A 144,179-nucleotide genomic window follows, 5' to 3' on the forward strand; every position below is an offset into this window, starting at 1 on the left:
CCATTTGAGTATAATTCAGTATTTTAATGTATTTCCCATGTGGAGATTGCTAGTTAAAATTGTCAGGTTTTACTATCCTTGTGTGGATATTTAGACATCACAATGTAAGTTAAATAAGAGTACACACTTACATTGTACATTCAGTTCTTGTTAAGATGTCTATTAAATCTAAACGATCAAATCAGCAGTGCACATGGATCAACTCTGAGCTATAATGACATTCATTAAAGGGTGGCCTGCTGAGGAACTGGTCAGAGCATGTGATAAATCACTATGTGACACTGCCAGGAAGTAAAATAAACAAGACAGTGGCATTCTGGGTAAACTTTTAAATGCAAACACACAAACGAGTTGAACAGGGTCACTGGAGGAAAGACAAAGAGAGCTTGCATAGGCATAAAAACTTGAATTAATTCCAGACACACACACACACATGCACAGCGCTCCAAAACACTTAAATGAACAGAATATGACCTATAAAAAGTTAAAGTACCCCAAAATTATTTTCATACCAGGAATGAAATGAGTCCAATTTATAAGACCTTAAATTATCAGCCCTCCTGTATATTTTTCTCCAACTTCTATTTAATGAATAGAATATTTTAAACACATTTCTAAACATAATAGCTTTAATAACTCATTTCTAATAACTGATTTATTTTATTTTTGCCACGGTGGCCGAAAGAGCTTAATGTGCTGCAATTTAAGAATTTTTTTTTTTTTTTTTACAAAAAACGCCCATGTTTGCACATGTGCGCCAAATCCTTATAATGTATAGCCAAATAAAAAAATATGTTGCATTCTCCAAGAGATTTTTCAGTCACCCAGCCCCAGGGCTTCCGGTGAATTGTCATCCCATACAAAACTGTTGTGTTTAAGATCTGGTTTCCTTAAAAAAAAAAACTTTTCACCTCCTGACTGAGATACAATATAAAATGGGTATCAGGCCAAACAAGAAGCACTGCATTAAATTATATTTTTCTGTGCCATGTCTTTAAAATATGGAAATTAATTTAATACCAGTATTTTCATTGAAGCTTTTGCACTAGCCTATTGCTAGTGATGGAGTCTGTGTCTTTCGTCTTTTTAACTGAAGGTGTTTTAAACACATTACATCATCAATGCTGTAAAAGGAACCTCATGAAATTTGAAATAGTCACATAATCCTTTCACCAGAAGTCCATCATTGGCTGAAAAACACTAGCTGAGCTGTGCATATAGTTCTTTAATAAAACGCGCATTTTCTCACAGCACAAACAATTTACGAAAACGAGCTGCATTTTCTCACAACACCTGGAAAAACAACACATTGGAAATGGCTGAGGCTGCGTTCAAAATCACATAGCTCCATACTATATAGTATGTTAAAAAAAGTATGCGAGCGGAGTAGTATGTCCGAATTTAAAGAATTCGAAAATAAGTGTGGGAAGTACCCGAATAACCTACTACTTCTGGCGAGATTCTGAAGTGTGTTGCTGATGCACGCTACACTATCCGATTATACCCCTGGAGATAATTCATGAATGGGTAGGTCACATGATCATGACAAAATGGTGGATGTAGTACGTCCAAGTTCTATTCATACTATTCACATTCATATGGATTTAGAATGGACTTTTCTAAAGCCGCCTTTCCACTGCATACAACAAAAGACATACGACATGCCATTAACTTCTAAATGAGAGTATTCCGGAAGCTGCTTGGAGATCCGATTATCTCCGTATGAGGAAAATTCGGATCCAATGTGAGGCGCGGATCCGTTGAAATATTTTAAATTCTGCGACTAGACTGCATGCGATCAGCTGACTGGATGTGATGTATTCAAGTGTTGTCCAAGGAGGTCAAGATGAGAAATAGGTTTGTTTGTTATTTTTGAATCAGAAAAAGTCTCTATTAAAAAAACATTTCTATTCATAAACGAGTAATAACTTTATTTCGGACACCACAAGAATCAGCTTCTATCCCATGCTGCATGACAACACTGAAAATTATGTGCGACTGCCACAGGGGGCGTATTCCAACAGTCGTGTCCAAATATTGTGTGCAGCTTAACAGCCAAGTTATACACTTAAATTCAAATGCACTACCTCAGTACCTACTGAGTAGTATAGGTTGTTTCGTATGCAGCCTGTGTCATCGAATGCACACTTCAGAATCTCGCCGGAAGTCATCCAGGTTTTTCTAAAGCTGCGGTCACACTAGAGTTTATGTGTGCGAAATTCTGTCGTACGGTGCTGCGAAATGGGGCGGGATTAAACAAGATTATTAGACATTAAAAAAGCGAGCGATTGCTCCATGTTTTAGGATTCTGTCCAGAGGTCATGTTTTGATCCTCGATTGGTCTCACGCAGTCAAGTGATGTGATATCGCAGGTCAAAGTTCACCAAGCTTGAACTTTGCACCGCAGCGAACTGCAAAACCTAACAAATGACCCTGCGTTTCCGGTCCGACGCATTCGAGTGCGTATGAATGGAAGTCTATGGGAAGAAAAGTCAAGTGTGACCGCAGCTTAAATATTGTTTATCGAATTCTATGAATTCGGACATACTACTTGGCTCGCATATTGTTTTTGGACTACTATATAGTATGGAAAGATAAAACATTTCATATTTCCATACTATGGAAGTTTTGTGAAAAAATGCACAATTTTTTGCTAGTTGTTTGCGTTGGAAGAAAATGCAAAATGTTTTACTAATTTGTTTGAATTGTAAGAAAATGCAGCATTTTTTAATGCGTATACATTGTGAAGATTTGCAGCACGTGTGCTGTCAAACGAATGAAGATCTTGTCTCAATTTGCTGGAATTTTTTGTAATTGCACATGTTTTCTTAAATTGCAGCTCTGAAGCTCTCTCGGCCACCGTATAATTAGGTTAATTAGGCAGGCTAGGATAATTAGGCAAATCGTTGTATTAAAATGGTTTGTTCTGTAGACAATCTAAATATTTATTGCATAAGAGGGCTAAGAATATTCACCTTAAAATGCTTTTAAAATAAAAACTGCTTTTATTCCAGCCGAAATAAAACAAATAAGACTTTCTCTAGAAGAAAAAAAAATTATAGGAAATCACTTGCTCTGTTAAACATTTGGGAAATGTTTAAAATAAGAAATGACGGGAGGGTTAATAATTTGGACTTCAACTGCATATAAAAAGCTAAACATTATACAAATCAGACATACGATTATAATCTTCTTGCGGTAGACTAGACACACTTAATCATATGATAAGACTCGAAGCAGGACGGACCGAGTATGGTGATGGGACAGTTTAATGAGATGTTTGTATCTGTGTTCTGTGTCTTTCTCTTGTCCTTGTTGAGAGGCTTTTTGTCTCCATGTTCGGCCTGCCCCATTACCTCCGCCCCTCAAGTGGAATAGAGAATTTATCATCCTTAGCAAGCATCAACGTGGTGTGAGACACAAAGCAATAGGGGATGGCGATGAGCAAGAGAGAGGGGAAAGATGGCTTAATAAATAGTTTAAAGAGCTTGGTCTTTCATTTCCTCATGCAGTGCCAGTCATCAGTCAGGTGGGTGATATAAATAGTGATTGGTCTGACTTTCAAACTAATATTAGCCATGATACAGTGGCTTCTGGAACAGAATGGCAGACTCTGCATGATTGGACACAAGTATAAGCTTCTGGGGGTGACAATGTATATCAGGGCTTAATTAGATCAAAAAGATAAAGAATTAATCTTTTTAAATACAGTTAACACACCCATCATGCCTAAACGGTCATCTTGCATCTCCTATATGCAGCACTCAGTGTGTGATGAAACCGATAGAATGAAGTTACGTCACTAAAATTAAAGATTCCAACCCTGTTTTGATGGTATCCACTAAAATTACTGTAGTTGTTTTTTTTTTTTTTTTTCAGAGCACAGAACGGATTTTTACTTCTGTGTGAATGTCAAGTTATATGGCCTGGTCACATTGCAATACACAAATATACTGAAAATGTATTGTACAACATCGACTTTTTGGAAAGGACACTATATATTGTCTAACTGCAGGTTTACATACTGTCCACCATACACCACCCCTTAAAGAGGCCCTATTATGGGTTTTTGAAAATGACCTTTCATGCAGCGTGTAACAGCACTAAGTCAATGAAAACATCCAGCTGAGGTTTAAAACTGCAAGTGCACTGTGTGCAAAATAGTTTACTCAGAGTCGAATAAACAAATTGTGTTGGGTTCGGATCATTTACTTGAACACGTCAACGTTTATACAGTTAATAACCAAATATGAAGTGCAGGATCTGGTAAAACGTAAACGCGCCCTTCCTTTCAGACACTAGCAGAACATGGGGAATCATGGGACTAATCATGACATGAAGATGACGATCACTGAAAGATGGAGATTTGGCTGTGGGAAATAAAGGATTAAGGTTCATTTTCACAACATACCACAGAATAGCCAACCATGTGCTATGTTTTTGTAGTTTGCAAAATATGTGTTTAATTGTGTGTTGTAAGTTGTAATCATACCAATGTCCCCAGTCAACCAATCACAACAGACTGGGTCATCGGATGAATCACAGCAGATTAGCCTCACGCAAAGGGGGGGTTTGAGAACAAATGAATCACTGATTAAATCATACGGGAGTCGTTTAGATAATTAGGTGAACAAAATATGCACATTATAAGACAATGAAAGTGTTTTTTGACCTTGCATGTTTTTTGACCTTGCCTGTTGTTGGAGACCCCTAAAACTAAAATATGACCTTTTATAATGCATAATAGGGGCTCTTTAACTTTACTGATTTTGACTAATGTAATAACGTCCACCTTTTGTAAAGCTGCTTAGAAATGATGAATGTTGTGAAAAGCGCTATACAAACAAACTTGAATTGACAACTTCAGACTTTGACCGAAGATAACACAGTTGTAGTAAAAGCTTACTGTCCATACTATGCACAACATATCGCTGTAATTTTGCTGCTACAAACATGGGAAGTACAAACACTGCATAGTTTTGAGCAATTTTATTTTATATTTAGTATAAATATAAAATAAAAAATACTATTATATATTTACTAGCTAACTGGGTGAAGCCTTAGCTGGGTCAGTTGGTATTTCTGTGTGGAATTTGCATGTTCTCCCTGTGTTCGCATGGATTTCCTCCAAGTGCTCCGATTTCCCCCACAGTCCAAAGACGTGCGACATGCGGTACAGGTGAATTGAATAAACTAAATTGACCATAGTGTATGTGTGTGAATACGTGCGTATGGATGTTTTCCAGTACTGGGTTGCAGCTGGAAAGGCATTCGCTGTGCAAAACATAATGGATAAGTTGGCGGATCATTTTACTGTGACGATCTGGTTAATGTATGTTAATGCACAGTGTGTCTTTTCTGTTTTGTATTAGTTTCCATATTATGTTTTGAAATGATTAAGCAATTTAAAGAATCAACTTAATGAATGATTCAGTAACTCATTCATTACGAATTTTATACTCAAAAAGAGTATTATTTTATTCAAAACTGTTTTAATCTAAAATTATATTTCTGTGTTAAATAAATAAAAGAATTTTAGTTCAACCATAATGTAATTCTGTCATAGTTTACTGACACTCATTTTGTTTCAAACCTGCATTACTTCACTTGTGAAAGTGCATTAATTAAAAAAAAATGTATCATGATTTTGTGTTTTTTTTTTTTTTTGCCTTTAGCCCCTTTCACACAGTGATACCGGTAAATATCCGGAAAATTTCCGGAACGACTTTACCGGTATATTAAAAAAGCGCTGTTTACACAGGTGAGGACGTTACGGAATTTTTCCAGAAAAAACCGTTCACACATCCTTTCCAAAATACCTGTAAATTCTGACATCATTCACCACAAATGAGCCTTAGACGGCTGCGCTTGTATTTGTAAACATTTGACTACATTACAAACTCTGTGGATGATCAGTATTGTGAACAACTTCGATAAAAATATATGGAGGATCACTTTCGCATGTCGAGATGTTTATAATATGTGCATGTGCTGGCTCTCACAGGCTGTTTCACAGGCACACGCAACGCTTGAAGGTAAACAAACAACGGCTTATCATAAGCATCTCATTGATTATTATTTACACAGTTGGCATTAAGATGAACATATAAACGTGATCTGACTAACTTCTAGCCGCTAAATGTGTCTGGGAAAATATTCAAAGGCTTTTATTCTCATAAACCGCGCGGACGTAAATGCGTCTGACTGTTCTGATTGGCTAAAGCAGACATCTCACGTCAGCACGTTCTAGACGTGCACGCGCTCTTTCCGGCAATCTTCGATCTGCATTCACACAGCACAGCATTCCGGCAAATTACCGGTAATGTTACAACTTCTCTTTCCGGAAAATAGCCAGAACGAATTTACCGGTACTTTCAAAAAGGACCTGTTCACACATACAGACCTTTGCGGAAAATTGCCGGTAATTTTCCGGAAAGGTCTGTATGTGTGAAAGGGGCTTTTGTCAAACCACAGTTTCACAAAAAATCTAAATACCATTCAAAAATGGTTAGTCTATTGTACCATAGCTAGTGTAGTTTTGTTTGCCATTGACTTTCCTTTTATGAACAAAACAGTCCTGAACAGTCACTATAATGAAGGTTTTGAGACTGTGGTCATTTTTTAATCTGTCAATCATTTTCTTTTTAAAAAATGTTATAAGCATAATAAAATATTTTATTTAAAGTCTATGATAATTTTTATACAAATAAAAACCAAGAAGGTGGCATGGTTGCTCAGTGGTTAACACTGGTTAACACTGTTCACAGCAAGAAGGCTGATGGTTCGAGTCCTGGCTGGGTTAGTTGGTATTTCTGTGTGGTGTTTGCATGCTCTCTCCATGCTGGCATGGGTTTCTTTCAGGTGTTCTGGTTTCCCCCACAGTCCAAAGACACGTGCTGTAGGTGAATTGAAACAACTAAATTGGCCCTAGGGTATGTGTGTGAATGTGAGAGTGTATGGGTGTTCCCCAGTACTGCGTTGCAGCTGGAAGGGCATCTGCTGCGTAAGGTTGCACTCACAGTAGGCTATCCAAACCATGCCCAGGCGGGAGATGGGAGGGGGGACAAGCACATTTTGGCACAGTTCAAGGCAACTGTATTCCAAGAACCCCCCATGCCAAAGGAAAATAAATAAATGAATGAATGAATGAATGAATGAATGAATTATAACCAAGAAAACAACAACTACAACAACAGTAGTCCACCCAAATCTGCATTAGAAATACACCCCGTATAGTTGTACTTGGTCAAACATTTAAAATAGAGTAAAATAAGAGTAAAATTTTCCATTATTCACTTGTGCTTTACTTTCAACCCTTAAAAACATAAGTAAGAAATGGGTCACACATTTCTTTCCTATTTTTTAAAGCATCAGTCCCAAGCAAAATGAATTCTCTCAGGCTTAAGAGCTGCAAACATTTCCTTAATCTATTTATGAAAAGTAGGTGGTAAAGTGGAGAATCTGCCAATCTTAACACCATTTTCCAGCAGCTCCAGTGTGATTAGTCACATGGCATTTAGAGCTCACGTGATTGGCTGCAAATAACCTGGCTGAACAACTGAGTGCCCATGAGCAAACACTGCAAATTTCATATCGCATACTTCCGGGCTTTTGGGAGTCTTTGATTGATGAACTTCATGGCTGAATGGGTTCAGATGAGCCAGATGCAATTAAACACGCACATAAAATTTTCAATGTTAGTGAGAAAATGCATTTAATCGCTGGCATGAAGGTCTACTCTGAGGCCAGCTGTTACTTTTAGCCAGAATAATCAAAGGCAACTAAATCACAGATGTTCAGTTTGGAAGCCGCTTCCGATCACAACTAAAAACAAAAATTAAGATCAGAACGTGACTTGTTTTTGAGCCAGCACATGCTGTTTCTTGCTCTGCCCATGGAAAACAGTTAGTGACTGGGATAAATCTAATTTGGCGACCGCAATGAATTTAGTCAAACAGTATGATTTTCTAGAATGGAAGCAAATGAAACAAATTTAAATTTAAAACGTCCCCTCTCTACACATCATACGTGACGGATGTAGTTAAAGCATATCATGTTTACATAATAAAGGGCTTGTCAATGTAACATATTTAATTATTTAATATATATATATATATATATATATATATATATATATATATATATATATATATATATATATATATATATATATATATATATATACATACAATATCTCTTGTGTGGGAGAGAGTGTTATTCAAAGTGCCTAGGATTGCATTTAAATTAGATATATGCTATTAGCTTGATTATAAACATCACATTAAAATAGGTTGTATACACAGTATGTGTTTTTACTAGATATGAGGCCTGTATTATAAGTTAAAATATACTCATATTACCGCATCAACTGCTTATTAACTTAAGCACTATTATTTTATTTATTCATTTATTTTTTGCTTTATTTTGTTCATCTTAGGTCAGGCACTGATACAAGAAATTATCAGGAAAACATAAATATGCACTAAATAAGTGTAAAAATTATTTAATGTAATTATTTAATCACATGACAATGGTTATTTGTGCCAGATGGGCTGGTTTGACTGTTTCAGAAATTGCTGATCTACTGGGTATTTCACAGACAACCATCTCTAAGGTATACAGAGAATGCTTTGAGAAACAGAAAAGATGATAAAAAGTGCATCAACCTTGAAGCAGATGAGCTACAGCATCAGAAGAAAAGCACATCAGTGTCACTCCTGTCAGCTGAGAACAGGACACTTAGGCTTCCCAGGTAGCAAAGAATTCTGGCCCAGATTTGGCCTAAAGCTGGCACAGGAGGTGCTCATCTGGCACTGGCATACAGCATGTGGGCCAAACATGGCCCGGGTTTGACAGATGAGGCACCATTTTTAAGGCGGCAAACAAGTCATATTGACAATCTGTGCCTAATGAGATAGTTCACCCCAAAAATAAATTTTACTTACGTTTTTCTCCCTCAAGTGCTTACAAACCTTTCAGAGTTTTATTCTTCTGTTGAAAACAAACAAATGTATTATGAAGAAAGCTGAAAATATTCTTTCTTCAAAATATCTTTCTTTTGTGTTCAACAAAAGAAAGAAACTCAAACAGGTTTGGAAAATGCGAACTGAGATAAAATCAATAGTCTCAATCTGAAAACATAGCCCTATATATACGTTTCTGGAGATTGCAAATTACGTAGCCAGAAGTATGTATGACTGTATTTCATTTTTAAAACAAAAGCTACGGGGCGATATGACGCTGTTCCTTTTTGCACTTACCAGCCGACCAATTACCTTCGTATGGACGGCTTTCCCGCTGTTTCCAGTTTGTCCTGTTAGCTCACCATGTATGTCGGTGGACTTGAGACGCAGAGAAGAGATGACCACGATGATAGGGTTTGAGTTTGTTGAAGGGTTTCAGAAAGCAGGTAAGACAAAAACAGCTCAAAAAATAAAAATCACGAAAAACAATTTTCGTTAAAAATAAAAATTGTAACTCCAGGGACATATTTGGCACTCTCCAGAAATGTATATAGAGGTACATTTTCAGAATGAGCCTGGGTTGGATAAAATTATGATATTTCTATGTCATTTTTGGGTGAACTATAGCTTTAAGGCAGTCCAGAGGTCCAATCTGGTCAACGGGATTACTTTATAAAGTGTCTTTGTTTTTGTTTTTTTCTTTGCATGTTCTGCTTGGTATGTGAGTATTACAGCTTCTAGTAAAATTTTCAGCAGACACATGAGAAGATAACACTGCCCCCATGAGGTGTTTCAAAGAAAATTGCTGTGCATTAGAAGGCGACAGGCTCTCTTACCAAAAACCTCAGATGGGAACGCTGCATTCCTGTATTTGACAGTGACTGACAGAGGGAATTAAGGGGAGGGGGAGTCCACACTGAAGGACCAGAGAAAGTAGATGCTAATGGGACCGGCGCAGCACCTCCACGTCGCACACAGTAAGTGATTTCTGGGCTGGCAAGCAGGAGCTGCTTCGGTAGCTTAGGGTCTTTGCGTCTCTCTGAGTGCTGCTGTGTTAATGAGAAATGATTTGAGCTGGAGGAAAGTGATTGACGGTAAAGAGCAGGTGCTCCACACTGAGGTGTGAGCTCATAACACAGGCCTTCCATCCACTTTGCTGGATGTCAGTCTTCCTGATGTCTTGCATCAATAGTTTCCATCCAAACATCTGATTTGGATTTATGAGCAAAACTGGAATACTGTACAAAACTTTGCCAAATAGGGCTTCATGATATTGGAAAAAAAACTGACATTGCAATATTATGTTGATATATTGCAATATGAATAAGATTTCACAAAAGATGACCTAAAAAGAATTAATTAAATTGCATAAAACATAATAAACAGTTTCCAAGCATGGATAAATACAATTGAACAAAGTCATGAATTAATTGCTTTGTGTTTTAGGATTTTTTGTGGAGCCTCACAGCATTGAAGAACAAAAGTTTATTAATATAATCATATAATTAAATACAATTAATCTTTCTTAATAGAATATCTTGGTATAAATTTGATGGATATCTTAGTCACAGGTCTTAAAGGGTCACAAAACACCAAAACACATTTTTTGAGATGTTGACAGTCCTGTTGACATGTTGATTGTCCTGGCAAAGTTAGTGTCGTCAGCAGTACTCTTTCAGTTTTAAAGACATACCTTAGTCAAAATGATTTAGCTACTAAGTTAACTGTAATATCACTACAATTGTATGGATTGAAAATCCTCCACTACAGCACAGCTCTCAGATCCACTGTAAATGCTGCTCTCCGAATCACTGGCTATCTCCCCTGCGTCTGTGTTTGTGTTGCTGTTGTGAAAATCAGCATGTGCACATAATGAAACTCCCCTTTTCATGCAAACCCTTCCCTCTTCCGTCACTCACACTCACACCTAAACAAAACTGGATGCACTAACTTTCCTTACTTTTTCAGAATAGAGCTGTGAAAACACCCTGTTGAGACAGGAGGGGTTTCATGGCCCTTTAAAAACACATCCAAAAAAAAACCTCTCACTAAACTTTGCGATAACTCCACAAATCACTTTGTGAACGGTGATTCCTGGTTATTATAATCCTAACTCAACATTGCAGATCCACATTGCAAGCTTCCATCTGATACGTCAAACAGAGCAAAACTGTCACTGATTAACTGGCGGCAAAAATTTAAATGAAAACTGGAATTTGCTGTGGCAAGAAAAGCTTCTGTGGGCATTATTTTTCTTATGTAATAAATTACTTGCACCTCAGAAGACAAAATGCAACAAATGTGACTTTACCAGTCTTTGGCAGAGTAGTCGTTTAATGGCCTGTTTCCACTGGCTGGTACAGTACGGTATGGTATGTGTCACCTTTATTAGGTTTGCGTTACCACTGTCAAAAGTACCCTTTTGGTGTCCGTGGTATACAAGAGAAAGTTTCAGTTGATGTCGTTCTCACTCAAGGAAATGTCAAAGTAAAGCTCCACGAGTCATTCATATATCATATGAGAAGTACTTGTCAAAACACAGATGCTTTATACACATAAGAACTTGTGTATAAAAGTTCCTTACTAACTTTACTATAACTGAAGTTTCAGAAGAAACCCCCCATCCACCCCTTTCTCCTCCTTTCCTCCTATACCAAAGGGGAGCTCTCGAGAACCTGATCTCGTACTCCCCTCACATGCACTATGGACCTGCCGGGAGCCCTGGGCTCAACTATCTCCGAGCTCAGGGTGCTCTCCCGGGACAGCATGCCAAACCTGCTAACAGTTGTCAAACAATATCTAAGTGTGAACTCTTGAAACACAGTTTGATTATAACTTTAGATTAATGATAGTGCAAAATGGCCTAGTGTAATGTCTGCAATTATATAAAATAAGTAAATAAATGCAACATAGAAGAACACACACAGACCCTACAGTATCCGATATGTTACCAATCACAGAAAAACTACACACAGCATACATTTAGTCCTTATTTGCATTCAAAAACAACATGAAATATAGCCCGGTGTGTGCAAACCTCTCATCTGTATCCTTAATCTTCACCAGCACATATAGCCTCTGTTAGAAAATAATTCTGTCATTCCCAGTTCATAATAGTTCAAAAGGTAATGACAAACATGGCAGTTTGTTTATGATTCAGGTTGCTGAAACAGTGTTCTTCTTTGTTCTGCTTCTCTTTTGTTTTTGTTTTTTTCACTTCACTCTCGTTTGTCCATTTCTGAAAGGATCTGATGTCAGAAACACTTCAATAATCACGCACACATTATTAATATGAGCTCAATAAGTTCGTAATTTTAAATATAGATGTGCGGCGAGCCATCACGAGCTCCCTGGAGGAAGTGTAACTGCTCGCAATTTTAGAAGGCCTCGTAAAACAACAACAGGACATGGCAGATTTTGTTCTTCTTGACTTTGTGGCTGTTCATCAAGACGACGGCTAGGCTTGATTGAGCTTGGGTCCACCATGGCTTGTTATTATGTATATATTATAATGGGGTAATGTCTCAGCTGTGTTTTTAAAAATGATGGTTACTTTGTTTTCATTCTCCTGCTACTGCGAGTGACGTATCTCTGTAAACAAATAGCGTTCAGCTGCACGTCTAGCTCCGCCTTTTGGTACCCTTTATCCTGCTTGGCACCCTTTGCAAAGGGTGACCAAAATGTGGTACAGTACGGTTCGCTTTTAGGTACCCTTTGACAGTGGAAACGGCCCTAAAAGCGCACCGTACCGTACTGTACCACTCAGTGGAAATGGGCCATAAAACAAGGTAGTAATATAATAATACCAAAAAGCATTGATGACGTATGTTGAATACTGTATAATGACCAAAACAATATTTCAGATATTTTATAATTTGATCGGTCCTCTAGTTTGACCATTAATGTATCTTATTTTGCCCATTTTAGTTATCAAGTGATCTGCTGAAACAAAATCCTATAACCTTTTTTATGAACATGCTGAAATTTATTCAGAAAATGTGCTTCGATCATAGTTTCTGCACATTTTTTTTCTTGTAGGATAAAAATTTTGTCCCATTCAGTTCTCTGTGAATGGAATATCTCTTAAAAATGGATTCATTTAAACACAAAATGAGAATAAATGTTAAAAAGGCACATCTTAAGATTTCAATTAATCATTTTAATGCAACATTCCAAAATGTCCATACAAATAGGGGGATTGACATATAGTAGAAAGCGTTTATGTCAATTCATGAGAACTTCTGCTCCATGTAACTGAATGTCTAAAGTGCCACTTTCACCCTCAGGCTAAATCCAGGATATGATGTCACATTTTGTGAGGTTAACAAGTCCTCTCTCATGACACTGACCTGTGATTGAGATGTGAGTTGAAGCTGACAAGAGGAGTGCAATAGCTCTAGGACTAGCTGACATGTAATATGACAAATAAGAAGTCAACTGTACAGAAACGCACATTTGGGGTTTTCGCACCAATTTATAGCTGAATCAACAATAAAAACATGGTGTTCCGAAAAAACTATTGAGTTTTGCTTGCTTTCTTGACATAAGAAGTGTAACGACAAGAGTTTGACAAATCTACTCTTTTAGCCCAAGGGAAAGCTGTGTAGGTTTGGGTTTTGGTAACAGAGCGGTTTGGACAATAGCTTTAGGCACCGAAAACTGTATATGGAGGAGCTTTGAGAAACTCCAGCTGACTTTTCTTCTCTGTCATGGGTCTCTACCCTCAAAAAGACTACAAGTCACTTTAGGGCTCAGGCAATTTCTCACTGCGATTTGGAGGGAAAGAGATCGGAGCATGAATAACTAGCCATGAAATTTCCCTCTCAACACTTTGGAAGGAGGCAACAGACCAGGTTTCTCCGGACTCGTCCTTTCTATTATGTTTTCCTTCTCTCAGTTTGTCCCTTTTATGAGATTTCTCTGCCTGTCCTTCAAGAAGCGCAGAGAACATAAACCATATACCTTTTGATAAGTTCCATTTTAGCCGTGATGACAACATACTCTGCAAAAAAAAAGGTGTTTTGTTTCCAGTCCAAATATATACAATTTCTTCATTCAAGAAGTATTGTCTAGACAAGTAAAAATAAAGTTTTGTTTTCAGAAACTAATCTTTTTCTTTTCCTTTTGCCTACCCATTGTCGTTGACTGGCATGTATGTAGTCTTGAGAGAAACACATAAAGGCCAATATGAATAGCAAAATAGGTTCTGTCACTTTCTTTTTCATTAAAGTCTCGAATGTAAACGATGGGACACCAGGCACCTGTCACAATACCGACGGCAACAGAGACATACTGTAGACTGTAAAGCCCAGGTGGGGCTCGCGTGGGCCAGCCCAGGTTCAACAAGTTTCTGGAAATATTCCTCAGATTTTGGTTCATATTACACTGTTAAAAATTGTCCCGTTAAAAAACAGGAAAATACTGGCAGCTGCAGTTGCCAGCAATGTACTGTTATTTTACAGTATGTTGCTGTAAAAATACATGGACTACATTGATTTACACAATACTCAAGTGAACTCATTTTGCTCACTGAAAGCAACTGCCTCAACTTGGTCAACTGCTGAATGAGTTTATGAAGTAATGTGCTATATATGCTTAGAAGCATACTTATAATGATAACTTATTTTAGTTAATTAAAAAAGTTCGGTTTAACTCTAATGTCTTTTTTTCACAACAGCACACATACATGTAAATCTGGAATCACCAGAGAGATTCTGACTGCATCAGCCACTAAACAGCCGCTGTCTTTAAATGGAGAAACATGCAGAATAACATCAGCAGTTCATTGTTCATCTTTAACTCATACACTGGCTCTACTCTCCTCCACAACGGTGACATACAGAAGAAATTAGCTTCAGGTTTTACAGTAAAATACTGTTTTTTCCTTGATTTAACAGTAATCTACTGGCAGCTGTGGTTGCCAGCAATATACTGTTTTTTAACAGTCTACTTCCGTAGTGTAAATTAACAGTATATTACTGTTAAAATACATTTTTACACTGTGTTTTTACCTCTCACACCTTTAACCCTTTAAACCCCAGAGCATATACTTCAGTTTTTATTGAAGTGTCCACACTACTGAGTGTTCAAGAAACATGGAGCAAAGCTGAAGTAAATTCATTAATTAACTGACTAATTAAATGATAATTGAGGATTAACAATGAACAAATGAAGAAATACTGAAGGGAAAAAACAAGAACAGAACATACAAAACTTTAGTCACAGCTTTATAATGAAATAACCTGAAGAACAACAAATGATTAAATCATTTAAATGATCAGCGGATGATTAAACAACTCTACAAACATCATCACCAGCTACACTTATTACTTAATACATGTATTTTTGTATAACATTTACTAAAGTTCTTCTTGAGAAAAAGTGAAAGTTTTACGTCACCATCATGGAGAACAGAGTTTGCTTTAGTTGGGCTCTTAGCCCTGTCATTTTTAACATTTATATATCTTGGCTGCTGCAATTGTTAAGAACTTTGTTTAAAAAGCTCCTTTGTTGTGGCAAGCCAGCCAAAAACCTAAATCTGAAAAAATAAGATCTGGTGATGTTCAAGTTGCTATTAAATGGCAGAGTCTGTTCTCATTTAGTATAATAAAAATTACTGCTCCCATTCAATGTTAAATCTATTGTTTTACATTATGTATATATATGGCAACGATTTCTGGAAGTTTTTAAGAATATCTTGGACAATAACACTGCTCTATGTTGTATATCGCACTCAAAGAGACATCAATAATCAGCGGATGAACCTCAATAATGGTGACGACTAACAAAATTAACAGTTTAACTCACAAACAGGCAACTGAAAGTCGAAACATAAACAACAGCAGAATCAAACACAAATAAAGAAAACCGTTAGACCATTATACAACATTTATTTATACCGCAATGCATGCTGGGATATTTGTACCGTGCCACTCCCAGCATGCATTGCAGCATGAAACATTTGAGATGTTACCATTGTTGAGATACAAGGTCAGATTCATGAGGTCTGAGTGTGTATTTGTTATAACTGAACTGTTTTGTATGTTATTTCTTAACTGTTAAGTAATTACTGAGGTATCTTTCTGTTTTCACTTCTCATTAATTTAATTAATACCTGCAACTAAACATAAAATCTATTGCATGAGGCCCTTCTTCCAGATTTATACCAAAACATTTATCAGAACTAATTTCAGACAAATAGATTTCTCTATTTATTGACTTTCCAACTTGACTGCTATATTACAAGCATTTTGTTAACTCTTTATTATAGTGATTGGAGAGTTTGAATTAATCAGTTCAAGGGTGAAGAGCCCAACTAAACCAGCCCCTCACTCCATTACGGTGACACAAAAAACACCGTAATTTCTGTTGGATCTCAATGTGAATAGTATGGAAGTCAAATCAGTCAGTAATAAGTGTGTCTGCTGTTGTTTGTGGAGTTGTTTAATGATCCTCTGCTGAGACTGAAGCTGTTTTATTTTATTTGATTTTATTTAATGTTGTAACTCAAGTCACTGTTTGTGTTTCTTGTTTATTTTCTTCAGTAATTGTAATTATTAACAGCAGGTGTTCATCAGTGTCTGAATTCACTCATTAGTGTTCATTAAAACTGTCAGGTGAACTATATTAGTTAACTAGTGTATGAAATAGTGAACAAGGACACAAAGTGTGATTTCAAACACAGACTTCAAAACATCGAATCTGAACTCTGTTAGCTCACAGTTTTCTGCAGTTGGTTACTTTCTCGAAAACAAAAATGTTACCCAGAAAGCATTGTTTTTAACAGAATATTACTGTTTTAGTGAAAAAACATTATTTTACCGTAGAATCTGACCGTTTTTTTAACAGCAATTTTTTACAGTGTAGCCTGTTATCCTACTGGAAGTAGCTATCAAAAGATGGGTACACTGTGGTCACTGTGGGTGGGTCCCACACGGGCCATCCCGCATTGGTGGATTCAGGGCACGTGCCCCAGTAAAAATCACCAGTAAATGCTTTGAGGTACAATTAACTTTTTATGCAAGTGTTTTTATTAAGAGTGGTATAAATTAAAATGTGATTTTAAAAGTTAATTATAAATGGCACAGTTCTTAAAAAGTTAAAAGAAACTGCTGTACTTAAATGTAAAGTATCATAAAGTAGCCTATTCATCAAAACCTGCAAATGTTTCTTGGACCTCATAAATATAGGTTATACTGTATGTCATAATTTTCGTATATAACTGTGTTGGATAAATTTTGAAATATATGTTGCATGTATATATGACTTATTTGTGTATCTTTGAAATTTAAACATTACTTTGTATTTTAAATATATGAATTTGATTTACATATTTAAATTAGAACCTAGATCTGCTTACTGCTCATTAGAGTAGGCTATGTGTGTCAGAGAAGCAAGTGATTAAACTATAACTGTCAACATTGGGATATAAAAATACGAGATACGCCCCCAACAACCATTACAAGTATGAAGAGGAAAATAATCTCAAATGATAGAATACACAACAAACATTAGAAAAATGAAAATAAAATAAAAAGTTTAGCCTATTAAAATAAATTTCCTGATCACATCGATGTTATCGTACGCGTCAAAGGGTTAAAAATGTGTTCATTATTTTACTCGAGTTGTTCATCGATTTCTCCGCGTACCACTAGAAGGAAGCCTGTGTACCACTTGTGCTACAAGTACCACAGTTTAAGAACCACTGCTTGAAACCATTGCAGGGATTTAGCCTGTCAGTTCGCATCACAGCAAGAAGGTCAGTGGTTTTAGTCAGTTGGCATGGCTGTGTGGAGTTTATATGTTCTCCCTTTGTTCGGCAGGGTTTCTTCCAGGTGCTCCGGTTTCCCCCACAGTCCTTCTTTCTACAATTGAATTGGAGAAACTAACATTTTCTGTCGTATATGTGTGTGAATGAGTGTCTAGGGTTGTTTCTAGCACTGAGTAGCAGCTGGAAGGGCATCTGTTGCGTGAAACATGCTGGAATAGTTGGCGGTTCATTCCGCTGTGGCTACTTCTAATAATCAGAAAGCCAAAAGAAAATGGAAAGAAAACAATCCTTTTTGATAATGAGAAAATCTAACATATTTGTTTAAGCAGAAACAAAACAAAAACTCAAAGAAAGAAAGACATTTTTTGCTATTTATAGCCTACAAAATGCCTAAAAGGGTGGGCGGTAAACAAATCATCAAATTAGGGTTATCAAATAATGAATCTTCATCCTAAAATGCAGGGTAGAGTTAATAAATGCTGAATTATGCACTCAGACTCTTTTTAGAGGTTGAAGTACCACAAGTCTCCTTCTAATTACAAGTTATCAACAGTGGCCAAACCCATCATTTTAGAGATCCACAAAAATGCACTCGCTCTCGGATTGCACTGAGCCTTTATCATTGACTGCTTCTTTCTGTCTTAGACACACGTTCAGACGAGAGATTTTAGACATATAAAACAAATCTGTTACAGCGTTTCTGTTATTAGCAGTGAGAGCGCAGTGTGACTGACAGATTTCACTTTCCTTGCAGGTCTCATTAACATGTTAAACACACGCTGAAGTGTACTCACAACTTTACACAAACTTCCCTATATCACACATAACAAATCACGTACGTGATAGACAGGTGTTAACTTTCTGTGCCAATTTCACAGATTGAAAGTAAACTAAACTAAAAGAAACTAAACTAAAATGATGATAAAAATTTTAACAAATAAAAAATGTGCAAAAATCAGTTTTGCTTTTCATTCATTTATTCATTTCTTTTTTCCCCTTAATAGTCTGGGGTCACCACAGCGGAATGAACTGCCAACTTATTCAGTTTAGCTTTTTACCAAATCTTTTCATCATTTACTGTAAAAACCTGACAGCTTCAAATAATGAATAATTATTAATATTTAGTAAGATTCACAGATTTGTTTAGATTTGTTTATATTATGCCTTCAAGTTATCATTTGAATTGTTATTTTGTAATTGGCCACTCAATCATAAAATTTTGACTAAACAAAAAACTTGACTAAACAAATTTTTTACAAATTTGGCTACATTTAGGGCTGGGTGATATGGCAAAAAATGCTGCCTCGATAATTATTTTCCACATTGAACAATAGTGATTAGAGGTGTGAACCTACACTGTAAAAAATTGCTGTTAAAAAACGGTCAGATTCTACGGTAAAATAATGTTTTTTCACTAAAACAGTAATATTCTGTTAAAAACAATGCTTTCTGGGTAACATTTTTGTTTTCGAGAAAGTAACCAACTGCAGAAAACTGTGAGCTAACAGAGTTCAGATTCGATGTTTTGAAGTCTGTGTTTGAAATCACACTTTGTGTCCTTGTTCACTATTTCATACACTAGTTAACTAATATAGTTCACCTGACAGTTTTAATGAACACTAATGAGTGAATTCAGACACTGATGAACACCTGCTGTTAATAATTACAATTACTGAAGAAAATAAACAAGAAACACAAACAGTGACTTGAGTTACAACATTAAATAAAATCAAATAAAATAAAACAGCTTCAGTCTCAGCAGAGGATCATTAAACAACTCCACAAACAACAGCAGACACACACTTATTACTGACTGATTTGACTTCCATACTATTCTCATTGAGATCCAACAGAAATTAAGGTGTTTTTTGTGTCACCGTAATGGAGTGAGGGGCTGGTTTAGTTGGGCTCTTCACCCTTGAACTGATTAATTCAGACTCTCCAATCACTATAATAAAGAGTTAACAAAGTGCTTGTATTATAGCAGTCAAGTTGGAAAGTCAATAAATAGAGAAATGTATTTGTCTGAAATTAGTTCTGATAAATGTTTTGGTATAAATCTGGAAGAAGGGCCTCATGCAATAGATTTTATGTTTAGTTGCAGGTATTAATTAAATTAATGAGAAGTGAAAACAGAAAGATACCTCAGTAATTAGTAACAGTTAAGAAATAACATACAAAACAGTTCAGTTATGACAAATACACACTCAGACCTCATGAATCTGACCTTGTATCTCAACAATGGTAACATCTCAAATGTTTCATGCTGCAATGCATGCTGGGAGTGGCACGGTACAAATATCCCAGCATGCATTGCGGTATAAATAAATGTTGTATAATGGTCTAACGGTTTTCTTTATTTGTGTTTGATTCTGCTGTTGTTTATGTTTCGACTTTCAGTTGCCTGTTTGTGAGTTAAACTGTTAATTTTGTTAGTCGTCACCATTATTGAGGTTCATCCGCTGATTATTGATGTCTCTTTGAGTGCGATATACAACATAGAGCAGTGTTATTGTCCAAGATATTCTTAAAAACTTCCAGAAATCGTTGCCATATATATACATAATGTAAAACAATAGATTTAACATTGAATGGGAGCAGTAATTTTTATTATACTAAATGAGAACAGACTCTGCCATTTAATAGCAACTTGAACATCACCAGATCTTATTTTTTTCAGATTTAGGTTTTTGGCTGGCTTGCCACAACAAAGGAGCTTTTTAAACAAAGTTCTTAACAATTGCAGCAGCCAAGATATATAAATGTTAAAAATGACAGGGCTAAGAGCCCAACTAAAGCAAACTCTGTTCTCCATGATGGTGACGTAAAACTTTCACTTTTTCTCAAGAAGAACTTTAGTAAATGTTATACAAAAATACATGTATTAAGTAATAAGTGTAGCTGGTGATGATGTTTGTAGAGTTGTTTAATCATCCGCTGATCATTTAAATGATTTAATCATTTGTTGTTCTTCAGGTTATTTCATTATAAAGCTGTGACTAAAGTTTTGTATGTTCTGTTCTTGTTTTTTCCCTTCAGTATTTCTTCATTTGTTCATTGTTAATCCTCAATTATCATTTAATTAGTCAGTTAATTAATGAATTTACTTCAGCTTTGCTACATGTTTCTTGAACACTCAGTAGTGTGGACACTTCAATAAAAACTGAAGTATATGCTCTGGGGTTTAAAGGGTTAAAGGTGTGAGAGGTAAAAACACAGTGTAAAAATGTATTTTAACAGTAATATACTGTTAATTTACACAACGGAAGTAGACTGTTAAAAAACAGTATATTGCTGGCAACCACAGCTGCCAGTAGATTACTGTTAAATCAAGGAAAAAACAGTATTTTACTGTAAAACCTGAAGCTAATTTCTTCTGTATGTCACCGTTGTGGAGGAGAGTAGAGCCAGTGTATGAGTTAAAGATGAACAATGAACTGCTGATGTTATTCTGCATGTTTCTCCATTTAAAGACAGCGGCTGTTTAGTGGCTGATGCAGTCAGAATCTCTCTGGTGATTCCAGATTTACATGTATGTGTGCTGTTGTGCAAAATAAGACATTAGAGTTAAACCGAACTTTTTTAATTAACTAAAATAAGTTATCATTATAAGTATGCTTCTAAGCATATATAGCACATTACTTCATAAACTCATTCAGCAGTTGACCAAGTTGAGGCAGTTGCTTTCAGTGAGCAAAATGAGTTCACTTGAGTATTGTGTAAATCAATGTAGTCCATGTATTTTTACAGCAACATACTGTAAAATAACAGTACATTGCTGGCAACTGCAGCTGCCAGTATTTTCCTGTTTTTTAACGGGACAATTTTTAACAGTGTACACTGTCTCATGGTTCGGTTCAGTTACAATTATCATGCAATTTTTCGTTCCATACACAATTTTATATTGTACTTTACAGCACAACAGTTCTTGTATTAAAATTTATAATTTTTAAATACATTTTATATGTATTTGTAGTACAATCTTGTTCTTGAATACACCTCTTCTACCGTGACATATCGTATATGAGATAAATGACATCAGTACATAATAAATGATTAGGATCCATTACGGAACCGATACCAAACAGTGCGTGTCTACAACGCAGTGCACCGACGAAACAATACATTTTGACACCCCTAATAATGAAATATATTTCAATATAACTTGTTAATGCTTCCAGACTTAAAATGTACCCCAACAATGACTAAAGAGAGAAAAATTAGAGGGTCCATTAAATGGCACAACATTTTCATTAGCTGAAAATTTGGTACATCTTTAATATCAACACACTTTAAGATTCCCATTGTTAAACATTTCTGCCGTAGATAGGGACCAATAAAGAGTTAAAAAAAAATCCAGAGCTAATCATTGTTATTGACATAAACTTTATCACGACTCAATATAATATTGTTTATTGGCCCAGCCCTAGCTACAATTCTGTTCATTCATTCATTCATTCATTCATTCATTCATTCATTCATTCATTCATTCATTCATTCATTCATTCATTCATTCATTTTCCATGGGGAAAACATACAAACTCCACACAAAAATGCCAGCAGGTCTTTCTAGGTCTAGCAGGCGCACTTTTAGCTTAGCTTAGCATCAATTATTTTATTGGATTAGACTGTTATCATCTCGCTCGAAAATGACCAAAGTATAGAGCTAGTTCTGTGTCCATGTTCACCATTCATATACCCCCAGTCACTATTCTCTACATTAGTACACTAATCCAATTGAAGGACTAAATGAAAGTTCGAGCACTCAATACACAGGAAAGTATACATTTTTGTTGGTGCTGTGCTGGTTGATAAATCATTCAGATGGATTAAAATGTCAATTTCTTTGGTCAGACCATGTGATAGTTATTTAAGCGAGCTGTCTATTAATAATGAAACAAATCATTTTGATTTCTTTCATCTATTGTTTATTTTGTAATACATTTTCAGTGTCTATTTGTATTTTCACTGCAGTTATTTTATGTGTGATTCTATAAATTCATGTTAAACACTACTTTGAGACATTGTGCAGCTAAAGAATGTTGACTAAAAATTTGTGGTGAAAAATGTTTGTTTGTGCTAATATAAGAGCAGTTAAAACAGAACTGTCAATTTTAACCGGGAACATAAAGTAAGGGGTGGGATGTGAATACGACCCGATAGTTAAAAAAGCTAGAGAAAAAAATATTAGTTCAACTACACATTTTTTGCTCTAAGTTCTAACATTGTTATTAGCATTTTTAATGTACAATTATTTACATAAACCAATATTCAACAAGAAATTAATGGGATTGTTCTCAAAACAGAGACCTCTCGCATGATGACCAATGCGTGCACCTCAAATATGTGGTTTTCTTCAGCCCACCATTTCTTTAGACAATTTTGCAAAACATAAAGAAAAGTTTGTCAAAGTACTTTCCTTTTTCTATTAGAAAAATCTTGCCATTAAAGGAGAAAGTGTAGCTTCGTCTCAGCCCCTCAAAATCTCACACTGATTTTCCTTCTTCTTTGGGAAGCTGCGTTTGTCTAGCTTTGCCTCTCTGTACTACTTCTGCAAGTGACAGAGCAAAGCACACACTCAGTTGGAGCACAGCTCTCATTTGTGTCATAGAGCACATGGGAGTTTGCATCATTTCTCACATCTGTCTTTTCGCCTACAGCACTAAATCTCTGCGGAGTGCATGTGAATGAGCCTGTAGGGGGCAGTGTGTACTTGCGCATGGCGTTTCCGGAGCGTTCCTTTATCTGCTAATGCGCTGGGATTTGCAACACTGCAATATTGAGCAACACTACATCCATGTGCCATCTTGCACATCATTAATATATGTCCCACTCTTGGATCGTTAATCTTATATGATGACTACAGCGTAGCAGATATTGTTTTTATGGTTATCTTGGGTAGTCAGACAATAAATAGTAATAAGCAGTATACTCAACCTCTCCTTCAGCGATTTGTCACACTTAACAGCCATAACCAAATCCAGCAAGTCGTGAGATATGAAACCGTGCTAAATATGGCTACTCAAACCTCCTGAGGGGGAGAAAACAAAAGTTCTGTTGTTTGGAAGAATGACAAATTGTTTATCTGGAGGGAATTTATCTGTTTGTGGATTTCGGTTGGGGACAGAAAAGTGCTGGAGAGATCTGGGGTGGTCAAAGTGCAGTGACAAGGTGTTTTAAGGTAGTATTAGTGACCTAGATATTGGATTCCCATTTGCAGGGATTTGCATGTGTAAACAAATGCAGAGGTGAGAGGGTTTTGGAGAAGTTTGCTGAGTTCAGCAGCAGGGCTTTGTTGTACTAATGTAGTTCCGTTTTTTCAGTATAATATGTTAACAAAACAGAGCTTTGATGCCCTTGAACAATAAGAGAACCACATAATGGGAAAAAAAACTGAAGTGATTCTCAAATGAAAACTGAATGATGATAGACTAACCCAGCACTTAAAGGGAAAGCTCACCAAAAAAATTATAATAAATAAAATAAAATCATTATGATCATTGAGGAGGTGTTTGCACACACTGTTTTATACTAAAAATGAAAACTTGTCACAGATTTTGGGTATTCATTTACACAATAATAGCATTCAGGGGGCATGGAAACGAAAAATCAAAGTGCATGTTTTTGAAGACTATCATTGCTGTCTGTACACTATAACAATAATTTCATGGACATGCATATTAAATATAATACTTGACAATGAAAACAACAGTGGTGGACTGAAGGGCTGTGCTCGTGTATGTGCTTAGAGGAAAAGTGTTTTTATCTTCTTTTTTTTAATAACAAAAATGACACAGCCAACTAGCCTGACATGCATAATATAGTGTTTTTGTAGTTTTCACAGATCAACAGTGATCATTTTGACAATGTTGTTGTCTTTATGTAACATTAAAATAATTCAAAAAGAAAACATTTTGTGAACCACTGATGTGCTGTCATATAAACAAATCATCATAATAGCACTGGGGAATTTGGCCTAAAATAAAAATCTTGATTAATTGAACATTTTAACTTGATTATGATTAATGAATGATTATTTTATTTGTTTATTTTTTGCCCTCACAGTTCACCGTCAGGTTTTGTACAGTAAATATGCTCACATATATTACAAGTGAGAGATTTTTAAACAAAGGGTACATTACTTGATTTTAAAATAATTGAACGAAACACAAAACTATTGACTATCTATGATTATTTATTTAACATCAACGCTAAATAACTGAAATTAAGACACTCTGCCTTAAACAAACAGTCAATTGTTTCTTATAAAAAAGTGAAAACAAATAACTTGCACTTTTGGAAACAAAATAAATACTCTTAATTCAATCATTCATTTTCTTGTCAGCTTAGTCCCTTTATTAATTTGGGGTCGCCACAGCGGAATGAACCGCCAACTTATCCAGCACATTTTTACATTTCGGATGCCCTTCCAGCCGCAACCCATCTCTGGGAAACATCCACACACACTCATTCACACACACACACTCATACACTACGGACAATTTAGCCTACCCAATTCACCTGTACCACTTGGCTTTGGACTGTGGGGGAAACCGGAGCACACGGAGGACACCCACGCAAGCACAGGGAGAACTCCACACAGAAACGCCAACTGAGCCGAGACTCTAACCAGCGACCTTCTTGCTGTGAGGCGACAGCACTACCTACTGCGCCACTGCGTCGCCCTAAATTACTTTTAATGTTTTCAAAAGTAAAAAATAAGCATTATCTCTCCTAAGTAAAATAACTCTTGTATATCCTGTAAATAATGTTACACAGTACATTTCTTGAATTTTGTAAACAAATATTTTGATGTAAATAATAATTTTATTGTAATAAAAAATATGTTGTTGCGCACGTACTGAAGAGCGGTGTTGTTGCGCGCGTTCTGATCAGCTGTGTTGTCGCGAGCGTACTCAAGAGCGGTGTTGTCGTGCGCCTACTAACACCCTATTCACCAGTGGTGGTAAGAGTACAAAAAAATTGTACTCAATTACAAGTACTGTTACATTGCTGAAATTGTACTCAATTACAAGTAAAAGTACTGGTGTTAAAAAGTACTCAAGTAAAAGTACAAATTACTCTTCGTAAAAACTACTCAAATTACAAAATTACAAATTACTTTTTTAGCTTGGCGATATTGGTGGAATTATCCATAAATGCGGAGTCAGACAAGATTCAGGCAGTAAAACACATTTTACATAACACATTTAAAGATACTATAAACACTTTTAAAACTGTGTAAACAGCATTAATTATAGATTATAATTATAGAGCACCTATAGAGGAAACCCACGCCAACATGGGGAGAACATGCAAACTCCACACAGAAACACCAACTCACTCAGCCAGGGCTTGAACCAACAAACTTTTTGCTTTGAGGCGATAGCAATACCCACTGCGCACCATGATTATTTTACAAAAACAATGTTTTGCTATTTTGAGTATAAAGATAACAGAAATATGCACAAATGCACGACTTTTAATCATTTCAAATGATGCCTTTCTATCTGTACGATCAATAGATGATTTAATAAATTAAAAAAACACTTGCAAATTATGGAGAAACTTTGTTAATTACCTAATTCGCGAACTGAACCGTCAGAAACCACAGAACAACACTGCCTAGTGCCTAAACATATTATTAATAAATTAAATATCACACAAATTAAGTTGTCTTCTTACCATAATGTTTTTTTTTCAGATTATAGACTGAAGTCTTGTAAAAAAAAAGGGTTTCTGCAGATATCATAATGTCAAATGTAAGACTTTTTAAGACTACGTCATATTTTTAATATTGTTCAAGATTTTAAAAATAATTATTTTTCATTATTTTATAATTTATTATGATTACAAAGTTGGGTAACGGGTGGGGCAGTGGGTAGCACTCTCGACTCAAGGCAAAAAGGTCGCTGGTTCAAGCCTTGGCAGGGTCAGTTGGCATTTCTGTGTGGAGTTTGCATGTTCTCCCCGTGTTGCGTGGGTTTGCTCAAGATGCTCCGGTTTTCCCCACAGTCTAAACACATGCATTTTAGGTGAATTACCTAAGCTAAATTGTCTGCTGTTGTAAATGAGAATGGGTTGCAGCTGGAAGGGCACAATTGCTGGATAAATTGGCGGTTCATTCCGCTGTGGCGACCCCAGATTAATAAAGGAACTAAGCCAAAAAGAAAATTAATGATTATAAAGTTTTATAACTATTCAAGATTTTTTAAATCAAAGTTTGATGCATCACTCACTTTTGTTTATATCTCGGACAGTTCTACCTATTAAAGTTAAATATCAATGACAACAGAACATGGGTTACTCTACAATTATTTTTTTTATTCTGGCAAGAATAACAGCAAAAAAACAAAAAACATTTTTTGCCCACTCAACAATTGACACATTATTGTCTGGCTAGTTTCTGTCCTCTACTAATGAGCTGAAAAGGCAATAATGGTCAAACAATCCTGTCCATCATCACCAATAAAGCCTAGAAATTGGGCATCAGTTTACTGTAAGTCGATGGGTTCATATTGTCCAGTTATTAAATACCTTATTTGTTACTTAATTTTTGTTACATTGCTTTAACTTCAAAATGATACATCAGTGTAAAACCTATAAATGATGGAAAAACATATTCTGTAATCTTAAAACCACCTGGGTCTCCACTTTTGCCATGGCCTCTTTTTTGTTGTAACAAACTTATCCCCCAGGTTTTTCCAAACTTTAACAAAACACTTCCTTTCCATGGCTGTTGCAATTTCTAGCCAAGAATTATTGGTCATCTGGTTATCTCTATGCTGATCACGCATGGTCGGATAGTTAAGATGTCTGTACAGTCGTACTGTTACAGACAAAATCTCTTCAAAGCGATTCAAATTCAACTCAAATCAAGCGCGGCGCCGCGCGAACTGTTCACCGGAAATCATGTCGCGCGCATCCAAAGTGAACCTCCGCAAACACGGCGATGACGTCACATTCGCCGCTCGCACTGAGCTATTGCATGCTGGTATTATTTGTAGTTTTAATACTGCAAATCACAATAGGACTAGTGAAATAAAGAACTACACCACCACGAAACCAAGCAACAACAAAAAAATTATTTAAATGAGAATTAAGAGTAGCGTCTCACGCCTTCAAACGCCAGCGCGCGTTCACTGCGTGCAGGATTGCCTTCTGATGCGCAAGTCACTTAGTAAATGAAGATAATTTATTCATGCAGCTGCTCCTACTGATGCAAATTCTGTTTTTACTTTTGATATTTGTCGCCAGTTAATCAGAAGGTGGCAATTTTGTTCTCTTTGACTTGATGGACAGAAAAGCTGCTTTATTTGCTGTCTTTTATGCGATATTCCAGTTTTGAGCATACATTTAATTAGCATTTTAGATGATAACATAGCTATTCACATCAGCGCATCTATCCCCTTTCTTCCCTATATACCTGTAGGTGAACAGCTCCTCCGGGTGTGGCCATGCATTTATCCTCTGCTATTTCTTCCTCATTTCTTCTGTCTTAAATCTCCATATGTCAATTGATAACTTTGTGACTGTATGATGACGGTCACGTAAATCTGCAGTAGCCTGAACTTGTTTTTCGGTTCAAATAATGTACCAGGATTTTCATTGGTCCGTTAAGATGAGCTTTTTTTATTGGCTACCGAAATGCTGGTCAGTGCGTGGCTGAAATATTAAATTATTTACAGTACTCTGTAACGAATTGTGATTTTAAAAGTAACGAAGTAGATTGCTCAGCTTAATTTGTACTCAAGTACAAGTAAAATTACAGGCTTAAAATTCTACTCATGAAAGTACAATTACACCAAAAATGTACTTAATTACAGTAACGTGAGTAGTTGTAATTCGTTACTCCCACCACTGCTATTCACACGGGGCGTCAGCGTCAACGCTTCCCATTCACTTTGAATGGGTGACATCAGGCGTTGCCGAACTGCATTGTGGATCCGTCGCCGCCGCTTCAGAAGCGTTCCTCGCTGCAGAAGTTGGGACTAGCTCAACTTTTCAAGTGCCGATGGAAGCGCCAGCCAATCAGATCGCTGTATGCAAATACACCAGCTCAGACAGTGGCCTATTGCTGGCTGAATTTCATTGGCTGACGCTTCTATGACGATCGTTTCAGCTCCAACTTCAGACACGCCTTCAGTCAAGCGTTGACGCTGAAGCCCCGTGTGAATAGGGCGTAAAGGGCAGGACCGAGGGTGTGCCACATCGCGAGGGGGAACTTTTGATCATTTTGGAAGGGCACTTTCTATCCAAGACTAAAAAGGGCATGTGCACTGCACAGGTTGAGCCCTATGTGTGCACGTGCCTGACCAAACCCCTATAAATACCAAAAGTTGTCCTACCTGCATTATCACACAACTTTAGCATCCCTTCACCACCCCGACACCTCACCTCTTAAATATTATCTACCCAGGGGGAGTGTTCTGGGGCTGAGCTTGACACTTCGGTCGAACCCCAACTTCTCTTTCTTCCCCGATAAGGACACAGGTTCACATTGTTTGTGGTCAAAATCCTCTTTCCTCTCAGTTGAGTTGCATGGAGCTATATCCATCTCTCTGGCAATCATTCAAATTAAAGATATTAGTCTTAATTCTCTTGACCTCCTTTTCTCCATTCATCTCTGCACTTGTTGCCCCAATTCAGATTCTGTCTTACTATGTTCTTTTACCACATACATCCAAAGACCAGCTCGAGCTGAGAAGCCACCCAACATGCAGCCCCTTCACCTCATTTCTAAAATGAATGGAGAATGTCTACAGCTGCTGTAAAAGCCAGATAACCATGGGTTATCCACACATTGGTAACCTTCATATGATGGAGAGGTAGCCATTAGAGCAAAAATAGTCAGAAAATGGTGCGCAACAACATTGATTCTGGATATCTTGTAGCATACTCCATAAGGACTAATGCAAATTGACGGCCATGTGCTGAACATTGTAATGACTCCATGAAGTCCATGCCGGTTTCCTTGAAGGAGACATTTAATGGACGCAACAGTGCATTTGAAATGGCTGGAGGATTAAACAGCTATTCCCAACACACCACCAGCACTATCAAATATATTAGACTAAGAGCTGTTTACACGTATTTGATTCCCCTAAATGGGCTGCCATTGGGCTACAATGAGCCACCTGGACAAGCATTAAGTCTGGTGGCAATTACTCTGTTCTCCCTCCCCTTTCCTCTCAAGGTCCCAGTTTCCCATTCCTAGCTTGAACCACAGCCACTCCCCAGTCTTCCAAGAGACATCAGCACAAAAAATCCAGAATTGTGTCAATTCTGGCCAATCTGTACCCAAAATCAATGGATGCCTGAAGTGGGAATTAATCTCTATATTATGCTGTTGCCTGGGAATGAATACCTACAGGCACTAGTGGGTAGCCAACCACATCCCCATGCACACACCCTACCTCAACCTTGTGACTCATACGCAATGCTCTTGGAAAAGGAGGGGAAGCACCAGCACTCTCCGTCATGCCCCCTCATCTTCCTGATCTATTTCCTAGAACCACTGCGAAGCTTGAGGGTTTGCATTATCCCGTGACCTAGGAGCAGGTATAGGTTTAAGGAAAGAGAGAGAGAAAGAGGTTAGTGAGGAGCTTTTTGACCTCAAAGCACACCATGAGATGAGATTTTCTTCTATGGACCATGGGTTACTGGTGGTGCATCCTGGCATCTTGGCCTAGGAAGTGCCAGATGGTCAGCTGATCTTCTTCCTGTGCTTGAACCAGCAGACGGAAGAGGTCTTCTTGTTCAGTCCTGAGGTCTATTAGAGTTTCATGTTGGAAGTGGTAAAAACTGCAAAAGCATTTTATCAGCTCTGCAAGCAGCATTGCTACTGCTGGGTGTTGCGTAGAGCATGATTTCTTCTACTTTCTGAGTTTTTGGTATCATTGTAATGAGGTTCAATGTACAGCAGTAAACGAGGAAGTTAAGGATGGCGAATTTTGAATACTTTAATTAAACTCTCCAAGGGGTAACACAGTGGTTAGCACTGTTGCCTAACAGCAAGAAGGTCGCTGGTTTGAGTCCCAGCTTGGTCAATTGGCATTTCTGTGTGGAGTTTGCATGTTCTTCCCGTGTTCACATGGGTTTCCTCCGGGTGCTCCATTTTCCCGCACAATCCAAAGACATGCCTTATAGGGGAATTGAATAAACTTAAATTAGCCTTAGAAAATGAGTGTGTATGGATGTTTCCCAGTACTGGGTTGCAGCTGGAAGGGCATTCACTGTGTAAAACATAGGCTGGATAAGTAGATGTTTATTCAGCTGTGGCGAATAAACCACCAGATGGATAAGAAAAGAAACCCAGATGAATAAGCATCTGAGCTGAAGAAAAATGAATGAATGAATGAATGAACTCTCCAACACAACACATTAAAACCAACATTTTGTGAGGATCTTCCATAAACGGGTCCACGCTGTCTGTGGTCAAAAGACTCTCCTCTCAGGAGTACTGAGATCTATTCTATGCCATAATTTTGGTGTTCATGTGAGGAAAAATAATAATTATAAAATTAAGAAAAAAATTATTATAATGACAATATTTAAATGAACTTTTAATTAACAAAAAATCTATTTTCTTAATCTTTTTTACAAAAGGTAATAAAAACAGCCAATTAAAGCCAATCTGACAAAAAAGACAGATTGTGGAATGTGCCACTTTATTATGTAAAAAGTAAACATGTATTAAAGTTTGTTAGTATGGTTCACCTCCACAGATGAAAAACAATGCCTGTTCCTGTGTCACTGCCTGTTTAGATCCACCCACCAATTCATGCTAATTAAATAGAAAAAGGCAAAAACAGCTATACACATAATCAAACAATAATAATGCTCTGAAGTTGAGCTGCACGACATTTGAAAAAACTGCCATTGCGAAAATGAATAGGTTTATTTGTAAATAATTAATAAATTAAGAAATATTTTATATGGGAGAACATCTGCATAAAATATAATAAACCAATGACAAACATGAATAAATACAGCAAAACAATGATAATAAAACATAGACTGCTTCATGATTTTTTATAGCAAGATATAGATACACAAATTTAAAAATCAAATGTAAAGAAACACTGCATAGTTTTCATTCTATATATACCTAACTACAATTATTCTTTCATAAAGTTAGAAACGTCATTTCTCATGGCAGAATACTTTAAACTTAAAAAAATTAAATTTAAAAAATGCTCAGTTACATAAATAATAAACATTTTGGTAACTATATGGTTAATTGTTGACAAATCATGAGTGTTTTCAGATATAGCCCCTGGTCAGTTTGACATCCTGCCATGTTACTATTGCGCATATGCACATTGCGATAACAATGCTGAAATGACATATTGTGCAGCCCTACTCTGAAGGTAAGAAGTTGAGGAAGAACACATTGACATCCTTCTGATCCAGACTTTAGGATAAGCAGATAAACTTTATATCTAACGAATATCCGAATGTAATTGTGAACATGGTCCTTTGTTCACTTACTTGTACTGTGGATTTGTTTTCAAACAAGTCACAATTGTACACAGTATTCTCATAAGGACAAACTAAAATGCAATGACGTGCTGACTATATTGGATCAGACAGTAATGTTGCAAGAGAAACTGTTTTTATCACGTGTTCACTATTGCTTTGTCTTTATGAATTTTTAACATAAATCACACAAGCCTTCATCTATGAAGGATGTAGGCTGGAAAACATAGACGCAGAAGTTTACATCAGTCGACACACAACTGTCTTTTTGAACTTTTGAAGATGTTTAAATATGCAAAGTGTTTGCCAATTATACCAGTGGGTGTTTAGTTTCATGTCTACAATCAGCCACGCCTGTTTAAACCCACCTGCTATCCATGAGGGGGGTCAAATTGGACAGAAGATACCAAATTACTTTTAAATGATGTCTTTTAATATAAAAATATCGATAACAATATAAATTAAAACTGTACAAAATAAAAAAATACCCTCTTTTTTTTACGGATTTTTTTTCTGTACGAAACTTTTACTTTAAAAATACATAAATAAAGCTGTTGACAAGTGTTTTTAGTGACAAACATATACTGTAGGAGATACAGGTTTTAAAAAGAGGGCAAAAACCAAAAAAGATGAAGGTGAGACGGAGAGAGAGAGAGAAGATGTTCAATAATTGACAACCTGTGTATTTTTAACACTCTCCCCATTCATTAAAGATGCTGTTGGATGAGAGTCACAGCTACTCCAGTTGCTCGGGGACTGACAGGCTGTAAATCATTCAGCGCCACCACGTGTGCTGCCGCACTTCACTTGCACTAACCAGAGGGGACCACTGCCTCACAGTGAGACTCTGTGATTTCAGCACCAAGCTAACACTAATGTTAATTTTCCGATGCTTGTGCTTCATCTACACCAACCAGCAGGGGCCACTCCTTCGTAAAGCTAACAGTATTTGCTAGAAATAAGTCTGATACTGTTTTCTGAAGTCCACTTATAAACGTATCAAGATTTTCACACATGAAAGCATCATGATTTTTAAGTTTTGACCTTCCTCATTAGAACACGCCATTCAAATATGGCAGGTTTCTTGGAAGTAAACGCCCATTAGTCTGGCTAACAGTTTTGCATATTTAAATTTTTTTCAATGATTTGCTTCTATAATTAGGTCCTGAAAGTTTGTTTACCCACCGATGTAAACCTCTGCATGTATGTTTGACAACCTATATCCTTCATTAATTCTATGATTTGAACAGTTACTGATACTTGTCTTCTGTGTTATTACTGTCAGATCCATCCATCCATCAATCCATCCATCCATCCATCCATCCATCCATCCATCCATCCATCCATCCATCCATCCATCCATCCATCCATCCATCCATCCGTTTTCTTTTTGGCTTAGTCCCTTTATTAATCAGGGTTCGCCACAGCGAAATGACCCCCCACTGTCAGATTCAATATAGTCAATATATTCTTTCTGAAAATCCTCTACCGATTTGTGCCTCGTTTATAAACAAATCTGTGATCAAATTAATTGAACAAACGACTATGTTTTATCTCACAGATATATTATGGAACTTCATTAAAATTGAAACGCAAAATGTGAAGCCAAAAACCTTGGAAAGGACCAACAAAAAAATTATAAATAAAAATACATCCCCTACCTAAACACCCAAATGAAACTGAATACATCTAACAAAATAACAGAAATAAAAATACAAAAACTACTCCTACCTCCCTGAATATATATAAAAACAAGAGAAATTAAAGCTGAAATAAAAAGGGACCTTCAGGCATGTTTAGAACCTCAAAATTGCAATTCATTCCGGAGAAGAAGAAGAAACGGAGCAATTCCAATAGGGCCTACATACCGTTCCGGTGCTCGGTCTGTAAATATTTACGGAGTGTGCCACCCAACCCCTACTGCTTCTCACCGTGTATATAAAAAGTACAGTATTTACAATAACAATAAACAAACCAAAAACAAAATAACAAGGGGGGGACACGGATGGATGAACAACAAACGAAATTCAAAATTTACACACACACACACACGCACACGCACACGCACACGCACACACACACACACACACACACACACACACACAACAAAACGGGAATACTAAAATAATAATTTAAAAAAAAAACACTTTGCAACTATCTGTTTTATCTATAACACCAAGCGCCAAACAACGCGCCAACCAACTCCCTTTCCCGCTCTACGCCCATTTCACATTTTAAAAGATACCCTGGATCACTCCAGCCACACACACACTAGGAATGGGCCGGTATAAGTTTCTGACAGTATGATAACCTTGCATAAAAATATGACCTTTCACGGTATCACGTTTACTGCTGTAAAATATGTTCTTTTTTTAATGTCTTAGTAAAAAAACAACCACTTCTTTCCCCATTTTAACACGATATATTACATTTTAGGAAACATTTATAATATTTTGGAACAGTAAACATGTCAGGATACACAATTAAAATAAACCATTGACTTCTACTATCTTCATATAGCTTCAAAAACACAGATTTCCTTACAACACATAAAAAACACTTAAAAAAACTCTACATATACACATACTTCACACAACTTACCTGTGTAGTCCTATTTATTTATTTGTTTATTTATTATTTTTTGAATTCATTTAGCAGACATTTTTATCTAAAAGTGACTCTCTTACACACATCATGCTGGTTATTCACTAATGCACCTACAATCCCTGGCAGTGCTGGGCCTCGAACCTGCAAATATTGGTTCCAACCAAGGCTCATTATTGACATGTACCCCACATACATTCCTGGAGATCGCAAAGTAAGTACGTTTTTTTTTTTGTACTTTTGTTTTGGTGAATCCACCGGAGGCCGCTGTGTATGCTTTTTGAGATCTTAAATTTCTCTGAATAGTGCCTTTTGCTCCTGCTACTCTCGTGTAAATCCACCAGAGGCTGCTGTTGACTGACTGACTGACTTACTGAATGACTGACTGACCGACCGAAACGCCCACCCAGCCCCTTCCCTAAACCCAACCGATAGTGATTTAAAAGCACCCCCTGATATTTACCACATTTTTAGATCTTACCACATTCTCACCCTGTAATTTAATTGCTTATTCTATTTTTTGCCAATTGTTTTTGTTTTACCTGCTTTCTGGAACCATTCTTCACTGGACTCGAAGGCCATCATCACTGTCAAATCCTCTCCGCATCTCAAGTCTGCCGACAAACATGGCGAGCCACCGGACAAACTGGTAACAGTGGAAAAGCCATCCACACAGATTTAAGCGGTCAGCTGGTAGCGCGAAAAGAAACAGAAGCTGTCTGTGGTGTCATACCACCCCGTAGCGTTCATTTTAAAGATGAAATGCAGCTCTGGCTACATAAGTCACACTCTTTAGAAATGTATATGAGGGTAGGTCTTCACAGTGAGCCTGTGTTGGTTAGATCAAAAGTCCAACTCTTTAACCATAAGGCCACTGCTGCCCCAGTGTTCACCAATCCAGAAAGTCTTTCACTCAAGGCTTTTCTTCATTCTTTAACTTCATTCAAATACATCATTAGTAGGTCACCATCAAATCAAAATGCACTGTTCTTGTTTTATAAAAACAATTGCAATATGGAACCATGACCTCTGCTCTGTAGACTTTTGAGGTTAAAAATGTAACTCTACAGCTTAATGAAGTTTCATTTATTGACATTTAAATAGTTTGAAATAATGTATGATATGATATACGTATAATATACTAAAATAAATCCATACAACAACAGAAAATATACCTGCAGCTCATTTTCTGTTTGATCATTTTCAACCAACCGAGACTGTTTACAATTTGAACAACTACAAATGTCAGTTTGTTAAACCTTTCAACATCAGAACTTGTCAAAATAGAGATCAAGGTCAAACAGCGCAAATTAAAAGTGTATATAAACGGAAGATGCTCATGAATCACAAACTGTCAAAATCTGATAATTAATGGATATTCTTACATGCAGTGTTGGTTATAAATGATTTAGCGAAGCATCTTTAATCTAAACAACATTTTTCTCCTTCCTCAACAACATCTCTGAGCGTGAGGGCGGGACAACCTGTCAATCACATGAGGCTGACTAAGAGCAAACAACATCTATTCAGTGATCCAATAAATTTGCAATGGTCTAATTCAAGTCACTTTATTTTGGTTTTAGAAGCTGTTTTTATCTGCCAATTGTTGCAACAGGGAATATAAGTATATGGCAACATCTGTTTTATGTTGACTTTAATACATCCATATGATTCTATATTAGCAGTGCCAAGACACAAAAACATATACAGATTGTTAGTTGTGACTGGTCAGTTTACATGTCAGTCAGATGGTTTCTGTCTAATTTGCTGCTTCTTTGGCAGAATAAACTGCAATCTGTGCAAGACTTTATGCTGATAGACCACAATATGGCAATGAGAGACTAATGAAAATATATTAGCCTGGAAATTCATCAAGGAACAAGGCATATTACCAGAATCACTATAACCTAGTAAGTACCACGACGAAACAATAAATTGGAGATGCAACAGTGCATCAAGGCATTTTAAATGTATGTGAGGTGGTCCATTAGGAAAATAAAAGATTGCTGGTTTCAAAATGTCCCCAGAATATCTCTTCAGGCCCATGTTTCCATCATCATAATAGACAGGACGGTGCCTGAACCATCTGGCCAACCCACTCGTGCCTGCTCATTTCTGGCATTTCATTGGCACTGAGGTGTTTGTGATTTAGCAGAGCGTCTCTGCTGAGAGCGGACTGGTCATTGTTAATCTGCTGTTAAAGCTGAGAACAGTACATCTCTAGAGGCAATGGCAGCAACTGCTGCCGTCAGAATTACAATTCATCCCAACCCGCTTTCCACAATGTGTACGCAGAGATGCTCGCCCGCTCATAATTAGCTTGGAAATTACAACAAGAGGGGCAACATCCTCATAGTAGTGAACAAACTGAGGTGGAAAGATGAATTATTTATATCCAAGAAAGACAGTGTGTCAGTGAGGTCATTTTGTATAAAAAAAGGGTGAGTGAGTGAGAAAGTGTACTTTTCTAAACTTTAAAGTTAAAGTCAAAATGATTAGCCCTATAGTGATTTTTATTATTTAAAATTTTTTTTAATTTTTTTTATTTTCCCAAATGAAAAGCAAGGATTTTTCACAGTAGTTCCTATAATATTTGTTCTTCTGGAGAAAGTCTTAGTTGTTTTATTTCGGCTAGAATAAAAGTAGTTTTTAATCTTTCAAGGTCAGTATTATTAGCCCCTATAAGCAATATACAGTTAGGTCCATAGATATTTGGACATTGACAAAATATCAACATTTTATGCTCTATACACCAACACAATCGATTTGAAATGAACAATATGAGCTTTAACTGCATACTGCCAGCTTTAATTTGAGGGTATTTGCATCCAAATCAGGTAAACACTGCAGGAATTACAACAGTTTGCATTTGTGTCTCTCAATTGTTAAGGGGAAAAAAGTAATTGTACAATTGGCTTCTAAGCTGTTCCATGACCAGGTGTGTGTTAAACCTTCATTATCCCATTTACAATGAGCAGATAAAAGGTCCAGAGTTCATTTTAAGTATGCTATTTGCATTTGGAATCTGTTACTGTCAACTCTGAAGATGAGATTCAAAGAGCTGTCACTATCAGTCAAGCAAGTCATCATTAGGCTGAAAAAAACAAAACAACAAACAAAACCCATCAGAGAGATAGCAAAAACATTAGGCGTGGCCAAATCAACTGTTTGGAACATTCTTGAGAAGAAAGAACGCACCAGTGAGCTCAACAACACCAAAAGACCCGGAAGACCCAGGAAAACAACTGGGGTGGATGACCAAAGAATTCTTTCTCTAGGGTCAAGAACACTCTACGGGATGTAGGTGTATGTGTGCCAAAGTCAACAATCAAGTGAAGACTGAGCATATATTTCACCTACTTAAGACAAAACTGAAGGGACAGACTTCAGTTATTAAAAGTGAAAGTTTGATTTATGAATATTGTTCTGTCCATTTACTTTTGGTCCCTTAACCCTTAAAGACCTAGAGGTATTTTGTGGGCACCTAATGGGCCTATATTATTATATTTTTTAAAAGCAGTTTTATTTTTATTTTAGCAGTCAGCCTCAAGTGTCATATATCATTTTAAACAGGAGAACCTGAAGTTTCAATCTGTATCATTTAAAGGTCCAGTCTAAAATATTTTTTGGTCCAAAAACATATGAAAAGACAGAAAATATTCCAGAATTTTCCAGAAACGATTTTTAAAAAAAGTGGCATTTTCCAGTTATTTCAAACAAAACCTTATGAAGTTTGTTTTTCTTTCTTTAGAAATACATGCTATGATGTTTTATATTTCCAAAATAAATTTAGTCTACATCCACAATTCCCTGAGCAAGTTATAGCAATTTATTTCAATGTTATTCCAAGGCGTTTTTCTATGGGGGAAAAAAAATGCATTTATTTACTGACAATGTATTTGCCCAAAAGTTCTGGGAATGAACTAAACAGAAAAAAAATGTTACAAAATAATAGAACAGTGAAGCAAATTTGACTTTTTCCAAATAATATATTTTCAGTTACTATAAACAACACCACTTACAATGAACAAATAAAAAAATAAGAAAATAATAAATAATGTGTCAAAGTCCAAATAAACATGGTGCAAATCCTCAGTAAAAAAAAAATAGATATAAATATTTACTATACTATAAATAGTTACTTAACTAAACTAGATTCAATATGGATCATCCTTAGGTTTTATGTGCCAGCATGGATATGGTTGTCTGTGAATATGGATTTGGATATGGTTGTCTGCAATGCAGACAAACAGCTGCACCTTCATTTGCGTCTTTTAAAAACAGCAAGAGCAGCAGTTCGTCTTTGCTGTGTCACTGTTTTGTCATGTTTCTGTGCTGCTGTGCATGCAAAAGTACTTAGTATGAAAATTATTTCATGCAAAACATGTTTTTTTGCGTTTTATTTAGCCGCGCATAAATGTATGCCTATCTCTCATTCCGTGTTGTTCAAAAAGCTTGTTGATCCACAAACAAAAGCGAAACCTATGCTTATTGGTTGTGATATAGCGAGTTTGAACCAATCTGGGCATGGAGGAGGGACAATGCATCAATGTATGATGTCTGGTTTGTCCGGAGACTTAGTGACGAGCGTTTCTTTGTCAAATCAGCGTTGTCAAATTTTGATGACGTAACCGCACTGATTCCGGAGCCTCTGAAAGTCCGCGAATGTTATGTGATACAGTACTGGAAAGCTGAGATTCTCTTCTTTATGCCAATCTTTGAATTGTATGAATCGGATCAGCGGATCAAAAGTTATTAAACATTTAAGAGCAATACTTATTTTTAGCCGCGGGCGGCTGTCTCGGTCTTTAAGGGTTAACAAGTGGGAGGCATATATGCAAACTGTTGTAATTCCTACAGCGTTCACCTGATTTGGATGTAAATGCCCTCAAAACAAAGCTGACAGTCTGTAGTTAAAGCACATCTTGTTCGTTTAATTTAATATCCATTGTGTTGGTGTAGAGAGCCAATAATGTTGGAATTGTGTCGATGTCCAAATATTTATGGACCTGACTGTATATATATTTAGATTTTCTACAGAATAAACTATCATGGTTAGAAATGTGTTGGAAAAAATAATCTCTTTGTTAAACAGAAATTGGGGAAAAATATACAGGGGGGCTAATAATTCAGTAGTAACAAAAATTCTGACTTTAACTGTATGTGTGTGTGTGGTGATGTTTATTTTGATTCATGGTCTAGAAATTGCTAAACAAAATGGTCATGCCTGTTGATTTATGAACATGATGACCTCCCAGCAAGCATTTTTTGTTTTTAAAAGATGTGTAATAGATGTCTTATATACGTCTAAACATAGTCGTCTTGGCTAAAACAAGGCTGAATTTGGGCTGTCAATGAAAATCTAATAGGCATCTGAGAATAGCCCAAAACTAGACTAATCATCAAATAAACAGAAATGAATGACTACACTTATAAACTCTGTCTAATCAGTTTATTTGATGACTAGTCTAGTTTTGGGCTATTCTTAGATGTCTATTAGATTTTCACTGACAGCCCAAGTTTAGCCTTATTTTAGCCAAGTTGTCTACATTTAGATTTCTATTATTAAGCATAAAATTACTAACAACTCTTCAAAGTTCTTTTCTTGTTATAAATTATTTCTAAATACTTTACACACTTTTTTCCCTGAAATTGTGTAATCTTCTACTAATGGTAAAGAGGCCCAACTCCTCCTTCAAAAAACACATCTTAAACCACTATATCCTCCAACTTTCATTGACTTTTTAAAAACTTTGGGTCTTTCTCCAGTTTGACAACAAACATATATGAAAATATAGAACCAGTTTTCTGTCCACACAATTAACATATTTCTCAGTAAAGGTTAAACTCACCTTTTGAATGTTCCTGATGATGTTTGGTCACTGTATGGCACTCAAAACTCCTTGAAACACTGTATCTCACAATCTTTACCCTGTTTAGCCTTGAACTGATGAGCAATACCAGCTGCTGAGTTGAACTGACTGCTCATTCAGATTCTCCACATTATCCTGTTCTCTTATTTATTCAGGATTTCTGGGGGATGAGAATGAGTTAGTGACTTGTAAATATGATACTAGAAATCACAGAAAAAACTGAAATTGCCACACTACATTTCTTCCTGCCAACTCTTGATGCACTTTAAAATTAAAATAATTATGTTAACAGCATAAACAAAAACATGTTATGTAAAAAAGAGAAAAGCTTTGAAAAATCACCACAAGACAAAAACACTGAAGTCAACACCAAATAGGGCACAAACAAATAACAACAGGCATGCACAAACAAAATATATTAAACCACATAAGAATAATAAATAAAAATATGCACCATTATTTGGCATAGTTTATTCATGCCACGTGGCATTGCAGGATTTTGCATCCGAACAGTATTATCCACAGATTCCACATGCACCTGCTCAAAAATAAGTTTGACAGGAAAAGAGTAAATGAGAAATGAAAAGGCTTACTTTGTGGCTATCTACGTCTTTTACCCTTTAAAGTTTAAAGCTCTTTTGCAAGGCAGAAACAGAGGCTGTCAAAGTAAAGCCTTTCTTAAGAATAATATGGGGAAGAAACTGTCAACGCAAATTAGTCACACATAGTAAAAATGCTAACTTCCTGCAGAAATCTGCCCTTTAAGAGGCATGTTTATTTAATTATTCATATTATTTCTCATATACCTATATTAGAAGGTCACCTTTCAATTCATAAGCTCTATTTAGTTTATTTGTTTTCTTCCTATGTTGCTCTATGATCACAAAAGGAGGACAGACCAGAACTGTCAGTTATGTAAACAGTTTATTTATATATTGTGGTAGATGAAAAGCATGACCAAAAAAGTCTATTGTAGCTTGGAAGTTTAGATGTGGATCAAATGATATAGAGGGACTGGAGGATTATGGAGGGATCGGAAGAACTGACACCAGACGAGACCAGGAGGGAATCACACTAGTAAGGAAAAAGATGAGGAATAGTGGAGATCAAATGGAAATGAGACAGTTAAGTAACTTTAATAAATTCTAGATATCGTTGACCATGTGCGTTTGTCCTTCTGTCAGTCCATGAGGCCAGACTCTGAGTGAGCTGATGTGCAGGTATTCATGGGACTGGTGTGAATGGCTGGGGATGACATGCAGTTGTGGGGGCAAATCAAAATTCAGGTTATGGTGATCGGAGTGATTGAGGTGACTGTGAGCAAGGAGAACCTGGCCTGGCTGTTACATCTACAGACTGTGTAGTTTCATTTTGCTTGAACAAAATAGACTCTTTGTCTAATTCTGAAGCTAAAAGTGATTAAAATACCTAAACGAATTAAACAAACATACACAGTGCATTTTAACCTTCACATAATAATGCAAGGACGTTTTCCCTTGTTGGATAATAGATGTCCATATCAGAAACATCAGTTTGCTTTTAACATCGGTACACTGAAAAAAGTGTTAATGCAGAACTGTTGCAAACAATTTATTTGTGTTGAATTTAAACAAACAAATTAAGTTTAATAATGTTCTTCTTAATTTGTTTGTTTAAATTCAACACAATAAAATTTTTACAACTACTTAACGTAAAAGAATTTGAGTAAATCCAAGGAATCATCTCTGATTACATTTTTTCAATGATTTACACAGCTGTGAACACTGTAAAAACAAAATATTGGATGTCCCTTACTCGGAACTGAATACTGGAAACAATACACTAACTGACAGGTCTAATTAAATAATTAAAAAATCAAGGCATAATCATATTTTATTTTGGTAAAAGAAGCGTAATCTAGAGACCTTTGCCTTTCATATAAGCCACTTCTGCCAAATGATCCTTAATCATTGTTGTTCCTAAAATTTGGATAGGTGACAAGATTTTTGTCAGGTATTGTATATGTGCATTGTTTGTACAGAGTGTAAATGAAATGTAATTTTTTTTGCATCATCGATTTAGAACACATCCGCTACTTAAAACATATGTCGGAATAGTTGGCGGTTCATTCTGCTGTGGCAACCGCTGATAATAAGGGACTAAGCCAAAGGAAAATGAATGAATGAATTATTTTAAATAACCATTGCATTGGTAAAAAAAATTATTAAATTCACAAAATTTGATTCATAACCAGGGCTTGACATTAACTTTTTTGATTGCCGTCACTGTGGCTAGTAGTTTTACAACATTACTAGCCAGTCGCCATTTTCACTAGCCACAATTTTATTGTTGGGAAAATATATTTTATACACTTAAATATGACTTTGACATGCTAAAATTTACTTGATTTAGATTTTGTGTTATCTCCACATGCCTCCTCATTCATTTCACTTTTTGTGTGTCGTGTATGAGCTCAATAATCATGAGCAAATGGTTCATGGTTTCATATATTACAATTAGTTTTTCTTTCACATAATTTTCAGAGCTCAAAATGAAGGATTTATCTCTGACCAAACATAAACAATTGATTATTTCTTAATGACAAATTTTAAATGTGCCAAAACAAGCAAAATGCTATACTTTTTATTTAACAAAACATATGCACAGTAATCTGTCTTGCCTAAGGGTTCCAGATCACCAGTTAACTACACATAAATGGGAAGTTATACCTTCCATTAAAGCAATGTTAATGTAAAAAAAAATGATAATTAAACAATAATAACGAAGAAAGCAAGTAAAAAACATACTGTGTGATAATAAAAGGATGAGCACACACACACGGTTAATGTTAGACCTATAAATAATCTGTTTTAAAGAATGGTTAAAGCAAAAGCAACCAGTGCTTCAAACAATAAGACAAATCTAGAACTCTTAAAAGCAGCAGGACTGTGAGATGTTCATTTGTCTAGTCTATTTGAAAGAAAACTGATCACATCAGTTGTGTTTCTAGGCACAGTTGCTTCACGCAAGGAAACGGGAGCGCGCACGTTTTAAACAGTCACGCACACAACCTCAGCTGTTAGCGCGAGTGATTATCCTCATATTTGGTATTCACTTTCTTTATATTACTTGCACAAATTATTTTTATCAGTCGTGTTGCTTCTCTATTCTAAGATCACCTTTGCATGCATATTGGACCATCCTTATTATCGAACCCTGCTTTTAAGAATTATTATCCAGGAAAATTTTTTTTCAACCAGCCAAAGTGGCTAGTGGGAGTGTCTGTCTTACCCGCCACTACTGAAATCTACCCGCATTTGGCAGGTTGGCGGGTATTAATGTCAAGCCCTGTTTATGACAATAGTTTATAATTATTTTAATCAATTACTTTAGTAACATTTACTTATTTCTTTAAGTATTAAAAAAAATCAGAAGTTTAAAAATGATTCAGTATCTTTAAGTATAAAAAATGAGTGGATCAAAGTAAGTTTGTACAGTGCATATACAGTACAAGCATGAAAATATTTTGTGACACTTAAGACACCTCTATTTTAAGTTTCTTGTAAGCAAATTCAAGCTAAAAATACAACTTCTTAACTCAAGGACATTTTTAAACTCAAAAGTTCCTGTCCATAGCAGGCAAAATGCTTGTTGGCATTTCCTCTATGCCATAATCTCTATGTCAGAAAGTGTGGATTATCCACAAAAGGAGCATTTTCGGTGTGGATTTGCATGCTTGGATTAGGAGCGTATCGTGCACACGCTTGAATTTTAACACCATGTGGGGATTTTTTATAAACTATTTCCATCACCAAAACAATCTCTCTCCCAAGCAGATGCAATGCGCCAAATGATTTGTGTATAGCTTTTGTGTTCACTAAATCCTCTTCAAACAACAGACCCACTGCTGTGTTTCATCTTCTGGCATGATCTCAAAGGTTTAATTATGAAAGAGGAAATGGATGAGTATCAGAGAGAGGAATGCAGCTCTGAATGGGTCTGATCTCATCAGCCCATTTGACCTCTCAAGATTCCAGCGTTTTCATAGCTGTAGTGCTCTGCATGTCTCATAAGACCCTCATAAGACACAATGAGAATTAGTAAGGGGAGAATCTGCGTCTTCATAAACCCCCGAAGAGCCACTTAAGCAGTTAGTCTGCACTGATCCCTCTCACTAGGGATTCCACATGTGCAGTCTTTACAAACACTGCTTGATTCTAGTCTTTCGGAAACTCAGCTTTGCATTAATTAAAGTCAAATCTCACCCCCACATGCCACCATCTTTACTGTCTAATTATTAGCAAACTAGGACATCTGTGCACGAACAAACCAAAATTGCAGTTATTTAGAGTGTTAAGCCTGGTGCACGATGGGGTTTTATTTTCAAAGACTTATTTCGACCACTGTAAAACATTTAGTCGTAAAGATATTTAATTGTTTTTAAATAGCATTTGGCGGTGGCACAGTAGGTTGCTGTCACCTCACAGCAGGAAGGTCGCTGGTTCCAGCCTCGGCTGGGTCAGTTGGCTGATAGCCATGCTCATATATATATTTAGCGACTAAGTGGCGCAATGAGTGGCACGGTTGCCTCACAGCAAAAAGGGTGCTGGTTTGAGCCTCGGCTGGGTCAGTTGGCATTTCTGTGTGGAGTTTGCATGTTCTCCCTGTGTTTTTCACATTGTGATTATAGGGTATTGTGTGTAGAATTTTGAGGTAATAAATACATTTAATCCATTTTGGAGTAAGGCTGTAACACGACTGAAGGGGCATCCACGTCATAAAACATATACTGAAATAATTGCCAGTTCATTCAACTGTGGCGACCCCTGAAATAGAGACTAAGCCAAAAAAAAAAAATTATAAATAATTCAGAAATGTTTTTAATTAAAGGGATAGTTTACATAAAAATGAAAATTCTGAAATCATCTGCACCCTTCACTTGTTTTAAATCTTTATGAGTTTCTTCTGTTGAACACAAAAAGATGATATTTTGAAGCAAACTGTAATCCTGTAACCATTGACTTCCATGGTGTTTGTTTTCATGACGCTTCCTTTTCAAAGAGGTCTTGGTATGCTATTTTGGTCTGCTTTTGGTTTGCTTGCTACATTCACACTTGCTTTGAACCACACCAATATAGGGAAAATGAATTCTAATGTAATTTAACCAAACTAAATAGGGCAAACACCCTTAGGGAACAATTTTAAACAGAGAGAGGGAAAAACACTACCTTAAGGTAAACTTTTGTATGTGTGTGGTATTATAAGGGACACATTATATCTTTTTACGTATTAATATGTACCTTTTGAAAAGGTACCTCTCTAGAGTCAGCTTTTGTACTTTGATTTCAGAGAGAGAGTGTAATGGTTTGATGACTTCCGGGAAATGATGTAAATCCCAATACATGAACTCCATTTAAGTAACTGGCAGCGCACATTCATTTTGAGATATATAGAGACAAGATGCAGTGCATTACAATTAAGCTGTTAGCACCCGACGCAAATAGACCTTGACAACTAACACACAAACACACACACACACCATTTCACTTTGTTTAGTTTCATGTCTCTATATAACCATATCATATCCCACTAGCAACCGTCCTCTGCCAGAACACACACATACCATCTACACACACGCACATGCTCTCCATCTCCTTCGCCTGAATAAAACATGATCTCCTTAATCAATAAATCACAACCTCTCAGAACTAAAAAGCATGACTCCAACTTTCCATGTTGTTTCAGAATGCACACAGCAGCAGAAGGCTTGAAGTCTTCTTCACTGTCAACAGCCACGACCGACGGCAAGCCAAGCACTTTTGATGTAAATTAAATGGTAGACTTTCTCACACACTCACACAGAGAAAAGCCATAAAAAGGTAATGACACTGCGAACAGGCTTCTTTGATATGCCTTATGAAAGACCACTGTTGTTTCCTTCGCGATCCCAAAAGGCAGCTTTTAAACCAATCGATCTCACTCACTGTTCAAAAACCACAGTGAGCTGCCAACACTGAGAGCATTTTAGGGTATCATAGGCACATTACTGGACTGTAAGTATGAATGATTCTGAAAGAAAAAAAATTTAGTATGAACTGTGCGACCTGGGTAAATCTTTTGCTTAAGTCTGTGGTTCGGCATATCAGTGAAGTCAGAAGATATGAGCAAACAAAATTGCATTACATCGTTGCAACATGGTATGCTACCACGTATTTAATTTATTTTAAAAATAATATACTATGTGGCTATGCGATGGCGCAGTAGGTAGTGCTGTGTCACCTCACAGCAAGAAGGTCGCTGGTTCGAGCCACGGCTGGGTCAGTTGGCGTTTCTGTGTGGAGTTTGCATGTTCTCCCTGCATTCGCGTGGGTTTCCACCGGGTGCTCCGGTTTCCCCCACAGCCCAAAAACATGCGGAAAGGGTGAATTGGGTAGGTTAAATTGTCCATAGTGTATGAGTCTGAATGAGTGGGTTTCCCAGAGATAGGTTGTGGCTGGAAGGGCATCCACTGCATAAAACATTAGTCACCAATCTCGGTCCCGGAGGGCCAGTCTCCCTGCAGTGTTTAGCTCCAACTTGCCTCAACACACCTGCCTGGATGTTTCAAATATGCCTAGTAAGACCTTGATTAGCTTGTTCAGGTGTGTTTGATTAGGGTTGGAGCAAAAATCTGCAGGACACCGGCCCTCCAGGATCAAGTTTGGTGACCACTGGCATAAAACATATGCTGGATAAGTTGGCGGTTCATTCTGCTGTGCCGACCCCAGATTAATAAAGCCAAAAAGAAAATGAATAAATAAATAAAAAACTATATTTACAGAAAATAATGAACTGTAAAAAATATTGGTTAACTAGTCCTGTATTTTCTGTTTATTTATACTTTTAAACAAAGTGACTTTTAATGAAATTTTCAGTGTTTTCAGTGATATATTGGTCGGTTTTGTCATGTTCTGTAAATTAGGGGCCTACTTACACTATGCTATCTGAACCGTGCCCAGGCTTGTTTCCTGGATCAATTGAGTAGGGTGAGTGCTCTGAATTGGGCTCAGGCACGGTTCAGTTGGCCGGCCCTGGCCCAGTTGGAAGAGGTGTGCCAGAGCGCAGTTCACTTGGGCTTTGGCGTGGTACGTTTGTTGTTTAAGTGCAAAACATGCCTGAACCCAAAACTGAAGAAGAGACATGACTTTTAAGGGACTGTTTTATATGGATTTATTAATTATTCTCACTGTTCAATGAACACAAACTGTCATAGATTATTAAGATTACAGTTGTTGGGGCGGTCTTTCTTGATTTTAAAAAGGCCTTTGATAATGTTAACCACAACATACTTTTATCTAAATTATTAAGGTTTAATTTTTCTGTTAACGCATTATCATGGATGGAGTCATATTTAAAATCAAGAAAGCAATGTACAAGAATTAATGGTGCATGCTCACCATACATCTATTGTAATTTTGGAGTTCCACAAGGATCAATTCTTGGACCAATTTTGTTTAGTTTATACATTAATGATTTGCCTACAGTGTGTCCAGAAGTTCAGGTTCAAATGTATGCAGACGACATGGTAGTACATACTCACGCTAAAACCAAAAAACATGCTGCTAAAAAAGTAACTGCTGCACTCAAAAAGGTTTCAGATTGGTTATATCGTTCATGTCTTACCCTCAATGTAAGTAAAACTGTGGGAATGTTTTTTTCAATTAAGAAAAATGAGGAGCATTGCTCAGATATTTTAGTTAATGGAGAAGTAATAAATATTGTTGATCATTTTAAATATTTAGGTATAATTATTGACTCCAATTTAAATTTTAAAAAACACATTAAGAAGGTTTCCAAAAGTGCTAGAGCAAGCCTAAGGATCTATAGAAACATTAGGCATCAGTTACCTATGGCTGCTGCTAAACTTTTTATGAATACAATGATTTTACCTCATTTATCTTATTGTGCTACAAGCTGGTCGCATACGAACATTACAACATTAAAACCATTGTATGTTATATATAAACAAACTGTTAAAATTTTAGCCAAAAAGCCAAGGAGCTTTCATCATTGCAACTGTATTGCACAACAAAAATTACTAACATTTGACAGTTTCCTATTTTATGCTGATGTGTGTTTAATGTATAAAATATTTCATGATCTTGCACCACCACCCCTCAAACAATGTGTGATTGTCGGCAAGGACAATATAAGACAGACTAGGTCATCTGTTAGAGGTGATTGTTCAGTTAAACTAAAGAGAACTGCTTTTGGACAATCAGTTTTTTCAGTTAAAGCAGCAGAAAGATGGAAAAAATATACCAGTGTATATCAGAGAGAGCGGCAATTTTAAAAATTTTAAAACTGTTCTTAAAATCTGGCTAAAACAAAATCAAATATGCAGCCACTGATTTGATTTCATTTTATTGACAATGATGTATTGTATTTATTGTACTGTAAGTGTATATTGTATTTGTTATAAGTGTTAAATTTGTTACTTCCTGCCCTACAGATGTAAATTAGCTTTATAGCTAACTCTGGCACAACATGTCATGTTGTACATTGTCCCTGTATAAATAAAAAAAGTAAATAAAAAAAGAAGAAGACGCAAACCCCTCACTGCACGACAGCTGCACCTTCAGCAAACCTCCTAATTCCTGCAGCACAAGGACTTTATGATGGTTTATGAGCGTCAAAAGTGGCTCATCTGTTCGGCGAAATATTTGAGTGTGTGTCATTGCATGCCAAACGACTAAAACGATAAAACTAAAGAAATCTCCAGTGTGCTGTGCGAGATCGCTTCTGAACAGCTCATCATCGATGACGTAAGGCGCGAATGCAGTGTGAGTGTGGGCTGTCATAGGAGATGGGAGGGGGACAAGCGTGCTTAGGCCTCTTGGCTAAAACATGACTAAATATGTATTGTGAATTTATATAGTCGTATATATATATATATATATATATATATATATATATATATATATATATATATATATATATATATGCAACTAATAAATTCTAACATACTTCAGGTAATTTATTTGGCCAGAACACCGGCCAGAATTACAGAATTACTCTTTTGCCATGGGATTTTTAATGATCAAAGTGAATTAGGACCTCGGTTTAACATCTCATCCAAAAGATGGTGCTGACTGACAGTATAGTGTCCCCTTCACTATACTGGGGCATTAGGACCCACACAGACCCAGGCACTGACCAGGCTCAGCCCTGCCTAGCTTAAGTGAGTAACCAGTCTTGAGTTGCAGGGTGATATGGCTGTGGCCAAATGAACAAATGGGCAGTCGTTTGTTCCTGTGTATTTGATGACCTGTCTATGTATGTACATTTGTTTGATGTCTATTTGATTTTCACTTGCAGACCAAATTATGCCTCCTTTTAGTCTTTATATTGTTTAAATGTCTATTTGATGTCTATTAGACATACAAACACACAAAACAAATTCTTGTGAAGTTTTAATGTGTGGTACTTTGTACCTATTTTGGAATACTGCTATCGCTATTTGTATTGAATTGCACTAGTCACTTGTAAAACCTTTTTTGATAAAAATATCTGTCAAACAAACATAAGTTCATACATAAACGAATTAATGATTGAATGACTGAATGAATGAATGATTAAATGAAAGAACGATTGATTGATTGATTGATTGAATGAGTGAACAAACATCCTTGTTTTAGTTTACTTATTTAAAATAAGGTTTAGATTAGTTTGTACGTGCTAAATTAGACAGTTAGTTCCTTATAAGTAAGCACAAAACACACATACAGCAGTTGTCTATATTCATTTTAATGCTTACAAGCACAGCTTTTTGGACCAGTCACAATTGAAGTGAATAAACTGATTTCACATGGCCGACGTTTTAAAAGCGAGAGCGAGGCTGTGGTGGGAAGAAACTCAGAAGCATCATTTGGAGTCACAGAGGAAAAGTGTTTGCGATGGCATTTTATTGTGTACTTGGCTGTATACCTTATCAGTGAAAAGAAAGTGACACAAATTCATCACTTTACTGCTTTCCGAGTGACCAGAAGGTCCATTCTAAATCGAGAGTGAAAATATAAAAGCGATATCCGACCTCATTTTTAGCTAAGTTAAGGGAAATGGCACCAGTTAGCTAGCGTTTTTTTTTTCCCAGACACACATTTTAGATGGCATTTATCAAACTCAAGTTGATAAACTGATTCTTTTACTATATTAGACTTGTCACGATACTGAATTTTGATACTAAAATAAAAAAGTACATTTCCCAATAACATTTAAGCACTATTGAGCGGGTTCTTAAACAAAGATGGTTTCCCATAGTATTCACCAGTGCTCAACAGAAATGGCCGTGATTGGCCATGAAGGTCATCAGTTAACTGCACTTCACCGATGTTTACCGAGCGCAAACCCAGACGAGCGATCAACTGATGAATCGACTGATTTTTGCGGCTTTAAAATTCTCCAGTGAACTGAAGACCTTCACTGCCAATCACAGTCATTTCTGTTGAGCAGTGGTTAATAGCATGGCAAATCAGTGGTGTTTAAGAACACAATCAACATTGCTTAAATGTTAGCAGGAAATGGACATTTTTAATGTTTTAGTACCATGACACTATTACAGACAAGGTGTGAGGGTGTGCTACAGAGGACTGCATTGTATTATCGCTCATGCGTTTCTTAGGCTGAAACAGGGAAGTGTCCTCATGGTGTTTACCTTGTGCCAGGAACTGAAGCTTAGGGGGACACTTAAGCTTTATTTAGTGCTTAAATTGTGAATTGCGAGGTCCCAGAACAGATCCGGGTAACAGATCCGGCATGTAAACCAAGGATGTAGAGGTATCAGTGAAAGTGATCAGTCGACAGAAGAGGAGGGCGGTTGAATAGGGGGATCGGTAAAATGAGGTGTCGGATCAGATTTCAGCAGTGCCGGATCCTGATCCAGCATGTTTCAGCACAATTTAAGCCCTGGCTTTATTACTCTTAAAAGAGATTATGATTTTGTTTGATGCTTAATATGCTTTTAATTGTTTAAATTAAACTTGACTGAATGATATTAAAGTGATCTTTACACCATATCTGCATTTTGAAATGAAGGCAACAGCATGTTGTTGCAATGTTTACAGTGCTGATCCTTTACCTCCGAAATTCTTCACACTGGAGCCTTGCTTTTGCCTTATGGTGCCACAGCCTTTAGGATGCTGCCTGAAGTGAGCTGAAGTCTGAGGGAAGCAAGACAGCTCACTAGGTTCTGAACAGAGCTGTGCTGATTTGTTACTTCAGCAAATGGAATTGCTATTGGATTTCACACTTGAAATTCAGAGCACAAGGAGGAGGAAAAGTTTCCATTTCTAACCTGGTGATTTTTTTAATCAAAAATCTACTTAACCTACATAGACAAAGACTTATGCTAGCAACGGAGCGCTCACATACAAAATCCAGTGGATAATGAATATTATTTTTGCATGTATGTGTGATCAGGAGCTCCTTGGCCTGGAGATACTGTGGTTGACCTGAAAGCTTAATGTGAAAGTGTGAGGCTTTTACTAACCAGGAGCACAAAGCTCATTAGAGACATTAAAGATCACAGTGGAGGGAGCGGGGCTGTGATCTCTGCCCCAACACACTTGTCTCTGCTCTTTCATATTATCTCAGTCTCTCAGTACAGAGATTATTTATAGTCTCCACTTTAAGCATTGCATATTTTACTGCTTTTTTCACACATCATTCTTTCACACATAATTCTATAAATCCTATTACAATCCCCAAATTAAGCAATGTCACGAGGAGCCGTGGCCAACAGACACTTTATGTGACAGTTCAATAAACAAGAAGTTATTACTGAGTGAATTGCATTACATTTAATTTAAGACATAATCCACTTATTATTTTTATTTGGAAACTACTTTTTACCATTCAATACTTTTGTAAAAGAATGGTAAAAGTAGTTTAAAGTTTTATGAATTGGCCTCATGTGAAAAGTGTCATATAGACATGACAAAAAAGAAGCCCTAGAAAGAAATACAAAAATGGCAGTAGGTAAATGTCTTATGCGTAAGCCATTGAGTCATTCATTAGATTTTTTCAAATGACTGATTCATTCAGCAAGAAAGTAAACAGCTCTGTATTTGAATGGCCAGTTTGAATAATTGATTCACATTATCCGTTAATAGCACAGCTTAATTCAGAAATTGAACAGAATGTAAAAGGAGACACACAACAGTTCTGATAAAATTTTCATCAACAAAACTGAGGGAAAAAACAAAGTGGTCTAAAATATACCAGAATATTACATTCGTATGAAATTAACGGTTATAAAATAAATATTTCATGTGCACTCGTGTTATCTGGGACAGAAACAGCACTTGGGTGATGTTGCTTAGCTAATATGAAAAATAGGACGAATGATACAAATGTCTTTCTGAGCAACAGAGTAATGGTGTTTACTTCCTGCATTAATCAGTGTTTTGAACAAATGTGCATCATGAGTGAATAATTCAGTGACTCAAAAAGACACAATGAATTTGGACCAGCTTATTTCTCTTTTTTTTCACCTTGTAGAAGTAAAAAAGCATAACAGAAGCAGTTAAGTGGTGTGCTAGCAGCTCTAAATTCAGAAAGCCATTAATTTTGTTCCTGAAAGAACTGTTTTAGTGCAACAACTGAATAAAGGATTTAGTGGCATTTGGTAATGTACACTCACCGGCCACTTTATTAGGTACACCTGTTCAACTGCTTGTTAATGCAAATTTCTAATCAGCATGGCAGCAGCTCAATGCATTTAGACATGTAGATATGGTCAAGACGATCTGCTGCAGTTCAAACCAAGCATCAGAATGGGGAAGAAAGGTGATTTAAGTGACTTTTTTTACACAGAATGGTTGTTGGTGCCGGACGAGCTGATCTGAGTATTTCAGAAACTGCTAATCTACTAAGATTTTCAAATACAACCATCTCTAGGGTTTACAGAACATGGTCAGAAATAATGAAAATATGCAATGAGCAGTTCTGTGGGTGCCAATGCCTTGTTGATGTCAGAGGTTAGAGGAGAATGGCCAGACTGATTCAAAGCTGAGATAAAGGCAATAGTAACTCTTACAACCACTCGTTGCAACCGAGGTATGCAGAAGAGCATTTCTGAACACACAACACGTCCAACATTGAAGTGGATAGGCTACTTAGGAATCGTAGTGAATCCATCAAGCCAACAAGGATTTAAGGCAGTACTGAAGGCAAAGTGGGGTCCAACCTGGTACTAGTAAGTTGTACCTAATAAATTGGCCAGTTACAGCACAAACTGTTTTGATTACATATAGAACACAAAGTATCTGGCTGTTAGCTGCTTGTCACTAATTCTTACAATTACCAGCATTCACTGAGAAATGAGAGATACTTGTACTCCATTGCTTAGTTAATAAGAGGTGTATGTCTGCCCAGGGCCTGACCTTATCAATTCAGTTCGATCAATAGTCCCTCATCAACACATCGAGACAAAGGACTGATTATTCTGCCACGGCCTGTCCCTCAAAACACTTGGCAAAGGTCAAGGTGAAGCACAACACAGAAGGAGTCTACAGAATAAATGTTTGTTTTTATTGATTTCCAAAGGGGGACAAAACAACCAATTCAGAATTATGGCAGGGATGCTTTATATAGTGATAGCAGAAAAGCAGACTTTCTGCATGAGAGAAAATAAGCTCTGAAAGAAATATGACCTTTACATAATCTCAGACCTTGATTCCATGTTTAGTTTACAATATAGACAAAAGCGTTACTCAGAAAATCAGATTTGTGTCACATTTTACTGTGTCAGTTTTGAAGAGGGTTGTCGGAAGGGTAGTTTTAGGGCTCTAATTGGATTTCACCAATGCAGGATGGCACTCAGAATTGTAGAATTAGAAATCAGTCAGCATTAATAATGAAAACTGTGCCATGGACAGTTAGTAGAGACCCAAAAGACTCCCATGTTTAGTTTTTCCTCTTCAGATCATGCCTGGTATACCTAAATATTTGTAAGACACACAAAATCTGTTCACCTTGGTGAGTTGTTGAGAAAAGAAGAAAAGTTCTGGGTGGTCATATGATTACAGGATCACTTCCTTGAAAGAATACATTGGACAGAATCAAATTTCCTTGGTGTTACCAGTCAGAGGTCAGTAAGAAAAGGTTGTGGGAGCAATATGATCTATAAACCCCAGCTGTGTAGCTGGTTATCCAAAACAAATCCTGGGTATTTCGAAGACAAGACGTACATTACTATGGAATTTGACACAGACGTAGAGCAACTTTGGCTGGTATTCTTTCTTTTTCTTTCTTTCTTTCTTTCTTTCTTTCTTTCTTTCTTTCTTTCTTTCTTTCTTTCTTTCTTTCTTTCTTTCTTTCTTTCTTTCTTTCTTTCAACCAATTTAGTTCAGTATTCAACTATAATTTAAGAAAGCTGAGCTTAATGTCCTTAACTAAATACAATTTCAAGGTTAACAAAAATAAATTTGCAACAATCTATTAATTGTTAAAACCAGGTCAAAATAAATTGCAAATAAGAATAAGATTAAATCATTTGAGGTCTTAAGACGAAGAATCATATAAGTCCATATTTTCACATTTTATAACATTATAACATCATATTATATATTTTATTTTACTTGAAGATAGACAACAACATCTTCTCAATTCTAAAGAGATATCATTTTTCAGTGTCAGTATTAAAAATCAAAGGAAGAAAGGTGTAGGTCCAGTTAGTGTGGAATAACAGTATAACTCCAATTCATCACATCACTTTAAATCACTAAAGATCTGATTTCTTTATCTTAGTTTTAATATATTAACAGAAACTTCAGGTTAATATTAAGCATTTCTTTCAAGTTTACTTTAATAAATATAATTATTATTATTTAAAAACAGTATTAACAATGTATGATGCATAGACATTACAGTACAGGCAATAACAAGCAATTATTAACAATAATTATAATTAAAAATAATAAATCCTTACATTAATTTAGAGCTTTTCTGGACAGTCAAAGCGCTTTACACATTAGGGGGAATCTCCTCATCCACCACTGTGCAGCATCCACCTGGATGACTTAACGGCAGCCATATTGTGCCAGATCGCAAACCACACACCAGCTGATTGGTGGAGAGGAGACCAATTATGACATGGGGATGATTAGGAGGCCATGATGGACAGAGGCCAGTGGGCAAATTTGGCCAAGATGACGGAGTAAATCTCTACTCTTTTCAAATTACATGCTGGGATTTTTAACACCACAGAAACTCAGTTTAACGTCTAATACGAAAGATGGCGCTCACTAAGCATTATAGAGTCCCCTTCAATATAATGGGGCGTTAGGCCCATACAGACCACAGGTCCAGCGCCCCCTGCTGGCCTCACTAACACCACTTTCGCAACAACCTGGCTTTCCCATGTGGTCACCTATCTAGGTGCTGACCAGGCACTGCTTCGCTTAAGTGGGCGAACACGAGAGAGTTGCAGAGAGCTAGCTGCTGGCCATTATTACCAATAAGTAATACATAAATAAATGCAACAATAAATAAATAAAATGCAGACATACATCATAGCTAAATATTGTCGTTAATTGTTACAGCGCACCTGTGCATATAATACAAGCTGTTTTCACGCTCCACAGACCCACAATATAAATAAACATTTGAACAAATAAACTCTGCTTGTCGTAGTCTACACAGGTCTGACAGGAAATATGCAATGATACAGCTTTATAATATATGGTATGTGGTTTCTTTTGACAGGTTAACTGTTTTTGTGCTGTCTAGCGCCCCTCAGCTTGTTCAGAGAGCGAGAGAGATCAAATCACATATACGGTTCTACCACTCACCTCTTTTGGTGGATTTTCCCTGGTTTTTGTTGGTTTTCGATATAAATATGGTTTGCCAGCATCCCTCAAAGCCTTCCTTACTCTGTCCTTCCATTTGTTTATGTAGGCTCTCCTTTTTTTGTAGAAGATTTGCCTTTTAATGTCCAAAGTGAACATGACAGCAATACTTCTTGGTGGACATAAACTTTTTTTTCCCGCATGATGCTATTTTAAGGTTTAAAATCCAGACTCTTGGTCTTGCGAAAATATTCCCAAACTGTTTTTGTATAGAAAGTTCACAAATACAATTTATGTCACATGATTGTTTTTGGACTTATACGGTTGTTCTTCGCACACACTCAATTATTCTGGCCCTGTTTGTGGCTAAAGATGGGAAGAACAACATAATACAATAAATACAATGTGCTAACTTCAGTCTTGTTTTTTGTTTTTGTGTTTTCCGATCAAAATGTGGATGTGTTGTGAGTAATTGCAGCTCCGTTTCTATTTGTGTTTGCAATGTAATGTTTTGCAACACGTGCAGTCAAATCGATAAAGATGTTTTTTTTTTAAGTTGCGACACATTGATCTCTCTCGCCCACCATACTAAAAGGCACAATAAACAATAACTTTAATGTGGTTCATGGGTCAGATCACTTGCAATAATGTAATCTTCAGATACGCATTTAACTGACTGCCTGCTACCATTAAAACAATACTAACTGCTGTCTAACAGTTCCGATTGATGCTTTTGTTAAGCACAATAAAGCTCCATGGTCCAGAAACAGACTGGGTGGGTTTCTTTTGTGTCTATTCTGATCAGAAACAGCAAGGATTCTACAGTCTTTTTATGAGAGTAAGGGTGTGTATCTGCGCATATAACAAAACAAAGGTCTCTGATGTGCTGTGTAGCTGCTGCTTCTTCTGTCTAACACAATCCTCATGAAATCCCACCAGCACTCTCTTTGTTTTTTCAGTCTATCCACAACACCACACGACTTTGTGCACTCGTTAGTCTACTGAGGTCAGATGATGACAGCAATGAAAAGCACTGAGACAAAAAGGTAAACTCTCACTTCTGAGAAACATTATATGCTGTATTTATATACTGTATACACATGTGTCCAAAGCCTTGAAGGTATGCAACTGAGCAAGCTGCATGAAATCCAGCTAACTTCTGTTGATCTGGATGTCACAGCAGATCCCAGTAGTGGTGTTTCTTTACTAAAATATTCAGTGTATTTGAACAAGCATATTTTAAAATGTATTTGTAAAGCACGTTACCATACATGTAGCTTCAAAAGCAGCTTTAGAAAGTCACACTGATGTGTCACCATGCCTTAGAGCATTAACATTGAGCAAGTTTTAACAAACGCAAATGACAGTATATGAATGTGCGACATGCAATGGCACCGAAAAAACAAAACAAACTAGAGAACACAGATAAAATTATTATTGTCGTAAGTTTCATGATGTTAACATTTCATACATAAACTTTTAATACTTAGTACTACATTTAAATTTAAAATATACAGCTGTTCCCGCATGTAAGTTTTGTAATGTGACCAATATTTAGTACATATCGCTTTACAAATTTCATATGGACACATCAAGTTTGCATGTATTGTTTTTCCCCCTATTTTGTAAAAATTGATAATTATCCTAATTATGTTGTGAACTAATATTCAATAATATCTAAGTGTGTATTTTAAAGCTTAATAATGAACATATTTTTTGATCTATGATGGTAGATGGGTGCCGCCATGTTAGCCTGCACTGCAGTGGAGATATTAGAGCTGCCGGATTTACATGTTAATTCATCAACTTCTCCTGACAGATTTCCTAAATATGTGTATGTATTTTGTCATTTAAACAGCTTAATAACGATCATAGTTTTTGGTCTATGATGAGTGAGGAACGCCACCATGCTAGCCAGTACTGGAGTGGAAAGATTAAAGCTGCTGGATTTACAACTTGTTAATACATCAACTTCTCCTGACAGATTTCCTAAATATGCGTAAGAATATGTATTTTGTCATTTAAAGAGCTTAATAATGATCATATTGTTTGATCAATGATGGGTAATGGGCACAACCATGCTAGCTTGTGCTGCAGTGGAAAGATTAAAGATGCTGGATTGACAGCAGGTTTATTTAGTGGTGGCCAACCCTGTTCCTGGAGAGCCACCTTCCTGCAGATTTCAGTTGCTACTCATTTCAAACACACCTGAACCAATTAATTAGGACCCGAACACCATGTGATAATTACAGGCAGGTGTGTTTGATATGGGTTGCAACTGAAATCTGCAGGAAGGTGGCTTTCCAGGAACAGGTTTGGCCACTCCTGTGATAATTTATCAACTTCTCCTGACAGATTCTTAAAATTTGTAAGAATATGTATTTTGTCATTTGAACAGCTTAATACTGATCATTTTTTGGTATATGATGGGTGATGGATGCCACCATGCTGGCCTGTGCTGCAGTTGAAAGCTTAGAGCTTCTGCATTTACAACATGTCAATTCATCAACTTCCCCTGACATACATGAACTTAAGTGGCTGCTTAACTGGTAGAAGAATAGTGTCAATGTTCTAGTTACCAAAATTGTGTGTACTTGAAGTGAATATAGCATGTTGTTTGATTATGTTTAAAAACAATCATTATTGCTGTCTTTATAGATATCAGTGTGTATTTTATAAACCATAAATTGCTTTTACTTTTGTCTATTTAAAGGTCTGAATGTATGTCAAAGGACCTGAAATGCAGAGTGGAGTTAACCATGATGACGGGGCTGAAGTTTGGCGAAGAACAATTCCAAGTACGCAGAAATACACAGTACACTTGTGTGTACAAAAGTACAAAACACGCCTAAGCCCAAAATTGAAAGCAAGACATGACTTTTAAGAGACTGTTTCATATGGATTCATTAATCATTCTTACTGTTCAATGAACGCAAACTGTCGTAGTTTATTAAAGGTGCAAACCTCTCACTGCACCACAGCTGTGCCTTCAGCAAACCTCCTATTTCCTGCAACACAAGGACTTTATGACTGTTTATGAGCATCAAAAGTAGCAGACCTGTTCAGCTAAATATTTGACTGTTTGTCACCACATGCCAAACTACTAAAACAATATAACTAGAGAAATCTCTACTGTGCTGGGTGAAAGCGCTTACTGAACAGCTCATCATTGATGACGTTAGCGTGCCCAGGCCCGAATGTAATGTGAGTGTGGGCCATCAGGGGAGACGGGAGGGGGGACAAGCGTGCTTTGGCTCGGTTCAAGGCAACTGTACATAGTGTGAGTACGGCCTTAGTCGACAACGCCCTCTGGTGAATTTATGTGAGAAGATCTGGTGCAAATGGCACTCATGAGAGAAAATTGAGATCTAAAAAAAAGCATACACAGCGGCCTCTGTTGGATTCATAAAAACTGCAAAAAACTTACCTACTGGGATATATTTCGCAATTTCCAGAATTGCATATAGGAGTACATATCAATAATGTGCCTGGGTTAAAAATAAATGTTATTGGTTTAAAAACAGTGACTATGTTACATGGACATCAGTAATCAAATTATTTATCTTAATCTAATTGAGACAATAATAAGACTAAGGTGTTTACATGAGTTGATTTTTGAATGTTCCTTTCATGATCCAATTTCACATGTTTTAGCACATAATTCAATTCATGTCATTCCGTCACTATGCTTTTCACATTTTCTCCAGATCTTGATGTCATTTCAAGTGTTTCATTTTTAAATTGTCGACTTTAATTGCAGTTTGGCATTTTCGCTTTCTTTGGGGAACATTTCATTGATGTCCCTGTGACAAGCGAAATATTGGATGCAACTATGAACTGCTGGAAGAGTGTAGTTTTAATGGAAGTTTATTCCGCGTGCTGAATGGAAGAAAAAAACCCTCCGCACTTCACGATGCAGGTGTTTGTGGTCTGAGCTGACTAGGTGCAAAGAGTGTCAAACAGCCATGTGGGTGTGTGTATGTGGACTATCCTGTCACAAAACGCAGCGAAAAGTCCTTCATGACGATAATAGTTCAATTAAGGTGTTTACATGTCTGTACTGTACTTCAATATTGCGACTATAATTGGCATACTTCACATGTCCTTAAACGAATTAAATTAATAAAAAAATCGCTGTTTACATGGTAGACTCTTAATCACAGTATAGAGTAATAATCAAATTATTGGTGTCCATGTAAACATACTCATTGATTGTGGGGAAAGCAGATTTGAATTTGACAGCTGATCACGACACGCTGAATGTTTTACACCAATGATATCGTACTCTTCAGGAACCACCTTCATCACACTGTGTGATCATATACATCGAACTAATAATTAAAATGTGATTGGTTGTCATGAGTTCAAATTCTGATTAGTCTTGAAAAGTTCATTTTACCTAGAAACTGCAGTCAAAAATATGTTTAAATATGGTTTGGCATTGCTTCTAAAGAGCTTGTGTTGAAAAAAATTTATTCAGAGGTTAGTAAGACTATTCTGTCACAGCTGTTTTTTGGAGTGTACTACGTCCTGTTCTTGCATCTGAGGGAAGATGATGCCCTTTTAAACTTGTGATGTTAAAATCATGTCTGTCAAGTAATTTACAGAAGGTACATCATTTAGTTCAGTTTAAGAGATGTCCTAATGCTGGAACATTGCATTACTGCTTGTACTCTCCTTTTGACTTTTCCATCTTGCTTGAGAATCTTCATATGCAGTTACTGTTACAGTACTGTTTTCTGGTTCTTCATAAGTTTCTGATTTAATTTCCTTTTGTTATTATTATTGTCTAATTATGAGCTGTTGGCAAGAGAGACAGAGAAAATATTTTAAACCAGTGGAGGTCAAAATCCTTTGAAAGTTCAATCAATGTTTTAAATAGTTGTACTGCAGCACCTGAAGCTTTTTAATGTTTTTGAACAACCTTCAGGTGTTGGTAAAAATATTTTAAGAATTAGCATATTAAATCTTAGCTTTTGTAATTAGTTTTCTCCCCTTCCAAATGACCTTTGATTTTTTAAAAAAAAAGTGGTTCATGATAATAAAGGAGACACACTCGCCTCACTGGTCACACTTTTAGACTGCAAAGTACTTGGATGTTTCTGCTCCAGAATATTATAAAAAACATCAGTGGACTGTGAAAAAGGTCACTGTTTTCAAATGTTGAATAAAAGGTGTTGAATAAAAAAGTTTTCATTTGAATTTAAGAACACTGAAAAATTGCTTTTGTCAAAAAGTATGCATGTGTTTAAGTAAACTAATTGTTAAATATCTTGTTTTCATTGACTATTCTTTATATAATGCAATAGCGAACCAGTTCTAATTTAAATAACTGCACTGTTAACAATTTCCTGTTCCAATTTTTATAAACAAGCCTTGAATACATGGAAACTGATTTATAAGCATCATTTTTCAGTATATTTTATTCGAAAACAAGTCCATATTTTGGAATGATTATGTTAAAACAAATAAATTTTTATTACAGACTTATTAAATCATGTAAGGGATTTATATTACAACAGTGAATTTATTAACACTTTTGCTTTAAAAAATTAGGTTGAATGATTATGAAAAATATGTTCATTTTATCTCCCCAAAATTACTTCACCTTATTAAAACTGAAAAGATGTATAAGTATCTGTTCTTTTCCAGAGCTTACTATTAAGGGCCTTTCTATCATAGATAAAACATTTAATAACAATTGTATTAGGAAAATCCTAACCACATATAAAAGTGTTCTTCCAATAACAATTAATGGGTAAATGGAAACAAGCATTCCCTTCATTCTTTTTTCCTTAAAAATCTGGTCAGACAGTAAAAATACATAATTCCTAATAAAGTAAAAGAAACTAATTTGAAAATATTACATAGATATTATCAGTGCAATGATTTTATTATTAATTTTAACGCAGGTTTTTCAATCTTGTATTATTTTTGTAAAAAGGAGCCTGAAAGAATTCTCCATTTAGGTTTCAGTTGCAGTTACACAAAACAATTTTGGTCCCATGTTTCCTTAATACTATTTTAATGTGTATTATAAATTTATTAATATAGATTGCATAATGGTTTTAGTTATGGATTCCAACTCTGGATTAATCATTACATAAATTAAAGATCATTGAATAGTAATTTAGACTACCTGACAAAAGTCTTGTCGCCTATCCAAGTTTTAGGAACAACAAATAATAACTTGACTTCTAGATGATCATTTGGTATCAGAAGTGGCTTATATGAAAGGCAAAGGCCTTTAGATTACGCTTATTTTACCAAAATAAAATATGATCATGCCTTGATTTCTAATTATTTAATTAGGACAGTAAGGTCTGACTTTGCCTAGACAAAAGTCTTGGAACTTAATAGAAATAATGTACGGTATAGTATATAAAGTCATGGTGCCGTGGCAAAAGAATTAATATTGTGTATGAGCTAGGAGGACTGCTTCCATGCATCTCTGCAATGGCTCAAATAACTTATTAATTATTAATTATTATTAATTATTAATTATTATTAATATTAACTTATTATTAATAAGTCATCTGAAAGAGCAAAGAAAGTGTTCTTGCAGGACTTCCAGCATTCATCAAGATTCTTTGGATTCATCTTCAACGCCTTCTCCTTAATTCCACTCCAGATATACTCAATAATGTTCATGTCTGGTGACCAGGCTGGCCAAACCTGGAGCACCCTGACCTTCTTTGCTTTCAGGAACATTGAGGCTGAAGTATAGGTGTATTACACATTTATCATTATAACTGATTAAATGGTTTTATTTATAGATTGCAACTCTGGATTTTTAAAAATAACAAAAAAATCTTATTTCATTTGGAAAGTACTGCATCCACAAAACAAAACGTATGCTGACTGTGCCAAATTGTAAACAATTTTTCATTGATCTAAAAATGTGTTATGACGATCCCTGACTTCTACACAGAGTGATACCAAAGCTCTTAAGACATCCCAACTGCTGAAAATATAATTAATGTATATGATAAATTTTTGTTGTGAATTCCCTTGTATACTGTTTTATGTATAATTCTGTACTCCCGTTTTAATATAAGCAATTTCCTGTAGTAACTACAGTAATTTGCTGTAAATCAAGTACAGCAAAAATACTGCATTTACATTTACAGCAGCATTTATCTTGCCCAATATGTATTTAGAGTATTGTAAATCTTTACAGTAAAATATACAGTTATTTCCACAATGCAACTTTAAAATACAGTAACATACTGCATAACTGTTCTACAGTAAAAATAGAGTTCGTATTACAGTTAAATGCTGTATAATTTACAAATATCATTAACAGTGTGTTCTAAACGTGTTCAATTTTATTCGACCTCAAGTTTGAGAATTTAGTTGTAATTTACTTGGCTTTTTATTCACCTAAATTCCTCAATAAACAACCATAAACACCCAGAGACGCTAAATGACGCATTACACATCTTATCTGCAGCATTCTGGGATTACTATTGCTTTACGATTTTTTTTATCACATTTTAAAATGAAGTTAAAGTGAGTATATTATTGTGTTTCCTTCTAAACTCTACCACTATATCCTCTCTTATCTCGCTCTCACAGCTGTCTACTATGAGCCTTCTGCTTGTGAACACTGAGTGACAGGTTTCTTTTTCCAATTACTTTCCAAACATCAGTCAGTGCGGCTGTATTTTAAATAAGCAGACAACTTTGCAGCTAAGCACATTAAAACTGGTAAATAAACTGAGTTACACGACTTCTAAAAGTCAGAAATTGGACCCTGGCTGGGGTTTGCTGTAGAGTTAATTCACTATATAAACCAGACAGTCGACAAAAGGCCAGTAAGTGAGAAGGAAATGAGATATTTTTAATTTAACTCTTTTTTTTTTGTTGGCTAACAACTTCTTTGCTGTATTTCAGGTAAGATAAACAGAGAAATAGATCAAGATTTTTATTATCTGTCTATAAATGTGGTATTTGAGAATAATGACTTTGTAATTACTTTATCGTCATTTATAATATGCAAATGTTTAAATAATCATCAGAAATATTAAAACAGCCTACATGCACATATTTTTAGCTCTCTCAACATTGATTAGAGCTTTTTATTTATTAAACTTCACGTTTGTGGGTGGAAGAAGTCATTGCACTGGAATGAACGGCATTTGGGGATAAATTACTGTACCTTTGTTCTTCCAGGAAGACAATACTAGGGTGGAAATTAAAACATTTCACATTTAAAGATTAAAATATGTTTATGTTGTTTATTTAACATGTTTTTTAAACATAATGTGAGGATTTTTTTATTTGTATTAGAATTGTTTTAAACAATTAATCATTAAATATTTAATCAATTAACAAATTATAATAATTTATTAATAATTTACACTTCCTCACAAAAGTCTTGTCGCATTTCCAAGTTTTAGGAACAACAAATAATAACTTGACTTCTAGTTGATCATTTGGTATTAGAAGTGGCTTATATGAAAGGCAAACGCCTCTAGATTATGCTCATTTTACCAAAATATAATATGATCAAGTCCTGATTTTTAATGATTTAATTAGGACAGTAAGGTCTAACTTTGCTAAGACAAAAGTCTTGTCACTTAACAGAATAACACCATAGAATATAAAGTCATGGTGCAGTGGAAAAACAATTAATATTGTGTATGACTCTAATGAGCTTGAAAAACTAAATCCATACATCTTTGCAATGACTGAAATAACTTATTAATAAAGTCATCTGGAATGGCAAAGAAAGTGTTCTTGCAGGACTCCCAGAGTTCATCAAGATTCTTTAGATTCTTCTTCAATGCCTACTCCTTCATCTTACCCCATACATGCTCAATAATGTTTATATGTGATGACTAGGCCGGCCAATCCTTGCACACCTTTATCTTCTTTGCTTTCAGAATCTCTGATGTGGAGGCTGAAGTATGAGTGCTATCCTCTCCTTTGGTTTGTAATGTAATGGGCAGCACAAATGTCTTAATTCCTCAGGCTGGTGAAGTTGCTATCCACTCTGCAGATCTCTCACACACCCACATACTGAATTTATCCCCAAACCATGATTTTCCTTCACCAAATTTGACTGATTTCTGTGAGAATCTTGGGTCCGTGCAGGTTCCAATAGGTCTTCTGCTGTATTTGTGATGATTGGGATGCAGATAAACCTAATTCTACCTAGTCTAGTTATTATTTTTATTATTATGTTATTATTTTTTGCTTACAACTGGGATCAACAACAAGACTTTTGCCAGGTAGTGTATATATACTGATGTCATTTCATTTCTTTTTCATTTTTCCAAATTCTTTTGTCTATTTTTTTTGTGCGGTGCAACTTCTCAAGAGTTCAGACAGTAGTTGGTGAGACAAACACCCATTTATATCAATTTTAAGTAAATTCAGAGTAACTGAGAATTTTTTCATTGTCTCTTTTTTTATAGTTTGTAAAAAGTTAAACGCCTATACCTGGCATTACTGGTTTAACTTGAGATGAAGACTTTTTACCATCTTCCAAGGGTTACATCCATTATGTTTGAGATGAATAAAAAATGATAACAAATAGCCTTCTCTAGAAAATTTTGACCTCCTCGACATCAGTTCTGGCCAAAATGAAAGCAAGACAAAACCCTCATGTATGCTGGAGACTGTGCAAAGCAGATTAATTCTATTTCTAATTAAGTCTTTGTATAATTTAATGAACTCAATGTGAACACTGGCTCAGAAAGTCCCTGTTTATATCTGCGACTCCTCTCATTATGCCAGCTAAACATAACACTGCCTAATTCATTCAGTTCCATGGGGTCAGTAATTACATACCATTTAAAAAAAAGCCTGTGACTGGAATAATACATTTATGCTTTCGTGATTGTGAAGAAAACTCGTATTGTGCAAATTAAAACTGTCAACCTCAGAAAGCAAGCATGCATAATGTAACACAGGTCACACATATGAGTGTGTATAAATGAAAAGACTTTTAATGAGGCAAATCAATGTGTGCCACAGGTCTTCTCACCTGTATATGTTTTTTTTTCACTTATTCAAAAAGCTACATCCGACAGCACATTTCAGTCTGAACATATTCAAGAAAATAATAAAGGAAATTATGAAAAATTAAACCTTTTATCTCAGACAGTGCACTAGCTCTCTCAAACTCTCACACATGGACACCGAGAGGAGGAAAAAGCAATTAAGATATAAAATACTAGCAGAAAAAGAGTGTGTGCCAAATGTCTCTGTGTGAAAAACCAACACATCATGACACGCTCCAAATATTTCCTTTGCTGGTTTGGAAAATCAGCTTCGCACTGGCCTTTGTTAACTACAAAAAAATAAACAAACATGTTGGAACAAGTTAGCCAATGTTAAGTCAGACATAATGTAGATCCAACTGGTTCTTGCAGAATAAAGCCAGACAGGCTTATTAGCAGGCTGACACAAAGCAGAGGGGTATTAAATAAGACTGAAAGGATACTTTCTGCAAAAACAACTGGCTGGATGTACTTTATTCCACTTATTACATAGATTCTTGCCAGAAAACATAGATCTGAGCTGTAATAATTTACTAAGACTTTAATAAAACTACCTAAATAAATGTAAAACTTGTCAATAAATATACAAATGGCTGGATGCAGCCTACACTAACCTAATTACTCAATGTTTACTGTCATGCTGTGATCACACCAGATGCGGTGTTAATAGATGCGTGAACATTTTGAGTTTACTCGTTTGTCGCTTCATTTGCACGTTAAATTCACTTCACAATAGATGCGGATTCCGTCATGGGCAGGGCTTCTGTTTGCCCAGTGACTCTAGCTTTATTGCTAAATGGCTAACATTGATTTTATTGAGATAGTAGCTGTGCTTTATATGCTTTAGCAATGCTAAAAAAACGGAAGAATCATTCAGCGTTGTGTCAGTGCATTAAGCAGGTCGCACACCAGAAGCGCAGCTCGGCGGCGCGCCGTGCAGCGCCACGCAACGGCATGCATTTTAGAATTCTAAACATGGGTTTCTATCAGGATACACACACCGGCGCCGCAAGTCGGTGGCTGTCGGCGGCGCCCGTCCACGGCTCAGGACGCAGTTCATTTTTCAGCCGCGCCACAGAGCGCCATCTGATTAGTTTCATGTTAAATATCATTCGAATGTGCGCGTCTGGTGTGCGATACTTTAAACTGTCATGTGCGCGCCGTGTCGCGGCGCCGAGCGGCGCTTCTGATGTGTGACCTGCTTTAGGTCCTTTCAGAGGTGCAACCAGCTCAGTGAGATCATCAACTCCACCTGAATCTATACCTGTATGATGAAAACTGAACTGAGCCCAGTTAATGAGCTGGTGTCAGCAAGACAATTTCCTTTTGGGACACCAACAACAGGCACTACGTCATAATCATGCCCCTGACAGAGCAAGCTTCTGATAGTTTAACATGGCTTAAATGTCTGCTAAAGGTCAGATTTTCCCATTTGAGTGATTTGCACGATGTCATTCACACCAATTGCACTGCTGGATGTCTATTCATGTTTTTGCATTGACTACACATGTAAATCACTTACGCTTGACGCTTGATCCACGTCTGATGTGAACACACCTTTACATTGCTTTTCTTATTTAGATTATTTGTCTTGTTTCTATTTCAAATATCTCAAAATTCTTAAATCAAGAAGCATTTTCTAGACAAGGAAAAATATTGTCTGTTTTAATAAATGAAATGCCAAAAATAAATTAGTTTTTCCTTAAAACAAGCAAAATAATCTGCCAAAGGGGTTAGAAAAGTAATTTTTTCCCCTTTTGTCATAAGATTATTTTGTTTACCACAAGCAGATAATTTTGCTTGTTTTAAGGAAAAACTCACTTTATTTTTTACATTTTTTAAAACAAAACAATATGTTTTGCATGTCTAGAAAGTGCTACTTTATTTAGGAATTGTATGATTTATGGACTACAAACAACACAAATGTAATGATAAAAACAATCAAGATGACTTACACTGTAAAACCCCCCAAAAATTGAGGTAACTCAAACCAGTTGGGGAAACCAATTGCAACAAACCATTTAAGTAAAAAAAATAATCCAAATGAGTACTGTGAGCTTAATCTATTTAAGTAAAATTGAGCACAATTTGAGCACAGTAAAAGCCAATAAATCAAGAGAACTCAAACCAACTGAGTACTGTAAAAACCCAAAAAGTTAAGGCAACTCAAATCATTTGAGAAAAACCAATTGCTACAAATCATTTGAGTTAAAAACTAATCTATATGAGTACTGTGAACTTAATCCATTTGAGCTGAAGTAATGAGGTATTTAATAAACTCATTACCTTCAACACTGAGTTCACTATTTTCAAATGGGTAGAATTAACTTTCAATAAATTTGGAGTTAACTACAGTAATTTAATTTGATAACGTTGACTGTTGGGTTTTGCAGTGTGGTTTCCAGATGAATTTCATTGGTTGTTATCTGAGAATAACATACCTTGGAAGGTCTTAATTTGTTAATCGGAATCAAGTATTCCAGAAAACAGTGTAATAAAATCTGTTAAAACATGACAACTAATTTGCCAATACTAGAAATTTCCTAACAACTGTTTAAATCATGTTTAAACATGCATGCTAGCAACAAAATGATTCAGTGATTCATGCTGCATGCTAGTTAATGACAATGTAGATGCAACAATGAATCACTTTGTAGTGATCCAAACAGTTCAGTTTGTTTCATTTTATTTATATTTGTTCACATAATGCCATGGATCAGAACAGATTTCGCTATAGGAATAGTCATCTCAAGCAAAGTGGACGACTCCTATTGTCCTGCAATTACATTGGTATTGTAACTGAATGTGATACTCAAGCTTTGTGAGTAAATTTGATTGATAGCTAAACAAAATACAGGTGTGGACAGTTTACCTTGGAGTTTAACAAGGTGAAACACATAACAAAAATCACCTCCAGTGTAAACAAAGTAAGCTCATTGGTATTCAATCTACATTGCATCCTATAGATCTAACAAAAGATCTTTAGCACTATTTCATCAAGGACATATGCACTCACATGTGTGGTAACCAAAAAGTACGCTTGCCTAAATACTATTACGAGATCCGGGAAACAAACATTTCCTCCATATCACCGCTTTAATTAAAATGTTTACTACCTGCATTGCCTTATCTTATCTGACTATGTGGCTTCATTTCATCTCTGTAATACAAAGATGCAACTGATAGCTTGATATAAAAAGAAATGTCAAACAGCCCATAATCACCTAATAAATTAATAAACCCTAGCTGATGTGGCCGCTGGGGTGATACAATGGTGCCACTATGTCTGGCATGAATAAACACAAAAGACAAATTCACTCTCCTTATCTCTGTTAGCTAAGGGGCTCTTAGCCTTTGTCCGACTCAATCTCAATCTGATGTCTATTGATTCACCACCATTTATTTGCATAGTGTGACATGAAATTAAAGTGAGTTTACAGAAATTCATCAGCCTGTCGTTAGAGCACATAAAGCTTGGTTTTAAATTGGATGCTGGCTTATAATTGCTTACAGGCTCCTTTTTAATGCAAACAGCCTTACTTAATTAGTGGCCAAATTACACTTACTAATTATGTTTTTTATTCAATTTTGATGGAGAATCAAAACCCAAATGACCATGAATATTAAGTCTATATTTCAAATACTCTACATTTTTAAATATCCCAAAAAAACACACATCTGATCATGTCTTATCCAGTTCAAATGTATTAATGCAAAAAATCTATTCATTTTCAGACCAACATCTTGAAATTAATGTTGAATGCCTGTGATTATATTAAAATTAATAAACAGAGTGTTTTTTAAACAAACACATTTCACAAGTGGCTTCACTTTCTTTGAACTGGATATCTTATCTCATTCATTTCCTTTGTTCAGTCTATCAAGGTCAGGAATGCATTTAGCCCCAACAAAACACTACAAAACATGATGTGTAGAACACCCTGTCTTGATAATGCAAGAGATGGCATCTGAGAAGACCATTCTTTCTGAAGAATCCCCATTCAGGTTGGGGTTTCCTAAGGGTAGGGTTAAGGCTACCTTTTATTTTCTTTCTCAGTTTCCTCTAAAGCACCTGATTACTTCTTTGTGTTGGTTTTTACTATGTAAACAAACTTGCCTTGCAATTAAGATAAAAATATAAACATCCACATTATCATGCTGATATGCTTTATTGTTATAAAACGGTTGTCTTATGTTTTCAGTTTTTGCAAATACAGAACACATTAGTTCCCTGACTTTTACTAAATGTGTACTTTGTATTTCATTCTACCCAGTGGTCTAACGCAAAAAAAAAAAAAAAAGCGACGCTGTGTGTGTGTGGGGGGGTGTCTTCGTCTTTGGGAACCGGAGCACGCGGAGGAAACCCATGCCAACACGAGGAGAACATACAAACTCCACACAGAAATGCCACTGACCCAGTTGAGGCTCGAACCAGCAACCTTCTTGCTGTGAGGCGATCGTGCTACCCACTGGTCCGCCTAGATTCCCATTTTTTTTATAGACTTTTTTTCTGATTAAAAAAAAAGAAAACAATACTATTTCTCATCTTGGTCGCACAGACCTGTTGGACAACACTGGAATACATCACATTCGGTCGGCCGGTCACGTATGGTCTAGTCGCAGAAGTTTTATATATAAATATTTATATATTGTAAACATTTTAATGGATCCACAGCTCAAATCTGAATTTTCTGCATACAAAGATGATGAACGCAGCTCCCGGACTACTCTATTGGAAATGAACGATGCCGGTCTGTCACTTGTCATGTGCAGTGGAAAGGCGGCTTTACAGGGATATGCATAAAAAAAGTTACTGGCGAGTCGAGCGAATATATATATATATATATATATATATATATATATATATATATATATATATATATATATATATATATATATATATATATATATATATATTTTTTTTTTAAACAGGAATCGCATGGTAACTATAACAACAGTACAAAACTGTATTGTTGTTTCAGAATGTTTCAGACATATTGGATATGTGGAGCAAAGCCTATTGGATATGTGGGGTGGCCAGAGAGAACTTTGATGCTCTTGCTGCCTTCGGTGTGAGCCATAGACTATAAAAAATATGGACGTAGTATTTGTGACGTCACCCATAGGTTTCTAAAGAGCGCAAATAAAGCAACAAGTAGGTGAGGCCAACCGTCGCCATTTTGTTCGCGCATCATCACACCCACCAGGGGTGACCAAATAGGGGCAAAGAGGCGGAGCGTGAGCGGAGCTACTGTACAAATGCCTGCTAGTATTTTACTTAGACAGGCTTTTCCTTGGGAGAAACACTTAATACTTTAGTACCTGCGACTCCTTTAGTACCATGCGACTCGTGGCCGTTCTGACTACATGGGGTATATATATTGTATACTATATCAATAAAGTATTTGGTCTTTTAAAAACACTGTTGTAATCCAATAAGCATTGTTCTTATGATGTTTTTCTACAGGAGAATCATGCAAATTACTTCCAAATATCTCAAATATGCGTTAAGCAAGGCTATTCATGAAATCCAGGCATTAAACTGTATGACAGTGTTTCAGATGACTGTTTTAGACCCTACAGCTAATCAATCTGACAGATTCTGGAGTGCATTCAAGTTCTAAAGAAAATTATAAATAATAAAGTATCTTAAATAAAACAAATACCTTCATAGATATGGTATATAAGTATATAATTTCACGCACCTGGGAAATAGAGTCAACTTACTGTTTGTGAGCACAATTAAATGCACACAGCATGCCATATCATCTGATAATTGTAGAAAATAATCCCAAAAAGCAACTGACTGTGTAAAGCCACATAAACCAACACAAAAATAGGATGTATTTGCCAAGTTAAGCGGCTAATCAGCCGGAATCAGCTGAGGTGAAGAGATAGCGAGCAGCAAGACTTAGCTGTCACTCAAGTGGCCACGCCCTTAATTATGCAGATTTAATATAACCTAATGAAAACGAAACGGATGAGTTATAAAAACTAAATTCATCCCACTCACAGTTGTTATGAAGGGTAATAGCTATATGCACCAAAACCATCTTTTGTACCAAGCTGTAAACATGTTTTTATTAGCTGTAAAATTGGCCAATTTACCATTGCAGTCAGAAAACATCTGGATTTCCTGAAGCCAGCTTTTAAAGGTGAGTCGATGAATTGTAGTTAGTTACTTCCTTATTGGCTTCCTGAGGGAGAGCGGGAGTTTGCCACTTGGTGTGAATGCACATTTACAAAAACAACAAGAATGACCGCTATGGCCATTCTAGCAGTTACAGTATATCTAGTAATTAAAAAAAAAAAAAAAAAAAAACACAGGTTTTCCATATTTATATTTTACTGAAATCTGGATTGGAACAACAGCATATTTAAAGTGTGCTGTAGTTTACTATGGAAAAACTTGCAATAGAGTTTTTGCAATTTATTGTGTACAACAAAAATGCAAATTACTCTGACAAATTACAGCCCCTGTCAGTATTGTTATTTGAATACCCTGGACTTTTTGAAAGGGAGAACTGGAATGTGTCTCGTTACGAAATGGAAAGTGTGCAATTGGGTGTTGATCTCATTCTGGCGCATGTTTTATAAAAGGGTTGAAATATGGTCTTTTACAGTGCAACATGTTAAAAGAATGAATCAGTGACAAAGTGGACCATTTTTCCTCACACATTTCCACTGCAGGCTATATCATGTTCTATATTATCCAAGGAACATTATGCGGGGAAATGGATCTCCTCACCTGTTATTTGCATAAATCAGCATTATATTCTTGAGGTCCATTATTCATAGCTGCGGCGGCCTTACAGGCAGCGCTGGAATGAACTCCCACACAAAGAGAGCTTGGGTGAAGGCGTGTGGTATCTGTTAAGGGGCAGTTGATTAATACCCATGAGTGGTGGTTTTTCTGGAGGGATCGGTGCGAGTGAAGAGGGCTGAAGATGCTCCTTCATTGGGGTGAGGAACAGCCTGGCCTGTCTATTATTATTGAGGGCTTCTTGAGAGCTCTTGACAGGAAAAGAGAGAGAGAGAAAAGAGCGGCAATGTTCTGACAGCAGGATTACCATTTCACTGGGTACGCAAGTCCTAGCATTGGAAACAACGTGCCAGCGGGCATGAAACATAACCATGCTTGGGCGAGGATTAGGACAAGATTAAATGTGAAAAAATGTAGTCAACACTGCAAATCCTCAAACTCCTAATACGTCTAATGATGCGACTGCTGTATTAGAATATTAGTTGCAATTCGTTCTGCTCTATTTTTCTCTAAACTACATAAAATTGTGTCCTTTTCAGTCTTTTTTCTTAGAAATCAGACCTCACATTAGCCCACGAGACTCATTATATGCTTTAGAATAGCTCAGACTCTTCTATCTTGAAATGCCTATTTTGATGTTGTTGACACATTTTGACATTGCCGCAAAGATGTGCAAAAGTTCATATTTAGAAGACTGATGGTAATCTTAATTTCTTTTAATAAAGCTGACCTCAATCAGATGTGTTTTCTGCTGCTTTTGTGAGACATGTTTTTGCTTTTAAAAATCAATGAAAAGAATCTTGGAGTCCCTAGATGTGTTTTAATAATATGACTGTTTTTGAACTCATCTGAATGTGTATGAAAGTAGTGATGGAGCTTATTACATAAATTTAAAAGCAAACAGGCTTTCAATAAGATTAAAAATATTTCTACTACTATTACTACAACTACTACTACTACTACTACTACTACTACTAATAATAATTATTATTGCAAAAATTGACCTACATTAGTTTACACAATTGTATTTAATAAGTATCATTAATAATAATTATATTATTTATATTAAAAAGAGAGACTGTACATGTATGTTTGGATGTTTTATGCAGCGGATGCCCTTCCAGCCACAACCCAGAACTGGGAACCACACATTCAAACCCATGTATACCATATGTATACCATATGTCCAGCACCTGAGGAAAACCCACACAAACAGGGGAGAACATGCAAACTTCACACAAAAATGCCAACTGGCCCAGCTAGGACTCGAACCAGCAACATTCTTGCTATGAGGTGACAGTGCTAACCACAGAGCAATATAATATATTATAACATAATATAATATAATATAATATAATATAATATAATATAATATAATATAATATAATATAATATAATATAATATAATATGAAATAGGTGACAATATACAGCCACATGCAGTAATATGCAATGCTGTGATATTGTGTTTGATGGCATCGTTTTTATAAAAAAAAATCTAAAAAAATGTCTCAAAAACCCTTTTGTAAGAGGAACTACTTTCTTCTGCCACTCATTCACTTCTGCAGCTGACGGTCAGAACAGCAGAAACCATTACTAAGTCACTAATGTCACTTTAGAGCTTGTATTTGAATGATTATCTAGCATTTCTAAAGTGATTACAAAACAGGTGATTTTTGCTCACATTTTAAGATAATAAGGTCTGAACTACAAAGATTTGCCAGTATTTCCTGTTGCAATCGCGATTTCAAAATAATTAACCCTGAAAAAGCCAGAGCAAAGCAAGCACTACTAGTTTCTGTGACATAAATACAGCAATACAAAATACAAAAGAGAAAGATCGACTTAGAATGTCACTTACCTGATTTATAATTATTTGTTCTGCTGTAGTTTGATATTCACGCAAAGAAAATGCTGTTTTTCTTCCCTAAGGACTAAGTATGCGGTCTCTGTCGCCATTTTGTGGCGGAACTGTGTTAACCGTCACTTTCTCAGGCAGGCTGATGGCGGCCGATGCACTGAATCTGATGCTCCGAAATGATAAATATTTTAAAGTAGGCACTTTTCTTATAAATAAACTGCAAAGTTGCAATCTAAACAACTACATTCCAAAAAGCCTCAAAAGTACATTATGCTGTCCAACAGCAGTAATATTTGTCAAACTGTAGAGCGTCCTCTGCTTGTTGCTGTATGTGGGCGGAGTATTACTCAAGGGTGAAGGGTTAAAAGGCTGGATGAGTGCTTTATTTGCAGAATATTGCACTGCTATCAACCAATCAGATTCAGGAACCAGACAGAACTGTTGTATGAACTACAATATATAATATAATATAATATAATATAATATAATATAATATAATATAATATAATATAATATAATATAATATAATATAATAACCAACTACATAATTTGATACTGCACATTACAAACACTATTTTTATAATGACTATATTCCCATAAAGACTCTCTGTTTAAAATGAAATGTGGAATTCCCCATTTTCTTTGAAACTCTGGATCAGAAATCCAGTGAACAGATTATAAAGTGTTTAAGTGATGGATTATTTTGAGCTTTGATGTCCTCAACAACCTGAGAACTAACCTTAAGTTCTTCCAAATGAAGCTGAAGTGGCTGTTAGGTTGAATTTAAGCTTTAGTCGATACTGTAAACACACATGAAAGACTCACAGACTCTCTGGGCCACCCATGAACATGCCACATTTATCTAACATGGTGACCCATGGCGTTTGGGGCTCTCTAATCCACTTAGAGAGTTACATTGTTTGATAAAGGTTGACTGAATGTTTCCTTTCATCTTATCTTCTTTCTCTTTGCCATGTTTTCCTCATTACTTGAAGGTTCAAGAATGCATTGTGGTTTGTGCACATACAATGATTTATTGATGTAATTTTCACAAATACATTGACTAGATTTACGAAAATAAAAAGCGGATATATAAACAATAAATTCAAAGAATGTAAGTTAAATAGGAGTAAAATATCTGTTTCTAGTGCGAAAACAAACAAACAAACAAACACACATATGTTATGGGTCTGTCAAACAAACAAACAAACAAACAAACAAACAAACAAATAAATTATGATAATAAAAAGTCAATGCATCATGAAAATTAATAAATTATATATGAATTACTTACATGAGATAAATTAATAGTCAGTTAATTTATATATTGCAATTCTTGTCTTGTCAATTCAAATTTTCAAGTTCATATCTCAAAATTCTGACTTTCTTTTCCTCTGATTTTTTAAACATAAACTTAATTTTTTTTTAGATTTAAACTTGCAGTTTTGAGAGAGAAAACAAACAAACAAACATCAATATTGTCTTTATCCTGTGGCAAAACTAAACTTCCATGTTGAATATGATGACTATATCACATATTGTTCGTCACATTTGCATATATGTAAAATATATAAATCAAATGTTTGCATCAGTGGTGGAAAAACTGGAAAATCTTACTCAAGTAAAAGTACCATTACTTGTCCAAAATTGAAGTAGAGTAAAAGTATATGTTGTAAATATATTACTCAAAGTATGAGTAAAAAGTAGCCCTTTTAAAAGTACTTAAGAGTTATCAGTAGTGAGTATTGCACTGCAAAAGTCTAATGTGTTTACATGCAATTGGTGTGTAACATTTTGTAGTGCATTTATTATTTATTTTACCATTTATTATTATTATTAATCTGGGATGGTCCCAGCGGAATGTATCGCCAACTTATTCAGCATATGTTTTACGCAGCAAATGCCCTTTCAGCTGCAACCTATCACCGGGAAACATCCATACACATTCTTTCACACACATACACTACGTACAATTTTAGCTTACCCAATTCACCTGTACCGCATGTCATTGGACTTGTAAGGGAAACCGAGAAAACCCACACAAACACAGGGAGAACATGCAAACTCCACACAGAAATGCCAACTGACCCAGTCGAGGCTCGAACCAGCAACTTTCTTGCTGTGTGGTGAACATGCTACCCACTGCGTCACCATACAGCCCTGTAGTGCATTTAATTATTGTTTAAGGCCATTTCAGTCATCATACATCCGTCATCCAGTTTAAACAATCTCTGGGTTATTGCGTGTGATGCCACCGGCTTCCGCCAACTCTCACATGGCCGCCCACTGAAGCTAAGCAAGACTGCACCCGGTCAGTACCTGGATGGGAGACCACATGGAAAAGCTAGGTTAGACCTACTGTCTGTATAGGTCCTAACACCCCAGTATAGTGAAGGGGACTCTATACTGCCCAGTGAGTGCTGTATTTTGGAAGGCCTTTAAACCGCCTTTAAACCGTCGTTTAAAATCCCAGGAAGTCCTTCAAATAGAGTAGGGCCAAATTTGCCCTCTGGCCTTCTAACCATCCCATTTCATATAGGCTTCATCAATCTCCTCTGCTCTTTTGGTACAATCTTGGCTGCAGTCGTGTCATCCAGGTGAATGCTGCACACTGGTGGTGGATGTTGAGTGAGACCCCACTCCCCCCCCCTCCCCCCAAATGTGTAAAGTGCTTTGAGTGTCTTGAAAAAGGCTATATATTACGAATTATTAATATGCTGATTTTCTTCGACACTTTTATGCATCCGAATAGTTCGCTGCATTTATATAGCACCCATGTCTTGAGGTAGTTCAGTATGATGCGATTTAGACTCTATGTGCAATTTGTTTGGAAAGGAATTACTGGACATTGACTCACAGGTATTGTTCTACTTTAGCCAATCCCATAGACAAGAAAAAAATTCGAGACAGTTGGCTGAAGGAAAGTAATGGAGTAAAAGAACTAATACAGGGCTAAAAATGAACTCAAGGGAAAATAAAAGTATACACATTTTTAAAACTACAATCCCCGAGAAAAACTACTCAATTGCAGTAGTTTGAGTATTTATAATTTGTTACATTACACCACTGGTTTGCATGTCTACATGATCAGACATTATCTCAAATGTAACCTTTGAGCTGACAGGGAAGGTGAATTTTTATACAGTAGGACAAATTGCCTCAAAAGTTACAGCTAATCATATTGTATTGAATGATTTGATTAAGTTATAGCTGAAACTAAATTTAATTAATTATGGAATTGATTTAAAATTTCACTATGCATCATCAGCTATCATTATCAATATAAGTAATTATAATATTCAGATATGTAATGATCAAAATCCCATGCTTTTCTCAAAAATTATTGATATAGATACTGACAAAACATGCATTAATATGCAAATAACTCCCCATATTGCAGTGTGATAATATGCAGGCGATTATGAGCAGAAAGACGTACAGTAGCATTTGATAAAAGCCTATATCCCAGCAACCAGTACAAATGTGTGAGAAAAAAAGGCACTGTTCATGGCCTGTCAGCTTGAATCGAGTCCACATCCAAAACTAATAGCCTCCTTTACTCTCGAATAAGAAATGGTAGAGAGCAGAAAAGTAGCTCCTCTGTACTGAGATCAGCAGAGCACGGGTGACTGAAGGAGTCAATGGCATGAGTATTTCTGCTTAATACCCCTTGAGTGTGTGTGTGTAGATGTGTTTCAGACCCAGATGGTTCATCAGTGTGACCTCAGTGGGTCAGTAAGCTCCGGAGAATGAAGGCGGCACAGCAGGACAGAAAATATTGCATTAAAGGATCATAGCAGCAGGAAAAGTCACCTTTCCAACTGGAAAACATGAGGAGACATTGAATAACACGGTCACTTTTTTTTTTTTTTTACTCAAGCAAGAGTGCTGTCAGATTTAATTTAATATACACAGATGGACCATTATAACCAGTTGCAGTTGAAGCAAATATTGTTGATCAACTCAAAAGCGGTCATGAGCTGAAACATTTACATTGCCTTTGACATATAAGAGGTCACTGTATTATAAAAAAAACATTAAAACTTCTTTGTTAACCTATGGCTTATACAACCAAGCCAATCTGCCAAAACAACAGGTCCAGGAATGAGCCACTTTATTGTGTAATAGTGTGGCTAAACTCCACATCTACAAATGATAATCACCTCCCCCGTTTACATCACTGCTTGTTTAGCTTCATCCACTTAATTGCACATGCAGGTCTACAAAGATGCTGTGCAGGGAGAAAATACTGAGGACTTTTGGAAACTTAAAGACAATGCTGTTCTGAGTATGCTGGATTCAACTGTAATGTTTTACAACAACATTTCTTTTAAATTATGTGGTTTATTATTAATTTGTCTGTTATTGGAGATGAATGTATGCAGTGTTTAAACATTTAAAACCTAAATCACAAACATCATTCAGTTATGAAAGTTGCAGGCGGTCAAACTACATTCAGAAGGTTATATTAGTGGAAAAACAGCAATTCTTTACAACTTTGGAACCTAATATTAGACAATGCATGACATTTTAAAAATGGAAAACTGTCAGCCAATCATGATAGTGAGTGTTCATGTTTTCCTAAGCTCTAAAATGCTGCCTTCAGATGCAGCATTCCAAGGCAATAAGGCATCAAGGCAAGGTCTGAATCCAAAATCTGCTGTCTCTGGAGATACCTTCTTCTAACTGAATTTCGAGGGCAGCATATGTGTCCTTCATTATCTGCGATATCCAACAATCCTGTGCATTCCATTTCTAACAGTTGAGCTAAAAACAAAAATAAACATGACACCTCAAAGCACTGCCCGGGAACAAGGACTGTAGAATTTTTTTTGAATTGTTTTGAATGGGAAAAAGTGTAATAGTCAATATGAGGAATGAAGCCCCACCTAATAGTACAGGAGACAATCATCGATTGCTATAGACTGATGTATCTCCAGGAAAAAGTTTGGACCAGACGTGTGCTTTTACGATAGTTTGGTGGTCAACAAATGCACTGGAATCTCGGCGAATACTTGCTTTACAGATATAAGTAAAATCAGTGTTGGGCAAGCTACTTGAAAAATGTAGTGAGCTAAGCCAGTGGTTCCCAACCTTTTTCTTTGGGGGCCCCCCCATGAACATATACAAACATTGGAGCCCCCCCACCATATAAATACACACGCACGCACACACATATGTACTGTGTATATATATATATATATATATATATATATATATATATATATATATATATATATGTGTGTGTGTGTGTGTGTGTGTGTTTGTGTAATATTAATATATATAGTAATATGTATAGAAAATATTAATTAATCAGTTTTAACTTGTCTTGGCCTTCAATAAAACCAAAATCTAGGTAGGCTTTGTCATACTGTCTAATCTTTTTCTTCGCCTCTGAAGAATCACTGCATTTACGTTTGTCTGCCATTTTTGTTTTGATTTTGCCTTTACGACACGTTGACAAGCACATTGCGCGAGTGAGCAAAATTTAAATAATTATTTAAAGTTATTTATTTTAATTATTTTCACTATTATGTGGAAATTTTAAGCATGTGTTTAGATTTTTTTTTTGGTACTTAAAAATACATATATAATAGTAGGGCTGCTCGATTTTGGGAAAAATCATAATCACGATTATTTTGGTCATAATTGTAATCACGATTATTCATAACCATTGCCAGTTAGTCAAAATTATTAGCGCTCCTGAGATTTTTTTTTTTTTATATAAATATTTTCCAAATTATGTTTAACAGAGCAAGGAAATTTAACAGTATTTCCTATAATATTTTTTCTTCTATTTGTTTTATTTTAGCTAGAATAAAGAAAGGTTTAAATATTTTGAAACCAATTTAAGGTCAATATTATTAGCCCCCTTAAGCAATATACTTGCCTTATTACTCTAATTAAGCCTTTGAACTGCACTTTAATCTGAATGCTTGTATTTTGAAAAATATCTAGTAAAATGTTATGTGCTGTCATTATAGCAAAGAAATCAGTAATTAGAAATGAGATATCAAAACTATTATGTTCAGAAATAAGTTAATAAAATATTCTTTCCATAAAACAGAAATTGGGCAGGAAAAGGTTTGCTAATATTCAGGAGAGCTAATAATTCTGACTTCAACTGTATACATACAGTTATTTTCCACCCTGCAAAGGAAAGAAAAATAAATACAATAGAATAAAAATATGAAACAAACTGTGCTTTAAGCATCTTCACTGTAAGAAAAACACTTTAGCTAACAGTTACAGCAGTCCTTCAGTCAAGAGCAGCGAGGGTTTTCTCGTTATGTTTGTTTAATAATGATAAAAACAGCCGGCAGAAGGATTTTAGCGCGCTGTCTCTTTAATGGTTTCTCTTTCACGTCTTTTGATCCTCAACTCGTTTGTTTATTACACAAATGAGGGTTAATGTAAATAATCACTAAACACAGCGTTTTGACACCTATTTGACCATTAAAGCGCTCACGTTAAGATGACTTTAGATGTCTGCGCTCCTCTGCTCGTCTCAGTGTGTGAATGAGAGTTAATGCTGACCGGCCGCATGCTTCTGACTGCGTGATCGTGCTGCACACACACATAAGCTCTTTCGCGCTTTTAAGAGCAACACGTGTACAACTGGAACGTGGCAAAATATGATGCAATAATCGTTTATCTCGATTAATGCTTTTTTATAATCGTTTGAAACCGAAATCTAAATCGGATTTTCGATTAATTGCAAAGCCCTTTATAATAGTGGAGCATTTTTATGCCTTTTTCTACCTCAATACTTATCCTCTCCCCCGCCCCCCCTGTGAACTCTGGCGCCCCCTGGGAAATGTTGCAAGCTAAGCTAAAAGCTACATGGCAAAAGTAGCTTCGCTACATCTAAGCTATTTTTAAAATTTTCATTTTTAAATCAAAGCAACTTAAATCCTAGTCAATCATATCTTAGTTATCAATAAAACTGTCAATGAAACAGAAGAGGTATAATAGTTCAGTTCAGTTATTTACTGTAAATAATATGCTGTACTAAACAGAAACATATTATAGCATATAAAAGCTAAAACTAAAAATCCAATAAAATGAGGTGTTACACATTTATATATATATATTTATTTATATAATATATATATATTAAAGTTTTTTTTTTTGGGCACATCATCAGTAATTAAGTTTCTGTTGGCGACATCGCTAACCAGAGGTGCCAGTAATGCACCAAAAACTTTGTTGTTGAACACCGTAAAACAGGAAGAAGAAGAAATCATCATTCTGGCCATCATATGGGCCGTTTCTCAATATGTGTTCTTCAGCGTCCTCTTGCGTCCTAGTGTTCTCGTGCAACGTCATCATCAGCTGCCTAAGTTCAGTTCCAATACTCAAGACCACAAGTACGGAGGATGCGTGAAACTTCCCGGATGTGATCTTGATATCGAGGACGCAACGATGCAGACTTGAGCACCGAACACGCTCTGGAAGTCTCAGAAGTCATTGCGATTGGAGGTGTAAAGAGCAGCATTTTATTTAGATTTATTATTAAAGTTCAGAGATATCACTTATTTACCTCAGGAGTTTCCCTAAATGAAACGGTGAAAGTAAATATTACCATGGACATCTTAATAAAGGAATACACTCATTAAGGGTGTTTGTTTGCTAAAATTTGTTTTAAAATCTGTTTTATTTATATTGTGCAATTTATATTTATAATGTTTTTATGCAAAGTATATATTTTGAAAAGGGGAAAAACAATAAATCGTTGTATGAAGGCTGTAATGTTTAAATAATTTACCATTTAAAACACGTGAAGGTCATGTGACCATCAGGAAGAACGCAGCATCCCATTTCTCAAAGGACGCGTTCTCTGCCCTCGCGGTCTCCTGAGTTCGTTCTTCCGAGGACACCTGGCAAGACCAGTCTCCACAAGAACACAAGTCCGTTCTCTGCGTTCTTGGATTTGAGAAACAGCCATGAATTTACCTTCATCGGCTAGACACCGGTCTCACAGATTTGTGAATGTCGATGCCGTCACTTATTGATCCGCTATTGGTAAATGTAGCTTCTGTTGATGCTACTGCGCTACTTGACTAATAAAATAGCTTCGCTACTGAAAAGCTATTGGATTTAGAAAGTAGTGACGCTACCGCCACGCTACTGAGAAATGTAGTAAAGCTAGTAGCATCACTACTTGTAGCGATGCTACTACCCTACACTGAGTAATATATCCAAATAAAGATTGAAATCTGTGCTTTTAATTGACGAAAGTGCACTTAATAACAAAAGATTATTGATTTTGCAATCTGTTTGAAGAAGGATGATAATGTGTAAAGCGGCCATAACTGAGGTTGGTGTCGTGATCTTGTCCTTTCGAGTGCATTTTTGCATTAGCTTGGGCATCCTGGAAAAATGTCGATTTTGTTTGATTCGGTTGTTTAGAAATTAAATGGTTGTTGTTTAATTTTATTGGTGATTCCAAATATGTAATGTAATCGTAAGCTTGGCAAACAGTTTTGGATAATTTAATATTTCCCCTCACAGACAGAATACCCGAGCATACTGCCCAAGAGGCGTTTCAAAGATGGCTGCCGAATAAAATGACTTGCAGGAAAAATAAATATCTGAGTGAATCTGACAAGGTAGACGTTGTTATGGCAAGGTGACTGGATCCGAGAATGTCTAAAAAGGGAAAGCTTGTGTGTTGCTCCTAGTCAGCAATGGCGAGACTTTACCAATGGTAGTCTGAAGAGTGAGCACAGACCAGCAACAGAGTCTTGAGTAGCCAAAGCTCATCAGTTCATAAGGGCAATGTCATTTTTTCCAAGGCAGCAGAAGCGTCTAGACATACTAAGTCACACAATATTTTGATAATGGTTGTAAGGTGAAAGTGTTGCATTATATTAGATTGGATAGATCAAACATAATGCATATAACAACCTCTGTCTATCATTGAAAGCACCTACAATACAATAAGCATGACACAGGACTTTTAGAAGTGAAAAAACAACACCTAGTCCAATGAGTCACATTTTTCTTTACATCACACAGATGGCCATGTTGTTACAGAACCATTGTGCATAGTAGGATAACACCAAGGCAAACTGGGGAGTGTGATGCTCTTGGGAATGCTCTGTTGGTTAACCTTGGATCTGGCCATTCATGTGAACAAAAAATTGCAACATGCTATACTCACATTGCCAGTGGCGTTCTCTAAACCTCTAGCAACCTGCAACACTGAACACAATGTTCAGGAATGGTTTGAAGAATAGGGTGGTGTGTTCTTCAAGCATCTACTTCTAATATATTGGTGCCATAACCACAGGACACCTTCAGGGGTAAAATCCATGCCTTTGCAAGTCTGCACTGCTTTGGCAGTCTGCAGAGGATCAAGAGCATGTACTGTAAGGCAGATGGTTATAATTCCATAGGAGAGATTGTGATGCTCTGGGCAACTTCTTCTGGAAAACATTGGGTGTGGACATTCATGTGGATGTAAAATCGAAATGCTTCCTACATAAATATAGTTGCAGTCCAGATTTATGACAATGCTATTCTCTGTTGGTAGTACCCTCGTGCACACAATGTTCAAGATATTGCCCCAATGTTCAAATATCGTTTCTCCAAAAGAAATTATTCTCATCTCATAAAGCCTTGAATAACCTAATTGTTTATACATTTGTTTTAATGTTCGTGTTTTTAAAACAGATTGTGTTTGTGTTGAAGTCATAATTTGCTACTAATCAAATGTGAAATCTGGGTACCTTGTGAAATTAATTGTGTCCTTTTGGTCGTTCCTAGACTTCTTAGCAGGCCCGGATTGGCTAATCGGGAGCACCGGGAGAATTCCCGGTGAGCCAGTCCGTTTTTTGGCCATGAGGGCCGGTGTCCCTAGCTGCTTGCACTCTCAGCAGTCGCACTTTTTTTCATCTATTTATTTATTTGACCATAGCTTCTCTCTTTTTATTCATTATTTTGCCACAGCGCCACTCTTCTTATTTATTTTTTTGCAGCCCCGTAAGCAAAATGCAGCCTGCAGGTTAACTAACATTAATGATGATGTAACTTTACCTACCATCATTCGACCCCAAACAGCGAATTTGAACAATTAATATTAATGAATAATACACCTGCTCAATGAAAATCAGATGATTCACTACATTATTAAATCTGACATAACTTGATCAGAAGGGGAGAAAAAGATTAAGCCATCAATAGAAAGTAATACCGTGTCTTGCAGCTCATAGTCAAATACTTTTTTTTTCTCATTACATTAGCGCTATAGTGGATCAGTGGTAAACACATTAGAAAATTATTAAATTAAAATTAGAAAATTGAAATTAAAAATTAATTTTTTTTTTTTTTTGTCATTTTTATTGTTAAAACATATAATAATGTTAGGGCTTTTGAACATTTGAATTTCTTCAAATTTCTTCAAAGCGTGGATTTCTTTGTTTTCTTGAAAAATACGTGATAGTGTCATTAGAAACTGAATTGGAAATGACCTTATTTTAATATAGACAGCCGTGAACTGAGGTGGGCCGGTCTGGCTTGAAACTCCAGGGCTGAAAATGAGTCCCACTCCGGCCCTGCTTCTTAGACTAATAATTTTGACCTTAAAATGGGTTTTAAAAAATTAAAAACTGCTTTTATTCTAGCTGAAATAAAACAAATAAGACTTTCTCCAGAAGAAGAAAAAATATTATCAGACATATTGTGAAAATGTCCTGGCTCTTTTAAACATCATTTGGAAAATATTTTAAAAAGAAAGAAAATTCAAAGGGGGGCAAATACTTCTGACTTCAGCTATATGTTCGGGCAATTTTAGATTAACATTAACCATTACTATAAAAAACCATTACTATAACGTTATACAAAAACTGATTTATTCCCATAAAGAAACTTACAGAATATCTTGGAACCAGCAATCGTTAGTAGGGCTTGTACCACACATATGCAGAATACATACAAATGAATATTCATAAGATTACCTTGATGCATTGAACATTGGGTGAGGAAAATATGATTACTTCATGATATTTCAGTCTTAAAGTGATGAAAAATGAAACATCTGTCATCCCTTCCTCACCCTCATGCCACTTCATATCAGAATGTTTCTTCGGTGAACACATAAACTGACAGAAAATGGAATAAAACTGATTTACAGCTGTATACGGATCACACTGATATCACACATATGAGCGCGCTAACACTTCTGCAGAAATGCAAAAATCCATTTCACAAGTACAAAGCTGATGCTTCACTGCGGCGCTTCACATCCTCTAAGCTGTTGATAAAGCTGCACCTTACAATCACTGAGCAAGTATTTTTATACTGATGAACTGCACAACTTCAATCCGATGCCAGTCCCTAACATGAAGGAAATTGGTAAAAGTACTTCAGATATGTATAAACTGTCAGATTCTTCCAGAGTGACAGAAGTGAAACACACTTAGATAAGCCCAGAGGTACAGTTATCATCGATCAGTTTTTCACCTCTGCTCCTGAAGATCTAATTAAAATCTCTCAGCCATCTTAAAAGACTCGATTCTGATTGACGTTCAGTCAGCTGCGAATATAAGTTAAACTTGCATTAAAACTGCAGAGCCGTGAAGCAAAAACATTCATTCGCAGTCTGAATAATCACGCTGTTACAATTTTCCATCAACCTGCGGGTGAACCATCATTAGCCTTACTGTTCATTATAATCACCAATGCCGTACACAGCAATTTCTGCCAAAAACTCTGAGCGAATGCAAGCAGCCTCCGTGATGGCAGAGTCGTTTTTCTACAGTCGAGTCTGGGAATGTAAACGCGACAGATAAGTCCAGGCATGCTTAATGTTGTTAGTACACAGCTCTGTAACTACCGGATTTCATTTCCTCCTGTTTCGCACCTCTCCTTACTGGCTTTCTGTTTACCAACTAGGGCCAGATTCATTTGCATAGTAATGACAAGAGTGTATGCGTGCAAAGCAGCAACTTTAAAACGCGTTAATGGGCTCATATTTATTCATGGCATTCCGGGGACAGTCCAAACACATAAAAATGTGGGTTTATATACCTTAAGCTAATATATCGCTTTACAAATGTGGTGTAGCAAATGTCAGGAAAGAAAAAAAAGCAGGGTCACCCTATATTTATGTTATGACATACATTTATTGTAATTTGGCTTTCTGAGCACGATTTGAGATTTCCAATGCACAATTATTGTCAAAATAAATTCGCTACAGCAATATATTGAGTTATCTACAGAAATCATGAGAAAATTAAAAACATAAATGATGTATTCAGCTGAATCCAATTTTGTTTTGGTATTTAACAGATATCAATGCTAAAAAAGCATTGTTAGCTTAGCACAGCATCAAATATACTTTATAATAATAAAATATATTTTCATTACAATATCTTTCTGTAAACTGATAGATTTTTTTTTAAAACAGAGTGAGGCAAATTAAATGATTATGTATTTATTACAGTGCGGCACAGAGGCTCAGTGATTAGCACAGTTGCCTCACAGCAAGAATGTCACTGGTTCGAGTCCTGACTGGGCCAGAAGGCATTTCTGTGTGTGTGGCGATTGCCTGTTTTCCCTGTGATCATGTGGGTTTCCAAAGACATGTGGTTTAGGTGGATTGGGTAAACTAAATTGGCCATAATGTATGGGGATTTGTGGTTGTGATGGATCGTTCTTGAATCCTTTTGAGTGAATCTTTTGTGTAACTCAAGAGTGATGGGAGAATGACTCCTCAGGGAGTGATTCATTCGTTTCGTTCATTTGGTAGAACATTCGTTTCTTTTGAGTCTTCTATCGGATTTGAGTCGTTCGTTCATTACGGTAATAATAAAAAGCCAATATAGAGTCAGAGCCAGAAAAAAAAAAAAAAATTTGATCCGTTTATCTCTCAAGCATACTTGTAAACCCTCCTGTTTTTCCTGGGATTTTCCCGTATTTTACAATTCTATCCCGCTATTATTCATTAAAGGTAGTTTCCCTTATTTCTCTCATATTTTAATCTTTCTATGAAGGGTGACAATAAACTTTAAAGGTGCAGAAGGAGATTGTATTCTGAAACATTTTTGTTGTGCTGGTGGCAAGTCTCTTCACATTCCAATAGTAATGATTAAAGTAAATGATCTAAATGTATTTATATGTATTTTTAAATTCTGGGGAAGGCAGAAGATTAGAAAATATTCATCCAATTGAAAAGTGTCAGGCTGGAAATTCCCATAATTCTGATAAGTAGCCCAAACTGTCTGTCAACAAATGTAGATTTGTACAACAGCGCATCTGTTCACACAGACTCACCATTTGCGCTTACACGCATGTCACGCATTCATGTGAACATAAGACGGGAGAGAGTCATGTACATGAACAAACTATTTATACACAGGACCAGGTAAACAATCACTGATTAATTTCTCTTTCTTTCTAGTTAAAGAAAATAGCAAAGATAGAAAGAACTTAGCATTCTAGTTGGCACTTGTTTGTAGTGTGATCAACGTTTGGGCTAGTCGACGATGTGTTTGGAAGCAACTTATAAAATTTTAATAACATTAAAGCAAATTGAATAAAATGACTTGAAAAAAGATTTGTTCATCTCAATGAACACGACCCAAAGCTCTGGGTTAGTAAAATGATCCAAACTTCTCATCACTACTGTAGCGTAAGAGTGCTTTCCAGTATGCTGGAAGGGCATCCGTTGCATAAAAACATATGCCGGAGGAACTGGTGGTTCATTGCACTGTGGTGACCCCTGATAAATCAGGGATTAAGACAAAGTATAGACAGTGAGTGTATGTATTACATGCATCTAATGTATAGATGAACTGCATGTTTGTAAACATTCAGGATGCACGCGCAGCGAGGTGGCAGAGAAAATCGGGGAGCGCTAGCATTTACAGTGAGGGAATGACATCTGATGCGGTACAGAGTTTGTTGTTGTCTTAGAAATAAGTTATTTTGATGACATATTATTTACATAATGCTTTCAGCGTATTATAACAGCTTGTCACCCAGTGATAAGCACAGTTATTCTGCAAAATTAACGTTAAAGTGAGCGGCGTTGGTCTGACAGGTCCATTTGCGATAGCACCCTCCCAATGGATATGGGGTAGGAAGAAATGGCCAAGCATCCAGCCCCAAATATACAATCTCATTGAAGCTCCAAGTGTTTTAACAAGAGAGAAGTTAAAGGCCTACAAGTCTTTGGATGCCAAAAATTTTGTTCTGTGTGGTGATATGCAAGAAATAATGTTCCATAATTACCAGATTCAAAACTATTTAGTGCTAAAAACCGAGATTCTGCCTAGCAAAAGACAAGGAAAAAAGACAGAGTTAACATTATACAAGGCCTGAGTAATCATCAACAAGCAAAATTATTGCATTCTGACAGCAAACTACACCTATACAGCAGGGTATGTGAAATTACACATAGAGGTAAAGTTGGTTCACATTCGCACATTCGTATAAAAGTATTATTTGCAAACTCTAAATAGCAAAATCATATTAGCAGCCAATGACTATTAAAGTAATACATTGTTCACAGTAAAATAAACAGTGTTAATGATGTTTTGAAGTCACACTTGCAGGTTATTTCAGACCGAATATTCAAAGTGCCGTGGTGAATAATATAGGGAGTTTGTTGATGTCACCGAATAAATGTGTGAATATAACCAACTTTATCTTAATAACTTACACTTTCACATGTCATTCTTAGCATTCAGTGTCCGCAGTTTAATTCACCATATAACTGTTTATGCTAAAATCCTTTCTGCAATCAAAAATAAGTAATGTGTGTGATTCAGCAAAGCCTGAACTTACCTGATATAAAATGAGAACTGCAGAGTCAAGCATTTTTAATCAGGTCGTCACTCATTCAGCTTTCTTTTAGTCAAAGACGTCTGCATTAAAAGCAGTGTGGTATACGGTAAATGTTCAGTTTTCTATTTTTGGACGAATTTGGTATCCTACTGCACAACACGACAAGTTTACTATTGCCACCGGTCTCTTTTTGCAACCAGGAACCTGTGTGACGTTGGTTGGTAATTCGTCTACAGGCATGCGCAAGTTCCTGAACAAAACAACAATGGTGGATTGCAGGACAGCATTTCAACATGCGCATAATCTTTCTTTAAAACATCGCCATCTACTGGCCTGTTATGCATAATGCAGCATTTTATTTATTTACTTTTTGCTGATCCATGTGATCTGGCATGAACTCATTATTATCGTATTGTTGTCTGTATCACAAACTTTTCAAAAACTCTGTGGAAAAACTTGTTGTCGTGTAAACATTCCCAAAGATATATAAAAGAAATAACATCTTTTTAGCATCTCTACTGCTTAAGGCTGATATAGCAAATGGCATGTTTATATTTTAAGCAGTGCAAAACTGTCAGCGTGTTTTAAATTCTCTGCAGGCTCAGAAATCATACTTGGTAGAAGAAGTCTCTTCATTAACATTTTTAACTGCTGCATTTCAAATCATATTTATGTGTTGTTTGCATAAAGGGAGTTAATCTGTCAGGAAGTGCTAGGCATCTGGTGGCTTCTGCTTGAGGAGTTTTACACGCTCTTACTGTTTTCTACTTTTAGATGAAAATGCTGAAATCCATCAAGGATTCGTCTTGTTCAGTTTCCAGATCTCTCAGTGAATGTTCCAGAAGGTCATTCATCTATCAGAGGGTCAGTTATACCTATTAAATATCTTCTCATTTCAAAGATGTCGTATACCTTACATATTTATAAGATATTTATAAGGTCCCGCTGTTTTGTAAATGGGTATCTATTTCAAATAAGACATGTTTCATAACCTTGCGATCTCTTACTGTCTGCTACCTACACAGGCTTCCATCTACATAAATAGCATCTTTAGGTGAACCATATGAGATGCCACTAATATTTATAGCTGATCCATGTTTCTAAGATAATTATCCAAAATGCTAATGAGCACCAAAATACACAGCTATCAAATATTAAGTGAAATAATGCATTTTAATGAGGTGAAGTGTTTTAAAGAATATAAATTTATTAACAAATGTATCTCTCAGCTACTTTTTAAGCAATATTTTGTTTTTATAAATGCATAAAAGAATGCCATATACACTATCCGGCCAATTTATTAGGGTCACCTTACTAGTATTAGGTTGGATCTCCTTTTGCCTTCAGAACCCCCTTAATCCTATGTGGCATAGATTAAACAAGGTACTGGAAATATTCCTCAGAGTTTTTGGTCTATATTGACATGATAGCATCACACAGTTGCTGCAGATTTGCCGGCTGCACATCCATGATGCGAATCACCTGTTCCACCACATCCCAAAGGTGCTCTGTTGGATTGAGCTCTGGTGACTGTGGAGGCCATTTGAGTACAGTGAACTCATTGTCATGTTTAAGGGTGTTTTCACACCTGCCTTATTTAGTTCAGTTGAATCGCACTAGACTTCGTTTTCCCTCTTGGAGCGGTTTGTTTGGGCAGGTGTGAATGCAGCAATAGTACTCGAGTGCACACCAAAAGCGGACCAAAAAAGCGTACCGAGACCTGCTTCAAGAGGTGGTCTCGGTACACTTTCAAATGAACCCTGGAGCAGTTTGTTTGTGGTGAAAATATGATTCGTACTAAAACAGGCCCAACTGCAAAAAGTACTGCGCCTTTTGGACTAATCCAGCTGCCGTAGGCTGATGTGCTGTGCAGTATGGGATATGGAGGAAAAATATTTGTTGACAGCGCTTTAGCAACAGAAAGAGAGAGAGGGAAAAACATTAGCTGATGGATCGTTGGTAATATTTCCCCAAGATGACCATGTCGCAGTTTAGCTAAATTAATTCACACCTCATCCTGAAGTGACGTGCGATGCATTAAAACATTGCTTTCCAGTCACAGCTGCGCTTCATTCTCAAAATGTATAGAGTCTGCACATGAATTCTGACCAATCGATAAGCAGTTTAGAAACTGTTCAACAACATCTGGCCAATGGGTGATGTGGATTTTGTCAGATGAGTGCATTTTAATTCTTTTCATCTGGTTCGGACCAAAGCAATCAGTGTGGTGTTAAAACAACCCAAAGACGGCAGAAAATGCTACAATGTATCATTTACTGCCCTTGGTCCGGACCAAATGAAGCGAACTACAATTGTGAAAGCACCCTTAGAAACCAATCTAGGCAGTAGGTAGTGCTGTCGCCTCACAGCAAGAAGGTTGCTGGGTCGCTGGTTCGAACCTCGGCTCATTTGGCGTTTCTGTGTGGAGTTTGCATGTTCTCCCTGCCTTTGCATGGGTTTCCCCCACAGTCCAAAGACATGCAGTACAGGTGAATTGGGTAGGCTAAATTGTTTGTAGTGTGTGTGTGTGTGTGAATGTATGTGTGTGGATGTTTCGCAGAGATGGGTTGCGGCTGGAAGGGCATCCGCTGCATAAAAACTTGCTGGATAAGTTGGCGGTTCAATCCGCTGTGGCGACCCCAGATTAATAAAGGGAATAAGCCGACAAGAAAATGAATGAATCGAAGCCTTCATTATAGCACTACACAATAGCTAAAACACTTAAATTATCGCACTTAATGTTGTAATATAAGAAGTGTCTAATCTTTGTCTTTACCTTCCTCTAGATGTTGTGCAAGGCAACTGTCTGTCATTGCATGCGACTGCAAGTGCCTGTGGAAACTCAGGGCCTGACAATCTGTTTTGAGATGATGCATGTGACATTCAGGAGATTGTGTCCTTACCTGATTGTAGAGCAAGTGCAGAGCAGCAGTCGTTTAGCGGGAATAAAGCTTGGATAATGTCATCATCGTCATCATCTCCGCCCCACACTGAGGCAGAACAGAAGATTGTAAAGGTCTCAAAGCTGGGAGGATATTTCAGGACAGTGAGGCTACGCAGAGGGGTTTTGCAGAGCATGGTGCTAATTGCAAGAAAAGTACAGAAGGAAAAGTCAAAGATAACCAGTGCCATTTCTCTGTTTCACATATAGCTTGCATGGCTTTGTCTCTAGGTTTCTTACTTTATTTTTGGGTCTAAATAACTATGTTTGTCAAGCGGTAGATGCTTAAAAAGACATGTGAAGAACTACTCTCTGAAGGCAATTTATCTGGAAAGGACTCGCTATGAGAAATGTATTATAAGATACAATGTGTAACCAAGAGCGTGCAAAGATGCAAAATTACAATATGCACAATTTATTCATTCATTTTCTTTTTGGCTTAGTCCCTTTATTAATCTGAGCTCACCACAGCGGAATGAACTGCCAACTTATCCAGCATATCTTTTATGCAGTTGATGCCCAGCCACAACCCATCACTGAGAAATACCCATACACTTCCATTCACACACATACACTACGGACAATTTTAGCTTACCCAATTCACCTATAGCACATGTCTTTAGACTGTGGGGGAAACTGAAGCACTCGGAGGAAACCCACGCGAACACGGGAAAACATGCAAGCTCCGCACAGAAATGCCTGACAACAGAACTGACAACAGACCTTCTTGCTGTGAGGCAAGAGCGATACCCACTGCGCCACCGCGTTGCCTTTGCACAATTTAAAAGTGATAAAATGCAAACTGTTCAAGTGTACTTTACAAAATCTCACAAATCTTTTACTTTCATTTAATCCGACAAAGCATGCAGACATTTTGTGGGAAGTTATGACATTTATTATGCAGATATACAGCAGTCTGTACATTATTCATTTATTCATTTTCTTGTCGGCTTAATCCCTTTATTATTCCGGGATTGCCACAGCAGAATGAACCGCCAACTTTTCCAGCAAGTTTTTACGCAGTGGATGCCCTTCCAGCCGCAACATATTTAAAGGCCCAATCCCAATTCTATTTTTGTACCCCTACCCCTTTCCCTTCCCCTTGGCCTTTACTATCGAGGGTGAAGGGGAAGGACTTCAAAATGTACCCCTAAGAATTGGGACAGCACTACAGTACCTGCACACGTCATCATATGTCCTCGCGATTTCTTGCTTCATACGAAATCAACTGGAGTGATTCCAGTTGTGTTATTTTTTTATATTTATCTTCAGGAAAATCACTGAAGGCATATATTATGTTATCATAATGATCTAATGTGGCAATAAGATCGTAACTGTATTGTGCATTTACACAGTGGCCATACTCATCAATGTAAACACATAAACAGCATTAACATTATAGCAGACACTGTAAAAAGCTCAGGCTCAGCCACTTGACTTTTCTGACAGGGTATTCCAGTGCCACCGAGTGTCAGAAAGTTGTGGGACAGCTATGATTAGAGATTATAGATTGCGAATAGATCGCGAAATTTAGCGGTTTTTATTTTAGCGTTTTTTTTTTTAAGCATGACGGTAAAACATGAACGCGGTTATGAATACATTAAAACATGTGTTTGTGTGTTTGTTGTAAAAATTTATAATAAAGACAAAAAATACTAATTTGTGGATCTCCTTACTTCCGGGTGCAGCTGTTGCTGGGGTATTCTGGGGATTATTTCTTACCTCTTGGTTTAAAGTGTGGTCCTGAAAAGTCCTTTTTAGAAGGGGTGTACACCCCTTGCCCTTAGCGACTTCATGCTAAAGAGAATTGGGACACCACTACCCATGCACGGGCACGCGCAAAACGAGGGGTAGGGGTAAGGGTAAGGGCTAAGGGGAATTGGGATTGGGCCAAAGTCTCTAACTTAATATAAAGATTGACTTTGCAAGAATTTTACATTACAATTCATGCAAATTTGTGTGGTGACATATTTTCTGCCTTTTCTTTTCTTTGACAGAATTGCCATTCGCAGCGTATAATTTCAGCAGCTAAAAATTCTGTGTATCCATAATGTTAAGTGACACACTAATCTTTATGGAATTCAAATGTCCCAATTTTTGAACAAATATATCTGTGATTTATACATGTATAAAGGAAATGTATTTTATTTTTTATATTCATGATTATGCCGTCAAACTGTTGTATGCAAATGCAATATAATAGCAGCGCGATGTGGCTGTTTATCGGCATTGGTGGGAGGCGTGTGCTGTGCCTTAGTGTCCCACCAGTGATGATATACAGTTACATTGCACTGCTATTATATTGCGTTTATACAGCAGTTCAATGGCATAAATGTGTATATAAAAAAAGAAAATCAACACAGAGAGGCTCAAAATCTTTTTGTAAGAAGAACTACTTTCTTGCGCCATTCATTCACATCTGCAGCTGACGTCAGAACAGCTGAAGCCGTGACTAAGTCACCAACGTCACTTTAGAGCTAGTATTTGAATAATTTTCTATAGCATATTGTCTAAAGTGATGACCAAACAGCTGATTTTGCTGACATTTTAAGATTATAATGCTGAACGGCATGAAATGCCATCAGTCCCCTGCTAAAAAATCCAGCTTAAACCAGCCTAGGCTGGTTGGCTGGTTTTAGCTGGTTGACCAGGCTGGTTTTAGAGGGGTTTTGGCCACTTCCAGGCTGGTTTCCAGCCATTTCCAGCCTGGTCTTAGCTGGTCAGGCTGAAAAATGACCCGCTAATTCCAACTAAAACCAGCTTGACTAGCCTGGTTTAAGCTGGACATGGCTGGTTTTGGCTGGGCTCCCAGCCTGCTAGGCTGGTCAAGCTGGTTTTAGCTGGTCACCTCCAAGCCTGACCAGCTAAGACCAGGCTGGAAATGGCTGGAAACCAGCCTGAGAATGGCCAAAACCCCTCTAAAACCAGCCTGGTTGACCGGCTAAAACCAGCCAACCAGCCTAGGCTGTATGTGAGCAGAATAATAAACAATGGTGAAGAGGCTGGACGAGTGCTGTTATTTGCAGAATATTGCACAGCTATCAGCCAATCAGATTCAAGAACCAGACAGAACTGTTTTATATATGTTGTTTTACATAACAAAATACCATGTAATAAATCCTTTTGTGTTATAATTTCCCTTATAGTCATTCATATTTTTTTTGTTTTGAAAGCACCATGGCTGTTTACTCTTCAGCAATTTTTTTACACTGCTGACACATTTGTATTTGAGTTTATCATGCTGTCTAGAACAAGCCATATAAGATATAACAAGATATACTAGAGATTTTCACATGAGTCTAGAATGTGTCTGAAATGCATGTGAGGACATGCTCACTTATTTTTGTGTATAGTCTTGTTTCAATATAAAAAAGCATTTTGAATGAAGTAGTCTGCATAAAAAATGAGTTTACAGTCTTATTTTTAGCAGATGCTTTTATTCAATGTGGCTCACAAATTAGGAAACAAGAGCTATTCACTTATTTAAGGGCATTTACATGACTTAAAAAGTGTTTTTTTAATGGCTGTTGGTTTAAACAAAATAAAGACTAGCAGCCTTGAAAAAAGGTTTAAAAGTGCAAGTTCTTAAAGAAACATACCAAAATCATTTATGTAAATTATAAAAAGTGTACCCTTATATTTAAAACATCTCTGTAAAAAGAAGATTTTTAGAACAAAAGCTAAAAGAAATAATTCAGCTTGAACACCTTTTCACCTTTCAAAGTATTTCACATTCAGCAGTCAAGGCATATTTTATGCCTTAAAATGTCACCTAGACATGGCCATTAATGTCCCAGGAGTCAGTACAGATGGTAGAGACCAGACGAATACTGACAGCACGCAGATTGTAAATACTTTTAATTATAATACAGCGCTAATCTGAACCAGAACATTAACTCAACCAGAACTTACCTGCCTGTGCTGGGATCCATTCTCCCTGGTCTGCTGGATCAAAACTGACATCCTCTAGGCTTTTCATACACTTGAAATCCCTTTAAAGTCCATCTCTCATAACCAGGCCTTTGAGGACTGGCCTGACAAAATTAACTGTCATTAAACTCATCAAACGCTTCATAATTGGATTGCTTTTTGAAGCAGACACACTACAAATTAAAAAGAAGCAGAGATGTGAAGAGAGGTGTTCGCTTCAAGAAGACTTTTTCTGCAGCGCCTTTCAAAGTTCTCAAAGTCTTTTTGAACCTTAAGACAGAATTATCTTTCACTGCTTTTATTAGTTGACTTGAAAAAGATGAGACAGTAAGCGGGGCGAATTCACTAAACAAATGGTGAAATGACTTTTTTAGACCTGCATGGGTGTGCTATTTTGGTGTTTCCTGGTTGGTGGACTAACTTATAGTGAACCGAAATTGCACATTGTATGATTAGATACTACATTTGAAGATGATTTTACTTCAGGACCATTAAAAAGTCTGTGCTATAATTTTAATCGAATTCAGCAGACTACATCTGAGGGATGCACTTATCAAAATAAATGTGCAAGGATCAAGTTTGTATTACAGAATCAACCAGTTCTTGTTGCATCAGAACCATTAGAAGGAATGATGAAATGATTTAAACTGCTATGACATAAAAGCTGTTGCATTCAACAAAATCGAGTACTCCATGATCAAAGCTGCGTTTACATCAGGGGTGCCCAAACTTAGTCCTGGAGGGCCGGTGTTCTGCAAAGTTTAGTTCCAACCCCAATCAGACACACCTGGGCTAGCTAATCAAGCTCTTACTAAGCTTTCTAGAAACATCCTGTTGTTGAGGCAAGTTGGAGCTTAAATCTGCAGGACACTGGCCTTCTAAGACCGAGTTTGGACATCCCTGGTTTACGTGCACAAAATAAGAACTATGAAAAATCTGATTATTTTAGAAACTGGTTTTCATGTGTTTACATGTATAACAATAAACTGGCTACACAGAAATCTGTATTTACAAAAATGTTGGTGGGAAATCTGACAAAGCTGTACTGTTGCTGTTGTATGTTATCACCAGGGCTGGGTATCAAGGTCGATACTTTTTAGGTACTGACCAAATTTCCTCAATACTATTGTGTATTGAAAAATACCAAAATTCTGATTACACTAAATGCATACATTTTGTCAGAGTTTGTAAACAAAGTTTGTATCTTTGGCACAAACAAATGATCAATCACTAAAGCAAACACCAAGGTGTTACTTCTATGGCCCCATTTACACTGAAAGGTCTTGATGCCCAATTCCGATTTACTGCCTATATCTGATATTTTTGCCTGTCTGTTTACACGTTCTTTTAATTGTGACCCATATCCGATTCACGAGTTTACACTTGCTATACAATTTACGGCGTTGCGCATGCATAAAGGCGGGTTCTAGAATATGTGCTAGAATATGCGAAGTTTGCCCAATTTTAAAATGATTTTGAGGCGGAGGAGGAGGGAAAGGACCATCATCGCATCTTGCGCCTGGTTTAAATATTATGACCTCCACCATTCAGAAGAATTTATGGGTACAAGAGAGATCTCAGGTCTGGTGGGAGCAAACTACGGCGACTGACCACTTTCCTCCTCCATTTTTCGTCTGTTGTTGTTGTTTACCGCGTCAGCATCTTTGTTTTTCATGTTTACATGGTCATAGAACAGATCCGATCTGTGTCACATATAAGCAAAAAATCAGACTTGGGTCACATTTAACTGGCAGTGTAAACGGGGCCTACGAGAGGATAACCGAATCTACACAAGCAAATGAAAGATGAGTCAGCAACATTTTATTATTTTGACGCTTATATTGTTTGGTTACATTTTGTTTCTTTGTGCTTTAAAGAGTTTGACTCTATAAAAACTGAACAACAAACTAATTAAATACATTTATGCAGTTTTATTAAAACAAATTTTATATTATATAAATGGTAATGAAAAAAAAAGTATTGATCAGGAACTGATATTGAATTTAAAGTATCACTATCATAACAAAAATTTTGAAATGATACCCTGCCCTTGGTCATCACATTTTTTTGTTTCTTTGGCAATGCTGCATCAACAGCTCGACTCGATGACACAATTTTGAGCTTTATTAAAACAAGAAAGTGTTGGAGTGTACAAAATATCACTGCTACCTTTGTCTAGAAGTGCTCACTCAAGCTGGATATGTGTCTGCAGTAAAGGCGGGTGGAAGCGGGTAGTCTTGATGGAATTCATGGATATCGATTATAAGGAAAACTGACGCATTTCTTGACAGGCATTTGGGAATCAATGCCAAATCATGAAATACTAAATGAGTCAAGAAGATTTGCAAGCTTGTGCCCCTCTGCTTTTGCAGATACATGTTTTGATATTTTGTTGAAGCATTTTACAATATTCAATTCTCTGATGAGACATGGACTAGAAGCACTGCCATTATGTTTTCTACTCTTACTTCTGCATGTGAGATGTCCATACAGATGTGGCGACTGAGAATGTGTGTTTCTTCATGCGTAGTGCTGCAATTTGTTTCCGAAAACCATTGTTAACCAACTAAGGTCGTAAGTTGTTATAATAAATAAATATAAGGGAAGGAAAAACATAGCTACTGGTCAGTTTAAGATATTCCATAATATACCTTATAGGTTAGGGGTCTTTTTTTGCTTAAGATTGCCCTTATGTTTCCTGTTTAAATTTGAAGGTGTTGCATAAAATAATAAAGCAGTTTTTAATTTAATGAGTGATATTTATTTGCAGAGTCCTCGTTGTTACTTCAATAATGCCTAATAATCTTTACACCACATTAAAGACGCAGCAGCCAGTTGACGCTCAGTTGTCAAGAGTTTTTTCACATTTAAAAGGTTTGTTTGTGTATGAAAAGTGTGCATATAGATACATTTATATGTGTGACAGACCGGTCAAAAGAGCGAGCAATTCACAGCTCTGTCAGTTTCTTTCTTTCTTTCTTTCTTTCTTTCTTTCTTTCTTTCTTTCTTTCTTTCTTTCTTTCTTTCTTTCTTTCTTTCTTTCTTTCTTTCTTTCTTTCTTTCTTTCAGAGATAATGAATACATAGTTGCATTCAAATATGAACACCACAGTTGTTTAAATACAACAGAAAGACATAAAGCTTTACAATTTACATGTTTATTTTTGTGGGTGACGCAGTGGTGCAGTGGGTAGCACGTTCGCCTCACAGCAAGAAGGTCGCTGGGATGCTGGTTTGAGCCTTGGCTCAGTTGGTGTTTCTGTGTGGTATGAGTGTGTGGATGTTTCCCAGAGTTGGGTTGTGGCTGGAAGGGCATCTGCTGTGTAAAAACCTGATGGATGAGTTGGCGGTTTATTCAATTTGCCAATGTTTCATAAGACATGCTTAACGTAAGAATAAACCTATGTCACTGTGCTTCCCATTCTGGGGTGCACTTCTGAAAACCATCATTAGCCAACTAGGGTCGCAAGTTGCATTGTTACAACATAGTTCGTTAATTTGGCATTTGCATCGTTCCAACAAACATTCACAAACTGTGTTGCAAACTTATACTTGTTCAAACTAACTACCTCTAAAGCTGTAGTTAGAAGCGTAGCTCCTTGCTGTGTTCTATTCCCAGTTATCCCCCTATGCCCTATTCATTTAGAATGTTCCAACATTTAAACTTTGAATGATAAAAAAAATTAAAGTCATTCGTCTTAGGGGTAGTTTTCTTCGTTCATTTTATTTTTGCCCCTTTATCAACGAGGGATCGCCACTGTGGAATAAATCGCCAACTTATCCAGCATGTGTTTTACACAGTGGATGCCCTTCCAGCTGCAAGGTGTAATTTGCTTTAAGTAATATTTACAGTTCAGTTTTAGTGAACTTCATATTGACAATTGTGTTACCGCAGTGCACTTTGAAAATTGTTATGCCATTTTGAACGCAGCCTTGGCTCATAATGAAAGCTATAGGTGACCTAGTATTTAAAAGCAGAATTTAATTTACGCCTCCAAAGTTGTGAAAACAAAAATATATAGCATATGTTAATGCTTTTAATTTATAGTAGGTTATATATGAAGAAATGTATCTGTACTGTATATGACATGGGCCTTTTGGTTAGAACATTTCTGCAGTGGCTTGAATGTGTCAGCTGGTAAAGTTGTAACTCTGCCCCGTTTAGAGCATTATTATGGATGCTTTAGATCAGTGGTCACCAAACTTGTTCTCGGAGGGCCGGTGTCCTGCAAATTTTAGCTCCAACCCTAATCAAACACACCTGAACAAGCTAATCAAGATCTTACTGGGTATACTTGAAGCATTCAGGCAGGTGTGTTGAGGCAAGATGGAGCTAAACCCTGCAGGTACACCGGCCCTCCAGGACCAGGATTGGTGACCCCTGCTTTAGATTATACCTAATGTGGTTTGAACGACGGATCTGCAACAGAGAGGCTGCAGTTTTGGGAAACACTTGTCACTATGTCATTCTTTTCTTAAACAATGCATCGTACTATGATATTTCAGCCACCAGTTATGTCATTGTTTGGGAATCGCACCCTTGCTTGATAAGATTCTACTTTGAAATAGGAGCTAATTTAAAAATTGGGCTCATTTTTAACATTGGGTGGTACAATAAAACAGCCAGTATGTGAAAATAAACATTTGGGTCATTCTTACTGAATATGCCAGCCTGTTCATATTACACAGACTGAATGTACAGTAGTAGTTTAACTAAAGAAACCCTGGCTGTGATCAGCACCAACCTGGCCGGGATCATGTCCCACCACAGGATGTGTTTAACAGCTATGAGCATTCCGGTCATAGTTCCACAGGACGCCGCTCTTCTTGAGTTTGTGGCACTTCCCATCTTTGACACAGGGTCGTGGGAACCAGCTAGCATCAAACAGAGTGACCTTATTAGCCAGATTTTCTCTGCTCTCCAATGTCGCTAGCATAACGACCCTATCTCCCGCAGTCTTTGGCGTCACGTATCAGTGCCCAAGCACAACGAATCAAATGTGAACTTTCATTTGAGTACCGCTGCATGCGTATATCTTTCGGCGGGACATTTCGTACGCTTGTTCATCAGAGTCTGTCTCGTGACATTTGGCTGAAATATCACAAAATGTCAGCGCCATGTTGGGTAGAGGAGGGAACAGGTGGAGCTCTCCATAAACCTGACACAAAGACTGCTCAAGGCATCTGGCTCACTCTCTAGTGTGAAACCATTGCATATGAGCTGTCACTATGATATGATGTTGTTCAGATTTGTTTAAACACAGCCGCCTCCTTAGATTACTCCAGCTCTGTTGTTTACTTTAGTTTGTGCTCCCACACAAATATATGCACACCAATACAAGCTCGCTTGCTTGTGTTTAATTGGCTTCTAAACTCTGTTGAGGTTTGCGCTTGGGGCCATTGACATTTCCGTTCCTGTGAGTGACACACAGTCTGAATGGTGCACATAGGTTGGGGTGGCCGATAAAATTTTTTTTTTCTTGTCAAAGCATTATGAATTGAACAAAGTCAGTAGTGCTAACACAAAGAGTTCATACTAATGTCAATAAAAATATTTTGATTATAGGTACAAATTGCAGGCAAAAAGTTGTTAAAGGCAAGTTATACATATATGAAGAGTTCAGATGCAAAATCCTCTAAATCCACCTTTATTTTGTTTTAAATGAGCATTTTCTCCTATAATTAGGTTCAGAAGTTTCATTTTATAGATAATGGAAAGGTTATTAGCTGTAAATAAAACAACTTTTTTTTTCAAAAATGTCATTTTAGACAATTCTTTAGTTTTTAACAAGGTAGATTTTGTTGTGCGTTTTTTTTTTTTTTTTTTTGCAAAAACCTCTAAATCCACCAATTTTAACAAGACATTACCAAACATAAAACCCATACACAAACCACCTGAAGTTAAAAACACATAAATCTGTCAAGTAAGTGGTTCATTCCGCTGTGTTAACCCCTGATAAACCAGAGACTAAGCAGAAGGAAAATGAATGAGTGAAAACTGTCAAGTGCATTAATTAATAACATTAAAATTGACATTAATTAAGCATGTTACATTTAAATAATGTGCGAATAATGTGTCTTGTTTTGCTTTGATGGCTTTTACATTTACACTGTTTCACACTACCATGAAAATAAGTTTGAATACTTTAGCTCATCCATAAACATGATTTCGACAGGTGTCCTGTAGGAAATAATGAAGAAGGTATGATTCCACACATGACGTCATCAAACTATTGGGGCAGTGGGGCAAATTACATACTAGTCCTTTAAGTAAACTTGTAGGGGTAGTCCATGTAAAAAACTAAAAAATAAAATAAAATCTTTCAGAATTTTAGAACTTAGTTTAAAAAATGTAGAATTCAGTTCAAAAATACCACAATTACTTGGACAAAAAAATACAGGGATTGTCATTGGGAACATTTTGTCCAACTGTTTAGTTACCTACATTTCTAAAAAAGTTATCTTCATGCTTCATGAAAGAAAAAAAAAAAGTCAAAAGGGTTTAAACAATATTAAAACTAATCATACCCCAAATGTCTTTTTTTCCTTTTGTTAATAACTTAAAAAAAAGAAAAGCTTCTATTATTAAAGCATTTTCACTCTTGATCTCTTGTTCTGGACTTAAAAAAAGACCTTTAGTCCTGGATCTTTAATTTTTACACATGTCATTTTTAGGACTGAACCTAAAGGCAAAAAAATAATAAAAAAAGGTTTAAAGTGTCAAAGACTTTGCAGGAATTCCTCCACCACACACACACAAACTTTGTTCTGATGCAAGAAGATGCATTTCCAACGTCTGTACTGAACTTCAACGCTCAATGTAGCTGCTAGAAAATGCTAAGAATGTTTGAGATTTTACCGACCTATCTGGCAAGTTCATGAAATGTTTTTGGTTAATTTAGATGCCTTTGGTCTGTTGCATTCATATTTCAGTCAAACTACTCCATTCTTTATTTGGAAGTGCACCGAGACCTATAAAAAATGTAGTGTGAAAAAAACAAAACAAAAATGTTACACACATGGCAATATTTGGTCAATTTGTTTTAAAAGAGATTGTTACAATCTATTTTGGAGACTTATGTATACCACTATGTAGACCCTGTATACACTTAAGGTTAAGGACTGTATTTAAATTACATTTAAATTAAATTGTACATTTTTAAAATGCATACACTGTAAAAAAAATCCCAGAATTTCACAGCAGGTTACTGTCATTTTCACAGTAAATTACAGGATTTAACTGTGATTTTTTTTCTGTACTCAGAATGTTATTGTGAAATTAAGGCATTCATCATGATTACAGCAAATTACTGTAAAAAGGGCTATAACTTTTGCACATTAGTTTTAAGTTTTAGATTTAATTCAACATTAATACACATGAACTTTTATGCTAATACAGGCACTTTTTTATATTTAGAAATATTTACAGAATTATTTTTATTATTAACCACCTCATAGTAATTTACTGTGAATTTGCATACAGTAACTACAGTAAAAGTAATGCAATTATTAGCCAGTAATTTACTGTAAACTTAAGGTTGAATATATTACAGTGTATATTTTCTCAAGATAATGGTTAGGAAAAGCATCTATTACTGTGAGAAACTAGATATAGTGTTGGTGTTAGAATAATTAATATTTCCTGATAAATAATTCTGTGAATATTATTGGGTATAGTCTTGTATCATCTCCTGGTGTGATCATTCATATTATTCACGAGGTGTATTCTAATCTATTTGTTATTGTACTATCTTTGCATTTACATTAGACATAACCACCATTATATATTTGCACAGGAAGACACAAAAGGTTGAAAATGGCATTATAAAGAAATATAGAAAATTTGATCTTGACAAAACCTCTGAGTAAAATGTATTAATTTTATTTAAGCTATGCAGACAAAAAATAACCAATTAAAATTGAAATCCTTAAACCTTAAATCACTTCTTGCTGCTAAGGTCATAAGGTTGAAACTGTGACTTAAGTGATTATTAAAAATAATATTAATAAAAAAATTGATACTAAACATGCATGCTAAAGAGCATTAAAAGGCTTATTACTGAAAGAGCGTATAAATATTTGCCATCGTCTCTGCTCTGTGACTGTCAGTCATCACATCATTTTTTATTTGGATATGTTCCCTCTCTCTCACTGTCTCTGCTCCAGCTCTTTGTTTGTCAGGAATTGAATTCAGTCCCATAAGCACATAATATAGGCAGGCTCTATCCTCTGGAAATGATTTTATAATGCAGTATCTGGTATTCTGACTTGTATCCCACGACTGCCTCAGCGCAAGCAATAAATAAAGGTTGTAGAGGTTGCTGATGTCAGGTTCATGAAACCCATAAACAATGGACAGCTAGAGATCAGTTTCATGAGGATACATAAACAGTTGGTTTTCTTGATCAAATATTCATAACCACGTATTGGTCCTCCTCATAAATATACACTTTTATATGACTTGAAATTGTTGATGATTTGGTGTGCATGAAATGGAAAATAATGAAAACATGATGCAATCATTATAATTTTTATAGACAGCCAATTTGATTTTTAGAGGCCTCCTAAGAGGTGTCACTCATTTAGTCACAAGGAAAAGGACATTTCTTCACCATCTACTCACACTCGAGCAGTGGCGTAAAATTATAAATTAAAAATGCTCAAACTACTGTAATTGAGTAGTTTTTCTCAGGAATTGTAATTTTCTAAGTAGTTTTGTAAATGTGTACTTTTACTTTCCCTTGAGTGCATTTTTAGTGCAGTATTGGTTCTTTTACTCCCCTACTTTCCTTCAACCTGCAGTCACTACTTTATTTTTTCTTGTCTATGAGGATTAGAAAATCAGTCTTGAGATTCCTGTCCAATCAAATCACACAAAGAAAATAAATCACATCATAGTAAATTACCTCAAGACGATTTATAAACTTTCGAAGCATTAAAAGTGTCCACAAGAAGATGTTTAATATCTTTATGCGCATTTCCCAGTGACTGTTTAGATCAGGGTTGGGCAAACTAGGTCCTGGAGGGCCAGTGTCCTGCACAGTTTAGCTCCAGCTCTAATCGCACACACCTGCTTATAGATTTCTAGAGATCTTGAAGACTCTGATTAGCATGTTCAGGTGTGTTTGATTAGTGTTGCAGCAGTTTGCCCACCCCTGGTTTAGATGCATGTCACTGATCAGAAGATGACGTTTAAACTTTATGTTGACCAAAATAGTCTTAAACACCCAGCAGTAGTGGCGGATTTTACTTTTATCCGCGACACCACACCCACAAACAAATTCCCCCCAGCCAGGTCTTCACTTTAGTCAGCGACACCGCTCTCCCTACCCAGTTATCACTTTCGTCTGGCATGAACACCGTGAGGGTGGCACAATTGTTGTTTGCCTTAAGCACTAGTTACTGTTACCCATGGTTACATCCAGCAGGCATTAGACGTTAAAATGACATCAGATTGATGTTGTACCCCAATGTTATGGGGACGTTGCATTTTGTTTGGAAATGAAATTCGGGTTGACGTCTGTGGAGAGATGTGATCGAACACCCAATAAGGGGGGAGAGCATGCTAGGAACCCGGCGGCTAATCAGCAGGTCAATCAGAATTGATAAATAACACCTGTCTTTCTAGTGATTGGGCCGGAGAGACTCCCTTCTTAAGAAAATCAACCAAATATCAATTTCCAATGATGTTATAGCTTGACGTTGTGTGGACGTTACCACTATTACATCTATCAGACATTTAATTTTGGTTGCCATACGTGATGAATAAATGTCAGTATTTGACGTTGGTTTAAGATGTTGGCTTGACATTAGATTTTGGTCACTTTCTAACACAACCTAAAATCGACCAAATATCAACATTATTTGACATTGTTTTAGGACATCAAAATAATGTTGTCCTTGGATGCTGGCTAGACGTTAATATTTGGTCACCTGATGTCACAAGCTAAATCTAACCCAATATTAACATTTTATGATGTTGTGTACCTGCTGGGCAATAACTAAATGCAGTACAGAAAGTTACATTTATACACATCCAGAAATTACATGTAAAATTTACTATTCTTGAGTACTTTTGAAAGGTCTTTTTACTCATACTATGATTAATATTTACAACAGATGCAGATACTTTTACACTACATTTATAGGCAAGTAATAGTACTTTTACTTAAGTATGATTTTTCAGTACTCTTTCCACCACTGCAATTAAGTGAATCATAATGCTTAACTTTTATAAATGTCTTTATTCTGTTGAACACAAAACTAAATATTTTGAAGAATGATTGACATTTACAATAGAAAAAAGTCCCATCAATGGTTGCTACTATCCCAAAATTTGTATTATTTCTTTTGTGTTCAACAGAAGGAAAAAAAATCCTTGTTTAATTTTCCTTGTTTTCCAAACCTGTTTAAATAAAACAGGTTTGGACCAAGTGGAGGAAAAGTAAATGATGGCAGAATGTTTATTTTTGGTTTCTTTTTATTTTTGGTTTAAATTAAATTAAATTAAATGTAATTTAATTCTTTATTTAATTGTTGTCATTCATAGTAGCACATCATAAAGTGTTTTAAACATTAACTATTCGCTGTCAGATCAATTATTTTTAAAAGCATTTCTGGATACTTCAACTTTCCTTTAAAGCCTCTTGCTGTAATTCCATATTTTCCTTTTAAGCAGTTTAAAGTGTCTCTCTGTAAGAGATACAGACTGCTTGCTGAAGCTGCAGAAGTAAGAAAGAGGTTTAAAATATATATTTTTTTGATCAGCTCTGTGTGCTCTGTTACCATCTTGAAGGATTTCCAGAAAGTTTAATATTGGCTCATACATTCACAGCTTCTCTTTATCTGAAAAAAAGGAAGAAAAAAAACCCCTCTCAGATTGCTGCGTGAACTGTTCACTGACAGTATACACTACAGTAATGAAAGCAACTAAATAGGAAAACAAACTTTGATAGTGACAATGTTCTGAAGGCAAAGCTAAATTTGTGCAATTAACACTTTTTATAAGGCTGACAGTTATTTTCAAGTAGAACAATTTATAGCATATACATTATCAGTGTTAATATACTAGCACTTTCACAGCACAGATGTTTAAAGAAAAAACATCCACACACTTTTAAGAAGATCTGTTATTGCATTGTTTGTACTGCATTTTTACCCAGCATAACTGAGGTCATTTCACTGGGGAAATAAGATATTGACATAAACAGAAGTCAGCTGCTTGGGAGGGCAACACCGATAACTGTGATGTCAATAATTCACAATGCATAATTGATAACAGACAATTTGCTCTCTCTCCACCCGCACAAGAGTTAATAATTCATATAATTCTGAGGAATAAATTATACAAAAATGTTTTGAAATCCACAAGGATCCTGCCTTGTTGCAACTATTGAACTCCAAATTGTGTTTTATTATCATTTCATGAACGTCATTGACTTAAAGTTGGAAAGATTACCGACAATAAATTTGCTGGGCAAATAAGCATAGCCCTTCCTGAACTCATGCTGTGGCATAGCCCATCCAATTTTCTGAAAAAATACATATAAATAAATAAAATAAATAAAAAGCAACAGCTCTATGGTAGCTCATGGAGAAACTTAAATTTAATTTGATGCACTGTCGCTTTTTGTTGTGCATTAAAAAAAATTTTTTTTCAAGCTTTCATCCTTATCTTCATTCTCAATATGAAGAGTTCAGATGCAAAAACCTTTAAATTCTGTCTGAAATTTCCATTAAAAATGAGTATTATTCTCAGTCTTTGAAGACTATGAAAAAAACTTTATCTTTGCAATAAAAGTTAAATTTCTGAGCCTACACACAGGAGAATGTGAAAGAACCCTAACAATGTAAATGCACAAACTATGTACAAACATATTTAAAGAAAAGTTGTTCTGAAATGCTTCATGTTGTTTGGTTTATGCAAATTAGATAAGTACAATACTTCAGGCAAAATTATTGTTTTTTATTTATCTTACAGAAAAATAATAAAATAAAAATAAACAAAAACAACAACAAAAATAATATATGTATAAATAAAGAATTTGTTAATGACTCAGACATTCATAAAGCAAATAATGTTATGTTTACTACACAGAATGACAATAAGCCACTATACATTTTGCAGGTATTATTAGAGGAAATTATCATTGCTTTGCATGAATAGTGAAGGATCACCTAAAAATCTTAAAAATTCTGTAATAAAAAAAATGACCCATCTTGAACGGCCTCAGGGCAACCCAGGTTCATTCTGAAAACGTATACCTTTATATACATTTTTGGGGACTTTCAAATTCATCAAAGAGCTACTTTTTATTGGCAGTTTCTGTTTTCGCGAATCCACCAGACGTCGTTGTGTACATTTTTTAAGATATCAAATTTCTCTCGGGAGTGCCATTTGCACCTGCTGTTCTCACGTGAACCCACCATAGACAGCAGTCAACTGATTGCTTGACTGACTGAATGACAGATCGATTGACCCCCCCCATCCTTCCATAAACCCAACCAATTGTATTAATTGACTCGCCCACCCGCTTCCTTAAACCCAACCAATAATTTTCAAAGCAATCAAAAAAAAAAAAAAGAAAAAAAGAGAAAATCCCTCATCTGCTTTTGACCACGTTTTCAGTTTTGACCACATTCTCACCCTTTAATTTACTTGTTTATTTTATTTTTTTGGATTCTGTTTTTGTCTTACCTAATTCTGGAACCGTTCTTCACCAAACTCGAATCACGTCATTGGGGTCAACTCCTGTCTGCGTTACAAGTCTGCCAACATACTTGGCAAGCTAACAGGATAAACTCTTAACAGAAACTGGTAACAAACTGGAAATCTGTTGAGACGGAGGTAAGCAGTCAGCTGGTAAGCATGTAAAGGTATGCTGTCATAGAAGGGTTCATTTTAAAAATGAAATGCTGCCATACCTACTTCTGGCTATATAATTCATAGTCTCCAAAAACGAATATAGGGCTACCGTTTTAAAAATGAGCCTACGTTGCCTGAGGGTGAAACAATGAACAACAATTGTTTGTTTTTGGTTGAATTATTGTTTAGAGGTAATGGTTATGTTGAGCGAGTATCATGGGAACTCTTTCTTGGAAAGTTGGTTTATGAGTTTGTCTCTTATCTGTATGATTTTTTTGTAACAACAAATATACTTATGGTTCGTTAAATAATAATTTACTGCACATTTATATATAGTTTGTTTCGTTGTTTAAAACTTATGATGGATTTCAGGAGTAAACATGTTAATAAAACTTAAAATTCAACCATTCAGATGAGGTCTTATGCAAAGATATACCTCCACAAGCAATAAAATACAGACACAATCCACTTTCACAGCATTACAGAGGCACTGCATAACAGAAAAGATCCAAACTGAAGCTGGCTTATGTGTCAAGATTAAACGCTTTTGCTTAAATGCAAGAGAAATTTCCTATCAACATTCATCCTTGTCATATAGTAAAAACTGTCTGCTCTACAGATCAGAGTGTAGAAAGACATTCTAAACACTGACTTTCAAGCACATACTCGCTCTGACCTTCTGTTCGCTTCAGACTTGGCCATTTCCCCAGACTTTTATATATAGTTCCCAGGAGTGCACTTGTTGCTCTGGCTTCTCTGGTCCAACCTGAGGGTCAAGGAAAGGAGAGACCAGTTCAACCTGGATCTCTGCCCAATATCCTTTTCTCTATGAAAGCAGCTCCAACATGCCACATAATCACCTTTATAATCTCTGCAGGTCAAAAGAAGTTCACTTCATTCTGAGACTCTGAGTTACTCTTTGACAGATAGTGCCACCAGGTCTAATTGAGGGCTAAAATTCTTTTATCTTTTTTTTTTATTCAGTATAAAGTATCAAAAACATGTTTGATCAGAATGGAAGGCATCCAACTTAAAAGGATTTTTTTATTGGAGGAGGTGAGCAGCAACCTAAATAGATCTGAGGGATGAAGAGATTGTCTTTTTTATGGAGGAAAAAAAGGATCAATCGAGATGAGGACAAAGTATCGAATGACATTAGCATGAAAAATGATGGCTCTTTTTAAACATCAAATAAATAATAGTGCCATGGTTTGTTGCAAGAAAGTGGACCTAGTTGCACCAATGAACAAAACAAAGGTGTTTAATGTCAGAATTAAGCACTTGTAGACAGGCGAGGGGATGACAAGATGCAAACAGTACTGGATAAAAACAGCACTAAATACTGGAAGTGTAAACACTAGACTTGCAGACCAGGGAAGTCAGGACACATTGGACAGGACTGGAAAAATATAGTGATAGTTAGAAAGAGAACTAGACTAGCTTGAAAAGGGCTAGACCACGGGTGTCTAAAGTCAGTCCTGGAGAGCCAGTGTCCTGCTGACTTTGGCTCCAACTTGCTTCCACACACCTGCCTGGAAGTTTCTAGTATACCTAGTAAGAGCTTGATTAGCTTGTTCAGGTGTGTTTGACTAGGGTTGGAGCTAAACTTTCCAGGACACCGGCAATCCAGGACAGAGTTTAAACACCTCTTGGCTAGACTAACTTGGTCAATACGGAAAAAGTTATAAAGAGGACTAGACTGACTTGGTCAATATAGAAAAAACTGAAAAATGAAATAAAGACATCTAGAATCTAGAATCTTAAACAAAGAGAGAAATTAAACAATCAAAAAGACAACTAATATTCAACTACTGATAGCTGATTTATACTTGCACGCAAATGGTCCAGTGCAGCCTTGCGCAGTTGCATAGCGATCACTGTGGCTGACGCCAATGCACACCTCTCAAAAAAATATCACTACACTTTGCATGATGCGTAGCTCAAGCTTTGTGATTGGTTGGCTTGGTAGCGATGAGGAGTGTGGGCGGTGCTGAGAGGCCAGAGCCCAATGGAGCAATTGTTTACAAGTGACGAGCCCTGTGAATTCCATATGGAAACTTTTGTTTTGTATTTACCTTATAAATAAAGTTGTCACATGTCCGCCGGTTCCCGCCTCTGAATGAGCCAGTTTGAGCTACTTGTAAATTAAGGTAGTTCAGAAAAAACAAAACACCCGCAAAGAAACTCGACATAGAGGAACATAAAAACCTCACAGCCAGCTAACATTTCTGAAGTGTTCTAGCAGAGCAGCACAAAAAACAGAAATGTGCGCACATCTAAAAATCTTAAAGGCAGATGCTCGATCAAAAATAAACACAGTAGCAAAAGATCAAAAGAAAATCGGCACACTGCCACTTTAACTCTCAAAAGTTCTTTTATATCACATTATGCGAGCTGAGTAGTAAGTCCGAACTCAAAGAATCCGAAAAAAAAAAAGGTATGTAAGAAGTACCCAGATAACCTACTACTTCCGGCAAGATGGATGCTATGCTATCCCATGATGCACCATGAGAGAATTCATGTATGGGAGTGAAGCGATGCAACTGATGTGGGTAGGTCACGTGATGAAGACAAAATGGTGGATGTGTACATCCAAGTTCCATTTTTTCTACTGTATGGAGCATACTTTTCTAAAGGCAGAGTAGTACAATTAAATTCAAATGCAGTACCTGAGCAGTAGGCAATTTCAGACGCAAGCATTGACAGGACAGACATGACTGTCAGGTCAAGACCTTGACTCATACTGATACATTTAATGCTGCAGCATGTTATTAATATGGTTTAAAGCTATCTGTTTTACAGTCTAGAAACAAAATTAGCAATTCACACTTCGCGAAGCCACACCCGAAAACCACTACACACCTATCATGGCTTAGCAACCGTAGCTACGTGCAGGTGGTCTGTCAAGCTTTCGAGCGAGAGGAAACAAGCTAAAGTGTCGTGCATATGGATTGTGCAAATCTAATACCAGGTATTCTAAAATTTGGGACGACATGGTGGAATTTTTTTCCCTTTTTAAAACCTAAAACCCAAAGGGGAGAAATGCCAGTGTGGGTCAAGTCACAAATAATAATTAGCCAAAAACGACTAATTATATCCCTGGGAATGTCTGACATCGGCGCATACATATTGTAATAGACGTGCCAGGCACGAAAACTTGATAGGCTTAACAACAGTAACTAAGGAGGAGCTTAGCATAGAGTCAGTTGTGTGCATTTTAATAATAGATATACATTGCAAAATGAACAAAGATTAAATGAACCAATGAACAAACAAACAAACAAACGAACAAACAAACAAACAAACAAACAAACAAATCAATCAATCAATCAATCAATCAATCAATCAATCAATCAATCAATCAATCAATCAATCAATCAATCAATCAATCAATCAATCAATCAATCAATCAGTGTTTCAGTTAACGTATACATAAAATTTAAATCTTAGATGTTTTTAGAAAGCCTAATTTCAGATACTTTCAGATATATAAATGAACATAATTACCATTTTTAGCAAACGTTTAGCATATTAATGGAAAATATATTACTATTCCTACTACTACTACTACTACTAATAATAATAACAATAAAAATACTTATTACCATTATTATTATTATTATTATTATTATTATTATTATTATTATTATTATATTTATTATTAAAGTAGTAGTAGTAGTAGTAGTTGTTGTTGTAGTAGTGTTAGTAGTAGTATAGTGTATACTGTAATGCAGGTTTGTGTGATTAAAAAGACAATTTAAGGTTATACTGACATTATTTCCCAGAGATTGGATGGTGAGCTTGAATGTGCTGAGATTAGATCTGCATAACCAGATCTGCATAATCATTTTTTCAGTAAAAAAGTCTTCTCACTTCATCTTTCTTGTTATTCTTTTTTTTCTCTCTGTGCATCACAAAGATGTCAATATTTTTGTTCTTTCTGTTTTTCTGGTGATATCTTTGTGTTTAAGTGGACACAGGTGAAGCTCTGTTATGGCAGCAATCATTTTTCATTCATTAATTTTCTTTTTGTCTTAATTCCTTTATTAATCAGGGTCCCCACAGTGGAATGAACCGCCAACTTATCCAGCATATGTTTTATGCAGCGGAAGCCCTTCCAGTCGCAACCCATATTGGGAAACACCCACACACTCTCATTCACACACTTATACAGACAGCTTAGCTTACCCAATTCACCTTTAGCACATGTCTTTGGACTTGTAAGGGAAACCAGTGCACCCAGAAGACCCATGCAAACATGGGGAGAACATGCAAACTCATAAACACAAACTGACCCAGCTGAGGCTTGAACCAGCGACCTTCTTAGCAACCTGTTTTTATTTTATTTTTATTTGTTTCATATCTTACTTGTTACACTTTACAAAATTTAACTTGATCTTTTAAGTCAGGTAATGTAAGCTGAAATGACTTGAAAAGTGAATCTAATTTGAATTAATTTAAGACAGGAATTTTTTAAATATGTTAATTTCAATTTGTTCATAAGGGGAGTTGAAAATTTTATTTTCACTTTCCGGGTATGCATATTAATGAGGCTGCATGTCTGTATGAAAAGACTCTTATATATATATTAAATATAATACACATTAAATCATTCATTCATTTTCTTTTTGGCTTAGTCCTTTTATTAATCAGGGGTCACCACAGTGGAATGAATCTTATCCAACTTATCCAGTATTTGTTTCAGGCAGCGGACGCCCTTGCAGCTGCAACCTAACACTGGGAAACACACATACACTATTGCCTTCACACACACTACAGCTAATTTAGCTTATATAATTCATCTATAGGGCATGTCTTTGGACTGTGGGGAAAACCGGAGCACCCGGAGAAAACCCACGCGAACACGGGAAGAAAATACAAACTCCACAAAGAAATGCCAATTGACTCAGCTGAGGCTTGAACCAGCGACCTTCTTGCTGCGAGGTGATGGTGCTACCCACTACGCCACCGTGAAGGCCCATATTAAATAATTAACAAATTATAAATCATAATATTAGATATCTCTTAAGCAGATTATTTTCCTGAAAGACAAGTGAGTGAGAGTTTTGCTCACAGATCAAATTGAGTGTGTGTTTTTGTTTTTAAATCTGTAAAACTTTGTTAATAAAAGCTGATGCATCTCTTGCTGTTGTTTAGGCTGAAAAGTGACTGGCAGATTTGAATATACTGCTTTTAATGGATATAATTCATCAATAGTTTTGTAGATTCTTTTATGTTTATGAAACTTATTAAAACCTCTTTTTGCCCATTCATGTCTTTTAACACTTTCAGGCCTATAACTTTGCCATATAAATAGCCTTTATGCTCATACTTATTTGTTCAATGCAGATAAACCATTAAATAGTGAACTTATATAGTCACTGGCCTATTTATTAAGTTAGGATAATTTATTAAGACCAAATATATTTTTACCCTGTGCTGCCTTGAGAAGAAACAATGAGGAAAAAAGCTGCCATTGTCAGTGGGTCATGCTGGTCACTGGAAGGATGTTTGAGTTTGATTCCTTAAAACAGTTTTTTTTCTGATAGTCTTTGTGCCTTTCAGCTTGGCCATTGTGTCCTTGAGAGAGGCACTTAACCTTTAGTTGCTCCACTGCAATTGTGTGTAATATACAGTAAGTGCACAGTAAGTCCCTCTGAATGAAAACATTTTCAAAATGTAATAGGAAAAGATACAGAAAGATATTTTCAATGATGATGCCAGTTCATTCTATAAAAATTTTTTGGTAACATTTTTACAGAAAGGATCAGTTTTATCTGTTTTATCTCTATTTATCATACCTTTAAGAATATTAGAATTTTCTGCTCTAAACACAGTATAGTTGTTATGTTGACTGTGCCTTTAACGCTAGTACTCCCTGCCCACCTTTTCCATGTGCCTGTCACAATGTCCCTCAATCTCTGGCTGCATGCGTCAGATTAACAGCACAGTGACAGACACGAAGGAAGCAGGTCTCACCTAACGTTTGTGAAAAATACTACAGTAAGAACTTTCCCAATGATTATTTGATGTATTTGTTGTAGAGTTTGAGTTGATAAAAATGATGAGTCACACACAATGTTGTTACAAACGTTACAAACCTGAATATTTTTGTGTGCATTTTCATTTAATTTCACACACACGCACACACACACACACACGCACACACACAAAGTCATGCACAGAAACCAAGCAGTTCCAAGCAGTGTTAGGAAATAAGACATACTGGGTTCATCCAATCCTTTTTAGTTTGTGTAGAACGAAAGGAGAGTTCTGCTAACATCCACACTCTGTCTTTATATTTGCACTTTTTTGTCATAAAGTGTTTCATACTGCAGACAATTCTGACTTTTTAGTCCCAGGTTATGGTTAGCAGAATAAGTTGACATGTTGGGAGACCATTAATATTTTTTAAGAAACTGAAATTACTAACTTCAAATGGCACCAAAAACAAAATCAATATTTGATCCCTCATAGAAGATGCTACACAAAAAGTGCAACATTTTGGCACCTTTTAATTTTACAGCAGATGCACTTACTTTCTGCTTTCAGAAATAAATGCATGTTTCTGCATGCATGCAAGGCAACAGTGTTTTTCTGTCAGCTTAAATGTTTAAACTGACAAGATCTAAAACTGTACATGGAGCTTGCAGTTTCAGCTATAAACTGTGCTATTGAAAACACAATAAAGGAAACTGTAATCAAAATTGAGGCAGTGGGTCACATTAAATTGTGGAAAGCCATATCACCAAAATGCTTCAACTGGACAAAATGTGTCATCTCTTGTGACCATTTGTCTTCGGATTCCTTCCAAACCCCTTTCCTTTATTTCGTCACAGTCAAAATTACTTTCACAGGAGCACACAATGGGGACACATGAGAGCTCAATAAACAAACCCATGTTTTGTGGCTTCAAATGGAGCAAGAAAGAAAGCAAAAGAAAATTATATGCATTTGGAATGCAATCTGTATGATTTTGCACAATGCAGTGAACTGAGAATACCTTGTCTTGATACACTTTCTCACACACACCATAATGATCAAGAGTTTTGATAAGTCCCTCAGATGAATTAGATTCTTGGTCAGACTCTTATGATAGTTATTTAACATCAGTGTTGTGCAAGTTACTTCCAAAATGTAATACATTACAGGTTACTTGTTACTGTTATTTAAAAGTAATCCCTTACCTTACAATATTACTGTCTCGGAATTGTAATTTGTTACATGACTTATATTACTTTTTAGTTACTTTCATTAAATAACTACATAATTTGAACTTAACATTCTAAAACGACAAAACTTGATTAGGTATTAGCCTACTGTACTATTCACTCTTTAAATAAATCTCACTATCAATCACATTTAATCATGGCAACTACAAAAACGTGAACTAGTCTCTGCTGTCTTCCACATTGTGGATGAGATTTTGGAGGACATTTTCTCTGTCATCCTCTTCATTTTGAGGAGAAGCTTTTCCACAGGGCCCCTCAACCTGTATTTTGGCATGTACAGTGTTTTGAAAGGTACTATAGTAAAGTACATTAATTAATCTGTTGTGGTAAAACTATAGTTGCATTGGTAACACAACAAGTGTAATATAAACAAATTACCCTGTGTTTTTTTTTCCAATAGAGTATATTACTACAATTCACCACACTTAACTGTAGTAAAACTACACTTTGTATTTCATTTTATCAGTTCACTATTATTAATACTACAGTATGCTGAAGCATTCATTAACAAGTTGTAAATAATACTAGCCTAAAACAAAAAGGCAGTATACCCAACACATCAAAAACACTAGTATTTATTATGAAATTTACCTTAACATTTTAGCTCTTTGTTTGTTGTTAATAAATAGTGTAGCAATATATAAACTATCAAACAGGAGGTTCTCTGGAGAGCAAAAGCATGAAAAGAAGAGAAAACACAAGGAACAAATTGTGAATCTGCATCATCTGATGGAGTGAGAGCAGATAATTTGCATGTGAGCAGCCGTGTTTTGAGTGCGCTCGTGAAGTATTGCGTGCGGGCAGCGTATAGCTCGTGAGCAGTTTTATCCACGAACAGAGGTAACCTGCGCATGAACAAAGAGATTCGCTCTCTTGTATTAAATGAATGTGCTCTCGACTTGGAATGAAATACACAACATTTGTCAGTGAAATAATGCCATAGAGCAGGGGTGTCCAAACTCGGTCCTGGAGGGCCGATGTCCTGCAGATTTGGACTCCAACTTGTCTCAACACACCTGCAAGGATGTTTCTAGAAAGCCTAGTAAGAGCTTGATTAGCTAGCCCAGGTGTGTCTGATTGGGGTTGGAACTAAACTTTGCAGGACACCGGCCCTCCAGGACCAAGTTTGGAAATGCTTGCCATAAGGGCAGAGTAACCACGAACAGGAAATATAACTTACTTGCTGTATTTTTATTGGTTAATGTCTTGTGGCCAAAAAGTTTGTTGTAATGCAAGCATTACTGAACATGTACCAAGTAAAATATTACTGAAAATGTGTTAGTAATGCCTTACACTACTGCGTTACAGGAAAAAGTAATACATTACTGTAATACATAACTTTTTTAAACATTACTCCCAACGCTGTTTAACACTTGGTATAATTCTTGGTCTAAAAGTTGCAAAGTTGCTCAGACAAAAGAATGTTAAAAAGAGGGCCATACATTTTTTTTATAAACTTTTACCATTTATATTCTTATCATTAAAGTGCAGATATTTTAATGTCACATACAGTACTTCATTGAAAAACCAAACAGTAAAAAAAGTGTGAACAAATGAACATCTTAATAGCAATCATCAACCACCCACTGCGTCCACTGAGACATGAATTAAATCTGTCAGTGTCAATGAAATCATCACTCAAACAGCATCATTTTCTCCTTTCCACAATCTATTACACAGATAACCACAAACAAATACAGTCCCTACTACACAAACTCACAAACTCGGTCAATAATATCCCACCGAATGTCAACATGTAGGCTAAAATTAAAATCCTTGTAAAAGCTTTTATGGTCAAATGATTAAAGACCCTTGTAACACTCCATAACCATGCCATTTAGGTAAATCATGCTTGACAGTTGCACTTGATCACAGAAAATGGTAAATTATTGTTTGTCTTTGTTAAAAGTGATCGCTGTCAGTGGAATATGTAATTAGCCAGCATGAATCCCCTCCTATTGGGCTGTATCTGATTTCTGTCAACAGGCTTTTTTGCACAGCTATATTCCCACTACTGCTTTGAACTGCTGGTAAAAGGCTAATGGTGCTCTGGAGAGACTGAATGCTATAGAATTAGTAGAAGAGAGTGTGTGCGTGAAGTTTGGTCAGTCATGAAGAGAAGTAATGAATATCTTTCAGCACTGTTGATATGAGAAGCAACATTTAGAGCCCTTTGAGGGAGCACAGGTGCAGAGAACATGTGCACACAAGCACATATATAATCCTATATTATATATTAGAAAAAAATTGCCTTAAATGAAAATTCTGTCATCATTTACTAACCCTCGTGTCATTCCAAATTTCAAACCTGCTCAGCTTTCTACCGAACAAAGACAAAACTAAATGTTTGGAGAATTTCCTAGTATATACATTTCTGGAGAATGGCAAATATGTTCCAGGAGCTACATCTTTTACCTCTAACCACTGAGCTACCATGCTGCCCAGGTCCAAGATAGAACAAGTTTATCTAATGGTCAAAGCAAACATTTTGAGATGGAAGGCTGGCATTGTGCTGATTTGTTTGTTTCTTTGTTCACTTATTTTTCATCTTTCCTTTTTTTTGATGAGACAAGCTCTACTTATGTTTGAAATTTTGCAGACTTTTTACATTCACAAACATCTACACTAAACACTACATGGAAAGTAATGTGGATAGAAAGAGTTATTTCTGAAAAATCCAGTCATTTAACCTCCCAAACCTGTGTACACTATACCAGTGACATACACTCATCGGCCACTTTATTAGGTACTCCTGCCCAACTGCAAGTTAACGCAAATTTCTAATTAGCCAATCACATAGCAGCAACTCAATGCATTTAGGCATGTAGACATGGTCAAGACGATCTGCTGCAGTTCAACCTGAGCATCAGAATGGGGAAGAAGGGAGATTTAAGTGACATTGAACGTGGCATGGTTGTTGATGCCAGACAGGCTTGTCTGAGTATTTTAGAAACTGCTGATCTACTGGGATTTTCACACACAATCATCTTTACAGGGTGTACAGAAAATGGTCCGAAAAAGAAAAAAAATAATATCCAGGTCATTTTCTGATGGCTAATTCCAGCAGGAAAACATGCCATGTCATAAAGCATGAATCATCTCAGATTCGCATCATGAATGTGCAGTTGACAAATCTGCAGCAACTGTGTGATGCTATTATGTCAATATAGACCAAAATCTCCAAGGAATAATTCCATTGCCTTGTTGAGTCTATGCCATAAAAGATTAAGGCAGTTCTGAAGGCAAAAGTGGGTCTAACCTGGTTCTAGTAAGTTGTACCTAATAATGTGGCCAGTGGGTGTATCTTTCTTTTGCAGAACACAGGAGATGTTATTGAGAACTACTCCATGTTTCTGTTCACACACTGCAAATCAGATGAGTGGAATTACATTTTTGAAATATTTAGGAATGACCATTGAACAGATCAAGGTATAAACAAATCACAAAAGTAAAGTATAAAAAGATAAACATTTATAATAAACAATCAAAAAACTTTGAAGCTAATATTAAAATTTAAATGTTCATTATATTCATGAGCATATATAGCGATTAAATATTCAACTCTGTTTATTTGAATTATAGGTAGGCCTCATTTGCTGTGCACTAAATGTGAAAAGCCAATACAACCAAAATGGCTTCTGAGAGAACTCATCTAAACTTCTGATTTCTCATTATGATACAGTCATGCATAATTCACGTGAACATTGCTATGTGCAACAAGCGCTGCTAAAAGTAATGAGCGCAAAACTTCTTGGCACAAATCATGTTACTAGACATTTCTAGACATCCAGATGCATTTTTTCACCTATAACACATTCATTTCAATAACAGATTTCAGATACAGATATCAAATGATGCTCATAGGTCATATGAGTTCACGAGCCCCTGTGGTATAAACAGATTTTAGATTTACATAACTTATATTTGATGTGAATTGGCATGGACAGTTTTTCTGTTTTCATCTCAAAAACATGACACGAACCTCACGCCTTGAAACACTTTTTTTATTGTTGCAGTTAAATAATAGATGATATGTATACCTGAAGGCAGAGGTGAAAAGTATTCCAAGCTCCCGGCGCCTTATTATCGATCCCGCAATAGTTCAGTATTCAACGCTCTGGTAAACAGTCCCAAAGGAGATCTAGTCATCTCATGAATTTGTATGATTGAATTCCCTATGAGATAACATTGATCTGCTATATTAGATGGACTGCAGCCTGAGTAATCTAATGTAGAGCCGAGGCCTGACAGGTGGAAACGCAAGATAATTCTAATCTTTTCTTCGGTTAACAATGGCTGCAAGCTATTTTCGTTTTGATCTTTAATAATGGTAATATTTGCAAGGCGAAGGAGTAGGGGATTAATATATAGTTTTGTGTGCATCTGGAGTTCACCCAAAAATGATAAATCTGTCATTTACTTACCCTGATATTGTTGTTCAAGTGCTGTATTCTCTTGTTTATTTTTTATACATATATATATATATATATATATATATATATATATATATATATATATATATATATATATATACACATATACATGTAATGATTATAAAAACTTTCTTAATAACTAGTAGGACATCCTTTATCCCACAAAACGTAGGAAGGTATTGATTCACTGTGGTGGCAATAGCCTTGCAGGCACAGGACATATTGACGTTGTACCCCAATGTACCTCAATGTCATGGGGACATTGGATTTTGGTTGGAAATGAAAATTGGGTTGACATGGGTTGACAATCTCCAACCTAAAATCAACCAAATATCAACGTCTAATCATGTTACACCTTGACATTGTGTGGACGTTATCACTATGACATCGATCAGACATTGGATATTGGTCACTTTCCGACACAACCTAAAATCAACCAAATATCAATGTAATTTGACGTTGTTATTGGACGTCAAAAAACATCCTTAGACGACGGCTAAACGTTGAATTTTGGTCACCTGACGTCATGACCTAAATATAACTTAATATTAACATCTTATGATGTTGTGTGCCTGCTGGGAGGTCTTCTGTGATATCTGGTACCATAATGTCAACGTGAGATAATTCCAACACAATCTCACAGCAATTCGTAACTTTTTTCATTTAGTGGCTAATTCGTACGAATTCGTACAATCTAATTAATACATTTTAGTACGATTTGCAATGAAGGTTGGGTTTAGGGGTGGGGATAGGTGCCACGCCTCCTTTATAAATCATAAAATTTCTTACGACTGAACTCTTACGAATTCGTACGAATAAGCCACTAAACTGCCAAAACGTAAAATACTTACGTTTTCTCGTGAGATCAGGCTGGATAGTTCCCATACATCAGGGGTGTCCAAACTCGGTCCTGGAGGGCCGGTGTCCTGCATATTTTAGTTCCAACACCAATTAAACACACCTGAACCAGCTAATCAAGCTCTTTCTAGGTATACTAGAAATAGGGGATATGTTAAAGGAAGTTGGAGCTAAAGTCTGCAGGACACTGGCCCTCCAGGACTGAGTTTGGACACCTCTGCCATACATTTACATAGGTGTGATGGTAATGTAGCACAAATCCACTTTTTCAAATTCGAACCACACATATTCGATTGGGTTTATGTCAGGGGAGTTTGGAAGCCAAGCCATTAACAATAATTCACCGGCATATCACTTAGACCAGACCTTGAAATATCTTGCAGTGTGGCATAGCACATTACCTGTAAATAACAGCAATCAGCAGCAGGGAACACAGTTGTCTTGAATGGATGAACTTGCTCTGCAAAAGTGTTTAGGTACATGACAGGTGTCTTATTACTATTGGATTGATTGGTCACACTTTACCAGAAGGTTTCATGCATTGTTAACATCCAAATTTATGCTTGTTAACATTAGTTAATGAACTATGAGTTAATAAGAACTAACAATAAACAACTATATTTTCGTTAATGAACATGAACAACTATACTGTAATGTATTGTTCGTTGTTTGTTCATGTTAGCTAATGCATTAACTAACATCAGCTAGTTCAATCTAATTGTAAAGTGTTTATGTAACCTAAAGTGTTCTTTATACAACAGTACATTCATGTGCTATAGCCTCTTTAGGTAATATGTGTATCTGTATACTGGCATTGATGCAATGTGCTAAGAATCTTGATTCATAAGTCTAGGACACTATCTTCCAGTTATTTACAGTTTTGATGATATTTGGTTCAGTTCACTCATTGTTGGCAATAGTGAGCAGTTGCCATGTAGACCTGGCTGGGTCATTAGTAGGGCCAGGCAGAATCTGTGGACATTTTTTCCCTATTTCTGTGAGAAATTTTGCAGAAAAAAGTGCTGATTTATGCAAAATTATATTGGGAGTGTCCTAACTAAAAACTCAATATATGAAAAAAAAATTATATATGATTTTAACTTTAATTTGAATGTTTACAATGCAAATTCAGCTAGATTCACTTATTTAGTAAACAAAACAATTCTATCATATAACATATCTACTAAAATACTACAAATATTACTTTACAAACTGTATTGTAAATAAATCAAATCAATACTTTCATATCACTCAATATAATTACTGAAATTAATTTAAAAACTGAAAAAACAAAAATTTACACACATTTACGAAAGTAAATAAATAGACTCAATGATGGGCTAAAAATCTGAGGAAATCTGCAGATTACTGCACGCACAGATTCTTTGTGGGCCTAGTCATTGGTTTTACAGGCTTTTTACACAAATATCTGTGATTAATTGTGTGCTATTAGATACTGTATTGCCCTGGTCATCACTGTTGTAGCTGCTGGTGATTTGTTGAACTTGGCCATTTATGTACTATGAATAATGCTCAAATGTGTGGATAACACACAGCTAGACATTTGAAGATCAGTATATCGCTTTTAATACATACTCACTGCAGCAGCACAAGAACAACTCACAAGGTATTACAGTCTGTCCTTTATTAAACTCTGATAAATAAGAGGTTTTCCCGTTCTGACACCAAGCCCTCTTCTGACTGCAAGCCAGTTTTCAGGTGGTAAATATCTTGTGATCCTCTCTGTGAACCTATGGCACACTTTAGTTTCCTGGTAAACTCATTGCTTTAGGATGGAATCTAAAATTGATTACATACTATTTTAAACACCCAGTCATATCTGAATATAGACACATTTTCCCTAAAGGAAAAAAAAAACACTCAAAAAATTTACATTTTCTGTTTGGTTAAACTACCAATTTAAATAAAGCTGAATCAACACAATTCTTGAGGTATTTGTTCAGCTTATTTGTTTTATCCACTTATGTTCAATCCACTGACATTTTTTACAGTAAATGCATTAGTGTCATACGGATCATTGTATGCTAAAATCATATGTAAAACACACATGAAAACCACGATCCCATAAACACACTTTGTTTCATATGAAAATCTTCCAAAACCACACCTTTTTTGTCTGTTTCATACTTTATGTGATTCTAACATGTTTGTAATGTAAACATGCTCATGCGCTCATGCGACACACTTCCCACATAGCAACATTTCTCTGGCCCAAATCTGGCCCACACAATCAGCTATTGCCTGAGCCACATGCTGCTGTGTATTCCGGTGGACCAAGTATGGATTCCATACAAGGGCCAAACATGAACCATAGCTGGGTCAAGTCTCAGCCAAGTTAACAACCGACAATTGGGCCTGAACTGGGTCAGATATGTTGGTGTATAACGGCTGCAATGAATTTGATAAACTTATAAAGCATTTCGCGTTATGGCCGCACTTTTTCTCAAAGCGACCTGATTGGTAGAATTTTTTCATTACTCAAAAGTTATTTAAATGTATTTTAAAAGTGGGTCAAGATTACATGGCCCACATATATATTTTTAACATCTGGGCCAAATACTACATTTCATCTGGCCCAAGTCTTATGTGCCACCTTAAAGACATTGCCACTTCTATCAAACCCTGGCCATGTTTGGCCCACGTGCTGTATGCCAGTGCTGGACGAATGCCTGCTGTGCCAGCTTTATGCCACATTTGGGCCAGAATTATTTGCTACCTCAGTGTTGATGCATCCCACATAGCAAAATTTCTCTGTCCCAGATCTGACCCTCACAATCAGCTTTTGCTTAACCCACATGCCGCAGTGAATTACGGTACATGATTGGTACCAAGTCTGGCTTCCATACAAAAGCCAAACATGGACCATATCTGGGCCAAGGTTTAGCCAAGTTAACAACCGATAACTGCGTCAGATATGTGTGTCACGTCTGCAATGAATTTGAAAAATCCTTTTTGCTTTATGTGGGTCAAAAATGGGTCAAGTGTCGGAATATCTAGCCAATTCCATGCGTGTTCAATAAGAAAAGGTCTGGAGAGGGTTTTCTTCAATGCCAAAAATATTAGTAATTTATTAGATTCAAATGAATAATTCGATGACAGAGCTCTGGGTTATGTTACCCCAATGCAATACAAGAATTACATCCAAGAGGTTCGCAACCAACTTACATTTCCTGACTCCAGCATATATACACAACTGATCTTAACAGGTGGAGTTTTGGTTTAACGTCACTTATCAGTCATTCTGCAGTCCCTTGGCTCTTTGTAACCCCTAGACATACTTCCTCTTTTTGCAACACTTCTCTGCATACCAGAAATAAATAATTAGGTGTATCTTTAATATATTTCACAACTTCCACAAAGATCATGACAGGTTGTGACATGTCTAGATAGCAGTCTGGAACAAACCTAAATTCAAGTATGCAGCAGTGTAAAAAAGAGGAAGTGTGTCAGGTCAAATGTGCTATTATACAACAGAAAAAGATTGATTAATATGTTGTTAGTCTAACCATTCTAATAAAAAATAAAGACACAAAAGTAATAAAAATAAATGCCTTTGTTCCTACACAAGATAGACTTATACCCACATATACATTTTTAACATCTTGGCCAAGTACTAAGAAATTTAAGCAGCGGCCTCTGGCGTATTTGCGGAAACAAACAAAAAAAAAAAACAAAAAAAAAACATACTTCCTGGGGTGTATTTGGCGCTCTCCAAAAATGTATTTAGCGGTAAGACTGCTTCTTAGAGCTGAATGAAAGAATTGCACCATCAAAAAGTGTGACATCTTTTCTTAAGTCTTGTTGCATCTTGTAACCATCAGATCATCACATGTGCAAACACATCCGTTCTGTTTACGGCTTGACGATATTCTAATTGAACAGAACATTCATACAGTAATCAAGCTACATTTGCTGCCATTAATCAAAACCGTCCTGTGACATTTAGCTAATTGGATGGAAATTTGTGTGCACTATATGCAGAGAATGAGCAAAAAGACAGAGAACAAATTACTGGTGAAGTTCATGGTTTAACATTTGAGGGCCTTAGCATTTGACTGGATGATGGATGGAGTTCGATTCCAGAGCTCACTGAAGTGTCTGTTTAAATAAGTGTGGGGATGTAAGTAGTTTTTAATAATGCCAAGTGATGTGGGATTAAGTGTACATCTATAGCGATAGGTGAACATGCGTGTGTAGGCTATGTGTGTGACTAATCAGTGACGTGTTTCTGTAACACGGTTTTCTTAAAACAAATGCATGCAGGACTTTATGGCTTTAGGGAGACTCAGGGGTGGAACTGAATTGAATCTTTCATTGCTTTTCATTTAACACCCGTTTCTAAACCAAATTTACACTGCAGATTTCAACAGGGGAAATCCCACTTGAGTTACCTGGGGTTAAGTGCTTTGCTCAAGGGCACAATGGTGGCGGTTCATGAATCCCCGTTTCGGGATTTGAACCTTCTTTTTGGATTACTATAGCACAGATCATTAACCACTTAGCCATACCACCTTTAAAAAACACTTACAATTCTCTCCTCAGGAGAAAAAAGTCTTTTAGACCAAGATATTTTCAGTTTTCGATGGAAATACCCTTCTTGTGAAACATACATTCTGGTCTTCTCTCCAGAATGTCCTAACCAGCAAACTTCACCATTCAGAGATAAAGCAATAAGCAGACCTGAATTTGGAGAGGGGTCTGGATGCAGACCAAGTGCAGTGCAATCTGAGCTGCATCCAATGCTTTTTAATGTGCTCACCTAATCCCACCCCTAACCCTAGACGTCACAGTGACATCACTCACTCCATTGAGTGCATTGTATCTGACATTGCATCGCCAAGTGATGCATTCTCAGCTTGTATCATAAAGGCTGCATCCAGATACTATTGTGAATTTGACACCATTTTGGCTAGATTTACATTAGCATACATTATCATAGGTATTCTTGTACATTCTTGGATAAAATGTATGTGGGGAAATATTCTTTTTTTTCTAGAAATATTCTTTTTTTTCTAGAAATATTCTTTTTTTTTTTAGAACTGCAGACACAATTTTATTAGATTAATTTAGGATAATACATTAGTACTAACAAAGAAATTTTAGTAAAGAGGGATGTCAAACTCTAATTTATCATTTGTGGCCACAACATTTTTAATGGAACAACAGTGCATTACTTAATTAAGAAAATAGGGAAACACATCTACCTCTTTTGAAATGGGTTTCCTTTGTTGACAACGGGTTTAAAAACTAATCATACTTGGGAAGATATTTGTCATATGTTGCAGTTTTAAATGCACATTATGAGCAAGTTTGTGTGGATCAGCATTTAACGCAAACAGAGCCACTATCAGACACAATATTATTATGAGATACTTATATAAATGTACAAATTGCTGTGCATCAGAATGTATATTTATATAATTATAATGCAGTATTTGATATTTATGCGACATCATATCACATTCTAAAGCTGATTTATACTTCTCATCAAGCGCACGCATATGCTACGGTGCAGCCTACGCGTGGACGAATAGCCCCTCGCCATGGCCGTCAGCGACGTTGACCCGCACATCTTTGAAAAAATGTAAAGTGTACGCGTAGCACAAGCTCTGTGATTGGACGGCTTGGTATCGCTGACTAGAGTGGGCGGAGGTCAGAACCGCGTGAGCGTGATGCAGTGGGTGTTTACAAGTGTGGAGTCTTATAGGTGCAGTAGGCGTTTATGTTCCTCTGTGTTGAGTTTCTTTGTTGGTGTTTTGTTTTCTCTGAACGCTTCCTTAATGTACAAGTAGCTTAAATTCGCTAATTTTGAGGCAAAAATCGGCAGATGTGCAACTACTATAATCACAAGGTAAACACAAAACAACAGTCTCCATCTTGAGCTCCTTCACAAGACTCCACACTTGTAAACACTCTCTGCATCGGGCTCACGCGGCTCTCTCCTCCACCCAAACTCATCAGCGCTACCAAGCTGACCAATTACAGAGCTTGCGCTACATGTATGCGTTATATTTTTTGAGAGGTGCAGGTCAACATCGCCGACGGCCATGGCGAGGGCTTTGTGTGATAATGAACTTCTTGAGCTGATAAAAATAACGTGCGTGTGATTATTGAAGTGCTTCTGACATCTGATCCTTTTAGAAATGGACAAACGTGAGAGTAAGGCGTGAAATAACAAAGGAGAAGGTGGAAAAAACAAAGGAGCAAAGGATTCTTTCAGCAGCCTAAAACATGAACAAACTGCCATGTTTAACTGTTATCATTACCATTTGGACTTTTATGAACTCTGAACGATGGAATTAGTTTATAACAAGAGCTTGTTGGTCTCTTGTCATAATGGGCCAAAAATGAGCTGCAGAGCAAACTGACCATGCTAGAAAAGATGCTTATATGAAGGTGGACAGGTGAAGGAAACATATTTGATAGCAAATATGGGCATCAATTCGTTTTTTTTTTTTATTGTATTCTTTTTGTTTTTGTTCAAAGAACTAAACAGAAATAATCCTTTATTTGTCAAAACTGTGTCAAACCTGTGTCATACAACCCCTTACCATTTATTTTTAATTCTAGAAACTGCAATCAAACATATGTTGAATTACGTTTTTGCATTTCCCCAAAAAATGCAGACTAAAGATAGTATTTTCTAGCCAATCTTGAACATAAATTCAGACCAAAATGTTATAATAATAGTGTTACTGTACATCTAACAATGGACTTTTCATTTAGTTTTAATGCATTTTCAGCCTAAACCCCAGCAACTTTTACATCTGAATAATATTTGTCATTCCAACAGAAGCAGACACAGATAATGGCTTTGCTGCACACCTCAGCCAGACACACCAAAGATTGTTGACTCCTCTATACACTTCACTTTCCTGACAAGAATAAGATGATATTCTGGACAAAATCAGAAGGTGAGTTCAATCCATCAGTCTTTTCCCTACGGCCCTGCTGCTCACTCACACACACAAACACTTGAACTGACATGCACTGACACCAATGGGCAACATGCACACCGAAATCATACGAAGTCTGAAATCATATTCATGCAACATGCTCTCGGGTGCTGCAAGCATGACCTCACAGAGGGTCAACAACATCCCAAACAGTAGTCAAGGTGTTCAGTAATTCATCACTGTCTCTGTGTGATAGACTCTGAACTCTTGTCTCTGCAGCTGGTCTGAGCAAAACAATCCTTGGTGAAGTATGGGGTCTCAATGCGAAGATACTCTTGAATAATTGGTCTATCAGGGGAGCGGGGACGTTTCTGAATTCAGTGGATAACAGATTCTTGGAGTCGATTGTTTGTCTTGGTTTGTGGTGACCTCCAGTTGTCCCTTAAAAAAAGCCTATCAGTATAAGGACTACGAAGTAGCAGAATGGTGGAGATCTGTTTTGGGACCTGCACTGCTTTGAATTAGAATTAGAGGATGGGTTGAGTCCTGTCAGAGAATGTATGTGTGTGTGTATTTATGGAAGGGCACTACAGGGAACACAGAAGGGGTGATTAAGAGATTTTCCCTTCTCTTTCTTTCTTTTATGGTGAACTCAATACACTCTTTGCATCAACACTGGGAGAATTTCCTAATTACCTTTCTTACTGGAAATACTGTTGGATTACCATTTCTAGTGGGATCTAAATCTGAATCATCCCTTTCTTGTTGGGGGAAATGTCAATTGTTTTGTTTTAGTAGGTAAATTGTACACCAAGGTAAATATTCAAATGTGATATTTTCCTGCAGAAGTGTGTAAAGAATAATTAGATTAAATGAGGAAAACATACTTTAAGCTAACTATTGTTCAGCATGTGCATTAGGCAACACATGAGCGTTGGGCCTGGAGAACCAATTTGTGTAACGTGCAAAGAAACATAATAGTGAAAGAAAATCTGAATATAATTCAAGTCTGGACGTAATTATTTTGAATATAATTAGGAAATACAGTTTTTAAATGTGCACATATTACATACTCTTCCTCCGGGTGCTCCGGATTCCCCAACACTCCAAAGACAAGCCGTTCAGGTAAATTGGGTAAGCTAAAACTGTCCGTAGTGTATGTGTGTGAATGAGAGTGTATGAGTGTTTCCCAGTGATGGGTTGCAGCTGGAAGGGCATCCGCTGTGTAAAAGATATGGTGGATAAGTTGGCGGATCATTCCGCTGTGGCAACCTCTGATTAAAAAAGGGACTAAGCCGACAACAAAATAAATGAATGAGTTTAATGCTAAATATTTTTCCCACCACATTCAGATAGAAAACACATTAACCACATACATTTGATCTCATTTTCAATTCAAAACGGCAACATTTCAGAGAAAAGGGCTATTAGTTTGCATTATTGTAGATTACTATTTACCTGATTTTTCATATATGAGTGGTTGCAGCCATTTAAATCTTTTTGGCATGAGACTTTTGGTCTTATGGCCCGTTTCCACTGAGTTGTACTGTACGGTTCGGTTTGATACGCTTTTATGGCCAAACCGTACCACTTTTTTGGCACCCTTTCGAAAGGGTCCCAAACACAAGAAAGGGTACCAAAAGGCGGAGCTAGACGCGCAGCTGAGCGCTATTGGTTTACAGAGATACGTCATTCGCTTACGCAACAAGACAGAATATAAACAAAGGACCCACCATGTTTAAAATACACAGCAAGAGATTACTTGCGCTTGCCACGCGTCTAAAATTATATCTGAAATAACAAACTTCTTGAGCTGATGCGCTTGATTATTGACAAGCTTTGGAAACCCGATCCTGTGAGAAGCTGACAAACGTGAGAATGACACATTCAGAAAGAAAAGGACAAACGCGAGAGTGGAGCGCGAAAAAAATGGAAAGCCACGTTATTTCATCAGCAAACGTGAACAAACTGCCTTGTTTTAATTTTTATCATCACCTTTTGGACTAATATGAACTGGGAATGATGGAATGACTTTCTAACAGAGGCTACATGTGCTGCTGAAGATTACAGACACAGATGAGAGGTTTTCACTGACTGTAGGCTATACTTTGTGTTGTTTTGAACCTAAATAAGGACGAAATGTATGCTGTGTGTACTTTTTCTGTAGTTGGTAACATATCGAGGACTGTAAGTGTATGTATGTGTTCATATATGTTCATTTATTTATTTATTTAAAATAATTAAAGACGTTACAGTAGGCTATTTCTCACTGTTATTGATCTGCAGTTATAATCAACTCATGTTCATAGAAAAGTTAGTAATAAAAATTTATACATAAGTATTTATGTGTGTAAAGCGTCTGTTTTGTGAGAAGTGCTTTTCATGTGATATGTAAGCGACCTGTAGCTTTATTGTAGACATTTTCTCGAGCGAGCAAGTAGTTTGTTTGTAGAGCAAGTAGTTTCACTGTTTTCTGCTGTTTATTATTCCTAGTCATTTCTCTCGTGGCAACTGAATTGGAAGTTCTAAAACAATTGCAAAAATGAACACGCTTCTACATTGAAGTATAAAGTCAATAGGCTGTTTAACAATTTTATAGTAAAACATTTTTTAACTATATAAATTAACACAGGCTCATTCTGAAATTTAGCCCTGTATACATTTTTTGAGATTGCAAATTATGTAGCCAGAAGTACGTATGGCTGCATTTCGTCTTTAAAACAATTGATATGGGGTGATATAATGCCATTTCTATTCGTGCTTACCAGCTTACCGCGTACCTCAGTGTGAACGGCTTTCCCGCTGTTACCAGTTTGTTCAGTGGCTTGCTGTGTATGTCAGCAGACCTAAAACGCAGAGAGGAGTTGGTCACAATGACAGGGTTAAAGTCTGGTGAACAATGGTTACAGAAAGCAGGTAAGACAAAAACAAAAGCCAAAAAATTAAATAGGTAATTAAATAATAGTTTAAAAATGTGGTAAAATCTGAAAATGTCAACATGGTTCATTCTGAAAACGTAGTCCTAGATACGTTTCTGGACACCGTGAATTTATGTATGTATGGCTGCATTTCATTTTTTAAACCAACGCTACAGGGTGGTATGACGCTGTTCCATTTCGCGCTTACCAGCTGAACGCTTACCTCTGTGTGGACGGCTTTTCTCTGCAACCTGGGGTCCGTTCTTCGTACCTCGCTTAAATGATCTAAGATTATTTGGCAGATCCTGGATCTTTTAATCTTGATAACTGATCTCTCGCTAATTTGGTTCTTTAAACAAGTTCGCGAATCAGATTAGAATGTCTGGATGAACTGATCTGAGATCGCTGTGTGTGTTATGAAGGACAGATCTATCGATCCTCGAAATCATGATCAGCAATGCAACGATTGGCTGACGGCATAGCAGCGTAATGACATCATCTGATTAATATTCAATTATCCATGTGAGCAAAATTACATCAAATTAGCAGTAAATGGTTTGTTAAATATGACACGCAGTAACTTTCCACATTTGTTGTGAGCTGCAGGCTTTTCACTTTCATTTGTTAAGACAAGAGTATTCATCATGTATTTTAATGCAAATCAATGCATTTAGTTCTACATTTAGAAAAGATTTGCTTTATTATAGTAGCCATTTTTTAATCGGTGTGTAAAGAATAACTGGTTGTTTACAAAAGCATTTTCATATTGGTAAAGGTGTCTGCAACTTTTGTGAAGCATCAAATCACTGGCATATTAACTATCAAAACATGTTTATGACTGCATAAATGTATTATTGCTTTAAAAAAAGTCACATATTGTGCATTTCTATTATACATAATTTGTACTAAAGCGATCTAAAAAGTTCATTTCAATACGTTTTCTCTTTGCACCAGATGGCAGTCTTTGTACTTTCATTTCGAGGGTGCAGATTGCATACGTTTTATTAATATGTATAACTTTATTTATTTTATTAATGACTATAACTTTATATATATATTTAAAAATTATGTATTATTTTCCCAAGTGTATATAACTACTACTGTAAGAAAATATCAGAATTCGGAACATACTTTCTGTATTATCTTTGCTTGAACTGAGCCGATCTAATCCTGTTTATATGAATTGAACCTGCTCCCGATCAGGTTTGACCTAGCAGAACTGTTGCCATGAAAACAACTCTCGGATCAGCTTTGAAGAACGAAACGATCCTGGATCGTGTCAAATCGTCAATATCCAAATCCAGCTAACTGAGTAATCCACGTACGAAGAACGGACCCCAGTATGTCTAGTTAGCTAGCCATACAAGTCCGCGGACTTAAAATGCAGAGAAGAATTGTCCACGATGATGGGGTTTGAGTCCGGGAAAGAACAGTTCCAAAAAACAGGTAAGAGAAAAAAAGAATCCAAAAATAGAATAAACACGTAAATAACAGGGTGAAAATGTGGTAAAATCCAAAAACGTGGTAGGACGAGGGCTTTTCTTTTTCTGCATTGCATTTGTAAATCGCTGGTTGGGTTAAGGGAAGTGGGTGGGCGGGCCAATTGATAAAATTAGTTGGGTTTAGGGAAGGCAAAGTTTGGGTCAGTCGATTGGTCAGTTAGTAAGACAACAGCGACCTCTGCTGGGTTTACGTGAGAACAGCCGGCGCGAATGGCACTCGCAGGAGAAATTTGAGATATGAAAAAGGGCACACAGCGGCCTCTCGTGGATTCGCAAAAACAAAAACTGAAAAAATAGGTTCATCCTGGGACGTATTTCGTAATCCCCAGAAACGTGCTACGTTTTCAGAATGAGCCTGGGTTGGAAAATGTGATAAAAATCTATGAGGACTTCTATGAGGACATTTCTTTTCCTGAATTTCTTTTTTAAACATTCGATTGGGTTAAGAGAAGTGGGTGGGCGGGTCAATCAGTGCTTTTGAAAAAAACTTTTGGTTGGGTTTAAGGAAAGAGTAGGGTGGGTCAGTCAGTCAACAGCGCTAAAACAAAAACAGCAAAAACGTGTGTATTTGGCACTCTCCAGAAATGTATATATGGGTACGTATTCAGAATGAGCCTGGGTTGATATAAATGTTGCTTCGGTCTGGAATTTGTGCTTTGCTTCTGTGAATACTATCTCTCGCACCACAAACACACAACCCCAGCTTCAAAAGCAAGGTCAAAACAAGCCCGATATCATTAGTATCATAGTAGGTTAATGAGGACAATATAAATAGGCACACATAAGGGATATAAGTTTAATACATTCACATGAGAAGGTAAATCCACAAAATAAGGTAATCCACAACCAAGGATCTGAAGGCTCTTAAGAACTAATGCCCTGTCCACATGAACAACTGTTTTTTGCTACATTATTTGGCTGTTTGTCCACTCAAAAATGCAGCATTAAGGTGACTGAAACAAAAATTTCTGAAAACTTCAGCTTGAGTAAAGAGTTTCAAAAACTTGACAGTACATTACATGAATTTTCATGTGGAGATTTTATTTCAAGCAAAAGTAGGGACAAACTCTGTTTACAACAATATCTGTGTACGTGTGAACATGGCCTAAAATACACAGAGACTGACAATTAAATGACAGACAAGTGAAACAAATGACCTCAAATGATGGGGAGAAACAGAACATAAGAACACTAAACAAAACATAAATTCCTGAACTGACATTTTACAATTAGATTTTTAACATGATTAATATTGTTTAATTTTACTAATGCATCATTAAAAATTAGTAACATTTTAATTTGAAACCATTATAAGGTTGAAAAGCGGGAGAGAAGATTAATTATTAAATGCTGCCCACACCCCTAGTTTTTTATGCAACATAGCTGAAAAAAGAATCCTAAATCAGATATTATAAGTAGACTTTGCAACTCTGTATGTGAATTGTAAACACCAGCTTCTTTGATTTGATTGTCCATCTCAATCATGTTGACACTGACAAGCGCTGCAGACGGCTGAAGCAAATCAGCCTAAATATTACGACCCTGCTGTTAACAGCGCATACAGCACAAATATGAGCAATATGGCAGTGTGTGAGAAATTTCAATATAATCTGGTTGGGGATTTCATCTTTCTAACAGCAGGGAAAGACTTTTAATTCCAGTTCTGCAAGTCAGTATCCTATATGTCCAAAAGTGTTTAACAAACTCCAAATAAACACTCAGTATTACAATCTTTCATTAAATCCATTTTTACAATTTTCTTAAAAGAGTGGTCCAGAGTTTGTTTTTAATGCTTGGTTGTGTTTATAAGATGCAAAGCAATGTGTGGTTAGGCAATTAGTTAATTATTTAATGCTTAATTTGTAAAAAAAAAAAAAAAAAAAAATCTTATTTTTTATATATCTTACTTCATTCACATAGAGCTACTTTGTTGATGAAAATGACTGTCATATTTCTTATTACCTCCGAAGGCCCACCCTAATGAGGCTCTGATTGGTCAGCTAACATAATGTGCTGTGATTCGCGGATCAGCTCCATGTCCCTCTGTGGCCTCTGCTCTGTAAGTAATCAGTGTAACCGTATTAGAATCAGACAGAAAATGACAAAGAGCACACAGCTTAACCTCATGCCTGCAGTTTAAAATAAAACCTGACACATGTCTTTTACATATATTCAGATTAAGCATGTGTAAGAAATATGAAATGATCACAAATCTTTTGCGAGTTGGTTATTTGATATGTAGAATGCAGGGAAAGTGGCAGCATAGAGGGACACTGCAGCTCTGGTCAAGAATGTGGGTGTTTACAGAGGTTTGACGGATAAATATGAATTTGTAGCTAAATTTTTAACAATGCCAAACAGCATTTTCCATTGTCTACATCCTTGTTTACGTACTTGCTAGAACATACAATTAATTCTAGAAACTATGCATCCAAAAGATCAATTTTAACAGATAAAAATACTTACAGGTTGTGGCACACAATCCACAGGTTTATCTATTTTGATTGGAGCTGATCCTTCTATGAGGAGTTTTTAGCTGAATCCAGCACTGAACTGGGAGAGATTTTTGAAGCTGTACTTTGTCAAATGCTATCTATATATATATATATATATATATTTATAATTCTCTGGTACATAATTAAAATTAAATTATAAGCACTTCTGTTTTTGTCACATTCTTTGGAAGCCAAATACAGAAACAGAGCAAGCTCTATGGAAATAGCAGCAATTGGATGGCATTTTAGCTTTCTCTGCTTTAACATTACAGCGCCTCTGGTCATGCCCGTTTACTGCACAGGTTGTTTGTGTTTGGTGTATGTGCATAACCTGAAGGCTTTCATTAACACGGATGTATTTTTTTATAGTCCCCAAACTTCATTCATTGTAGGCTTTGCTAAGCTAACTCTGTAAAAGCCAATGTCTCTCTTTGCATTGAGCGTGTTACATTCAGAAATGTTGTTTATGTTCACACATCTATGCTACACACAAACTAAAGTTTAAAATATGAAATCACAGTGGACCACCCCTTTAAATAAACCAAAAAGATGAAAGTATGAAAAGTGCACAAGAGGTGTCTATTAATTTGCTTAAATAATGTTTTTAACTGATTAGTGTGATTTATAAACAAATCTTTAAAGTCGACAACTACAGTACTCTTTAGTTCCATCCCATGCATGATTACGCAACTGCCAACTCAAGCTAAATAGCCAATACAATACACTCTACCAACATTTCTGCAAGCCTAATACTTGTACATACAATCAATTGGGGTTTTGAGGTGAAATAAACATTGGAGGAAAAAAAAAAACGAATGTCCCATTTTACACAAATTGTAATTACAGGGGCAGATCATCAATTTATAAATGTTTATTTGTTCACGATTCTTTGCACAACACCAAATAACTCAAAACACTATTTTTTTGGCATTGAGCATCTCTAATAAAGCATAAGCAATATAAAAACAAGCCAGACATTTAAAAACGTGCTTAAAATATACACAACCAACCTACAATGCTGCTACAGTTGCATTTGACATTTTGGGGAAAATAAAAGCTGCTGTTTAGTGCCACGTGAACCACTGATTTGAAACTGTTGTGAAATGTGAACTCAATCTTTCTACCCTCAGGATTTTTTTTAATGACATGGAGCAGTTAAATAAATCTGCATCTGTAATGGAGAAATAAATGGCTTTTAACACCCATTGTGGACATATGATCATCTGAAAAATGCAAAGAAATGTATCTAAAGCAGAGCTGATTTTGCAACAGTGATATTTTGCAAGCAGATTCATTTGTATTTCAAATGAGCCTGGCTTCCCAGATGTCGGAGACTGGCAACATAATTGTTACTGACATTTGTTAAATGTTAAATTCAGGTTGGGCGGCATGGTGGCGCAGTGGGTAGCGCTATCACCTCACAGCAAGAAGGTTGCTGATTCGAGCCTTGGCTGGGTCAGTTGGCATTTCTGGGTAAAGTTTGACTGTTCTCACCTGTGTTCGCGTGGCTTTTCTCTTAGTGCTCTGGTTTCCCCCACAAGTCCAAAGACATGTGCCATAGGTGAATTGGATAAGCATAACTGGCTGTAGTGTATGAGTGTGAATGAGTGTGTATGGATGATTCCCATTGATGGGTTGAAGCTGGAAGGGCATCCGCTGCATAAAACATATGCTGGATAAGTTGGCGGTTCATTCTGCTGTGGCGACCCCTGATTAATAAAGGGACTAAGCTGAAAATAAAATAAATGAATTAAGGTTTTTAATAAAAAATGGTGCATAAAGGGCTGTATCACAACCTCTGCTCTGTCTACAGTTTTGGGTTCACTCTGGTTACACAAAATTTTAATGGGTACCATATCAAAAGGTAACTAAAAGTACAGAAGTGAATCACAGTAACAGCTTTAGTAGCCTTATTTTTAGAGAATATACTAGACTATGACTTGAATGATCTAATAAAATCATATAGTTTACATTACATTCACAAATATGTCAAGTAAATTTTCAGTTGGAAATTTATTAGTTAATTTAAATATAGCAAGGTCCTAAAAATGCACTTCATTTATACTTGACACTTAAAAAAATAGTAATTAATTAATTATTTTATTTATTTATTTTTATTATTATTATTTTTGTTTTAATTAATTAATTAATTTATTTTTATTTATTTAATTTTTATTTATTTACTTGCTTGCTTATTTATATAATACAATTTTTTTTGGTTGTCCCAGAATTATACCATATATACTAGAAAGTGCGCAAAATTTTTGTTAAAAAAGTTCTTCAAAAACAAATTAGCAAATTTTAAATTAGTGTAAATTATGCTTAAATTAAGTTGTTTTGGTGAGATATTTCTAATTAATGGACTAAATGAACAAAATAATCAAATCAATAAGCCTAAACAGAAAAGAAAACATGCTTAGGAAGGGAATATGTTGGAATATCATGCAATGTTGCATCAATAATCATTTTAATATTTCATGATAATGTAAAAAAAAAAAATAAATTCAAGTTCCTTTTGCACTCACATATTCATACAGCAACTGTGTCTTATAGATTGTAAGAACGCTTACTATTAAACAACTTGCTTAGCACTCGGATGGTGTATAAACTATAAGAGAGCATTAACAATTTAATTACTTCAGCATTGTCCCTTTAATTATGCTCAAATTTGAACTGCAAAATTAAACTCTCTTTAAACAATACAACAATCAATTTGCTATTTCTACCTTCAGATATAATTACAGTCTAAAGCCAAAAATCACTTTGACCTTGTAGAATTAAAGCTAATTTAGAGCATGCTAATGGATTTCATTCGTCCAGTCTGTATTAAAGTACTACCCAGAGCAAAATGCAATGCACAGAAATGTATTTTGATAAGCTAAGAGTGAGATGTCATCTGTGTGATCCTAAAATAAATTGTAATGATGCATACACTCAGCATTTAACCTTTAGAAATTATAGTGGTGCAGACATCCACCTGTGCTTTGAATGACAAAGATTAAAAACTCAGCACACACACTCAAATGCAGTGTGATGGGAGCCCATAAGAACACATTTTTTCAAGTAATCCTCTTGTTCCTCATGGGCAGTGACGAGCATCACAGAAATTAATAAGTTTGTGTGATGGAGATTAACTCAAAACATAGGAAAATCCATCAGAAAATAGTATTTGCAATACAACAAATGTAAACCCACAGGTTTGCAGTCATTTTGTTTATTCTCTTCTCTTTCTCCCATAAAATACAACTGCTATCGCTTCATAAACAATATAAAGGAAATAAACGTGACATTTTACTACATTCCAACCTGTAATTGACCACAGAGGAAATGCCTCCTACGCTTTACATTTATATTCTTAGCAGAACATATCAGAAGTGAGTCGTAATTTCTCACTGCTTGAGCTATAACTGTAATGTTTGTGTTTTCAATCAGTTTACAGTTATTTTTCTCCACTTCCAGAGCACACGGAGAATAAAAATGGGAACTGAAAAATGTAGGAGTGAGATGTTGCTCATGATAAAAAAATAATCAACAAGTAAAATAAAACATCAACGTTTTAACAACTGCAACAAGAGAAATTGGATATTGCGCTCAAACATTTTCGGAGTACTCAGCGGACACACTCCATGTGGGATTAGTTCATGGAAATGTGTATGTTCATATGCAAATTTGCAAATAGCTAACCGCTAAAGCTGAAGTGAATGGAGATCACACATTTATATTATGACCTCGTGGACAATTAGCTAAATATGCCAACCTGATTTTACCAAGCAGGATATGTTCTAGGATTAACAGCTATGTTGATCCTGGAACAACATTCAAATCAGCCAATCAGAGGTTAGAGAAACATTTGCCATTTATGTTAAGTTTAAGCTTACAGTTAGTCACCTTTGATTTTGGGAATAATTAAAGATGTGTTTCAGGATCAACAGATGTTAAAGGGCGCCTATTTTATCCCTTTTACAAGATGTAAGACAAGCCTTTGGTGTCTCCAGAATGTGTTTGTAAAGTTTCAGCTAATATTACCCTTCAGATAAATTATTATATTATGTAGCCTGTGACTTTAAATGCAAATAAGCTGCTTCGCCCTGCCCACCGTTCCCATGTGCGTCTGCTACTCATCACATGCTACATCAGATAATCAGCACAGTGACAGAGACTCGGATGAAGCTGAAATACAGCTCATAAGTCAAAAATACAAATTTTGCGATTTGTCTTTATTACAAACATACTCTATTTTAAAGACTTTTAAAAAATCACAGAGAGTTGTAATAAATTTTTTTAATCCCAGTTTAATTGCAAAAAGAAATGATTTGTGGACATGTGTATACATGTGATTATAGAAATATTGTACCTGTAAATCAATTCGGTGGGCGGGGACAACTGCACTTATACGTCACATTGCAGTGGGCTTCAAAATCACTGGGATCTGGCTCCTATTTTACGTCAGGGACTTAAAAAAAAGACTTGTAGGCTTCATATGACTCCAATATGACTGTGGACACACTATAATTACACAGTTCTGTCCAAAGAGCTTACAAAAGTTGATTTTCATCATAGGTGCCTTTTAATTCAGGATTGCATTGTACTTAGCAAAATCATGATGCACAGCAAAATAGCAAGATATGTGAAATTAGTTATGAGATAAAATCTAGCAGTAAGTTGTTAAGAGTAGATATGCCATCATGATTGGGCATTAAATGGAATCTGGTTGATGTGTCAGAGCACAAACCACAATTTTAAACACATCTTGGGATTTCTGTGCCTCTGGAGTAATCTGCAAGTTCAACAATGACAAAGGGAAAGATATTTTTAACGTTTTTTTTAAGTGTTTTTCTAGTAATTTTGTTCCTGAATGAGTTACAGTTGATCAAAAACAAATTTAAAGAGCCCGTATTATGGGTTTTTCAAAATGACCTTTCATGCAGTGTGTAATTCAGCACTAAGTGAATGAAAACATCCAGCTGAGGTTCAAATCTGATAGTGCACTATGCTTAAAACTATTGATACATTAACAAAATAGCCAACTTAGAGTCAAACAAATGAATTGTGTTGGGTTCAGATCTTTTGCCTAAACACATTTACGTCAATACAGTACATCTAATATGAAATGTCGTATCCGATAAAACGTGAATGCACCTTTATCTTCAGACACTAGCGGAGATCGGGGGATCATGGGACTGATCATGACCCGAAGATGACGATTACTGACAGATGAAGATTCAGGAATAACGGGTTAAAGTTCCTTTCCACAACTATACCACAGCATTTAAATATGTTTCTGAACTCACAATCCTCAACAGTTTGTCTATGCTATGGCCAATATCAGCTGTTCCTACACACACACAGTATAATTTTCAAAATGTTTCAAATTTGCCACTGTGTGGATTAATACTGATTGTGTGGCATTGTTATTACCTGGGGTTAGGTTTAAGAGCAGAGTAATATGCTGATGTTTAATTGCATTGCTTTGCTTGGGCTCTCACATACTCTGTGCTACTTCATAACCATAGTGGGCATTTCTCTTGCTCTGAACCCAGTCAACCAATCACAACAGACTGAGTCATCATACCAATCAGCGCTAATTAGCCTCACGCAAAGGAGGGGTTTGGGAACAAATCAATTGCTGAACAAATAATATAGGAGCCACTGGGATAATTAGGTAAAAATGAATGCATATCATAAGACAATGAAAGTGTTTTTTCACCTTGCATGCAAATTAACCTGTTGTTGGAGACCCCTAAAACCAAAATATGACAATTTATGATGCATAACAGAGGCTCTTTAACAAACATGGTCGATTGAGTGGGCGATTGTAAAGATTATTATTATTATTATTTAGATATGTGTAATAAAATGACAGCAGCATGCACAGTACCTATGCTGCTGACCTATGCTGTCAATATGACTCAAACTACAAAACAAAAGCAGAAAATCACTCACTGTTCTTGACTGAGTAACAGTAGTAGCTTAATAAGAATGTGGTAGTTCTTACTTATCTGTGCTAATAGGGTATCAATAAGGCATCAGTGCTAATCATCATTAGTTTGTATAATACTTAAAACAAACATTCCACTTCAGTCTTGTATTATAGCATGCTTTAGTATAGTGTTTTCTGTCGCATTTCTTTTTCATCAGAAAAGTATATAAGCGAGGAGCAATACTTGAGCATGTCTGTTTTATAAAGCCAGAGAATTTATAGCTTGAAGGCCGAATATCCTTCTTCTCTACAATGATCCTTATAGACAGATTGGCTATTAAAAGATGAATTGTGTGTGTATAAATCAGAGCAGTGGCCATATTTCCACATACGGGCTGTGCGGAGAGAATATATTTGGGTCTGTATAACTCAGAGGTTGTCAAATGATTGATAATTGGGTTGGAGGTTTGCTCTGATGAAAATGATAAGTGCATGTATTAAAAAGCAGCTAACCGCATAATCATGCTACAAATGCATTAAAAATTAAGATCATTTGTGCTGACCACACAGCAAATACACTGTTGAATAATACAGAGAAGAGTATTTTAGTCAAGCATTTGCAATCTAGTCTTAGACAATATTGTTTTAAAATGACTTTAATTGTGTAATGGATGCTGTCTAGTAAGAACTGTGTAAACCTCATTTGCATGATCTAAAGAGGTGAAGTAGACACTAGAGGCACAGTCTTTATCTAGAGAATGGATGCTAGAGAATCTAGTACAAATCCTACTGAGGCTCCGTTTACACTAATATGTTTTTGTTTAAAAAGCATAAGTTTTGTTACGGTTATGCCTTCTGTACACAATACTCCAGAGTTTTCAACCTCTGAAAATTGATTATTTTGGAAATGCTAAAGAGGTGCTCCATGTCAGTGTGAATTGGGGAAATCTGAAAACTGAGGCATGGCTGCAGACATTCGCCTAGCTGATTGGGGCTTTTTCTTAAAATTAAGTTCAGTCTTGCATCCTTTGCTTGTAAGTTCAGACTTCGCAAGTTGGATATGGAAAACAAACTCCCAAGGAATCGTCACTAAAGCTTTCAAAGGAAACAGTACTTTATAATGTCATTCACATTAAATTAGCTACATTGTATTACTATCTTAACAATAAAAGGAAAACAATATTTGATATTAGCAACTTAACAGACACCAAAAAGGTGAGGTGTTGTGTAGCTACATGTTTATTTCACTGTATGCATATTTATAACAAAACAGAGCCTATAACATAACTGCCTCCTTTCATTTTCTTTAAAAATTATTAAGATTAGTTTTAATAATCAACAATGGCCAATATAAAAGTATAAAGAACAATAAGTTTATGCATTATGGTAAATAAAGGCGGACAATCAGTCAAATGTGCAGAATCAGTGTGGTAACATAAATTAACATATTAACTTATCTTTGAGCTCAGCCAAAACTCGTTACCTGAGAACAAGAAATAGATTCAAAAGACCAGAGTAAATATCACATTTAACATAGTGAGATGAGATCCAGCAGTATATCCATGAAGAACTGTCTGACATGCGCTGCTCTCACCTGGGAAAGTGTGCTCAAAGCACCCACTGACTGCCTGGAGCTCAGACCTCTGCGTACGCTGTGGCACATGCCAGATTGTGTGTGTGGTCATGTGATGTGCGTTTTCATCGGTGTAGTGTGAACGGAAATCTTTTCTGAAAGGCTAGGTGAAATTCCGGTGTGGACGTGGATTGCTTTTAATCTAAACACCATTTTAAAACTAAATCGTATTAGTGTATAAGAGCTAAGAGCTGGAGGAGTAGAATTGTAGGGACAACACTGGTGTCTTGAACAGGTGTGGGTAACTGTGACAAAGTTTAGCTTCTAAGAACTGTGGAGGTAAATTGGTAATTATGTATAAGTGTGCTGTAAGTGTGCCAATTGGTAAAGTTTTTTCCTTGCCGCTGTCGCCACTGACTTGCATGGTTCGAGACTTGTAGAGCTGTGCATTGATGGATTTAATCTTTAGTGTTTGGACTCTCAGCAGTAAATATTAAAACACTGAACTCAACTAAACTGAACTGAACTTAAACTCTAAAAACTGAACTGACACTGTGTCAGTTCACAATAATTTTCTATGTATATTGTATAATCTTCAATGTATCTTCTATAAGCTGCCTTGACAGTCTAGATTGTAAAAGGGCTATACAAATAAAGATGAATTGATGTGAATT

General features: G+C 36.2%; 1 long non-coding RNA gene across 1 annotated transcript; it reads left to right on the forward strand.

Annotated features, from left to right (window-relative positions):
- Window positions 1-9,747: 9,747 nt before the first annotated feature.
- On the forward strand, window positions 9,748-61,767 carry LOC141385540 (uncharacterized). The gene is made up of 4 exons (XR_012405900.1): window positions 9,748-9,940; window positions 57,457-57,543; window positions 58,356-58,496; window positions 59,211-61,767. It is a non-coding gene; the product is annotated as an uncharacterized lncRNA (long non-coding RNA).
- Window positions 61,768-144,179: the final 82,412 nt, after the last annotated feature.

The sequence above is a fragment of the Danio rerio genome, chromosome 1, assembly GCF_049306965.1.
Source record: "Danio rerio strain Tuebingen ecotype United States chromosome 1, GRCz12tu, whole genome shotgun sequence".
Lineage (NCBI taxonomy): Eukaryota > Metazoa > Chordata > Actinopteri > Cypriniformes > Danionidae > Danio > Danio rerio.